The following is a 125,591-nucleotide window of genomic DNA, read 5'->3' as shown; positions in this document are numbered from 1 at the left end:
ATGCTACGTGATGACCGGCAACGTGATTTTGATGGTTTCAGATTTTTGGGAATTGTGAAAAAAGGGGTTAAGGATTTGTGTGATTTCAATTTATCTTTTGCATATATATATATATATATATATATATATATATATATATATATATATATAGAATATTTTTAACGGAGGACAAATTGAAGTTAAATAATTTAGGTGGGGATAAAATAATCAGTCAAAAGGAATTGGAATCTAAATCCTAAGCCCTTTGGGAATCAAACTTCCAAATCCTAATCTTAAATTTGTGTGAAGCCTACTTATGCAAATTTTATCCCAACTTATTATGTGAAAATTTCAACTGAGAACGACCCCCTTAGGACTTGGGTTATTGTTTGTTGGATTTAACGATGGTGAGTTTACCATTTGGGTTGATCTTAAAAGGCCTTTATATATTCTCGTCTGAGTCCACTTCCTTAGATAATGAGAATGTTCTTGTCTAGTGATACTTTACAAACACAACAAAGAATCAGAAAGCCAGCTTCGGCGGCATAGACCGTCCTATGGTCAAGTTAGTCACAAGACTTTTGTAAATGTAAATTTAGAAATAAAAATATTAGAGAGAGAAAGTTAGCATTTTTCCGTTTGAGTCCATTTTTTCTTACCTTTTAGTGAGAATAAAAGACATATTTTATGGGCGAAATTAATTTAACTTGAGTCCTAATTATTTTAATGACAAGTGTTATTGTTCTTATCACGTCTGGCAACACTTGTTTGTTTGTGCCCATGTTGATTGACACATGAATATGCAAGTTTGTCTATATATTAAAGAAAGAAGTGTTTTAACCTTAAGTTATTTTTACTAAAACTCTGGGATGATGAGAACCTTAGAACGTAGGAGATTTATCCTAAGTAGTTTGTCTTAGGATAGAAGCCTAGGATCTCGGTATCTTTTGAGCTTTGAAACCTCATCATCTAGGATGATTATTCTGGGTGTTTTGCCTTAAGATAAGATCCTAGGACTTTAAAATCTTTTAGTCTTGGACTTTGAGACCTTTTAGGCTTTGAAGTCTTGTTACTTAAGAGGATTATCCTAGGTGGTTTGTCTTAGGATTGATCTTAGGACTTTAGAATAAATTTGGCCTTGGATCTTGGAACCCTTTGGGTTTTGAAGCTTTATTACTTAGGAGGATTATTATAGGTGATTTGTTCAGCACTTTGTAGACTTAATTGAGAGTAAATTTATTAGATGGGTCTTATTGGGATTAAATTCATTTATGCCTTGATTGAGCCTATTTTATTTTTGGTCCAACAAAGCCCATCACTTTCACTTATATTTTCACCTTCATTTCATCAAGTAAACACTATCAATAATTTCAATTTGAGATTCTAATTCCTTGATCCAAAAATAAAAAATAAATGCACCGTAAAAGCAACAACATAATTTACATTTTCTACCATTATATTTACCATTATAACATTTAAGTTGAAAACAAAATTCAAATTAGCTTACAGACTATGTTGTTATTCTATTACAGTATGCTCTACAGTATTTTTGAGAAATGGAAACTTACAAAGAGAGCGAAAATAACATACATCGTAAATTACAAATGAGAACTTACGTTATTATTCTTTGTTACCATCCCCTCCCGTATACTCTCTTAATGTCAACATTCCATCCACAAAATAAAAAATTAATTTTTTTGGTTAAGATTTTGATGTGAAAAAAATTAGTGGGATATAACATAAAGGGTTAAGAGAAAGTGGTTAAAAAAAAGGGGGAAAAGTTGGGAGAAAATGTCAAATCTCCAAAACTTAAAAGACTTTTTCCTAGTCTCACGAGTGCTCAGAGAAAATAAGGAGCTAGAATGACAGACTTTTGTTACGTTTCTTTAAAGATAAAACTGAATTATGGTTATGCATGCCCCCTCTTTTACATTACATACACATAGAGCATGTCATGTGTAGTGTCCAACTTAAAGATTGCAAGTTATCATACACACACATTCATGGCCGTTTCCTCGATGACACCTAAATAAATTGCTTGTCTACACACAGTCATTCGGACATAGAAGACTAGTAAAAGACTCAAGAGGGCTGAGGGTTTGGCTTTTGGGGTGGGGCCGGAGTGAGTTGTAGGTATCTGAACCTATGCATCAATGCATGCATGCTGCCGTTGAATCGTTGAATTGATAAAAAAAAAGAGTATCAATTTGAGCGCATCCAGTGAACAACCAAATCTTAGCAGTTAGTATACATGCGGAGACTCGTATATACAGATTATCTCTAATCTATGAGAGCATATTCATTTGACTTAGAATGCAAGTAATCTAGTGTCATCATCCACCTCATATTTCTTTTCTTTTTCTTTCTGATGGGATCGTCAACCCGATTTAACAGCATCAAATATGCTTTACTTGAACTACAAAAACACTAAAAATATAGGCGAATGCTTTTTTAATTCTTATATTTTGAATTAAATGTTCATTCAGTTCTTATGTCTTTAAAATTATCTCAAAATATTCTTATCGTTAAATATGTTATACTATCGTCTTTATTTTTACAATAATATCCTTACAATAATTTTTACAATATTCTTATCGTTAAATAATTTTCTTTACAAGTACCAAATTAATATCAAATTAACTTTAAAAATAAAAATAATAGTAAGAAATTTTTACATTAATTTTTATTTGCTTTTGTGGTTAATTTGACAAATTAACATTTTCTTCCCTTTATTAATGCCCCCAAGATTATTGCAAGGATGTTTTTGTAAAAGTTGAGGAAAAATATAAGGATAAAAGCATAACAAATCTTGAGACATTTTTCAAAATATGAGTGCTTAATCTAAAATATAGAGACTAAACATGTATCTACCACATAAAATATCCTTACAAAATGCATAACTTTGATTTTTAATTTTTTTAATGATTTTTATTTTTCAAGTTCTGATGCCATTACATGGTTATCTCATAAATTCATGAAGTCACTCACTGTGCTATTATTATTATTATTATTTTTCAATTTAACCTATCTCTTACTTTATCTAGAAAAGAGATTTCGTTGCTATAAAGTTTTGTGTGAGTCGTTATCGCCTTTCTTCATGTTGCTTCATATTTGTTCGTCCCGGGAGTTTGGATACCCCCAAGTCAAGACGACTTCAAGAAGCATCGACTCGATCGAGGTTGTACAAACCCAAAAGGAATATCAAATAATCATTTACACTTGATTAAATTAATAATATTTAATGATTTTATTAATTTCATTAATTCTTAAGCCGAATATTATATAGTTAAGCAGACCCAATCCAATTATGTCGTTTTTTTTAATACTGATTAATCATCATATTACTGCATTACACAGATATTTACAACTGCTATTATAGCAGATATATTACATTGATATTTACAATCAGAAATACATGATTGTGACTTATATTATTACATTGAATTCTGTGAAGTACATGCCCAGATAAATAATCCCTTACAGAAGAGGGATGTCCATACTCCACTCGCATTCCGACCAAGGCCGAAGTGGCATCCAATCATGTCGTTAAGAATAATATACACGGCACGTTTTGAGTTCTGACTATTTTTTCCTAAAGCCTGGCACCACATCATGAAAGCCTCTTTACTTTTAATTAATTTGGCCCTTCATTTCTGTGTTTTCACATTACAATTTCGAGTGCCGTTCATCAGAATACACGACACCCACGAAATAATATCAAGTCCTAATTCAGAATTGAGATGTCAATCAAATACCTTATTGGAAACGTCAAGTGATCTTTAAGTTTCCATTGACAAATTCAATTTGCTTTTTTCTTTTTTCTTTTTCCCTAATTTCTTTTATTTTTTACCCAACAAACAAGGAAACATGCTGGCAAAATTATCCATTCAAGAATACAAGTATATGGTTGAGTCTTTCTGGACCGTTCGTATGTGTGGGAGCATATATTATGAGTTGGGACTTCAATTTTGATGAGGTGTGGTAGTTATTGAGAAAGGGAAATTATGTGAACATCTTCCAACTTATTTCCTTTTTTCGTCTCCGTTTTCAAGGATTGTTGAATGTGGATGTCGAAATTTCAAACGAACATGTGGATGTCAAATTTCCAAATAAACTGAAATCTGTGGGGATAACTTCATTTGTGGAAACACAAAGAATGCTATTTTCAATGTCTTTTTCAATCAAATAAAGCATGCTAATCTGTTTCTTCTCTCTTAAGCCAAAATTAAATAAACAAAAATAAAAGTTATACAATGCATGGTTTTAATATATTCCAATAATTAATTTTGCGTCCATTCGAGGTAGCATAACCATTTGGTAGGTAATATTATTTGTACATAATATTATACATGGTCATTAAAGATAAGAAACATTTCATTATAAAACAAACTTATTCATTTTACTAATTTTGTCTTTGTGTACAAGTATCCTTACTTTATTTTTCATATGCAAATAGCATTTTCCTTAATAGTAATATGACCTAGATAATGTTACTTTATATGCAAATGTAATACTTCTTTATTTTGTATTAAAGAGAAGAAAAAAAAATGCATGCTTAAGAAGATATTATAGTCAGCATGGTAACTTTGGAGAAAGACTTGTGCATGATTAATTATTAGTCTAATCATTCGGTCCTACATAAAAAGTTTTTCTCGTAACACTAAGGACGTATAAAAAATATTGACTTATCACATAGAATGAGAAAATTAAAATGGTGGGGGTGGCAGCGAACATATATACAAACAGAAAGGTTTCAATCAAAATTTTATAGTGCAGAAAAATTTGAGAAAAAACATAAATTATGCGGTTTAGTCGTTTTAAATTTTAAACTTCTTAAGTTTTATTGTTTTAAAATTTTGTTGAACTTTTTCTACACTTTAAAATATTTCGGACCTGAAAACTACTTTATATATATATATATATATGAGTTCGACTACGGTACAATTGTGGTATTGTGCCACAGTTGCATCCAATCGTTGGATCCACTTAGATGGATGGGGTCTATCAAGATCCAACGGTTGGGTGCAACTGTGGCACGGTAACATAGTTACACCACAATTTTTCCCTCTAAGATCCGGTTACGTTGCAACTGTAGTACTGTGCCACAGTTGCATCCAATCGTTAGATTCATTTACATAGGTGGAGTCCATCAAAATCTAACGATTGGATGCAATTGTGATACGGTACCATAATTACACCACAATTTTTCCCTCTAAGATCCGACTACGTGGAGTTCGTGAATCGAGTGTCTTGTAACATACATCTTCTTCAATAGTATCAAAATAAAAATTGATTGGAGTCGTACATATAACGTAAAGATTTTCAGTATATAAATAGAAAAAGCACCCCCAGACGGGCAATAACAATCAACTTAACTCAAAATTAACCTGAAAAAGAAGAAGAAGAAGAAGAAGAAATGAAAGAGCAAGCGGCGGGAGTAGAAGTGATAATAGTAGGGGCAGGACCGTCCGGCCTGGCGACGGCGGCCTGCCTTAGCCTTCAATCAATCCCTTACGTAATCCTCGAAAGAGAAAATTGTTACGCGTCCATCTGGAAGAAATATTCCTACGATCGCCTACGTCTGCACTTAGCAAAGCAATTTTGTCAGCTCCCTCACCTGCCATTCCCTTCTTCTTATCCGATGTTTGTCTCCAGGGCCCAATTCATTGAATACTTGGATCACTACGTTTCCCATTTCAACATCGTTCCGTCAATACGGTACCAAAGATCCGTTGAATCGGCGAGCTACGACGAGGCAACCAATATGTGGAACGTTAAGGCTAGCAACTTACTAAGTCCCGGCCGTGTGATTGAGGAATATTATTCCGGGAGGTTTCTGGTGGTTGCAAGTGGGGAAACGAGCAACCCTTTTACGCCGGATATTCGAGGACTGAGCTCTTTCTGCAGTAGTGCCACCGGGACTGGAGAAGTTATTCATTCCACTCAGTATAAAAATGGGAAACCTTATGGCGGCAAGAATGTGTTGGTCGTTGGCTCTGGAAATTCTGGCATGGAAATTGCACTGGATCTAGCCAACCATGCCGCCAAAACCTCTTTAGTTATCCGTAGCCCGGTGGGTAAATTCATTATTATTTCACTTGGCATGCACATATTTTTTTACTTAATTTCTATATATCTATCTACTCGATTAATTAATTAATCAGGTTCATGTGCTGTCGAGGGAGATGGTGTATTTGGGGTTAGTTTTATTGAGGTATGTTCCATGCGGCGGGGTCGACACATTGATGGTGATGCTTAGCAGGCTTGTTTATGGAGATTTGAGCAAGTATGGGATCCACAAGCCCAGGGAAGGTCCTTTTTTCATGAAAGCTGCTTATGGAAAGTACCCGGTCATCGATGCCGGCACCTGTGAGAAAATCAAGTCTGGGCAGATTCAGGTAATTAATTTCTACGTGATCAGATATTTATTATTTGAATGGGCTCGCCGGCCTTCCTCTCTCTCCCTATATATACACACAGGTAAAAATATACCCGCACTAACAAAAATTTTAAAATACATCTAAAATATTATATTAATTATATAATAAATATAAAATTATAAGTATATATTATGAAAAATTAATATATAAGTAGTAATTATATTAATTTTTTAATTACACATGTGGTATATGACTAAGTTAGTTGATTGTTGTATTACTTGTGATATAATTTAAAATTCCTCCTGCACAGGTATTGCCGGGAATCGAGAGCATTAGAGGCAACGAGGTGATATTTGAGAATGGCCACTCCCATCACTTTGACTCGATTGTTTTCTGTACTGGCTTCAAGAGATCAACAAATGTTTGGCTCAAGGTAATATAATGTTTATATACATGTATATTGGAAAGAAGACGATTCTCACTTTGCCTCCCCCAAAAACAAATCGCCTTTTACCATTTTATTTTTTATTGTTTCTATAATAATTTGTTACTCTTTCGCGTTAATGGTTACAAAAAGTACAAATCAATCTTAGATTTTTTTTTTTTTTCTTGTTGTTGTTGAGCAGGGGGATGATTCTATGCTGAACGATGATGGAATTCCAAAGCAAAGTTACCCAAATCATTGGAAAGGGAAGAATGGTTTATACTGCGTTGGATTGTCGAGGAAAGGACTCTATGGAGCTGCTGCTGATGCCCAAAACATTGCTGATCATATCAACTCCATTTTAAGTCCCCGTTAATTAAATTCTTGTGCGCAATTTTTGATGCTGTCGTGATTTTTAAATTTGCTAGCTGTTAAATAAGTTTGTGTTTTTTAGATTTGCCATAATGAGATAATATATACTATTAAATTCATTTTGTGTCCTTGCCAGTTCGATATTTCAATTACACTGTGTGTGTGTGTGTAATGTGTGTGTTGTCTTCATTTTTGCTCATTAATGCCATGCCTGCCCAAAAGATGGCATACACTGAAGAAAAGTATAATAAAATAACAATTTTTAATATTAGCTCTACATATATATATGTGTGTGTGTGTGTCATTGTTGCTGATTACATCTAAGTATTTGGTGTTTCAGTATCAAATGGTATGTACACTGGTTGTGTAGATCACATCGGTGTTGATTCGACTAGGGATGCCAAAATCCCTGTGAACCTCGAAAAGTCTCAAAATTTTAATCAAGGAGGACTTGGTCGTCCGGCCCAAGCCCAAGAATAACTCGGGCCAGGTTCGAGAAAATTGCTCTGGCGCCTGAACTCGATTCGAAATTGGTATTTTAATAGGAAAATGAGACTCTTCCCATGTTAAGCACCACAATAAGCACCAAACAGTGCATTTTGGGCATAGTATAAAATGAGCCAACTCACGTGATACACACATAGCCACCACAACACACGCGCAATAGATCTCACGCGACACACACCTTTTCTCCATTTGCTCTCACAGAAATCTCACCGTTTCTCTTGCAGTGTCTCTCTTCGATCTCCGTTCTCAAACTTTCTCAGGCAGTGGTGCTCGACGTTGGTCTCTGGCCGTGGGTCTCCAGCCGTGGGTCTCTCACCGTTAGTCTCTCACCGTGGGTTTGCTCTCTCTCTTCTCTGTCGTCTCTATTCTCAAACTTTCTCAGGCAGTGGTGCTCGGCGTTGGTCTCTGGCCGTGGGTCTCTCGCCGTTGGTCTCTCAGTGTGGATATGCTCTCTCTCTTCTCTATCGTCTCTGTTCTCTCGAATTGTATAGGTAATGGCAAATTTCCGTGAGTTGATTTTTAATTTTTGAAAATCCAGTTGATATTGTCAGCTTAATTGCACTTGGATTGATGTTGTAGTCGAATTGTATAGGTAATGGCAAATTTCCATGAGTTGATTTTTAATTTTTGAAAATCTAGTTGATATTGTGAGCTTAATTGCACTTGGATTGATGTTGTAGTCGAATTGTATAGGTAATGGCAAATTTCCGTGAGTTGATTTTTAATTTTTGAAAATCCAGTTGATATTGTGAGCAAATGAGACAATTATTTTCAATAGTCTTAGGAGATGGCCTTGTGCTGGAGATGGGATTTTGATAGCCTTAGTAGATGGTCTTGTGCTGGAGATGGCATTTTGATAGTTATTTACATGCAATTTCTTGGTTACAATTGGCAATCCGTTATATCCTTTGAAGTTGACTACTACAAATATTCCAACTGATGGGTGAGTTGATTATTCTTGTGTTCCTCTTAGACATTTTTGAAATGAGTAGCAAACATACCATATTTTTCTTCTTTTTGTTTTCTTTGTAGTTGAAATTGAATAATTTTATTTGAGCTGAATGGAATTAGCGTAGACTTTTTGTTGTACTTTTGAGATGAATGCAGTAAGATGTATTTCTTTTTTTTTTTTGGGAGAAAAAAAGAAAATTAGACTTAGCACATACTTATGTTAACATTTTTTTTTGTCTTTGCATGGTTGAAGTTGAATTGGTGGTCATTAGCATAAAGATGCAATTGGTAATTTTAAAGTTGGTTCAGTAAGCTGGTTTTTAATATATTGACTACCATTTTTTCTTTCTGGAAGGAATCTGGGTTGTTGTGTATATTGAACAGAATTTGTTCAATCTTATGTCTTCAAGCACAAGCGAAATTCAAACACAAGTGAAAGCTTGTGATAAATGCTGCAACAACAATAAGGTCTTGCAAACTTCACGTACAAAAGAAAATCTGAATCTAGGTTTTGGAAGTGCAAAGGAATCTGGGTTGTTGTGTATATTGAACAGAATTTGTTCAATCTTATGTCTTCAAGCACAAGCGAAATTCAAACAGAAGTGAAAGCTTGTGATAAATGTTGCAACAACAATAAGGTCTTGCGAACTTCACGTACAAAAGAAAATCCGAATCGTAGGTTTTGGAAGTGCAAAGGATGTGGGGCTTTTGAATGGGATGATGATTGGAAGAGCAGTGAATGTAATGATTTTAGAGGGATGGAAGATCGTATTATAAATAAAAATAAAATTGACATGTTGTTAGCAGAAGTCCGCAAGTTGGGCCATCAAATCGAATGCTTATCTCTTAAATTTCAGTTGCTTGAGCAAGAACTTCAACGAAGACAACAACCAAGTTTTCTGGTAACATACGTCTCGCAAATAATGATAACTGTTTTAATATGTATTATATTTAAGTTGTGTAATTAATTAATGTATTATTATCTTTCTTTCTTTATTTGCGAATTGTATCATGAATGCTTCAGTGGATGTAAACAAAAACTAATGTTTCTGTAAAAGGCAGAAAAGATTATGCTTATGATTGTCGTTGTCATTTTAATTTGCCTTATCATTTGCATCTTTCTGTCATTTAATCCCCATAACTAGTTTGTAAGGGAATTGTTCCATGCTTTCTCGTAGATATTGATAATTGCTGCACATTAAAAACACATTTATTCTTTAGGAAATAATTAAAGAATAACAGATCTACAGTTACAGAGGATCAATTCCAGTAGCATACAATTAAAAAATAACAGGATATCATTTATCCCTCCACCATTCCAGTAGCACACAATTAAAGAATAACAGATTTGCAGCTTCTCCCTCAATTCCAATAGCATACAATGAAAAAATAACATAATATCATATATCCCTCCACCATTCCAGTAGCACACAATTAAAGAATAACACATGCAGCATATCCCTCCACTATTCCACCAGCATATAATTCAAAAATAACACATGCAGCATATCCCTCTACCATTCCACCAGCATATAATTCAAAAATAACACATCCAGTATATCCCTCCACCATTCCAATCCAATAGCACACAACCAAATAATAACACAGTTGCATCATATAAATCTAATAAAGGATCATGCATAGAACAAAAACAATTTCATGTATGAAATCCACAATCTCACATATCATAGCCAAGGGCTTGTATCCGAACATTAATGAGAAAAAACAAAAACAATGATATTCTACGAAATCACTTCGAAACTCCTTATCAACTTCATATTCACTATCTTGCTGAAAGAGTAGCTGCTGAAAATGTCCATGCGGATGGAATTGTGGTTCCTATTAAAAGAAAAATTAAATATTTTGTTATAATAAAAGAAAATAAAGTAGATAAGATGAATAAATACTAAATTTATCACCACTTACCGTACAAGAATTTTGTGTAGGTGTTGGATAAACATTATCCCAAACCATATAATGTAAGCTCATAAGACCCTAAAACAAACATACATTAAATGAAGCGATAATAAAAAAAAATCATAACATATACTATGAAAAACTTACATTACAATAGTCCATAACTCCATGTGGGTACATATTCATATCAACACAACTTCCTTCAGAATTTTGAAATGCCTACAAAGGATCAATAATATATTAGAAAAATGTCTATGATTAAGTAATAAAAATCAACGACATGCATATGAATTCCATAAAACCTACCGTAACAACATTGTTCTCGTGTGTTGGGATCACAGTCAGCACTTGCTCGTTCACCTATCCATCCTGCAAAGTCAACAAAACATACATTTGAACATCATTTATCTCATAAATTTTTTAACTTTAATTAAATTGAAAATACATTTTAAAAGTACCTTTGCATTGGAATGTGAGGAATTCATTTTAGATTTTGAAAATTTATTAGATTTTTTTCTTTGACAAGGCGACCGACCTTTACGATGCCGAGCTACTAGATCTCTAACTGTTTCTACTTCCACACTACAACTTCCTTGGCCTGTAACAACAGTTACTTCATTATCTCTGCAAGGAATTGCCTTTGATAAATCCTCCCGTACATTCTCAATCCAATTGAAAACAAGATTAGAGCTTTCAATATTATGTGCAGCCATATTTGCAACCTCCGCGAAAGTAGCACACATTTTCTCATATCGTTTTTGCTCATCCGTACAACTATGAAGCTCATAAATCGTTTTCACTCTACTATGGCATCTCCACACATCTTTTCTCCATCTTCGTAAAATATATTTTTCTGGAAGTACTTCTACGTCATTGCGGATCATGATTGTAACGACATGCCTACAAAGAATACCTCTAAATTAGAACCTTGAGCAGCTGCAACGTATTTCACCATTTTCTTTTTCAAAATATACTTAAAAAAAGGTTCTCTTTTTACCCTCTCCAACTTTGACATCCTCTTTAACTATATATTCACAACCCATAGAATTGACAAATTCGCAATACATTTTCCCAATCAATTCTTGCTGAAATTCTTGAAATTTTGAAATAGTGTACACATCTCGGACTTGCCTCTCCATTGCATAAGATGTTACACATTGCATTTGTTAGGAAAGATACCTGACATCTTCTTCAACTTCCTTCTAAACTTTATTCTTCAACACACAACTGTATTGCTCTACAAACTGCTTCAAAGTAGTCTTTGAGTTAACATAACCATCAAAAAATGCATTCAAGCTTTCACTGCGTTAAGTAGATGACATTCTTGCCCAAAAAGTATTGTTTAGATAACAAGGTACCCAATGATGCCTCTCATCATATAAGCTTCGTAACCATTCGTTATCCCCCAAATCATATTCTATAATCATGCGGTGCCAAGTTTCCTTAAATTTCGCAGCACTCTGGGAATCATAAACAGCACAATGCAAAACATTATTTATGTTACGATATTCTTTATAACCCCCTAGCTTCTCTGGAATTTTCTTCATTATATGCCATAAACACCACCGATGTCGAGTATTGGGGAAGACATTCTGAATTGCAACTTTCATTGCCCTGCCTTGATCTGTAATGATTCCATTAGGAGCTGAATTAGACATGCAGGATAGCCATGTTCGAAATAACCACGTGAATGTCTCAATATCTTCGTGTAAAATCAATCCACACCCAAACAAAATAGAATGCTCATGATGATTAACTCCTACAAATGGAGCGAACGGCATATCATACTTATTTGTAAGATACGTGGTGTCAAATGTAACAACGTCTCCAAACTCTTTGTACGCTTCCATATTCCTTGGCTCGGCCCAAAAAATATTTTTTAATCGTCTCTCATCATCCACTTGCATACTAAAGTAAAACCTATTATCTTCTACTTGCACTTTCATAAAATAGTTTTGAAGAGCAGCAACATCTCCATCTCCAAGCCGTAATCTTCTTTCTTTCTGAACATGATTTCTACAATCTCTTTCTATGAATGTCACATTTTCATGACCGCCAACCTCAGTAACAAGTGATTGATAATTTTTACACAATCTGATTCCTGCTCGATCATTTACATCAAGCTTCTTTTTTGCATATGTATTGAGGCTACGATTGCATCGAAAATACTTGGATTTGGTTGGAGTTAACAGCACATGGTTGTGTTCAAGATTTAAGCTTTGAATTGTCCACTTTCCATTATCCCCTAAACCAGCTCCCAATCTAGCATTGCAGCCTGTTTTTGCATTAGGTTGGAGCTTTAAAATATTCACATATTTGCTTCTTGTTTCACCACTTCTCCCACAAGCAAAAGTCACATTTCTAAGAATCTCATCACTATCATTTCTACTAGTTCTCCTCAAAACCGGAAACCCTTTTTTTTTACCATACTCTTTGAAGTAAATAAACAAATCGACATCACTATCAAATGACATCCCAATTATTGGCTCATCGTCCTCATCAATTTTCTCCAACTCTTCAACTTCGATGTCCTTTTCCATATTATTTATTTCTACAAAATTGAAATAATTCACATTGACAAAATGAAAGTAACAAAATACAAATAATTCAGCACAACCTTACAAAACTAAACTAACTAATTATGCAAATTGTGAACACAAATTTAATATATACCAGTTGAATTTGCAGTATATATTTATTTATTTCGTGCTTACTATTAACTTTGTAATAGAAAATTAAACAAATAAGTATGGAATAATTTATGGCAGTGTCAATTACCAGCTGAATCTGCAGCATATACTAGACAATTAAACAACATTCTATTACTTAGGCAATGTGTAAATGATTTGTCAATTCCAATCTATTAAATCGAATGATGTGTTATTGTACTGATTTTTTAATTGGGACAAAAATGCATGCCAAATCGTTACTGATAAAATGCCGATCACTGTCTTGATTTTTTATTTTTCCATTTCATTAAGTAATTTTTTAAACTTAATTTAAATTAAAATAATGGGTTGCAAATTAAAACTAAAGTGAAATGGCCTGCTGCCGTGGCCTGGGGGCTGGGTTCTTTTTTTTTTTTTTTTTCATTTTCAATGAAATTAAAAAAAAGTATATCCTCGATCGCAATTAGTGCATCTAGGATTTAACTAGTCGTCTTGAACAAAGATTCTATAACTCCTAATCTGCAACATATACGCATCCAATGCATACCTGCAGAAATTGATTGCCGCAGTCGACGATGAGTGAAGTCAGTCTCCAAGATGCAACTCCATTCCTCACACAACTAAGAGCATGATATACCGTGAGAGAGCCGACGGATTTCACACTGTGAGGAACAGCCCACAAGTAAAACAAAAAATGCCTTGGGAGAAATAGTTGTTCAGATTTCTAACTTGAATGAGGACTGGGTTTGGTGTGAATGAGAGTGAGAGTGATGCATGCGTGAGGTGCGCGTGTAATGTGTTTGTTTGTTTAAACAGTGGCCTTTTATATTGCACACAAAACGCACCGTTCGGGGCTTACTGTGGTGCTTATTGTGTGCTGAATATCGGTGCTGATTTTAATAACACGGGACCAGAGGAGGAGATAGAGACTTGCCGTGGAAAGTTTGTTTGACATAAGTTGTCTGACGATTTTGCCCTTGAAATGAACATTGTGTTTCATGACTTAAAAATCACTTGGTGGTTGTGTTTCTGTTTGATTTCTGTTTCTGCGATTCTTCCTGTTCGCTTTCGGTAAGTAAAATAAATAAATAAACATTAGATGGGAGTTTTATTCAATATTTAAAATTTTGTTAATTTGTAACGTGATTGGAATTTTAATTATTATAAGAAAATAAGTTCTGGATCGGATTTTAAAATACTTTATTTGAATACTCTAAAAAATGCAGTATGTTCACCATTATTAACTTCTATTATGAATAAAATTAATAATTTTATTGTCACAACATTACATCCGATGCTTTCATGGCTAATGATAGCAACCTCTGCTACAATAATGCTCTCGCTGAAAAAATCATAAAAAATAAAAAAAAGATAAGCAGGAAGTTGTTGGCTCGATGTTCGAACTCAAAAAACCCAACCACAAAGAGAATGAAAAACCGGCCATGATAATTGTTAAAAAACCCATTTTTTGTCCCTGAAAGGACCCGAAAGCGGAAGCCTCGACATCGAGACTTGGTGGTCCACTGTTGGCTGTATCACTCTCACCGTGTCTTCCCAGTTCCCACATGGCTGATCGTGAGAGAGTCTTTGGATTGAACTGTCAACATCTCATGATTATGCCCATTTAAGTCCGTCAAAACCAATTTCCAAATCTGAAACTGGGCTGTCGCCTGAATCTTGATTTATTGCCTGGATTTCCCCCAACGGATCCACATATGGCTCCAACAGATCAGAAGATCTTTCAGACAGAATTCCATAATCTTTGAGAATGCATGATGAAGCAGCTACTGCTATTTCTCCCTCCAAAACAGCAAGATAATTATCTTCAAACTCGAAAACTAGATACTTGTCTTTGCATGCTGACCAAAAACATGGGAGAATCATGATGAGGGTACAGTGAGAGTGAACAAAATACACGACTAAAGGATGTTTCTTATCACGTCTGGCAACACTTGTTTGTTTGTGCCCATGTTGATTGACACATGAATATACAAGTTTGTCTCTATATATAAAGAAAGAAGTGTTTTAACCTTAAGTTATTTTTACTAAAACTCTGGGATGATGAGAACCTTAGAACGTAGGAGATTTATCCTAAGTAGTTTGTCTTAGGATAGAAGCCTAGGATCTCGGTATCTTTTGAGCTTTGAAACCTCGTCATCTAGGATGATTATTCTGGGTGTTTTGCCTTAAGATAAGATCCTAGGACTTTAAAATCTTTTAGTCTTGGACTTTGAGACCTTTTAGGCTTTGAAGTCTTGTTACTTAAGAGGATTATCCTAGGTGGTTTGTCTTAGGATTGATCTTAGGACTTTAGAATAAATTTGGCCTTGGATCTTGGAACCCTTTGGGTTTTGAAGCTTTATTACTTAGGAGGATTATTATAGGTGATTTGTTCAGTACTTTGTAGACTTAATTGAGAGTAAATTTATTAGATGGGTCTTATTGAGATTAAATTCATTTATGCCTTGATTGGACCTATTTTATTTTTGGTCCAACAAAGCCCATCACTTTCACTTATATTTTCACCTTCTTTTTATCAAGTAAACACTATCAATAATTTCAATTTGAGATTCTAATTCCTTGATCCAAAAATAAAAAATAAATGCACCATAAAAGCAACAACATAATTTACATTTTCTTCCATTATAATTACCATTATAACATTTAAGTTGAAAACAAAATTCAAATTAGCTTACATACTATGTTATTCTAATACAGTATGCTCTACAGTACTTTTGAGAAATGAGAACTTACAAAGAGAGCGAAAATAACATACATCGTTGATGAGCATAATTTATATACATATTTTACCCTTAATTATTTAATTGGTAGTTATTTTTATTTGTTATTTTTAATTAATTAAATTATTTTATTGAATAGGGAATTAATTGGAGATTATGGATAAAAAGAGCATAAAAGAGTTCAATTTGTAAGCATTAAAGATTAATTGATTTTTGGAAGCAATTAGACATACGTGCATGAGGAAATCAAGCCAAGGAACTGAATTCAACAAGATTAATTCATCATGTACATGCGAACAAAGGAGAAAAATTGATTTAGCTTTAAGAAGGGACCCACACTTGGCTTTTATAAATGGAAAAATGAGTCTTTTAGCAATTCTAAGTGCCCAGGACTTGTGTGAGAGCAAATCAAGTAAAAGGCCAAGGCTTTTGGCTTTAGGATTTAAGAGGTGGGGCCCATTTTAAAGATTATAAAAGGGAGTTTTGGCTTTTGGAGAAGGAGGAGCCACTGGACGGAAACAAAAGGGAGGACGCAGACGCGATTCGGCAGGGAAGAGCAGCAACAATTCAGCTTCTCCATGGCTGTTTTTATTTGCTTTATTTCTCTCAATTTAAGTATGTCTAGTTAATTTTCTTATACTGAGGTTAAAGATGAAACCCTATTCAATGAAATAATAATTATTTTTATTTAATTAATTTCCTATATATATTCTTTGATGATTATGATTTTTATTTCACATGATTAATTGAATGTTAATAAAATCTTTTCATCAATTTTGTCATGCATTATTGATTGTTAGGATTAATATTTGATTAAATCTATGCTTGGATCTATAAAGTTTATACATTATTGTCTTTGATTTTATGTCTTTCATTAAATTGTTTACATAGAGTGCTTAGGGAAACTTTGACTCTTTGTTATTCAATATGTTTACATGAGATTCTTAGATGTTATACTATTAAGCAGAAAAAGAATCTACATAAGATTAATTTTATTTAGACTTAATTGTTATATCCATGAGATGACATAGATTGATTTCGAGTTGTCACTTTAAAATTGGAGATTAATTAATAATTAGATAATTACTAGTTGAATAGTGGTGGATTCCGAAACCTTGGTAATTTTTGTCTTATTGAAATCTCATTTACTTTAATTGTTTTCTTAGTTTAATTAGTTTAATTTCTCTTAAAACTCAATTTGCTTAACTAGGTTAAAATTAATATTAATTTTAGATTTAAATTAGACTTTTCAATTTATAACAATCCCTGTGGGATCGACCTCGTTACCACTACTCTATTCTAGATTCGTGCGCTTGAGAGTATATTAAAATTTTCACAAGTTTTTGGCGCTGTTGTCTGAGATTGTGTTAGAAAGTCAGTTTAATCTAGGTTGATTTGATTCTTCCACTAGTTATAATTTAGGTTGTCTTTTATTTTTTTATTAAAAAACAACTTTTATTTGTCTTTAAATTCATTGTTTGGTTGTTTGATTTCTTATATTTTTAAATTTCGTTTATTCTCATTTTTGTTGGTTTATTTATTTTATTTTTCTTTCTTTCCTTGTCTAGTTAGTTTATAAGTGTTTGGAACGTGATTCAACAAATCGTTTGGTTAAAAAAGAGTAAAAAATTGATAGTAGTCAAGCTAGTTCTTCTCAAGTCATGAATGACCTAAATAGATTATTGCCAGTACTACCACCAGTGCAAGTAGATAAAACCCTTAGAGAACATTTTTCACCACTTGCAGCCAACCAACCATCATGTATTGTGTTGCCACAAACTACAGCAACACACTTTGAACTTAAGCCCTCAGTCATTCAACTTTTACCATCTTTCCATGGGTTAGAGAGAGATGATCCATATTTGCACATTAAGAAATTTCTTGACATATGCTCTACATTCCGTTTTTAAAATTTTAATGATGAGTCAATTAGGCTTCGTATGTTCCCTTTCTCATTAAAAGATAAAGCGAAAGCTTGGTTGAATTCACTTCCTGCTGGGTCTATAACTACGTGGGATGAATTGAGTAATAAATTCCTCACCAAGTTTTTCCCTATGTCTAAAACAAATTCCCTTAGGAGAGAGATAAGTGATTTTTATCAAAGAAAGGGTGAGCAATTTTATGAGTGCTGGGAAAGATTCAATGATTTACTCATCAAGTGTCCCCACCATGGTTTTGAGAAATGGAGACTTATACAATGCTTTTATAATGGTTTAACCATGTCAAATCGTCATATGGTAGAGTATATGAATGGTGGGAGATTTTTGAACTTACATGAAAGGGTTGCATGGGATTTCTTTAATTCACTTTCTGAAAATTCTCAACAGTGGGATTTTTCAAATCAAAGGGAAAAATCATCTCAAGTTTCTAGAAAGGGGTTATATGAAGTTAAGGATGATTTTGATGTGAAATCCACTATAGCTGCACTTTCTAGGAAAGTAGATGCCTTAGCTCTGAACCAATCAACGAATCATCATCCTAGTGTAGCTAATGAGGTTTGTGCTCTTTGTTCTAACGTGTCTCATGCGGCACATAATTGTCCATCATTACCAGCCTATCAAAAGGCTTATTCTGAGCAAGTACATGCCTTACAATCATATGAGAAAACCTCCAATAGTCCATAGTCATCCACATATAATCATAATTAGAGAAATCACCCTAATGTTTCTTAGAAACAAAATCAACCTTTGTCAAACCAAGGAGGGCAACAATTTAACATGCCCAATCAACAATTTGTCCCTCATAACCAAGTATATCCTCCTGCCCAACAACCTATGTCTCAATTTGTTGCACCCCAACAAAGAAAGCCTTATTTAGATGATACACTTCAAAGTTTCATTCAGTCAACCCAACAAGCTTTTCAACTTTAATTCAATTATCAATTCCAGCTCTCTTTTGATTCTTGTAGTGTGTGTGTGTGAAATCAATTCAATCAAATCAATTCCCAAAATCTTCAATATCAACAACCTTCGCCTCAAACAAAGAAAAGAGTAAGTCAAACTAATCTTATCATCTTAATCTCCAATTTTTTTTTCACAGGCTTTTATGTGCATTTTCTTTTGATTTTTTTTAATTTCAACACATGCACTTGATTTTTCTTTCTTTTTTTTTCCGTTTTCTTTCTCTTTTCTTCTCTTTTTTTTTTTTTAAAACCATAGTTAGGAGCTTTCACTCTACCCCTTAAGGTAGCATTCTTCTCATGGTAGATTATTCTCTACATACTTGTGGTACATAGGCCCAAATTACTCAATGATAGCATCACTCTTAAGGGTTATAAGTAGTTATTTCTAACTTTGGCGCCGTGTATACTATTTTGTATTGTAGAGATAAGAATCAAGACAAACATTCATTTACTCTATCTAAAATTCTCAACTCAGGCTGCGTCAATCTCAAATTTCAAGTCAAAATTATAAGTCAAAATTATGAAAGAATTGATATTAGTGCTTATGGTTTAAAAAATCTCAATCAAGATGAACTAACACAAAAATCAAGTATAAACTAAGACAATATTCAACCCTTTCTAAAAAACATATTCATTGTCAATCAAGTTCTTATCATTGGCTTTTCATGTAAAAAAAAAAAAAAAAACACACACACACACACACACAATTTTTATTTATTTTTTAACAAACAAAGCACACACTATTCCCACCCCCAAACTTATTTGGAACATTGTCCTCAATGTTTCACAAACAAAAGATATGCATGCAAACAAATGAGAAAAATAAATAGTAAAAATAATATAAAAACATAAATAATAAAAAAGAAAGTTGGAGAGAACACACCTAGATGGGCTGTGAAAGCTTAAAAGAAAATGTCAAATGAAAAGAAAACATTAGAAAAGAAAAATACTAGAAAAGAAAAACAAACAAAGAAAAGAAAACCTACTATTAAAATAAAACAAGAGTGCAAAAATGGACTTAATTAATCCTGATAAACAGGATCATCTAAAAGTATCTCCTAAACTTATGGTGTTCTTAACTCTAAAAATAGTTTTAATCTTTGATCATTGACCTTAAATAAATCACCATTTTTAGGATTTTCAATCTCAATTGTTCCATAAGGGAAGACAGTACGAACTATAAAATGACCAGACCATTGAGAACGTAACTTACGTGGAAAGAGATGCAATCGAGAATTATACAAAAGTACTTTCTGACCTGGTGTAAAGGATTTTCTCAAAATGTGTTTGTCATGAAATACCTTATTGGAAACGTCAAGTGATCTTTATGTTTCCATTGACAAATTCAATTTGCTTTTTTTCTTTTTCCCTAATTTCTTTTATTTTTGACCCAACAAACAAGGAAACATGCTGGCAAAATTTTCCATTCAAGAGTACAAGTATATGGTTGAGTCTAGGGATGTCAATTTTTCCCGATGAAATGGGATCTTGCGGGATCTCATCTCATTTGGGACGAGATTGAGACATATTTTTGTCTCATAAAAAAATTTAGGGATGGGAGTGGAACATTTTATCCCAATTACGTATGTAGGACGAGAGTGAGATTGACAAATTTCGTCTCATCCCGTTTCATTACCGATTAAGAATGAAAATTTTTTTAATTGGGATGGGATACCGCTAGATCCCATCTCTTTTGGGACGGGATTGAGATATATTTTTGTCCAAAAAAAAATATAAAAACGGGACTGAAACATTTTTTCATCTCATTTACATATATGGGATGGGATGGGATACTGAGATTGGTAAATCTCATCCCATCCTGTTCCATTGCCAACCCTAGTTGAGTCTTTCTGGACCGTACGTATGTGTGGGAGCATATGTTATGTCTGAGTTGGGACTTCAATTTTGATGAGGTGTGGTAGTTATTGAGAAAGGGAAATTATGTGAACATCTTCCAACTCATTTCCTTTTTCCGTCTTCGTTTTCAAGGATTGTTGAATGTGGATGTCGAAATTCCAAATAAACATGTGGATGTCAAATTTCCAAATAAACTGAAATCTGTGGGGATAACTTCATTTGTGGAAACACAAAGAATGCTATTTTCAATGTCTTTTTCAATCAAATAAAGCATGCTAATCTGTTTCTTCTCTCTTAAGCCAAAATTAAATAAACAAAAATAAAAGTTATACAATGCATGATTTTAATATATTCCAATAATTTTGCGTCCATTCGAGGTAGCATAACCATTTGGTAGGTAATATTATTTGTACATAAAATTATACATGGTCATTAAAGATAAGAAACATTTCATTATAAAACAAACTTATTCATTTTACTAATTTTGTCTTTGTGTACAAGTATCCTTACTTTATTTTTCATATGCAAATAGCATTTTCCTTAATAGTAATATGACCTAGATAATGTTACTTTATATGCAAATGTAATACTTCTTTATTTTGTATTAAAGAGAAGAAAAAAAAATGCACGCTTAAGAACTACAATGATGCTACTTGTCTTTATTTTGTATTAAAGAGAAGAAAAAAAACTCTATGTTGCTCAAGTTTCCTTGAGCGTTCTTTGGAGAAATACTTGTGCATGATTAATTATTACCTCAATAATCTGTTAAATTGGCAGTACTCTAATCATTTGGCCCTACATAAAAAGTTTTTCTCGTAACACTAAGGACGTATAAAAAAAGAGTAATGATACAGCCACAAACTCTTGTACAAATTTATTTTGTACAAACTGACGTGGCATTAATTCATTGGTTGAATGAAAATATAAATTAATAAAAATAAATCATGTGGGTCAAGTGATATTTAATTCAACCAATCTTATCATGCCACATCAGTTTGTACAAAATAAGTTTGTACAAGAGTTTGTGGCTGTATCATTACTCATAAAAAAATATTGATTTATCACATAGAATGAGAAAATTAAAATGGTGGGGTGGCAGCGAACATACATACAAACATGGTGGGGTGCAGCGAACATACATACAAACATGGTGGGGTGGCAGCGAACATACAAACAAACAGAGAGGTTTCAATCTAAAATTTCGTGGTGCGGAAAATTTGAGAAAAAGAATAAATTATAAGGTTTAATCGTTTTAAGTTTTAAACCACTTAAATTCTATTGTTTTAAAATTTTATCAAACTTTTCCCTCATTTTAAAATATCTCGCACCTGAAAACTATTATATATATATATAAAAGTCTGATTATGGTACAACTATGCTATTGTGTCACAGTTACATCCGGTCGATGGATTCATTTGGATGGGTCCATCGAGATCCACCGATCGGGTGCAATTGTGACACGGTACCCAGTTACACCATAATATTTCTCTCTAAGGTTCGGCTACAGTGCAACTGTGGTACTGTACCACAGTTACATCCAGCCGTTAGATCCATTTAGATGAGTGAGGTCCATCGAAATCCAACGATTGAGTGCAACTGTGATACCATAACACAATTGCACCACAATTTTTCCTTATAAGGTCCGACTACGTGGAGTTCGTGAATCGAGTGTCTTGTAACATACATCTTCTTCAATAGTATCAAAATAAAAATTGATTGGAGTCGTACATATAACGTAAAGATTTTCAGTATATAAATTGAATAAGCACCCCCCGACGGGCAATAACAATCAACTTAACTCAAAATTAACCTGAAAAAGAAGAAGAAGAAGAAGAAATGAAAGAGCAAGCGGCGGGAGTAGAAGTGATAATGGTAGGGGCAGGAACGTCCGGCCTGGCGACGGCGGCCTGCCTTAGCCTTCAATCAATCCCTTACGTAATCCTCGAAAGAGAAAATTGTTACGCGTCCATCTGGAAGAAATATTCCTACGATCGCCTACGTCTGCACTTAGCAAAGCAATTTTGTCAGCTCCCTCACCTGCCATTCCCTTCTTCTTATCCGATGTTTGTCTCCAGAGCCCAATTCATTGAACACTTGGATCACTACGTTTCCCATTTCAACATCGGTCCGTCAATACGGTACCAAAGATCGGTTGAATCGGCGAGCTACGACGAGGCAACCAATATGTGGAACGTTAAGGCTAGCAACTTACTAAGTCCCGGCCGTGAGATTGAGGAATATTATTCCGGGAGGTTTCTGGTGGTTGCAAGTGGGGAAACGACCAACCCTTTTACGCCGGATATTCGAGGACTGTGCTCTTTCTGCAGTAGTGCTACCGGGACTGGAGAAGTTATTCATTCCACTCAGTATAAAAATGGGAAACCTTATGGCGGCAAGAATGTGTTGGTCGTTGGCTCTGGAAATTCTGGCATGGAAATTGCACTGGATCTAGCCAACCATGCCGCCAAAACCTCTTTAGTTGTCCGTAGCCCGGTGGGTAAATTCATTATTATTTCACTTGGCATGCACCTATTTTTTTTACCTTAGTTTCTATATATCTATCTACTCGATTAATTAATTAATCAGGTTCATGTGCTGTCGAGGGAGATGGTGTATTTGGGGGTAGTTTTATTCAAGTATGTTCCATTCGGCTGGGTCGACACATTGATGGTGATGCTTAGCAGGCTTGTTTATGGAGATTTGAGCAAGTATGGGATCCCCAAGCCCAGGGAAGGTCCTTTTTTCATGAAAGCTGCTTATGGAAAGTACCCGGTTATCGATGCCGGCACCTGTGAGAAAATCAAGTCTGGGCAGATTCAGGTAATTAATTACTAGGTGATCAGATATTTATTATTTGAATGACCGGGCTGGCCTTCCTCTCTCTCCCTATATATACACACAGGTAAATATACCTGCACTAACAAAAATTTTAAAATACATCTAAAATATTATATTAGTTATATAATAAATATAAAATTATAAGTATATACTATGAAAAATTAATATGTAAGTAGTAATTATATTAATTTTTTAATTACACATGTCGTATATAACTAAGTTTTTTTTTTTTTGAAATGGAAATTTTCATTAAAATAAAAGCATTACAAATATTTTAATAAGCACAGAGGTGGAACATGACTCCACTCTCTTGGACCTGACATAGAACCTCCTGCTCGAGCAATAGAGTGAGCAGCAAAATTCGCAGATCGGCGCACAAACGAGAACTGAACTTCTCCTAAAGACTTGGCTAGGGACTGACACTCCTCAATGATAAGGCCAAACCCATTGGGGCTGGAAAAATTTTCAGTTAGAGCTTGAAACACTTGAAGGTTATCCATTTCGATAATGACATTCGGTAACTGCAGCCTTTTAACCCAGCTAAGAGCTTCTCTAATACCAAGCGCTTCAGCCTCTCGTGAATCAAAAATGCCCGGAAAACACTCACATCGAGCTGTCACAAATTCACCCCCAGAGTTAGTAATGACACAGCCCACACTAAACTTTCCTTGAGCCTTAAAAATGGCAGCATCAACATTGCATTTTAACCAGCCAAAACAAGGCTTCTCCCAACAAACAGCCCCATGATTACCATTTACGACATTAACATCAGCTAAGAATAGTTGTTTCCTTGCACTTTGCCACTGGAATAAAAACCTTCCAGCATAGTTCAGGACTTGCAAGACACTACTGCTTCTTTGGTTCCATAACCGATCATTTCGCTGTATCCATATCCTCCAACAAATCATGGCAGCCAGCTGACAATTCTCCCTACTATATGTTGAGAAAATGGATTCCAACCACTCCAAGAAAGAACTATAATGGCCAAGAGACCCAACAACAGAGGACATCCAACAAGATTTCGCAAACCCACACTCTAGAAGAGCATGTGTAACTGTCTCACTACATGCATGACACAAAGAACAAGTAGGCATAATATCCACTCTACGTTGAACAAGATTTTCCGCAGTAGATAAGACATTTGTCGCAGCCCGCCAAAGGAAATTCCTCACCTTTCCTGGAACCTCCAGTTTCCACAATGATTTCCAAATACGAGAAGAAGAGTTGGTATCCTTGTGAGTTAAGTACTTATAGCAGCTACGGACTGAATAAGCGCCACAAGGATCATGTAACCAATACCATACATCAGATTCTCTACGATTACTAAGAGGGATTTGCAATATCAGGTCTTTATCCCTTGAATTAAAAATATCGGCAATAACATCTAGATCCCAACATCTTTGATTTGGCACCATCAAGCTACTCACCATCAAGTATATAACTAAGTTAGTTGATTGTTGTATTACTTGTGATATAATTTAAAATTCCTCCTGCACAGGTATTGCCGGGAATCGAGAGCATTAGAGGCAACGAGGTGGTATTTGAGAATGGACACTCCCATCACTTTGACTCGATTGTTTTCTGTACTGGCTTCAAGAGATCAACAAATTGGCTCAAGGTAATATAATATTTATATACATATATATTGGAAAGAGGACGATTCTCACTTTGCCTCCCCCCCAAAAACAAATCGCCTTTTACCATTTTATTTTTTATTGTTTCTATAATAATTCGTTACCCTTTCGCGTTAATGGTTTCAAAAAGTACAAATCAATCTTAGATTTATTATTATTATTTTTTTAATTTTCTTGTTGTTGTTGTTGTTGAGTAGGGAGATGATTCTATGCTGAACGATGATGGAATTCCAAAGCAAAGTTACCCAAATCATTGGAAAGGGAAGAATGGTTTATACTGCGTTGGATTGTCCGGGAGAGGACTCTATGGAGCTGCTGTTGATGCCCAGAACATTGCTGATCATATCAACTCCATTTTACGTCCCTGTTAATTAAATTTGTGTGCGCAATTTTTTATGCTGTCGTGATTTTTAAATTTGCTAGCTGTTAAATAAGTTTGTTGTGTTCTTTAGATTTGCCATTATGAGATAATATATACTATTAAATTCATTTTGTGTCCTTGCCAGTTTGATATTTCAATTACGCTCTGTGTGTGTGTGTGTGTAATGTGTGTGTTGTCTTCATTTTTGCTCATTTATTGCCATGCCTGCCCAAAAGATGGCATATATGTCATTGTTGCTGATTACATCTAAGTATTTGGTATTTCAGTATCAAATGGTATGTACACTGGTTGTGTAGATCACATCGGTGTTGATTCGACTAGGGATGCCAAAATCCCTGTGAACCTCGAAAAGTCTCAAAATTTTAATCAGGGAGGACTTGGTCGTCCGGCCCAAGCCTAAAAATAACTCGGGCCAGGTTCGACAAAATTGCTCTGGCGCCTGAACTCGATCCGAAATTGGTATTTTAATAACACGGGACCAGAGGAGGAGACAGAGACTTGCCGTGGAAAGTTTGTTTGACATAAGTTGTCTGACGATTTTGCCCTTGAAATGAAGATTACGTCTCATGACTTTAATCGCTCGGTGGTTGTGTTTCTGTTTGATTTCTGTTTCTGCGTCTGTTCTTCCTCTTCGCTTTCGGTAAGTAAAAAAAATGAATAAACATTAGATGGAGTTTTATTCAATATGTAAAATTTTGTTAATTTGTAACGTGATTGGAATTTTGGTTATTATAAGAAAATAAGTTCTGGATCGGATTTTAAAATACTTTATTTGAATACTCTAAAAATACAGTTTGTTCACAAAATGTAATTGCCAATATAATTCGCCAGAAACCCAATTCCAGATTACTTAAATCACGGCGGGGGCTGCAGTATGTTCACAAGGTAAAAAATGCAGTACGTTCACCATTATTAACTTCTATTATGAATAAAATTAATAATTTTATTGTCACAACATTACATCCAATGCTTTCATGGCTAATGATAGCAACCTCTGCTACAATAATGCTCTCGCTGAAAAAATCATAAAAAATAAAAAATAAAAAAGATAAGCAGGAAGTTGTTGGCCCGATGTTCGAACTCAAAAAACCCAACCGCCAAGAGAATGAAAAACCGGCCATTATAATTGTTAAAAAAACCCATTTTTTTGGCCCTGAAAGGACCCGAAAGCGGAAGCCTCGGCATTGAGACTTGGTGGTCCACTGCCGGCAGTATCACTCTCACCGTGTCTTCCCAGTTCCCACATGGCCGATCGTGAGAGAGTCTTTTTGGATTGAACTGTCAACATCTCATGATTATGCCCACTTAAGTCCGTCAAAACCAATTTCCAAATCTGAAACTGGGCTGTCGCCTGAATCTTGATTTATTGCCTGATTTCCCCCCAAGGGATCCACATATGGCTCCAACAGATCAGAAGATCTTTCAGACGGAATTCCATAATCTTTGAGAATGCATGATGAAGCAGCTACTGCTGCTTCTCTCTCCAAAACAGCAAGATAATTATCTTCAAACTCGAAAACTAGATACTTGTCCTTGCATGCTGACCAAGAACATGGGAGAATAGTGATAAGAGTACAGTGAGAGTGAACAAAACAGACAACTAGAGGATGCTATCACTTACAATCGACTAGGTGGGCTAGGTGATGGATGTTTTTTATTCTAGTTCCATTGAACTTCAAAACCTACAAATTTAATTTAAAAAAAAAAAATGAATACATGTACAAATGAGCAACTTTTAGCCTGCTGAGTATAAATGTTAAAAGACATCTTGCCTGCTGATTGCTCATATCCTCATATCCAATGCTTACTTCATTTGCTAAGACCTATCAATAGGAAACAAAAAGGGGAAACAAAGCTTTGATGGATAAATCATCACAAACTTCTGTTAAAAATATATGTCAATCCAACAAGATATGAATCAGACAGAAATCACTGCCACAATTACAGAATAAAAGAGCCACTAGCACTAAGCAGAATGAAAGATTTGAGCTTTAAGCACAACTAATAATCTAAATGTCCAATGTACAATGTTAGAAGGAATATCATTTAGCTTACCTGTGATAGGATCACCATTTGTTCTCCTTCGAACCTTGCCAAAGAGTATCGTGCCTTGGCTAGCAGTTTCAGCTAATCAGAAAAAAAGACCATCAAAATCAATTTCTGACGAAGAATTATCCAATTTGCTTACGGAATGTTGATTCAAATGAAAACTATACTTTAAAGACCTCTATAAGAACTTACCCCTATGGAGTCATCACATTCTTCCCTGCAACGTAGAAAAGTCAAATAAAAATAAATAGTTAGCACTCAAATTTTGAAAGGAAAGAACATTCTACGGGAAGGAGCATTTATTATGCGGCTGAGTGCACAGGGAAAAAAATATGTAGCATACTCTATCAGTGGTTCCGAGAGAGGGGTAAACACCAAACCAGCAATTATGAGATAAGAAGGCTGGCCTCCATCAATATGATACGGAACCTTGAAGTAAGCAATGAGAAATTAAATGCAGTTAGTTTAAACATGAAAGCCGATGACAAATAGATTTCTCAATAGAATTTTCTACAAGGCCAAGTCAATGCTATACCAAGTGCACTCGTGGATTTAAGACTACTTTAACTTTCATGAATGTCCCTGCTCTAATAATACCGAGCTCTGCTACATCGCCTGCAAATCTGTGTAGGAGTGCAGTAGATATAATGATCACTATAAGATTAAGCCTAAGTATATATAACGATCATTGTAAGATTAAGCCTAAACATCACAGAATTATGAATGAATAAGACAATACTAGAGGTAATTAGAGCATAATTTAATGACTGAAGAAAATAGAAAAGGGAATAAAATAAATAACAAAGGGCATAACCTGTCCATGCAATAGTCTAAAAGACATGGAATAAACAAAATTGTAAGTCTATACTGGTATGTATTCACAACAAACAAAATCCAACTATACAAAAGGTATTATAGAGTGCCATAAGCTTCTAGCCACAACCAAAACATGATACCTTCTTGGCAGAACTAATTGATCAGGTTTTAATTTCTTGAAGGATCGTCCGCAGCATCCCATTAAACAGTCAAAGTTTGCAGTACATGCCTAAACAGTAGGGGTGGTAGATAAAAGGAAGTGAAACAAGTACCCCACACATCCAGTGGAATCATGTGATGCACGAGTATAGCTACAACATAGGTTTCAATCTCACTAGATCAACCACATGTAATGTTCTCATACATTATACATTGAACAGAAAGTATAAAAATAAGATGATTATATATATGTAATATGCCTTTACTTTTGACTAATGAGATAGCGGAATGCAATGCGCTCATTTGAACGGAATGGCACAGTTCCTTCAGACCCCACACAGACATCATCAAAGCTTACAATCACGTCCCCCTGGAAATTCAGAGGTAATATCAAAGTTTGAAACACATAAAACACTGTAAATAATAAAAAACAAGCCATATACCAGAAGCAGAAGTATTAGGAAGCCAGCTTGACAAGAATGAATGAAATTCAATACAACAAGCTCCTGAGGCTTTGAAGTGCCAGCATACCTCCTTTAAGATATTATTAGCATCGGATGTGGGTTCAACTCTCCTTACCAGCACACCCTGCAAACGATAGATTAGTTCACTAATAAAATGAAGCTTGCTGATGAAATCTGAGCCTCTGAGGCATGTTGAAATGCTATGCAGAGTATACATAAACAGCCAAATAATACTCTGTTTTGTATTAATACATCCGTTTCTTTTAATCAATTGACACAACCACCAAAAAAAAAAACTGATCTTTTATAATTGACTGATGCAACCTTTTTCACAATAATATTAAACAAGTTCTTTGCATGCATTTATTGTACTCTAAATGATTTTTCAAATATTTATTCACATTTCCTTGGCGGTTGGCACAAATATATGACTATGATACAACTGTAAATTCTATCATGGTCCACGGTATATGTTTAAGCCTTGGTTTAAATTTCAAAGTTTAAAAATAGTTACTTGGATTCTATCAAATTGGAAAGCACAGATTCCTTTAATCAATCTTGTTATGGTATCCACATCGACCAATTCCTTTATACCAATAAACACCAAATTTATCATATTCCACACTTGGAGGAAATTTAGAGACAACTCATTGACAGTGAAATCTTTCAGAGTGCACGCACACAAAAAACCCACAGCACCTAATGAACACCAAGAACAATACAGAAGAGAAGAAATTTGCCAAAAGAAATTACATCAAAATTTTCAGCAGGTGTGACACTAAGAAAGTGTAAAATAAATTCTTATTTAAAGGACGCCTCTGGAAAAGGACGCACCTCATTAGACGGTACTTTTAAGCATGTACGTAGCGCTGGATTCTCAAGCTTCTGCAGCAATACACCAAGGCAAGGGAAACCTGGAGTTAAGGTATCAAAGTCGTTTTTGAGTTTCTGTACATCATGATTTTGTTTAGCAAAGAAATAGTAAGTGGTAAAGTTTGCTGACAGATCCTGAAGGTGTCTATATACTGAATTGTACAAATTGCCAAAACTCAGCAACTCAATTATTAATATATTTGCTTCTCTAGAACTTACAACTAAGTGTACAAGCATGGATATGTGCCAATACAAAGGTATATACATTTATATAAGCATATTACATTGTGAAATGAATATATAAAAACTTGCAATAATGGTTTTACAAGGAAAAGTAGTTTTCTTAAAAGCATAAATAAATAAATATTAAACTAAGCAATATCAAACATAGCATGTAGTGGAACCTCTATTACAAAGAAGTTATCATGTCCAAAGACCAGACTGGAACAAGAAGCTTGAGGAACATGAAAATTGAATTTTTATCATTAGCTAACATGAACATTAGTAACATCTCTCAGGTTATACAATGAATTGACACAAAATCTCCAATGCATAGCACATAGACAAATAAAATCATTGCCTAGCCAAAGCCTAACACATATAGATTGCATATATAGATCATAAAAAATATATATATCCCAGAAGTGAAACGTGAAAAAATTAAAGGCAAGAAGAGATTCGCACCAGTGTACTTCCCATTCCTCTCATAGTCACTCAAAAAATGAGATACAACCGTGGTTGGAATCACATATCCAATATTTTCAACCTCTTCAGATCTGTAGACCTAGAGAAAGTATCTTCTAAAACAATTTAGAATAACAGTTTGCAGCAAAAACTACAAGTAACAATAAGTGATCTTCACACGAGCAGAGAAAAAGAATAATCAGTGGTTAAAAATAAGAAACAAATTTAAAACAATAATAACCAAATGGGAAAAAAAATGATTTCACAAAGTTTAAAAAATAATAATTAATAGAAAGAAAAGGATTTTACGCTACATAACAGTCATAACTGGAAAGATACTAAGAAATAAACTACGTAAAACTAAAAACCCATACACCAAAAGCGGACTGGATTAAATCAGTAATATATTGATCCAAGAAAAAGATAATATGCAGAAATAACTACACACATTTCTTTAATAAAAGACCAGAAATTCTACCTGAAAGGCCACCCCAATGCACTCGCCCTTGTCATTGAATGCAGGACCACCACTATTACCTATAATCTAGCAGGTATAAGCAGTGGCTATCACAATGATATAGAATAATGCCTTAACGAGAAAAAAGGGGGAAATACAAAAAGTTCTGATATTAAAGCACATAAATATGTGCAATTTTGAAACAGAAAAGCCTTTTATGAAAAAGAATTCAAATATTAAAATTCCTACTGACCAGGATTTATTGCCGCATCAATTTGAATGCCCAACAATTCAGATGACCCATGAGCATATGATGTGACCTAAGCAAATAACACTGGTGAAACTCGATGCTATATAATTGTTTAAAAACATGTTGACACAAAGAGCAGACAACTTGATAGTTAGCATATAGTTTCAACTTGATTGGGAAGGTAAACCATACCTCTATACGTGATACAACTCCCTTTGTTACTGAAATGGTGTCTCCTCCAAGGGGATATCCAACAACAGTTACTGCATCCTGGCCACCAATAAAGCAAAATAAAGGAGTTCAAAACACACAAATGAAGAATTTTGCGCTAGTAAAATGCAATAGATTCCATAACTAAAGATAACTTTATAATCTGCAAAATCTGTATTTTCATAATTTGTTAAGCAATATAATCTAGGTAAATACCATTGAGCCAAGTTCACTTAGATGGATGATCATTCTTTTTGTTGAATCATGTTAATGTCAGATCTGGATCTGACCGGGGTATAATTTCAAGAATCCTATGATTGATATTATTATGCTTTTTATGATGTATTTTATGATGCAACAGAATAAGTCTGTACACATGATAAAACACAGATACACCATCATTTGAAGGGGAAGAGGCAATTTAAACCTGAAGACGCGGCAAGTGCCCAAGACACAGGGGTTCAGCATCCTTCCAAAATTCCTCACTTTCAACTGAAAGCAAAGCTATATCACAGTCAACACCCCTAGCTAAAACCTGTGCATTAAATACCAAAGATGAGTGTAAGTGGCAACAAATATTTATTTTTCAATAAGCATGATAAAACCTCAATCGAAAATACGACAGAAGTGAAGCAACCGAGAAACAATTCCACTGATCTCTAAAATGTAGAAAGAAAACATAGATCAAATCAAGATCCTAAAACCAGAAGTTTATTACAATTAAGTAAACAATATCAGAGAGATTAAAAGTTTGACCATTTCTCTGTTGCATGCTATTTTGCTATGGAATGTTTGTGTTTCTACTCGGCAATTTATGCGTTTTAATTGGTTCATTTGATTTACAGGTACCGATAACTGGACTTGTTCCTAAATTCATTACAAGTTTGGTCAAAGAAAATTCTATCAAGTCACAACATCTGAATTATGAGGCATATTCTAAGAAATGGACTAAAGAACAAATATAAGAAACAAAACAACTGTTACAACCACAAACCATGAAGCGCAGTTGGCAATCATGACAGAAGCACTAACACTATAGTCTCTTCACCAATTCTAACTTAAGCTAAACGGGGAAAAGCCAGAACAGAGTTGACATTGCATATAACACACCTCTTTATAGCAAATCCGTATCTGTTTACCTTTGGTTGCACCTCTTGATGTTATAGAGAAAAGTTTGTCATCATCATCTAGAAAAGAATGTCTGGCTACATCTAAATATGTCAAGCAATTTTAATGTGACAGTGAAGCCTGTTAAAAAATGTTGCAGATCGAGACATACTGATAAACATGTTTGTTTTTATATTAGAGCAATACCTTGGCCACGTATTTGGTATCATCTCCCCTTCTCTTCACTTTAACCTGCAAAAAGCAAAATCAGCAGAGCACAACTAGGAAAGTAAATTCATAAAATCTTTGAACACTGTACTAATATATTCAGTCCAGCAGTCCAGGTAACACAGATACAATAAAGGTTATATCTATTCAATGTATTCTTTCATGTACACTAATCTCAACAATCCACACGTTTCTGCTAGTTTTGTCAAGGAAAATTTTAAAACCAAGGCACTTCTCATGCTTGTCTAGATGAAATATTCAGCAAATATCTTCACACCATTGTTTAATCAAGTATTGACAAGGGATTTAAATGAAACAAATTCTCTAAGTTGCCGCTCCTCCAGCATGACCAAGAAATGCCAGTTAATCCACTTCAAGTAATCTAATAGTCATCTTCAGTTGACTACAGAGCTCAGCAGGTAAATTAATTGGCTCATTGCAGGGTTAACAGAATTTAAACTCTATAAATACAGAAACACCCTTAGTTAGCAGAAAACTTTCTCAAAAGTAAACAACTTGATAAAATTACAAGCAGAAAGAACATAAACCTAGTAATTGCTATTACATATCAAAATTTTATTAGTGGTGAGCAAAGTAAGCAATAAAATCCAGGCTCCATTACAAACCCCTTAAAAACTTCTTTTGCCACAACATAGAACAAGCCTCCATGTTCATACACGTGCCCCCTACCCAGAAATGGCAGATCAGGCTTTATGGAATCATATAACTGATACAATCTGCAGTAATTTCACTGGAGTTTTAACTCCAGCAAATATCCAAAACTTTTTTTCTGAAAACACAATGGTAATTTCAAACAAGTGCAGAATTCTAAATAATACTCTACCTAACAAATCTTTATAGACATAAAATATCCGTCACAAGTTGGAGAGCCAAGTAGATTACCTGGGTATAGTGTTCCACACAATGTGCATTTGTCAAAAGTTTCCCGTCCCCAATCATAAAAGCACTGCCATAAGAAAAAATTAAAATTTGAACTTGGCTGTGCAATAAACCACTAGAGTTAAATAAAAAAACTGGAAAGAACAAACTGAACTCCTCATTCCTCTTTTCTCTTTTTAAATGTTCATTCAACTGTCTAACATGTGCATCTTGAACAGCAAACAGACAAAGATTTCTAAACCTGCCTTCCAGTACTTGTATACTGCCTTTGCTTTTGCCAAGGAAGGGAATAATCGGGAGCCGTATGGGTGCAATAAACCTTGAAAAATACAAAAGAAGCAGATATCCATTAATGCATAAACAAATAAATACAAAAAAGAATAAAACCATTTTCCAAAAGTTGTTGAAAATTAAATTTGGAGCCATTTAATTAAATAAGTTTATTTGCAGAATAAATAAATAGAAATAAAAAAGAGAGATCAAACTTTTACCTTGACAACAGCATTAAGAAACGCTGCATCTTGAAGATTCCCTGATTCACTCTGAAACAAGATTAAACGTAAACTCCTCAAGAAAACAAAATAGAGAATATAATTTGTATAATGTTCATTAGATTCCAACTCTCAAGAATGCTACCAGCTGCTCCTTCGAGTCAAACTGAAACTCCTTCTTGTCTTTTCTCTGCGCGCCGAAAGATTTAAATGCCGTGGATTGAGAACGTTCGGTTTCTCCTTTTCCATCTTTCGATCTTCCCGGAAACTTCCTCTGCCAAAAAAAGGATTCTTTATGAATCAGTACCGACTGAGAACGGATATTAAAATGCAAGAAAAAAGGAAAAAAAAAAAACCCAGGCTAGGGTTTATTACATCAGTGGTGCTTGATTTAGAAGTTGATGGTGAATTTTTAAAATTCTGATTCTTATGATTAGCAGAAGCAAGAGATGTGTGTGAGGTGGCAAGACGGCGTTGGGAGGAAGTGGAGCAAGAGAATTTAACAGAGGAGGTGACCGCAGAGAAGCAATAATTGGCGACTGCTATGGCCATAAGATTTAGACTTGCTTTCGCAGCGCAGCAACAGAAATTAGAGACTAGAGAGATATTCAAGTCAAGCAAGTACTGGGATTGGGGACTAGGAAGTAGCTTGCTTCCTTATCCTTACACTACCATATTACTATAACTAAACTGAGTCGCTTAAGAAACTGGATTAGGTTGTCACTTGATTTTGGCGCCTCCCCGATTTTAACCAATGGGGTTCTTCCATACTAAGCCAACACAAGATCCCGTGGCTCTCTAAGCTGGAAATGGGCCTAGGCCCATGATCTCTTTTTGGGTATCGAGATGAACTAGTTGGGCCCAAATGGGCCCTTTTTTGTTATTATTATTTGAAATTTATTTCTTAGAATGATTGTAGTTAAGGATCTGACTGAATGAAATAACAGAAAATTAACGTTGATTCTCTAAATAACACTGTTATGATTAAGTTAAATTAATCCATGACTACGCAATAAAAAACAGTGGATAAACAAACAAAAGTCAAATCTCCACAATTTCATTTTTTATTTTTATCATTATACTCTTTACAACACCTTTGATATCACCAATGTTTCATTACCACCTTTACCTCGTTTCGGATCCTTTGATTCAACTTAACCGTACAAAAATACGATATTAAGAGTTACAATTAATTTAAAAAGTCAACAAGATATATAATTTGTCGTCATTCTTCATCATCATAAAAAACTCGGCATTCAAAAGCAACTGCTCCCATTAGTCAGAAAACGTGATATATTTGCACTCGGAGTACTGATATAGCCATAAAATTTTATATAAATTAATGTGGCACGATAAAATTAATTAAATTAAATATCTTTTAACCTACATGATTTATTATTATTATTTTATATTTTAATTTATTATTATTATTTTATATTTTCATTTAATTAATAAATTAATATTATATTAAATTATATAAGATAAATTTATATAAAAATTTATAATTTATCGACGCTTAACCCCGTGGAATGCACCCACCACCATCACTATTATTTCCAAAAAGAAACGTAACGGGCAAATCTTTTTAAAGGACACGTGTTGTGGGCGCACACGACGTGTCGTTTTTTGAACTGTCAGTTTTGTTTATACGTGTTTGTTTCTAGACGGTCAGGCGGCTGTTGGCATGGTGACGGCGTTAGGTGTAGACGGAAATTTTAAGGCTCGCACGAGGGGTTCGATTAGCAGTGCAGCGTAGCTGATTAGCTCAAGGCCTGAAGCAGTGACATGGAGCCGCCTTTTTCCATAATTGCCCCCGACATGTTTCGCGTACGTTTTATCGTTTTCAGCTCTACGGCCTTTTGTTTTCTTTCTCTTCATTTCCTCGCCCCTTTGACCACGCCGACCCCATTCGTCGTTTCTGCTAGTGTTTGGCATCAGCAATGTTCATAGTTTTATTTATTTTTTTTCAATTTTCCCAATCACTGCGCGTAGTTTTAACCAAAATCCCATCAAGTCAAATAAAAGCCAACTTTGCTCATTGACAAGTAATTTTGATTTATCTAATTAATTAACATGGGTAGAGAACTTCATTCTGAGAGTCTCTTGCATCATTTGGTGCACTATCTATTGGTCTATTACTTAAGGTTACTTTGGTTGCGTTTGATATTGAGGTCGGGTAGTATAACTTAAAAGATACAACACTAAAGTGTTTGGTAAACACTAACTACTGTAACTTGAAAGTTATGTTGATATAATTTTTCAGTTATATAAAGAAAAATTTATTATATATTTAATAATTTTATCAAAATTATTACTTAAAATTTACATTTTTTATATATTATTAATATTTATTTTATAATTACAACTATTTTTTCATATCAGCTGTACCTTAAAAGATACAGTACATCAATCCAAAACGCACTATTTACATGATAACTACGTGCACAATTCATGATATTTGCATGAAAACCAACTCACAAATTTCTTTACATTAATAGAATGATAAGAGTTTATATTATATTCCGTTTGTATATTTGATTCAAAATTAATGGATTATATCTTGGAGAAATATAGAGTCATTGCTGAGTAAGGGTTCTCTTACTTTAATATAGTAAGGGATAAACTAGGGCGGGCAAATAACCCATCGATTTGAAAAATTTGAGTTCGATCGAATGCATATGAAAACTCTAACCCAATCAAATGCGATTTTGGCGAACTCGATCAAATCGTTCCGATTCAATTGACACTAGATTAAAAAAATTTGTTTTAAATATAATCTTAGGAGTGGACAAATAAACTAATCCGACTCAACCCAATCCGGTATTAGTAGTTTATTTTAATTTTTATTCATTTGATTTTATAGTATTAGTTTTCAATTTTTGTTCAAAAGAGGTTAAAAGGAGTAAAACGAGATAATTATATTAAATAATATTCTAATATTTAAAATACTTTACCAAAAAAATCTAAAATCCGAATATTACCCAAATCAATCATAATTAACTCGAATCCGACCTAATATGCATATAATCATAACCCAATTTTGAAATTGAATTTGTCCCCCTCAAAATACACTAAAAGAGAAAAAAAATTTATAAATACCAATAAATTATAGGACACAAAATACTTGTCTTGAAATGTATATTTTTCTTATCTCTTATCCCTTATTTTATTATTAAACTAATAAGATATCCCTATTGGAAAAATACTGTACATATAATATATATATATGTGTGTGTGTGTGTGTGGAACTCTGGATTATGGAAATATGATGCAGAAGATATGCGTGAAGACAAAAGACTCGGTATCCAAATGTTCGGCATGCTGGCAACCCTTGTCTGCTAAACAAATTATTAACGGACACGTGTATATAATGCTGAGCCAACTGTGTTTATACCCTTTGATCACTCGTCTTAGAAGATTATTAGAAGGACAAAAACACCATGCACCTAACTTAATGACACTCAGAGCAGTTTGGGAAATTTACACTAATAACCAAAAAAACTTTGCTTTTTTTCATCTTAACCCCCCAAAAATATTTCTATCAACATTAGCCATTAAACAACATTTGAGTCCAAAATACCCCTCCCTCATCTCTTCCCCAACACTCCCTTTCTCTCATCTCTCCCAAACCGATCCAACTCCCATCATCGGCGGCGACATCAACCCTCGTCGGCGGCGGCTCCATCTCTCACCGGCATCCGATCTACGATCCACAACCTTCAACAAAACCTAGGTTAGTCATTTTTCTTATTTTCATTAATTTAAAATGAGATTTTAGAATAATAATAGTTATAGCTTGAGATTGATAATGGTGGTGATGATGTTTGTGGTGGTTGGTGGTGTTTGGGAGTACTGTTTTTTATTTTGGAGTGATTGCGCTTAATTTTGGGGGTGGGAATGGAGGGGGGCAGGGCGCGCGCCGGCGCCCATCGCTGGGCAGCAGCGCGCGCCCATGCGCGGCCTGCGGTCGCACCAGTTTTTTGGAGCGACAGGCGCCTGTCGCACCAGAAAATTAGAGTTTTTTTTTTAACGAGTTAATTTTTCATTTCTGTAAATATAATGTAATAATTTTATAAATATTACAGATACATGGCGAAATCAGAATCACCGGATATTGAAGTAGGCAAGATGTATTTTCGTTATGCTGATCACTTTCCTGGTCGAATTTCGAACATGTGTATGTTATCTTAGGTCGTAAAAGCTATCGAGGAAAAATTAACAAAGCGGCAGTTGAGTATGTTCAAAAAGGATATATTTGGGCATTTCTTGGAGTGTCGAAGTTTTCCATTTAATGGAGTAATTTTGCATAATCTTTTACTGCGTCAAGTGGCCCATGAAGAAGATAGCCGTGAGGATCAGTTATGGTTTTAAATTGGTAAGCATTTGATTCGCTTGTCAATTGTCGAATGGTGCTTGGTTACTGGACTTTCATTTGGTGTTGATACCAATGAAAAAAATGATGAAATGGAGCAGAGGCTACGGAATACGTATTTTGGTGGTGTGCATCGTAAGATTAATGTGAAGCAATTTGATGCCGTATTTAAGGAGTTGAATTTCAAGGAAATAGACGATATGGACGCATTAAAGATTGCGCTGTTTTATTTTGCGGACAGGGTACTAAATGCAAGAAAAAATCACTGTCAAATTAATTTCGATTGGCTTGACCAAGTTGATGATATTCAGTACTTCCGAAAGCGTCCATGGGGTCTATTGTCGTGGGAAATGATTTACGAGAGTCTTGACAATGCACTGTTCGAAAAAGACGAGAAATTTAAGAAGACTCGGTTGAAAAATCCAGATCATAATATTGAAAAATACAATCTTTACGGATTTACGTCTGGGGTGCAGGTGCTTTTTTTTGTTTATTAATAAGTTTTATAGTATTAAATATTTGATAGTTGTTTTATTTGATTTTTCACTTTGGTTGTTGTAGGCTTGGATTTATAAAGCAATCAGAGGGTTACCATCAACATGGGTCGTCAAAACGAAGAGTAAGATTCCCCGCATTCTGCAATGGAAGCCTATGGCGTCTTCGAAAATCAACTTTGCGGAGGTTTATTCGTTCTTCAACGACGAATCTAGTCTTGTAAGTAATATGTATTACTTATTTTTTTAACTTTACTAAATTTAAGTTGGGTATACTTAAATTTTTCAATTAAATTTATGGCAGACGGACGTTTTACAAACTCTTGAGCCAAATTCAAAGGAGAGTAGCAGAAAATATTGGCTCTCTGTGAAGGATTACTTGCCAAGCATTCCAGACTGGGTTCATAAGGTCGGTATACTGTAAGTACAAAATTTTTTTTTATCGAAATTTTTGTCTTTTCATTTAGTAATTTTAAATGATACTTTATATAGCACCAACCCTCAATCAACGCGATGTCGTCGGTTACAAGACAATCGGACGAGCATGACGATCATGACGACATACCAAACCCAATACCAGAGCAGCGTCATGACACTTTTGAGCAGCGTCATGACACTTTTGAGCAGCGTCATGACACTTTTGAGGATGAGGTGGCTGTTGATGACCACCCGCAGCAAACAGACAACTCTGATGACGCACGGGATTCTGAGGTTATAAATAATATACGATATTTTTCACTTTGGTTGTTATTATTTTTTTATTGTTATTCTAAAGTTTTATTTTTTTCTTTTGTATTAGTCGAGGACAAAGCAGTTTAATGATTACGTACGACGACGGCTGGATAAGATTGATCGTAACGTGTATGAAATAAAGTCAGAATTAAAAGATTTTAAAGAAACCGTTGTTGGCTTCATCGACACATTTTCTAAACGTCCAAATAAGGATTCTCTCACTGCACGCTCGTATGCGGTAAGCTAATTTAAATTAAATAATTATGTTCGTTTAACTTTTAATTTAATAATTATTTAATATGTTCTTTTTGGCGATTGTACAGGCCCCGGATGACTATGGAGTGTATGCTGACGTGGGCAATGAAAATTTGTCTACGCCCACGTCATTGGTTAGTTTCTACGGGGATGTTAGTGGGGAGAGCGTGCAGGTGTTCACATAGGTGCCTCCGGGCGTTAGTAAGTTCGGCCGCGCGTACATACCGTCGTATGTTTATAACAGTCCTTACATGATTCCTCCGGTCAGGCGAGGACAGAACGTCCGGAGGTTACCTCGACCCCAAATCATGGAGCATGCGATTGACATGAGTACGAGTGTGGATGTAAATCCACTGAGAGGATTGGAGGACTCTAGTTTGTTTGCTGAGTTTGATCGATGGTTCACTGGTGATATCAGAGTCCGCCGGAACGTCCAGCACCCGCGGTCATTCTTTCAAATAATTTTGGGGACAGCTTCGATGGGATGGCTAGGCGATGAGGTATTTATATTTTCCTCGTGGTGTATACTGTTGTGGATTTGTGTATAATTTTTTTTTAAAAATCGTAATATTTCTGTTTCTCTACAGCATATTCACGAGTATCTCCGCTTGATTAGCGAGAAACAACGGCAGTATCCAAATGCCTTACTCCAACGTGTCACACATACGGACACATTTTTTTGGGTAACGTGCCGACAAAACTTATAAATACTATTTAATTTCTTTAATTATTGCCTTTAAGTTTTATTAATTTATGCATTTCTTGGTTATCTATGTACTAGGTGTTCTTGAATCAGTTATGGAATAACGGGAATTGTGCAGTCGATTCAATGGTATTCGACGACCGCTTGAATAGTTATCTTTGTGGGCGACAGCACACAATGTCAAAATCAATGACGGATGTCGATATGATATGTATTTTATTACATTTCACATGTTCTATACTGAAAATATTCGAGGAGTTGTTTTTTCTTTGTTGTATTTCAATTTCATATATAACGAACATGTTTTTTAATTTTTATATGCAGTTACTCATCCCTGTTAACTTGGACGGCGCGCATTGGGTACTAGCACGAGTTGACTTTCGAAAAAATAAAGTCTGAATTTATGACTCATTACTCACATTTCGCGACGACAAAAGGTACAAGTTGAAATTCAAGCCACTTGAAGTTATATTCCCTCGATGGTTGGAATATGTTGACTTCTACAATATACGACCTGAGTTGCGGAGTGAAGACCCGTGGAAAGTTATCGCAGTTAAGAGCGCGCCGCAACAAGAAAGAGGCACTGGCGATTGCGGTGTTTTTGTATTGATGGTTACGATTTATTTAATGTTCGGGCTTAGGTTGGAGTTTAACGCTAGTCATGTCGAGTACTTTAGAAAGAAGATTGCGGTTGATATATTTAATGACGATATTATATTGTAGACCTATGTAGTAATTTCAATGTTGAAATTTATATAATTTTAATGCCTCACATTTTGAACTTTAAAATAAAATAAAGTTTTATGAATAATAACAATTTTAACCAACGAAATACAAAAAACAATAACAGTTTTAACCAATGTAACACAAAAACAATAATAGTTTTAACTAGGGGTGGGCAAAAAAACCGTAGTGTTAAAAAAACCGAACCGAACCGACGGTTTTTTCTAATTCGGTTCGGTTTTTATTTTTTAAAAAAACCGAATATACCGTTTGTAAAAAAAACCGAAATGTCGGTTCGGTATTCGGTTCACTTAGCTGAACCGAAAAACCGAACCAAAAACCGAATTATTTTTTTATTTTATTCAAATCAAACATGTGTTAATAATTTTATTCAAATCAAACATGTGTTATTTCTCTTTATAACATTATGATTATGTTTATATAGATGGAGTATTGGAGTTTGGTTATGTATTTTGAAATTTTAATATTTCATATTTTGGGAGTATCTTATTAATAGTTAGTAAGATATTAGTGATAAAATGTGTTTTGAATACTTTGTATTTATTGTTAATATTTGTAATAAAATTAGGATAAATTAATTGTTGAAAAAAATTATTACATTCATGAGGCCCAATGGACTAAAAAATTAAAAATTAAAAATAAGCTCAATAGGCCAAGAACCGAAAAAACCGAACCGAACCGAACCGATCCGAAAAGAACCGTTTGAGTTCGGTTCTTATTGAGTTCGGTTCTTATTGAGTTCGGTTCTTATTCGGTTCTTTTTATAAAATAACCAATTTAAATCGGTTCTACTTAATTTCGAACCGAACCGAACCGAACCGAACCGTGCCCACCCCTAGTTTTAACCAACGAATAACACACAAAATACAACTAACTTCGAGTCGACGCAATAGGATTCTTACATCGCTTACTATTATGGCCAAGTTCATGACACCGGTCGCATCTTACAGTTCGCCGGTCAACGTCCTCGCCAGCCGAGGGTATTCTGCGCTCTTTACGATGTCCAGGTGGCGGTGCCTCAACTGGTGGGTATACCTGCAGCTCCTGAATTCCATCTGGAACTTCCCAATCAGCCACATCACCAACTGGCTCCATTGGTTGTGCATAAGCCATCGCCAACGATTCTGTAGTGTAAAAGTCCGAGCAAAGGTTAATAAAATCCACCCGGTGTGTTAGACACGCCGCAATTGCATGAGCACACACAAGCTGATCAAGCTGAAACACTCTGCAGGAGCAAGTTCTCTTTTGCAAGTCAACCAACCCTTCCTTAAGCCCACCGCCTATAACTTGAAAGCGATGCGGAGACACCGGCCGAACTATCATTCTTTCAGCTATAGTTCTCCTCTCAGTGACTATTTCATCCGCCCATGTTGTTAGCCGAGTAGTCATTGATTCAGCCACAATTTTTCTATCATAAAACCATTGCTGCAATGTTTTCCTGAAGTGATCAACAAGATGAGTAACAAGAAATTTTCGAGGTTCCCTCATGAAAGCATTAACACTCTCCGCGATGTTGGTGGTAAGAATGTTGTACCTCCTACCTTGAAATTGAGACCTTGCCCAATTACACGTACCAACATTATTTTCTAGGTAATCAGCCGCACCCGAGTAGATCATCCACTACCCTTCAAGTTGTCTCTTAAATTCCTCGTGGCCATATGCTTTTGCTACATTAATAAAGGCAGGTTCAAATTCATCCCAAAGAGCTTTGGACATTCTAAATTGTGACTTAATGTTACCTTTGACGTGGTAAAAACAAACGCCATGAGTTGCATTATGAAATACTTTAAGAACGGCTCTCCTTATGGCAGTGCATCGATCAGAGATAATTACCAACTCAGGTCTATCACCAATCACTCCATGTAACTTCATCATAAACCATTCCCAAGCATCATTATTTTCTGAATCCATTATCCCAATGGCTAACGGATACAATTGATTGTTACCATCAAGACATGTTGCCACGAACATGCTTCCACGATATAATCCCTTCAGATGAGTACCATCTACAGCAATGACAGGCCGAATGTACTGCATAAACCCCTTGATGGAAGATCCGAGTGCTACAAAATAGTACAAGAAATTACCATCTCCATCCTGCTCGAGGTGAGTGACTGTACCCTCATTCGCTGTAGTTAGTACGTGAGAGTATTTAGGGAGCAAGTTGTATGACTCTGCAGGGTTGCCGCGTACTATTTCAAGACCAACTTCTCTCGCCCTATATGCCTGCTGGTATGTTAACTGAACACTGTATTCCTGTTGCATATCTGCTCTTATGTCATTGGGAGTATAAATCCTCTTATCTTGAATATATTTTTCTGCGATAATATGACCGACAACCCGGCTCCTTACTTGATGACGTCCATCAACCAATACCTCATTATGACAAGTGTGTACATTATCAATTCTCTTCACCACCCAAGGAACATGTTGCTCGTTCGAACTTCTAGTTGCTCGAATACGCCATTTACATGATTCTGAACAACAGTGAGCCTCGAAACGTGTCGTAGTAGACCGTGCAATCTTGAAATCAAACTTATCTCTAAAGGCCACCTTGTGTAGTTGTAATATAAGCTCATTCTTCTCAGCAAATAGCTTACCCACGCTGATATCATCTGAGTCACAACTGCTAACAAAGCTTGGAGCAACCATGTTCGAAGGTAAAGTTGGAGCAAGACTTGTAAAGGGGTCAATTCTCCTTCTCGATCGAACCATAGAAGGAATAGGTCTATTGCCTCTGTTATTCACAGGAGTATTGTCTTCACACTCATCCTCATCTTGAAACGACGGAACATTCGAAGGACCGGCTCCTCCATCATCACCATCATTATTGAAACGAGTGCCCCGCCTTGTATTATTAGAAGGTTCTGCACAAATATTATCCCCCTCTGTCTCATTATGAAAATCATCATTGTCCCGAAAATCATTGTTGTGATACGGAGAATATTGTTGCTCCAACGACGTTGTTATTGGAAATACCGTTGCTCCAACATCCTGTAACGTAACGCCATTATCATCAATGTTGTCATAATTGTCGTGGATTGGAGAGTAATATTGCTGCAGCGATATTGTCCTTGGCAACACCTCTTCATCATTATCGGGGCCAGACATATTTGCTCTAAACGAAGTTTCTGTATCGACATGTGGCTCAATACCTTCGCTCGGAACTCGAGGTGATGTGGTCACGAATATAGGAATGCATCCAAAATTAGCTACGTCAGATGCCATATGCAACACAACCCTCACAATTTCATCATCACATATATCCATGGGCATTGCACATATACGATATAATGTGTTACTAGACCTCAAAGTTGTCTTCATTGTGATACTATAGTCATTAGGATTTATTTTTAACACCTCGTATACTCTTGCCAATAACTGATCAAACAGGTAATTTTTTCCAACCAAAAAAGCTCGATTTTTACCATTCACGTACTCCATACAGCCATTCTCTATTGTCTCCCACCAACCCTCGTAACACAATTCAAGTACAACTGAATCCATTAAGCCTGAAATTAAAAAAAAAATTTATTTCAGTCCTAATTAAAATAATACAATTTTAATAAATCTCCAAGAGTGGGTGCGACAGGCAGCCTGTCGCCAGATTCAGATTCACCCGACTGAGTTCAGTAAGTTCAAAAAATAATTCATACCAGTAAGTGATGTCGATTTGTGTTGAATCTGGATAGATTATGATCGGATATCACTTTTACAGTTGTCTTTTGAGGTCGCCGTTGGCTGATGATTCAAGAATGAAAAGCTGCTTTTGGTTTGGCGAGATGGGAGAAACAATGTTGGTTTTGTTCTGTAAAGAATGGTAATTTGGGAAGAAAGGCTTGTGTTTGGCTAATGTTGATAGAAAAAAATTGAGAGGGTTAATTACAAAAATAATAAAATATTAATAGTTATTTTTGTAAATTTCCCTAGCAGTTTCTTTTTGTTTTTTGAAAACCCAATATGCCATTTTAGTTAATATGACAAATAAAACCAAAACCTGATGGCTGAGGAGGCATGATAATAAATAGTGTACACACTTGCATCACACCTTAATTAGAAAATCCATAGATGAGAACAAAATCACCAATAAATAATAATATTATAAATCCCATCAAATTAAAATGAAATCAACGGTTGATGGATGGGCTGTGAGGAAGAGAAGTGAGAGGGTGAGTGTAACGCTAAAATGGTAACCGAAAGAAGCAAAAAATCGGCGGAGAAGTCAAATAGGGTGATGCGCATGTGCGTGAAGGCAATAAAGTGCATCGAAGATATCGGTGCAAAAGTAGCAAACATCGCCAGCCAGCAGGCAGAGACAGAGTAAAGACTAAAGATATTGTACGAAATACAGAGCTAGAGCTACTGCCTGCTGCTAGAGCCAAAGCTCGGTAGCTAAACAGAACCTCCGACCCCTCCCCTGCATCATAACATATATTTAATAAACGTTACGTTACAAAATTAATTATTGATATAACACAGCATATAATATATATATATCACCTACGCACGTAACACGCGCATTGTGGCCCTGGTAGCTGCTTAAGCTGGTGCTCGCAGTGCATGGTGGAGTGTCGTTGGTGAAAAAAGTACAGTGGTGTAGAGGTACACGGGACGCCTCATTCTCTCTCAAGGACTCTTCTTCAGTGTCTTCCCTGCTTTTTCCATTTTTTTGTTTGTCCTCCAGCTGGTTATACATACATATATATATCATATTTTTTATATTTCTTTGTTATTTGCGAAGCTTTTCATTTTCTCTTTCTTCTTCTTCCTCTTGCATTTGCGACCATCGATCACTTTTATTGTTTAATTTTGAGAAGTGAAAAAGAGAGATTATGGCCGTTGTGGGTGAAGAAGGAAAAGCGTCAGGTTCAAGAAGAATGGCTGCTCACCACAGAAAGCACATGGACGATGCTTTGCCTACCAAACACAAACCAGCTGAGGCTGGTAAAGTTTTGGTGTTTCGTAATTTATCTTCTTGACTATTTCATATTTAACCTCATCACGCACGCATATTACAATTATATTATTGGCTCACCAACTTCATTTACAAAGTAAATAATTAATTAGTCATCCCAAATAGCTTCACTTAGCCATCACTGAACTGCATCGGTTCTCCTTGTTTGACTCTATCATCATTTTGATCGGTGCCTTTATTTTTTGCTAAAAATTTATACATAAATAATTTTCTTTATAACCGTTATTTTTTTCCTTTTTCATTTTAGTCTTAATCTGTGATTTCAGGTGGCAAAAATGAGCTATATAATGAACTATGGCGTGCATGTGCGGGCCCACTTGTTTATGTTCCACGTGTTGGGGACATTGTTTACTACTTTCTTCAAGGTCACATGGAACAGGTTTTCTATTCTCCCGTATTGTTTTTTCTTTTCTTTGAATTTAAAATGCCGGAGACTGTTTTCAATTCTTCTAATTTTGTTAGTTATTTTGCATCATAATTGCTATTATCAAAAGCATTACGGTACTGTTTAATTCAAGTCATGTGGCTTTCTTTAGCGGGAAGGATACTGTTTGATTTTTCTTGTGATTGCCCGTTTTGACTGCGGTACAGGTTGAGGCATACAACAGCCAAGATGATAAAGCAGAATTGCCCATTTACAATTTACCTCCTAAGATCCTCTGTGAGGTGGTCTATGCTCAACTGAAGGTGTATATATTTTCTTTCTTCTTCAATCGTCAGTTCTGTAAAATCAGATAAACAAATCAAAGCTGGACCCAGAATGATGCATGACTTAGTATTTTATGACCTCCTGTTCTGTACGTTATGTTGCAAGATCATTTTATTGATGATGTTCTTGACGGTTTGTTTTGATTTCTTGCAGGCGGAACCCGGCACCGATGAGGTGTTTGCACAAATTACTTTGCTTCCGAGGCCAGAGGTAAGCTACTGAATTTTAAAGGTCTCAAATGTCCGGTCTTCAGGAGTCTTGATTAATCATATTGCTCTTCAGATTAAATTCTGACATCATAATTTTAAGATGATGACAATTTATTTGATAATTACTTGGCTATAATTAGTGATCTTAACACTTTCCTACTTATCTTTCAGATAGACGAGCTGAGTCTGGAAGTTGGGAATTCTCCACCTCTGCCTCCAAAACTTAATGTGTGCTCTTTTAGCAAAAAACTCACTCCATCTGACACCAGCACACATGGCGGATTCTCTGTTCCTAAGAGACATGCCGATGAGTGCCTTCCACCACTGGTTTGCATCCTTGTTGTGAATCCTTTTGAACGATTTGCTAAAATTTTATGACGAAAGACGAAAGCTGCCAAACAATGTTGTTATAATCACTAATGATGTTCAGTACTGTAACATAGCCAATTCAATAGTTACTGCAATCATTTGCGAAAATGAAAGTCGACTGACTATTCCCTTGCAATCTAGCATCATGGAAGTATAAGGTCTTTCCGTTTTATGATCACTCGTAATAAAATGCCGAGGCGAATTAATCAGATAGGCCATTTCATTTATATCTTAATTATGTTATTGATGTTGCAGGATATGTCTAAGGATCCCCCACTACAAGAACTGGTTGCAAAGGATTTGCATGGGTTGGAATGGCGCTTTCGGCATATTTATCGTGGTACTTATATCTGTTTCCAATTGATACGAAACATCGTGTTTTGCAGTAATTTAACCATAAATTTTAGCTGTTCATTGCATCACAAAGATCATGAAGATGTTCCCTTTAAATTGGTTTAGTTTTCTGCATTTAACACCGCTTGCATTTGTAACCTGGAATGTACTTCTGATCAATCTTCTTTCTTAAGCATCTGTTAAATTTCCCTATATATGAAACCTATCTTAGTCAACTTCTGCTTATCCTGCCCCAATAATTAATGTAGGTCAGCCAAAGCGACATTTGCTTACGAGTGGTTGGAGTGTATTTGTAACTTCAAAGAAGCTTGTCGCTGGGGATGTGTGTATCTTCCTCAGGTTCTTCTCTCTTCTCTCACGCACTTGTTCAATTCAAACACACAAGCACAAAGTTGTATGTGTCGATAGTGTAATGTCTTTCTGTGAGTGTTTGTATGTGTCTGTACCACCCGTTTTGTTTTATATCCCACAAATTTCATGTACTAAGTTTTTGCTTAAAGTACAAGTTTCATTCTGTAGCTTGCATATATAGTCATGCGGTTCTGTGTTTTGTATAATTGAGGTTTTTTGTTTCCATTAGCTGTTTCAATTGGACCGATATCTGTTGATGTGTCTAGTGAATAATAATATTGATATCTGTATTCAGGGGAGGAGATGGAGAGCTTCGTGTCGGGGTACGTCGTGCGATGAAACTTCAGAATAATGCATCAACGTCGGTCATATCCAGCCTCAGCATGCAGCATGGAATACTTGCAGGGGCTTTTCATGCCATTTCTACCGGGACGAGGTTTACCGTTTACTACCATCCATGGTAAGTTCATGATGGTTTAAGATTCAGTGACTCGTGAAGTCAAATTTAAGAAAGCAAGGATTATAAATTTAGCTGATTCAATGCGATACACTTACAATCTGTTATAACAGAATTAACAATATTTGGTTTATACATTTTTGCAGGACACGTCCTGCTGAATTTCTCGTACCTTTTAGTCAATACATGAAGTCAGCTGAAATTGACTATTCTATTGGTACAAGATTCCGAATGGTATTTGAAGGCGAAGAGTGCGCAGACCAGAGGTGCAGGCCAAGCCTTTTTTCTATCTTCTGTCTCTTACAGTCTTTCTTCCACAATTGCTTTTTTTTTTTCCCCCCTCTCCTTTCCTTGCCATTGGAATAATATAACCCCCATAAAACTAACCAGCAGATTAGAAAAATGAACTAAACATAGTTCAAAATTTTAGCGATGGCATGCTATGACTTGTAAGTGCATGATTGAGCAGATGAAAGAAGCTTTTTGCAGGATTCAAAATTAATTTTGAAAAACCATCAATATATAGTTTTTTTTCTTACGGAGGATTATAATTTTCTAATAATTTTCTAAACCAGAATTGCTGGCACTGTTGTTGGTACTGAAGATGTTGATCACATTAGGTGGCCTGCTTCGGAATGGAGGTGTCTTAAGGTAAGCTTCTCATTTATGCTACTCAAGATCGGGACTTTGTTGCTTTCATGTTTTTCTGGTGAATTTATTCTGTTGATTTTTTTAGGTGAAATGGGATGCCACAACAGATTCAATAACGCGGCCAGCTAGAGTTTCTCCTTGGAACATAGAGCCAATAGAAAGAACCCACAAGAGGCCTGCTTCTGTGCAACACCAACAGAAGAGGCTGCGCCCAAATGATGCATCATCACCTTGGTTTTCCTCCTTGTTCAGTAATGGTCAGCAATCCTTAGCTATTACATCTTTTTATTTTGTAACAGGATTCTTTCTGAAGTTTTCTGCGTAAATACCGAAATGTCATTCAGGGGTCTTCCAAGGTCAAGAAAACAGGGTCACTGGTGTTAAGGCATTGGGTGCAGCTAAAACACCATTATTGCCATCTTTGGTGCGTCCGCCAAATCCTGTTTGGGCCCAAATGCAATCAGGCTTGGAGAATAAGCTGAAGTTTCCAATGCATGACCCATTTTATATGTGTCTCAACCGCATGGTGTCACTTCCTGGTGGAAGCCTAATGAGTCCTGGTCTTTCTAATCACTGGCCTGCATCACCATTCGCACCTTATGAAGTTTGCGAAACTGCTGCTCAAAGCAAAAACTTATCAGTTCCCAATGCCAGCTCTGAGAATTCTGGGTCTCAGATGTGCATGGCCTTGGAACTGAAGGATGAAAATAGAACACCACTAGCTCAACCAAATGGTGGCAGCAGATACATGCTTTTTGGAGTCAATTTAGTCAACAGTCCACCGGAGCTCCCTTCACCACAAATGGCCACTTCCAATGAGCTTGAAAGTCCTTGTTCTGTCCCTCCAACATCTCAGTCAAGCATTTCCGAAACTATCCAAGTTTCAGAGCCATCTAAGAGTGTATCTGGCATCCTTTCTGAAAAGCAATGCAAGAATTGCTATGTATCCAGGAGCTGCACCAAGGTACCATACCTCTTGCCATGTGTTTGGAAGCAGCATGAAGGAAGAATTGCTGCTAGTTGAACGATTAAAACCAGTATCATCAAGTTTAATAGTTTTGGAAGGTAATATGGGGAATTCTGTCTGTTTCTGTTCCGTTCAGGTGATCAAGTTTGGAACTGCTCTTGGAAGGTCAGTGGATCTCACTCGATTTCATGGGTACGATGAACTCATTTCTGAGCTTGACCAGATGTTTGACTTCAACGGAAGTTTGATTGATGGGAATAGCGGATTTCACATTGCATACATGGATGATGAAGGGGACATGATGCTAGTTGGAGACAACCCATGGCAGTTAAGTAGCAAAACCTTCTAACGTTGTTTTATTGCATATGCCTATGACTTGGCTGTTAACTGAGCTTGTGGTTGCATGCTATAAATGCAGGGACTTTCAGTGTGCGGTACGAAGAATGTTCATCTGCCCAAAGGAAGACATCGACGGGGTGATTCCAAGCTCACCAAATCCAACACCTCCTCAGTAGCTTTTTCTGGAGGTTTACTTGCGTGTCCACCTCATCTGTTCATGATATGATTGCAGCCTTTATATCTCTAATATCATGCTAATGCAGTTTATGTACTCAAAGCATGTTGATATTGCTAAACAAAATGTTCCGTTTTCTTTTAAGCGGGAAACTATGCCCATTATATGAACCTGCATGTTTTCGTTATGCAAAATAAAGGATGTTTCTGAATTTATTAAAGTAAACAAGGGATTCGACTGTTTTGGTCTTTTGATTTCCCTGAATCACAGTTATCGTGCAGGGGTGGTGGCGGCCACAATTGATGCTGCAACTTAAAATTCTTGTTATATCATTTTTTTTCTTTGTTTTTAACTATACTTTGCTGTCGCTATTGTCTACCGTATAAGTTATAACTAAGTTATAATTTTTATAGGGTAAATTATCAATCGTATACCTTTAGTTTACTCCGTTATTAAATTTACTATAATATTTTTAGGGTATATCAATCATTTATCTTAAATTGACAAAATATATCTACCGTCCATCAAACTGTTAGTTGCCATTTAAATATGATGACGTCAGAGGGATAATCTAATCTTTTCATATGATACAAGTGATAATTTAAGGGTATATAAGTGATAATAAGAAATTTTAAGGGTATACAAGTGATAATTTTTAAGGGTAAAATCACCAATTCGTTACTGTTCCGTTAACTTTCAAACGGCAACTAACAATTTAGTAGACGGCAGATAACTTTTATCAATTTAAGGTGAATAATTGATACACTCTTAAAATATTATAATATTTTTAATAAAAACATAAATTTAGGATATACGAATAATAATTTTTCTTTTTATATTTTCCCCTGTAATAATATACTTTTTGGTTAAAAGTTATCTACACGACAGCGTTTTTTCTTTCCCTTTTATTTTTTTTTTCCGCTCACAAGCCAAACCCTAACTAACTATCCTCCTTATCATTCCCGCCAATTGACAGAGCTCCCGCCTGAAAGAACCTCTAGACAAAGTTAACATTCACAGTAAGAGAACAAATAGGCAAGAAAATCTCAAAAAACTCAAACAATGAGGTCCTTGTTTAGTCCTTGGGTAAGCCCTACAAATACAGTCATCCCAAATTTAAGCTTAATTACTGTTAATCTTCCCAATCATTTCTCCGTCTTATCGCAACCAAATTTCCTTCCAATTCGACCTCTTCGTTTTCCCACAATTACGAGATCTCAGCTTTATTCAAACCCACGAAGCAATGAAGAAGATCTGAACCCAGAGTCACCCGTTCAAGAACTTAGCGTCCCTGTCAATTGGCTCCACCCTCCCAAGGCCTTAGAGGTACTTCTTTTTCTTTGTGAGCTTGAAATAATTTAGTCTGATTGAGTAATCTTTTGATGGATAAATTGGGTAATCTGTTGATGAAGCGCTAATTGTTTCTAATTTGTGCCTCTGTGTGTGCTCGTGGGCATATGCGAGGGCATTTGTGTCAATTGCGAGATTGGGGACTGGGTGGTTGTATATTGATGCTTCCTAGTATCTGTGCAGGAATCAGAGTGGCTCAGGTTTACACTGCACAAATGGTTGGATGATGAGTACTGCCCCGAGCCAACCAATGTGGAAATCAGCAAGGTTGCTGCCCATTCCTACTATGAATCATTGCTAGAGAAACGAACTGATTTAGGTGAGATTTTATTGAAGATGGCTTCGGAATTGGAATCTATTTCCTTTCAGGAAAGCTTTCATGGGGCGTTCTCATCGGCAAATGCTGCAGTGAACTTGATTGCCCAACGGATAGAGCAGGCATAGTTGTTTGATTAGGTTAAGGTTTGAAAGTAATTACCCACTGCTATATCATCTGTATTTTTAGTTAATGACATACACAGTTGTGTTCTTCTTTTAAATGGATTAATGTCATGCATTAATAATATGATAAAATAAATGCACTGACATGGAACCTTTTCATTTTGTTCATTGTATTTTTTTAGTAAATGTAAAATGCAGAAAAGTAGCACCTGGTTAATAGTATCCTGTACCTTGGGTCAAGGTGACTCAGAATTCGTGGACCACAAGGTCCACAATATTAAAGTGTTTATGAAACCCAACGATACCTGTAACTGTATATGCCTTGTCATTTTGTTTATTGTACTTTTTTCAGTAAATGTAAAATGCAGAAAAGTAGCAACTGGTTAATAGGTTCATGTACCTTGGGTCAAGGTGACTCAGAATTCGGGGACCACAATATTAAAGTGTCTATGCATACTCGATGTGTACAATGTTAACTTGTGCAAAATATGACAAACTTTTTTCAGGATTATGGATTAAATTCTGTTAGGACCAAGGCATATTCCTGTTTCTATACTTTGTTTGCTATTTGGTGGGGGTGAGTGGAGAGTATTTCTTTTGAATCAAACCAATCTCAGAATCATTATTTCTATAATCCACTCCGCGGCAAGCAATTTCTCTTTGGGATTGTATCTTTGCTGCATGGCCATCAGAAATTTTATGCCATACCCTAAGTAAACTGAGGATCATTTATGGCTGCCGCTAAAATGTTAGTGAATCCCAATTGCATGATGAAAGTAGGTAGGCTTCAGGCAACAAACAAATTCCTTGTAGCTCTACTGGTGCTGATCGCTGTTATATCCCTGTTCTCTCGAACAGTGATGGCACATAGAGCTGAACATATATGCTCAGTTTATAATCCAGTCCCTTGTGTCATTTAAGTAGCTCTGAAAGAAGTTTATATACAAGTTTTGGATGGTCATACACCTGTAAACCCTTTCTTATTTAACCTGATTCGTAGTTTGACAAGGTAAATGTTAGTGCTGTGACTACCAATATCAACCCCGTGCTCCACATGGGCTTTGTTAATGGAGGAAGTGGGGTTTCCAATGACATGACCCCTGCAGATTCATGGTTGCATCCAATTTTTTATGATGAAGAAAGAGCTGTGACACCTGTGATGATAATTATATTACTTTATCTCTTGACACTGTTGTTGCCAAGACTGGGACAACTCTCATTTACTCTGAAGACGGAGATTGCCAATATGGATGCACCAAAGACGGTAATGGGTTTATCTCTGGTTATATTTGTGGGGGCAAAACATCACTCTTCTCTCTCTGTCTCTACAGAAAGGACAATGACAGCAACCAGGACCTACTCTCTTTTTTAAATCGTGTTGTAGGTTTAGGGACTAAGCATAACTATATGTTGATAGCTGAGGAATTCACCACTGAATTAGACTGTCATAAAGGAACATTAAAGCTGCACAAATGTGAATGCTATTTTTCATATTTGTTCGAAGGTCATTTGTTCATTCTCAGATAAAATACACCAGATTTTATCATCTGCCTCTGAACATGAACAAAAATCTCCAGAAATTGCTGTTTGTTGTAAAATGATTGCACATCCAAATCACTCAAATGATACGGTTGATAAATTAAAGCGAGGGACCTTTCTTTGAATCTGGCCCCCATAAATGTAATCTGCAGTATAACTCTTGGACGGATCCTGCGAATCTCCTTCATGATGTTGCACATGGCATGGATCCCACTAATCTCAAGATATTTGTACTGTAGTAAGACAATTGTGATGCATGATTTGTTGGGGAGGGCCACTATAATTAGTTAAATGGCAAAAGATGTTTTTCACATGGCATAACTGCAAGATGACCTATTGAAAATTTGGTCTGGCACGAAGACACAGTATGTTATGCATGTGGAAAAAGGCAGAAGTGAAATCTAAATGCTGCTTGCATAATGATAGGCGATGCGACGCCTATCATTCAACTTTGAACAATGCTTAATGACTAAACCCATATATATGCAAAGATGATGGTTGATTGAAGTTTCAATATAGCTAAAAGTAATTAGTTAATATGTCCTTCATACTAACCGTCATAAGCGACCAATGTCCTTGCTCCACGTGTGCATGAAAGGTGAAATTTCTCAAAGAGGCAGTCAGCAGGTCGAGTCCATGTCACTCATTCCCTTCCCTACAACCGTCAATTATTGAAGTGCTTCTGCTTTATAGGTCCCACTTCTCAACCACCAACTTGATTGAGTGCTCTGTGTTGTGATTTGCAGATGCCTTATGCTGCAATTTACACATGGAAATTCGGAAATATGGGTAAATGGATTCGAGGGGATTAAGTTAAGAATGCAATACTACTGTTGATTTTCCCTCTTTTTTTTTTTTTTTTGGGTTTTTTTGGGGTCTATAAATGAGGAACTTAAAATCGAGTCCCGTTTCATAATATTCTGAGAACACCGATGTTCTTGAGTTAATTACCTAAAAGTTCCAAATTCTATTGATGGGAACAGACAGCTAAAAAAGTGAGGAAGATAGACAAAATCATTTATTGGAACAAGAGGAATAAGACAAGAAATAATTAGAACATTTAGACGGTTGATGTCCTACGATCCGGGAATTATTGGAGAGTAGTTATAGTGGTTGGGCCACTGAAAGGAACGGCTATTTGATTCTCAGAGTCAGGAGTTAGGACCACGTTTGTTTTTCTTTTTCTTTTTTCTTTTTAATGATATAAATGTGCGCGCTAAATTAAACTAAATTAGACCTTGTTTTAAATATTTAAAAGATATCAAACTTCACTATATATAAAAAGAGTTTGAGTCATTGATCAAAAGGTGAGAGGAGACATTCATCATTTGAGTAAGAATACTAAAATTAGGTTAAATTTGAATTTGTTCACTCAATGTAATGATTATGGTGGGTTTAGTATCATTTTTCAAATGATGTTTTTAAATTTATTCTATATAATATATGATATATATTATTATACTAAATTTACTTAAATTTACAAAACAAAAATATCGTTCACTTGACAAATAATGTATTCCATACCTATTATTTAAAATTAAATTTTGAGAGATGCAATTTGAATATTCCACAAGAGTAATGGTGGAAAAATAATTATATGATTCAGACAGAAATCAATATGTTGTCATGTCGAGATTGGTTTGTGTGGCAGGTGCTAAAGGCAATTATGCATAGATATAATTTATAATTTTATAATTACACGTAGAAGAATAGATGTTTTTATGCCGTTTCATTTAACCAGCCATCCAAATCTGAAAATTCAAGTCATAAGAGAAGTAAGGATTTAAAAAAAATTAATTTGTGCTTTGACTGTTTCCTTATTCTTAAAAAAAAAATTAAAAAAAATTCAAAGCTAGGATTAAATACACACTGGCTGCGTGGCAGGTTATCATAGGCGAAAGCAGCCACTAGCCAGCCACGGATGCTACAATAACACATTTTCTTTTTGTTATAAATTAAGAAGCTTTATTAGTTAGTTGGCAAAAATTCCCCCACACATTAATAATTCTCAGCTCTTGCTCCAACTCAGTAACTCGTACTCTTACATTCTCCCTCTCTCTGTGTCATGGAAGTGGCGGCGAAGAACAGTCTCTTGGTGTGCACACAGCTAGAATGTGAAACCACAGAAGAAATGCAAGCTTCAATAGAGCAAGCAAAGGTTGAAGGTGCGGATCTTGTAGAGCTTTGCATTGATTCCATGGAGTTCTCTCACATTTCTGAAGTTGACAAACTCATTCAGCACCCAACTCTCCCTGCTATTGTTTCCTACAGGTATTTAGAGTCCCCAAGCTTCTTCTTCTTCTTCTTCATCTCTTTCTTGTACCCCCACTTTCCCTTGTGATCATCTTATTCACATTTGGTGAAGGGAATTATAAAATTAAGTAGGTTATAACATAAAATATTAAAATTAGTGGAATTGAGTGAGCCAAAACGAGGATTATTAATTAACAAGTTATATAAACTTGAGTAGAGTAGGTTGCAACATAAAAACTATTAGTCCGGACATGAAAATATAATTGAAATTTTAATTCAGTCCCTTACATATAAATAAAAGTTGTTACACATAGTTCCACCCTGTTCACATTGTTTATTTAATTTTTAGGCATATGAATAAGGCAAAAATATTTGCGAGTTGCATAGGACCTGTCTATGGTACAGAATCTGTAACAAACATCTCCCGTCATCCCACCATCCGATTTTCTATTGTTTAGTTTCTCACTCCACATCCAACCACATCCAACGGCTGATGCTGCAGTCTGTACCTTACAGATTCTGTAAGCTAGTCGAGTCCGAGTTGCATAATAGAATTTCTGATATAGGCAATTAGGCAAAAGCGAGTTAGACAAGTGTCGAAGCGTCATGAGACTACTTGGCTCAGCTAGCCAACACACTTCTCGTCATTGCAGCAGATAGAGCTGGCCAAACATATCACCAAGCCACATTCATATCGTGTTAAATTTAGGTTGACTTCAAATAGAGTCCATTTAATAATCATGTTCAAATATTAAAGTCTTAACGTAACACAAAAAATAAATGAGTTATTCAATAACAAGCTTAATGGCTATATAGTGAACAAGGTTTACATCAAATATTTATATCAATATTATAAAATATATTTATCTATCAAAATATTACTCGTTTGTACTATTGAAATTACACTTATATTTATGTGAATAATATTATATATTGAGATTATAAACTATACATGTCTTCTAATATTTTACGATTAACACTATTAAAGTATTAAGTCTATATAGAATTTTATTAGTGAAACATTAGGTACATATTCATCCTGATGGAGAGAAATAAATTATATCTAATATTTGAGTTTTAATGATAAAAATTTATAATAAAAAATATAATTGTATTATTAATCAGATAAATGAGTTTAGGTAGCGTTTACATTTTGAATTGGAGTGAGAATCTTGAGGAGTGGGAATCCTAGGATTGGGAGTGTGGAGTGGGAGTGGGAGTAAGTTGTTTTTTTTTTTTTTTTTAGAAAGAGTAGATTGTTTACTTATATTAGAATGGGAGAATCAATTTGAAACCAGAATCCAATTTATGTGTTTACATTATTAATTAAATAAATAATTAATATTTATTAAAATTAATGTTTAATATTATTATTTTTAATGAATTTAATTTATAAAATAATATAATATTATTATTTAAATAAATAAAATATTTATTTTATAGGTTCCTTAAGCTTTTTGTCAGAATCTGATTTTGTGCTAATAGGAGAAACAATTATGGTTGACTTTTGGAATTGGCTTTCTATTCTAGTCAACTGTTTTCCTATTGTATTTAAGTTAGTATTACAGAAATTATTCTGTTGAATAATACTACTTAAATTCGCATCAGAATCATTTGGTTTAGGAATTTTATAAGGTGAGGCTCTAATCTCAACAGGAGGTTCACCGTGGTTTATAGCTAAACTCCTAAGAGGTGGATGCTCAGATTTTACGACTCTATTACTATGAAAAAAATTGTGTCAGACCCCTTCGTTGTAGCTTGCTATGTTACGGATTATGTAACATACACACCCAATGGTTGGCAGCCATGTGCCCTGAGGAGAGAGAAAAGCATTGAAATCTAAGCAATGGGACTTGGCAGCCACTGGATCTGTAAGTTACATGATCCGTAACTTAACCAACTCCTGCTTATAAAAGCCAAAATGGACAACTTTCGAATTTGGGCCACCATTAAACTGCGTAAATTATTTTGTATGAGAAGACAAAGATGCTGATATCATGTCATATAAGGGTTGCATCAACTTGATGAGTTATATTCAATAATCGACCGTAGATTATTACTGAATGCAGTCCTTAAATTGGATGTAAATATATTGGACTAGATGGACGGTCGAAGATGGACACAACTTCAGCCAGAAGCTTCTTATCAGCTCTCGTCACTTGTCAAATTTTAAGGTCCATAAACCTGACCACTCAGACAACAACGACACTTGAAGTCGCATGTTTATTTTTAATTGGACCCACCACATCACGTTTCACCGACCTTCATTGCCTTCAAAATTGTTCACATGGGCTTACCAAATCCTAGGGCCGTTTTTGTCTTTAAATAACGGAGCACCGATATTCGCCCAAAATGGGCACCGTGCAGCGCCCGTTTCTGCGGGCCACTTACGATTTTCTTTTCTTTTCTTTTTTCACACCATCACTTGACCACAGAAACGGCAACTTGGCCTGCGGCCCTACTATGCCCATTTTGAGCAAATATTACTTTTATTTTCCTAATTTTTTAATCCTCTCCTAGACTTTTACCATTTTTTGGCGTTTTATCGGCTAGCTTAGACATACAATGTTGTCACATAATTACCTTGCAAAATTTATAATGATCAAATCAGAATCAGTGTCACGTTTGATACATTTCGAATTTGGAGCCAAAATAAAAAGGCCATGCAGTTGCAGTGGACTGGACCCTGAGCTAAGTTTGTCACTTGACAGGCTCAAATCATCGAGGAAGTCGAGCGATGAAGCGTGCAAGAATACTTGCCTGCAAGTACTGAGACGGGCTCTTGACTTGGATGTCGAATTTGTCGAAATGGACTACGAGGTTTGATTGCAAAATAGAAAATTGTCACTACCTGCTAACAATAACAATTTTTTTTTAAGTGTGTGTACAGTGGATCCGATTTATTAAATTCTATAAATAAATAAATAAAAAACTGTGCAACAGGTAGCCTCTGATCCGCTCATGAGTGAAATTATATACAGTCGATCCAATACCAAAATAATTGTATCAAGCTATTTGAATGGTGGAGGGAAACCTACGACAGAGAAACTTGGGGATGTCATTGCCTGCATGCAGGCTACTGGAGCAGATGTTATGAAGCTTGAAATTGCAGTGGATTCTATTACAGACTTGGCCCCTGTTTTTGAGATGCTTACTCACTGCCAGGTAGTAGCATTCATTAACTTTTCATCTTATATATGTTAATTATTAACTGAAACATTGGTAAGGCAACATGGGGCATTTTTAATTGCTATCTTCAGGTGCCTTTAATCGCTCTGGCAGTGGGCAGTAGGGGTCTTATAAGCCAGCTACTGGGTCCCAAATTTGGTGGATTTTTGGTGTATGGATCCCTGGGAGGAAAATCAGTACCTGGGCTGCCTACGCTAGTCAGCCTTAAACAAGTTTATCAGCTTGAACATATCAACCCAGACACAAAAATTTTCGGCCTAGTTTCAAATCCAGTAGGCCACAGTAAGGGGCCAATTCTGCATAACCCAGCCTTTAGGCATACAAGATTTAACGGTATCTATGTGCCCATGCTCGTCGATGATGTCAAGGAGTTCTTCAGAACCTATTCAGGCACTGACTTTGCTGGTTTCAGGTTATTAACAATTTTTTATTTATTTTTGGCCCAAAGAAAGCATTGTGATTATGAAGTGATTATTATTTTTCTGCTTAATCTAATTGATGATTTATTCTTTGATGGTTTGTAGTGTAGGAATCCCCCATAAGGAACCAGCAGTGGCATGCTGTGATGAAGTCCATCCACTGGCTAAGGTCTGTATAGCTTTGCGATGTTTGTTTTTCATTGTTAGAAAATCAGATCGTGTTTCATTGTTTTTCTCTATGTAGGTCCAAAAATTCCCACCAAATTCTGTTTATTCAATGCTGACATTTATACCGATGAATTGTAAATAACAATTTCCGTTTCACGGCAAGTGAATTAATTTGAACTACTGTCAATGATAGCTTAATGACACATATATAAGCTTCTGAATTGTGGATTGTTTTGAAACCAGTCCATAGGAGCTGTAAATACCATCATAAGGAGGCCTATTGACGGGAAGCTGGTTGGTTATAACACAGATTGCGAGTCTGCAATATCTGCAATAGAGGATGCACTAAGAGGTATTTTTCTTATTTCTGCGGTGACTCGTTGAGTGCAAATTTTTTATTATTGTAGTTCGTATATCCAGGAAAGGAAAATTATGAAAGATCGCTCATGCATTTTCATGGGGTGTACAGAAAGGCAAGGAATCAATGGGGTGGCATCACACACTTCTCCTATAGCTGGGAAAATTTTTGTGTTGGTCGGAGCAGGAGGAGCAGGAAGAGCTTTGGCTTTTGGAGCCAAAAGTAGAGGAGCTCGGGTCATCATCTTCAACCGCAACTATGGTAAGGCAGGTTAAAAATTTCCTTCATGTTAAAATCAAGCAGCCTTTCTTCTCTATGTCTAACTTTGACATTCTTCTAAAAAGAGAGAGCAAAGGCTCTAGCAGATGCAGTTTCAGGGGAAGCTCTGCATTTTGAATATTTGCATGAATTCTTCCCAGAGAAGGGCATGATTCTTGCAAATGCTTCTGCCATTGGAATGGAACCAAATTCCGATCAAAGTCCTGTTCCCAAGGTCGTAATTCTCCTGAAATCTCTTTCCTTGAAGATTATATATTAGTACTCATATTGATTACTAAATCCTTCACCTTCCATGATTGTTTAGGAGGCCTTGAAAGCATATGAGCTCGTATTTGATGCGGTCTATACACCTAGAAATACAAGGCTCCTGAGAGAGGCTGCTGAGGTTGGAGCCACTGTTGTGAGCGGGGTTGAGATGTTCATCAGGCAGGCTCTAGGTCAATTCAGACTTTTCACTGGTGGCTTAGGTATCAATCCCCACTTCCTTTTAGTTTAATCTGTCGTTCCAAATAACAGTGATTTGTGTCTTAGAACATCCTGCTTCCACTGATTTGCAGCTCCAGAGGATTTCATGCGCAAGCTTGTTTTAGAACAGTTCTGATTGTTGCGCTTAAATTCCTTCACTTTCTGATTGTTGCGCCTAAATTCCTGCACTTAGTCCTGTGAGGTATTGAAGTAATAATTTTGTGAAGATGGTTTCTAGCTTCTCCCCTGACAGATGGTTGATGATATACCAGTTAAGAGCTCGAGCTCCTATACTCACTTGCATGCCCGTCAAAATATTTGTATATGCTAGCAAAATATCAGGAAAATGCTAATAAGATATCAAGACAAGCACTTGTATTAATATTTCTAAAATCTCCAAGAAAGAATTAACTTGGCTTTTTAGTATGGCCCTGTATGATAAATAAACAAATAAGTAGCTAATATAAGAGGTAGATTCCTCATATGATCTGTATACAACTTCTAATTAGCAATTAGAAATCATATACAGCATATTCCATCTTTTTACACTTGAGGAAGATGACATTTATGATCATAATATTCCTTCAAACCGCGATGGGCAATGAACTTTTACAACACCTGAACAATGAACTTTTACAACACCTGAACAGGTGCAGGCAATTTCAGATTCTTAAATGATGTAAAACCTCCATCCACTACCAAATTATGCCCACTTACATACTTGGCATCGTCAGATGCCAGATAGAGTGCGGCATTAGCGATATCATTGGGTTCACAGTGTGTTCCTTCTAACACACCAGTACTGTATACCAATTCCAGAAGCCGTGAAGCATCAACACCAGCATAAATCTGACTCATTTCTTCCATCACAAAAGGAGTTGGAATTGCAAAAGGCGATATGCAATTAATCCTGATTCCATACTCACATAGCTCAGCTGCCATAGATTTGACTAGTCCTATGATGGCTGACTTGGAAACAGAATACGTGTGCTGCGCGAGCCCGCCCAATAATCCTGTGACACTGGCTGTACACAGAATGCAACCACTTCTGCGCGGAATCATGACACGAGTGGAATGCTTGGTACCAGCCACAACTCCTCGCACATTGATCCTCATGACTTGATCAAAAACTTCAAGGTTAAGGTCCACAATACTTCTGGGAGTTTTGCAGGCTACCCCTGCATTGTTGTACATGATGTCAAGTTGGTTGTGTTTAGATATGGTGAAATCAACAGCATCAGAGACATCTGATTCTTTGGTGACGTCACAGGCAATGAAGGTGGCATTAGGTCCAAGTTCTTTTGCAGTTTGTTGGCCAAGTTGGTGTTGAATATCAGCAATAACAACTTTGGCACCATTGCTGATAAATTTTGCAGCTGTTGCTTTTCCAATACCACTTGCTGCTCCAGTGATCAGTGCTACTTTCTCTTCTAGCTTTCTTTATCACAAGATAAAACAAAACACTTCAATTACCATATGCAAACTAAAAATTCCAGTCTTAATTGTGTATTGAGAAGCAAAGTACTAATTGCAGATTATGCCAGATAATTGCCTCTTGATGTTTTATCTTAAAATATTTACATAGTAACAGTTCAATTTTTTGGTTCGTTTTGCGGGTGACCAGAGGGCAGGCAGAAGCTGCCATGTGACAAATAAACAATTGCCTAACTACTTCCTAGAACTCGCTTCATGACTTTAGATTAATTAAAGTTAATCAGTACCCAATAACGAACTTCAAATAAAACAAAAAGGACGGCTGTTACAAGATATATATAATATTGTCATTTAATTGAAAAATCTATTCTAAGTGTTCGGACATGGACCTGTAGCAAAAGAAGACACGGTCCGGCAAACAGTTAATGGATAATATTATTAAAATACGGTTTGGCTTCTTACTGGCAATATTATATATATATATTTTTTGGCATTAACCAGAGTTTTCTTCTGTAGTAAGTAAGCAAATACTTCAAAGAAAAGGGGGAAGTAAGGGCAACGTTAATTTCATAGCATACCTTGACTCTGTGGATAATCCCCTGCTGCATCTCTCAGCAAGTAGAGCTATTGAAATGGGCACTTTTTTGCTGTTTCAAAAATAGAACAGTGATGAATAAGCTGTATTATAAACTCGTTCGATAAACAATGCCAACAGACAAGAGATCAAGAGAGAGTAGATGAAAATGAAGACGGTATAATTGGTGGGCAAGCCAACTCATTTCATACCCTATAATAGTGACACAAACAAGCACCAAATGAAAACAGAAAACAAAGGAGAGAAGGCATTAGAAGCTGACATATGATTAGTCTTAGCAGAAACAGAATGGAAACCCAGATGCCTTATCAATGAAAATGAAGAATGAAGATTAAAAGAAACTGCAGAAAACCTCAACTAATTCTCTTAAACATTTAAGAGAAAGAGAGAAAGCAGTTGGAGAAACAAACCTCAGTCCCTGTCTGATCATATTTCCTTGCAGCAGCTAGAGCTTTACACAGAGAGAGAGAGGGAGAGAAGGAGAGAGGGAGAAGAGTTGCTTGCTACTTCAGTGAAACGGCAATAGAGTATGTGATGGACAGAATATGCCCTTCCAACAAGTTGCAATGTCTAAGATTGGACTTTATAAGCGTCTATGTTCATGACATGACTTGTATATTTAAGGTTCGTTGGATTGGACGACTTCTCGTTTCTTTTCTCGACGACACGTCGGTTTTCACTTTTTTCGGGGTAGTTAGTTCAACCAATAAAAGGTAATGACGATTAAATTGAAGCATATATTACAAGACTACTTATATTTAAACCTAAAAATGCGGCGTAATGTCGATAAAACAATGATAAAATCTTATGGTGTGATATTGTGAAGTTAAGAGTTAGTATTATTTTTTAGGAATGTGATCTTTTGCTAATCTAAGTTTAGCTGATCTTTTAATTTTTTTTATATGTCTTTTAATAATAGTGTATTGATAAAAATTAATTTTTATTTATTTATTAACTATAGCACACTTAAATTATTTATTCAATACATGATTAGATCAAGAGAGAATTTTATTTTCTAATATAATACCACCCAATTTTATAATTTTTTTTTTAATTGCTGCCACCATTAATAGCTTTTTATCATTTTCTATGTTATAGTGCACGGAATCAATGTAGTTACGAAACCATAGTAGCCTCCTCAGCCGATGAAGAGCCGAAGCAGTAAAATAATTATCGCCAATTGAAAGCTATCAACACAACAGGCTGGAATATTGGAACTCTTGAAAGTGCAAAAGGTCGCAAGGAAAAAGATGGATGACGGGGAACCTTGATCAAAAGGACCACCTCTGATTTGTAAGGATCTGAAATTGGAGGGTCCAAATTCACATGGCCTAGAGGAAAAATATATATATATATTATTACACCTTTCTGTATCCTGAATCTGAATCCAGCTCTCTGGAAATTGAAAAGCAACGTCATCATGTTCAAAATAAGTCAACCTACAAGAAAGTGGTCCACCACCACTCGGCTTTGCCTACCAAAACATTAGAAATTTAGAATGTCGGCCCCACTTTTGGACAATGCTCCAATGTCAGAGCGGCCACAAAACATGGCATTAATATTCTAACTCAACAACTGTTTATTGAGTTGAAATTCTGAAATAATTATGTCAAAAAGAAGAGAGCTCTCCAAGCGTCGTTCAAAAGTTTTTAAGCAACCCATTATTATGTTGCAAATATATAAAGGAACGCTAATAATTAAAAACTCTTAAACTCCAAAAATGGCAATACTTCTATATACTAAACATAAAAAAGTAAGTAAGAATTGACTTAAGAACTCATATATCTACCAACTCATTTCTGGAGGAATCTGAGGGGACCGAGGTTCGATCCATACTCCTCTTAGGCCACGGCTTTTAGATTGTTGAGAGACTCTCTCATTGAAGAGAATTTTGCCATGGCGACCATCTGGAACCACTGTGCCGCAAGTACTAACCGATACGTCCTCGCCTAGACCCAACCTCTCGTTCATGCTACAGCGTTTAAAGCTGTCCCTCCAAAGGAAGAACGGCACAGTTTCAGTATTCGGATGATCTTCTCCAGAGCCAAAAATTATTTTATAATTTTTCCACTTTCCATTTTCGGGAGTGAAGGTAAGAAGTCTGTCTTTATCATCATAGAACTGGAATGTGTTATCAGCATAAGCAGCACCTGTAATAGTCTTTATGAGCCCGTTGAGATGGGTGCATGTGTGCGTCGTCCACTCTTTTGCTCCCCGAGAAAGCAGATGTAGATCAACTCCTGGTGCATTCTGGCACGCAACAGCAACAATGCAATCTTCGGACGTGGGAGGAGCCGAAAATGTAGCAACAACATTGCATTGTTCTGATTTGCGGAACTTGGGAAGGTCTATTTTAGAAGCCGAAAAGGGGCAAAAGAAGAACGGTGAGTCATCCCTGTGTAAAAGAAGCCACCCCTCCTTTGATGCAATGCACGCTGCCCCATTCATCTCTGGGATACTGATCTTGTACTTCTTGTCTGTTTCGCTGACCAAAAAGCATTGAGAATTTTTACCATAGAGTAGAAACCACAGGGCACGATTTGGGGAGCATATAATCTGAGCTGAAATCTGAGATGAAGGCGTAGATGCAGCTGAATTCCAACCTTTACACACAATGCTGAAACTGAAAAGATCAATTACGCCTAAACGTTCCGCGATTAATGATAGTAGCTCAGAGGGAAGATCAGCCCATTGCCCTGTCGCCATTCTTCAGTCCTACATGAGCAAATAATAACTGCTGACAAATTTTTGATACGAACAGAAAATGGCAAAAGAAATTCCCATCGTAGAGAAACATATATTACATCAGTAACAGCCAATAGAGGCAATGCTGGGTTTTTAAGTCCTATTATCAATTTTCTTTATAAATTTATCAAACCAAGAGCACCTTAGGCTCCCCTGCATTAAAACTACTCCGCAGCCAAGCCAATATGACAACTGAACTACTTACAATTGATTTCTGAAAAAATCTGAATTACTTGCAGCAGGCGCTGCTAGAGCAATACATGAAATTTTCAGTAATCAATATAAAGTCTAATACATAAACAAGCCTATAACTTAATTACAGAATGCACTGAAAAGAACTCAAGTAATTCTTATTAAATTATTCCAGAGATTGAAAACTAAATCCCAGCTGCAACCTTACAGGGAGCGATCTCATTGAATATAGACTTCCAACGCATCCACACACATTGACACACTCATTGTCTATAATATATAGTCATATTAATTTATCATAAAGGTCTCAATTTCGATGATCAAGTATAATCGTACAAGGGTCCTAATTTTTTTTGTTTCAATTAAAAGAAGTGCATGACAATAATTAAATTGTAACACATTCAGCAATGTAATGTACACAACAATGAAAGAAGCAACAAAGTTGATGTTTACCTCTTCTGGTTTTGGTAAAAGAGTGACTGAAGAAACTCGATCACAGAGAAGAGAAAATATTTTGAAGGGTTTATGAGACAAAGAAAGAGAGATTGTATGAAATTCTAAACCACCAGGTACGAGAGTTTAACTAGGATTGGTTATAGAACTACAAGTTACCAAAACTAACAAGGATTCTTTCCTGAAAAAATAAATAAATAAATAAATAAAACTCACTTTATATAAGTTTTTAAGTTTTTATGAGTGATGATATCTCCACTCCCCATTTTTGTATGATTCCACCCCATTTTCAAAAAAATTATTATAAAAGTTGCACATTATTTTTAAAATTTTCAAATCAAGAAGGGTTTTGGAGAATTAATTAATTAAATCTATGTTAATTAAATTTTTGTGAATTAGATTTATTTAGTATATTTGATTAAAAAGATTGCTTTGACATAAGTTTAAATTGATAATTTTACCCTTACAACGTAAAATTATCAAGAATTTACTTTAACTTCAATATTTTTCTAATTTGTACCAAACTCATTGTTTTTAATACTACTTTATTAGTATGATTATTATTTTTTAATTAAACTAACATAGCGTCTTAATAGCACAATTCTCATGTAAATTATTAGGTTGTTAAATTTATGTCATTTACGCGTAAGGGCAATGAAATAATAATTAGGTTTCATTTAAAAATATTAGATTATAAGTTGCAAAATCAAATACCTAAATTAGTATATATAATAACTCATGTTTTATGAGGCTAATTTTGTCTTTTTATATCATAATAATAAAATAGCAAAATAAAACTTATATTAAAATTTATGATAAAAGATAGTCAAAGAACCTAAGAAAAAAAATTAGTAGAAGAGTTTAATTGATTAACTATACAAAACTTTTATTAAATTATATTTTTTAAGAATATTGCGAACTTATTGTAATTATTTTATAAAAGTGGGGTGAATTTACAAAAATAGTGGGGTAGAAATATCCCCATCCAAGTTTTATTTTATTTATTTTAGGAAAATTATTTATTATATGTACATCTAACAACCACAAAATTTTGACATGTTCTTTGCATCTCCTTTATTTTTAAACTTATATCAATCAACTACTTTGACACTAATAAATGACTATTTTACCCCAAAATGAATTAAATTTTATTCTACAAAATTTTGAAAAATAAAAATATTATAATTACAAGTATACTCATGAACTTAATAAAAAAAATCTCAAAATCTAAGATGTTAAATTTTTATAATTATATTTTCATTTAAAAATTATTGTGTTAATTTTTTGTAATTACAATTTTATTTAATTTTTGTAATTAAATAAAGTATAGAAAAGTTTACTAAAATTAACATGAAGAGAAAAGCTAATTATTATTATTGCAAACTCACGTATAATAAAAATTACGAAACTTCTCAATATTTAATTTAATTAAAAAAATTAAATAAAATTTTAATTATAATAATTAACACAATAATTTTTAAATGAACTTATAATTATGAAAATTCACATATTAGATTTTGAAATTTATTTGTTTCATTAAATTCATGGATATTCTTATATAATTATAACATTTTTATTTTTTTAAATTTTATAGAATAAAATGATTTTCTAATTGAAGGGCATACTCGTCTTTTTAAAGTTATGGGACCAGCCAAAAACCCGAATTGGGAGGGGCATTCCGAGAATTGAACTCGGGACCTCTCGCACCCTAAGCGAGAATCATACCACTAGACCAAATGCCCGGTGCGGGATCTTTTTAAATTTTTTACAGTAGTTTCCAAAAACAAAAAACACTAGAATTTTCTTTCCCTCCCAATCATTTTCATTTCGCGCTTATAAACCTTTAATTAATAATTACCGCTAACCCTCCAGTTCCTTCATAATTTTTGTTATCCCATCACCACGAATCACGATTACTTCCCTCCATTTACTTTGGCGTATGATTGGAAATGATCAAATGGCAGCTTACTTACACATACTCTTATAAACTTGCACAGTTTTTTTTTTTTTTTAGTTAACATAAGAAATTCAAATTTCTTCAACTTCAATGGTTGATCATACTGACACCCAGGTGTTTGATTCTAACTCTCAGGCTCCATCACCATCCCATGGTAATTTTTATATATCTTCAATTTTTTGCTTCTTTAATTTTTTTTTCCTTTTGCGGTTTGAAGTAAAATGGAATATTATAAACGTTACAATAGTAACTGATTGAATTTGTAATCGTCATATGCAAATTGGGTAAACTTAGGATTTAACAAATTTCATTTGTAGCCACCAAATTTATGCCTTATGTAATCGGTTGCTTGTTTGAACTTACAGGTGAGAATGAAAATGGGCACAAGGGGATTCAAGACGGTGCTCCGTTTGATGATACTGTGGTGCTTGATTGTCCTTTAGTTGAGACCCAGATGATGATGAAATTAGATTTTGGAACTCAAGTGGTAGATGGTTCTGATTGTTTTGAAGAGAAGTCTCTTCAATCATTCTGTGAGTATGAGAAGGAAGTTGTGCTTGATAGTGAAGATGAAGGTGTTTCTAGAACCTACACACTGCAGGCTGACAACTTGTTATTGGATTCTAATGCATCCATTAGTGAACTATGCAGTGTAGGTCAGTATTGGTTCATTTGTTCCGAGCTCGGAATTTGAGAGTTTTACTCTTTTTGTTGTTTTATGTATGGTATTTTTTTGGTTTTTATTGATAGGTGCTTTCCTAAATTAATGAGCTTTTTAATTACTGCTATTGTGTGCTTAGTTGAAGGGGAAAAGGGGTGTAGAGTTGCTGTTGAGAGAACTAATATGCAAAAAGATCTTGTTATTCAAGAACCTGGAGACTCATCCCAAGTCGATGCACTTGAATTTGTGGACAAATTTCTGTCTCTTAACAAGATGGATTTGTCTCCAGAATGTGGCATGAAGAGGACAGTTGGGGAGAAATCTCCTCCTTTCTCAAGTGTAAAATGGTCACAAAGTTTGGCCAAAAGACTGAAATTTAGAAAAACTCCAGTTACAAAGAGTGCAAAATTTGAATGGGTTGATAACGATCAGCATGGAAAGGTTGATGTCTTTAGCAAAAGGACAAAGGCCTCTTTTGAATTTGGAGCTGTAAGGCAGGAATCTGTTCTGAAAGATCATAAGGCCATGCATGTTAATGGTGACGGGGGTAGAAGCTCTGGAAATGAGAATGAAAAGAGGAAAGAGCTTGTAAACCTCCATAAAGAAATAGCAGGTTCAACTCATTCAGATCCAAAAGATGATTGCATGATAGAGCAAGTATCTAAAGTGGATGTTAAAAATCATTCTGATAAGGAGATTAATGAGGACTTGCATGTAGAATCATCAGACCAGCAGTTGGATGGTTGTGGTACAGGAATAGATACACCAGACATGTTTGATGTAGGATTTAATACTCAAATAGCTGCTGAAGCCATGGAAGCCTTATCATATGCACCATTTTCCGGCTGCACTGCCTTCAATCCTGATCAAGGTCAATCAAACACCACTAATGATTTCCCAAAAGGTGTAATAATGAAGAAATCGAGGTCAGAACAAGCATTGATACAAGCAAGTAATTTCTGTGGTTTAGGAAGCATTGCAACGAAGTCAAAGCGAAGAAAGCGTTCTGCTAGAAAATCTGCTAAGAACTCTAACAAGGTGCCAGACCCTGAGTTGCCAAGGTTGACAAAAATGAGAAGAGGCAAGTCTTTGATAGGTGAACAGTTTGATTGCTCTGCAAACACCAATGGAAACTCTGGCAATGGATCCCCTACACTAATCATCAAAGGACAAGCAGTTGGGATTGTTGGCAAGAACAACAAGGTCAAAGAGTATGAAAATCATACGACTTCATCAATTTTAGTCGAACAGGAAGAAGTGGGACTTAGGAATATTACTGTTGCCCAAGAGAGTCGGCAGTCCTTAGCAGGAGGTACATTGAAAAGGACAAAGAAGCAATCAGATAATCCAAGAGACTGGATGGAAGATGGGACTATTAAATATCGAAGAAAGAGGAGTAGATTAGTTGGCAATCCTACTGACGTTACGAGCGCTAATGGAAGCTGGTCTACATTGCATTCAGATTCATTGGCTGAACCTAAAAGCAACATATTCGATCAAAAAGAGGAAACTGATCAAGAGATAATAGCTCTGACTAGTTGTTTAAACTTAGCAGCAGGGGGCCATCCAAAGGGAAAAAGAACTCCACGTGAAATGCAAAGTCATTCAAATGGAGCCAAGGAAGGTAATCGTAGTTACATGAAGAGTCAAGGAGGAGCAAAATACAATAGCAATACCTCATTTTATAAAGATATGAAGGGGAAACCACAGTCAGTAAATGATAGTTCTCCTTTGAATCTTCCAGAAAAAGATTTAGGAAAGTATTTTGATGAACCAGGTTCAGCAGTTCCCTTCGCTAACAATGAATCGGCTATCATAAGCAAAGAAATCCCCCCAGGCAAGTACCTTGAACCCCCTGGTTCAGGATATAGTAGCACTATTAACTTCACCAAAGGTACAAATGCATCATCCTCTAGTCGTGTGCCTTCTAAATATCATAGAAAACCACTTACCAGAAACCTACCTAAATCCTCCCTCCTGAAAGAACTTATTAGATTAGACGTCTCCGAGTTAATACCAGATTTCACATGGAAAGATTTGAGAAGACGGAGAGATATGTCACATGTTCGAGTTTTGTTTAGTCAGCATTTGGATGATGATGTAATCAAGCGGCAGAAAAAGGTGTCTTTTCTTTTCTTTGTTTGCTTATCTTTTTTTTTTTATCACTCAGCAGTATTATATGCGCCACTGTTTTTCCTCCATTCCAGCAGATCTCAGCACGACTGGGCATTTCCATTGCAACATGTCCAGGAGATGCAACACACTTTATAGCAGATAGATTTGTGCGTACAAGAAATATGATGGAAACTATTGCTCTAGGCAAACCAGTGGTGACACATTTATGGCTTGAAAGTTGCGGACAAGCAAGCTGTTTAATAGATGAGAAAAATTACATTCTGAGGGATGCCAAAAAGGAAAGAGAAATTGGCTTCAGCATGCCTGTTACCTATGCTCGTGCGCGCCACCATCCACTTCTAAAGGTGATAGCTGACTAGTGTTAGCTTATTCCCATGCCAGCTATGCTTCAAATTGAATTTCAACTTGAATGTCCTATATGCTGACGTGTGGTTCATCCTCAGCAGGGTCAGAGAGTTTTCATCACCACAAGCATAAAACCTGATAAAGAAATGATCACTGGCTTGGTCAAGGCAGTTCACGGACAGGTTTGCATTCATTTGCAGAAGCATATGCTCTTTCTTCCAACCGAATTGATTAATGAGTTTCTGTTGAATTACTATCTAGGTAATTGATGTAAGTCAGGTATCTGCAGTAAAGGAGGAAAAGTTCCAAGAGAATCCATTGATTCTGTCTTGTGAAGAAGATCATGCTATCTGTGTACCTTTCCTTGATAAAGGTAAAAAATACCATATTCATTTTCATTTTGACATAAGTTAATAATGTATTAATCATATTGGTCTATCCTTTTTTTTTTATAGGGATAGCAGCTTACAGTTCAGAACTTCTACTGAATGGAATAGTAATTCAGAAATTGGAGTTTGAGAGGTGAGGACTAGCATCCTGGGTATACCGAATTATTTCAACATTAAAAATAAGAAATTGGAATTTATAAAGCACTTTCATCTTAATAACAGACATCGGCTCTTTAAGTATCATGCCAAGAGGCATCAGCGCAGAATAAAATCTAGGAGAGGTGACGTCTGCTTGAAGAGAAGCTTGTAATTGACAGTTGCTAGAAACTAAATATAAACCATCCCGTTTCCCACATCTTGTAAATGGTAAAGAAAGAATCGTATGGCAGAAATTTCTGTAATAGTGTACCAATCGTGGTCTCGGAGCTATTTTGAACATTGAGCAAGCATAAATATATCAATACACATGTGTGTCTCTTTTTTTTTAAGAAAAAAAAAACTTATTATTGATCAGGTTCAGTAGGGCAATGAAGGCACGGCAGGAGTAATACAAAAGAGGTAAGAACCCTAAATAGAACAACAGAAGACTACATGGTGGCACAAATCCTTTATCTTCACTTCCCTAATGATTAATGCATTTCAGTTTACCGGAATTCTTGCACAATTAGAATATATGGCAAGAAGCATTTGTTATTGGCCAGCCTTTCTTGCAACCAGCCTAGCAAAGGATGGGTTGCAGTATGCCATTCCTTTTTAATTAAGCAATTCAAACCCAGAACATTATTAGCACCAACCAAAGCAAAATGAATGTAAGCTCCCATCAGTTCAGTACTGTGTTAGTTTCATGCAACTTTAATACAAATTCTGCCATTTTGTCAACATCTTAGATAGAATTCCCGGTAACCCTGGGTTCATGATATTTGATTACTGTATACAAAAATGACACGAGTATGTACTGTTCATGCCAAGCTCTCAAAACATATTACATATTCAAAAACCAGGACAACATAAATTAAATGAGAAAATAAGTCTAAAACATTTGTTTCACTATTGAGGTGATCTCCCAGTCTGCTACAATCACCTGTAAAAAGACCAATGTCATAACAGTGCAACGCAGGAGAAAAAGAAGAAAACAAAATGATAAGAATAATTATGCATTAAAAACGTTGTTATGCAGCACAGACATGAGAATTCTTGAGCATGTAATCACATAAGTTCTTATTGTATCCTGTTCTTTATATTATCTCAGGATTCTCATGCAACTCTGAAAGGTCTCTTTGTAACTTTTAGAATAAACTTCTCTAAAGAGACCCAAAATAATAACCATCGTGTTGCTAATTTGGATGGCGAACAAAGATTGGAAAATAGCAACTATATTCAACAAGAATACGTGTTGTCTCACAAGGAATTTTATCATTTATTTAAAAGCCCAAAGTTCTCATCATATTGCTTCGTGTCCCACACACATTACAAAAGTGAACTACTATAGTACATTCCTTCAGATTTCATTTCATTAAAGATGGTAATAAATATCATTAACTAAAAAAGATACAACAAAAGTATAGAAGCAGTATATACCAGCTTGATCACACTAATGATTCATCTCAGGAGCTTGGGCATTAAGGTTTCCACTCGTTGGCACTGTTGGATTGGCTTGGTAGGTTTGAGGTGTAGCCATACTAGGGGCTCCACTGGATGAAGCAGGTGGCGCCGCACTACCAGAAACTGCTGTTGGGTTCATTACAGCAGGAGGTCTTGGAAAACCATTTAATTGACCAGGTGCAGAAGGAGCACCAGGAGGTGCCATCATTGGTGGCATGCCTGGAGCAGACACATAACCTGCCAGTACCATGAGAAAAGATTCAATTCCATTCATTCTTGATGCCACAGGATTAGACCAGATGCAACATATGGTTGGCATGGTCAGTTGAAAGCACAAAAGCATCGGACCAGAACTGGAAACAATGGGTCAGCATATGTCTGACAAAGAAACTTAGGCTCATAATGCAAGTTGATAGCTTAAAGAAAGAGGCAGCTTTTAATCTTCATAAACAAGACAGCCTGAAAAAATATATATTTTGCCGCACTAGATGATTTGTCAACACATATAGAAGCATGAATATAGCATCCAGTATAAAAAATGTGGGCACTCTTACAAGAGAAGATAAAACAAAGTTGGCATACGAAATATCTATAGTTCACCACTATATAGATTTGTTACCGAACTATGACATCAACCAACTGCAGGAATAGCCATACATCAGGTCAGCAACAAGACATCTGCCAGAACAATAAGCAACAATGTGGGCACAAATAGAATCAGGCAACAAAAACTGTGTTTACAGGCAAAATGCATAAGCATATGATACATGCATCAATATGAAGAGCTGTGAAGAAACACAACTTTATTTTATTTCCATTTTACCTGGAGGACTCGGACCTGGTCTTGGAAGAACAGGAGGCCTCATCCCTGGGACTAATGGAGCACTTCCAGTCATTGGCATAACAGGTGTCGGAAGAACCGGAAGGCGGGGCCTCTGAGCCAAAAGATGCTGATTGTATGCGGCACCAACCTGCTGGAAAGCTGCAGTTTGGCCAAGATGTTCCTTGATTCTCTGATCAATTAAACTTTGGGTTTGTTGTTCCTCAAATTGCTGATAGTAGCTTCTTACATTTGCCTGAAATTAAGGGAACAGAATAAAATAAGTACACAGAGTGATTCATAGCTATTGGATACTCGCGTACAATACCTTGTGCTTGTAGCCTGCATTGTGCTGTTTTCTAACAGATGGCTGAAAAAACAAATTAAAAAGACACCGTCAGTTCCATAAGATGTAAATGGTTGACAGATACAGAAACAAGTACATTACATATGAGATAGCACCATATTTGACCAACTTCTTTTAACAGATGCAAGCCACAATAATTCTGAGGCACCGTGATTTTTGTTATAGGACAAATGGGTTTAAAAAATGAACATTAGAAGGGGGAAAAAAAGTTAAAGTTCCTCGAGAATGGGGACTTACAGAATCATGCGTCAAATAGGTGTCACAATAATCACAGTAGTACCTGCAATTAAGCGGGAAAAAAACAGAAGTAACCCGTTAGAGTTTGAGCAAGATACAGAAATAACACTCATAAGAAAATAAACAAATCAAAAGGCAGAAAGATCGTACCGAGGCATTGCTTTCTGTTGATTGATTTACGTTGAAAACAGATAAAAAGCCCCAAACAAGAACTAACGTGAATCACGAAGAAAAACCCTAAGAGAGAGAAAAAGCGGGGGTATCAATAGGTGAATGGGGGGCTGTTTGGTCTCGAGAACATTCATTTGAATGTTTTACGTGTATATACCCCGCAGCCGTAATTGAGGGTAGCAAAATCCGGATCCGAAATTTGGTAAATCTGTATCCGAGTGGGAAACCCGTGCGATTTAACTCTTTCTTTATATAAAAACCCGTGCGGATTTTTCAGATACCGGGAATCCGAAATTCCGAATAGTTAAAGCAATGAAAATATGAAGGGATTTTAAAAAAAAAATGTAAGAACCAAATTGATAAAATCAAAAAGTTCAAATAATAGTATAAGGATCTGACCACTACGTATTTTTGCTTTTTTTATCTAAAATTTGAATAGATATAAATTAATTTGAATTCTAAATAAAGTTAAATATCTGAATGTAAATAATATGTTTATTTTTTTTAATCGTTAAAAATAAATATTAAGTTGTTCATTTTTTAACTTAAAAAATTAAAAACTAGCATTTTTTATTTATACCCTTATAAATTATAAATGTTAAACAAATAATAAACATCTTAAAGAAAATAAGTAAGATAATATATTGTCATAACTTAAATCATGTTCAATTGAATACAACCCTTAAATATTCTAAATTAGTATATATTAATAAATTTTATTGTAGCTTATGATGTTTTTATATGAAAAATATTCACAAAAAATTATGAAGATAAATAATGCTAGTTTGAAGAAAAAAAAATAGTCTACCACAATTTCAAGAGATGGGTAATAATACTAATTACTAATTTTATTTAGGTAATGATGAAAATTAATTAATTAGATATGGATATTTTAGAGAATATTTTTTAGTGATATCATTTAGACTTTTAGATTAAGCAAAAAATTAAAAAAAATTAGCATAATAACTTAATCACTAAAATTTTTTTATTAAGTTGAAAAAACAAACAAACTTACTAATTGAAATTAAGTAAATTAAGTCATTGAGCCAAAAAAAAAAAAAAACAAACAAACAGCTCTTTAGTCTCTCGTGTTCAAATATCACAACAACAAATAGAACAATAAATACTCATTAGTCAATAATAATTTAATTTTTTTCATTGGAGCATATAAAATATAATCAATAAAAGATGACCACTAAAATTTAGGGGCACTCAAAGCTTATTTGTCGGGCAGCATAAGTGATGAACAAGTAATAATGACCAACAATGTGCAGGGAACAAACGACAATGGTAACGCATTACATGGTTGTGGTGACCTTGTTGATTCAAATGACAATGATTAATGATAATTTTTTTTTGAAAATTATTTATTTATTTACTTCCTAGTTTAAGGAATTTGAATCATTCACATTACTATTGATATTGTTTATTTACTAAAAAGATAAAAGGTATGAGAATGGATTTTGGATAGGGCAACAAATTTAAAAATAATAAATGAAAATCTCATAACATCACTAAAAAAATTTTAAAAACCATTCAAATGAGATTCTTCAAATGATATATCGTTTATCTCTCTTCAATATTATTATTATTATTACTATAGTTTTTATTATTATATATAATTATTATAATAAATAAAATAATTATAATGTTACCATTACTAATACTATTACTTTTATAATTACGATAATAGTAAAAATTATTATGAAAATAGCAGTAATTAATATAATAATAATAATTGTCATTATTTTATTATATTATTATACTAATATTGATAATAACAATAATAAAAATTATCATTATTATAATAATTGTAATAATAATAATAATTGTTGAGTTGTGTTTTATATTGGTTAATATTTAATAGAAGGGACTTATTTTGGTTTATACATAGGGTAAGTCACTCCAACTAATAAGTTAATATTTGGGAGTTAGTCTCTTAAAAAATCTTAGACTAAACATTCCCAACAAGTGGTATTAGAGTTAGATTATAATAGTTAGAATGCAAGGTATACCGGACGAAAAGATCGATATATGATAATAGTTTCGTCATAGAGTTCATTTTGATTTTTATTCTTGAAACTCAAATAAATAATTTATTGTGATTCTAATTTCTTATTTTGATTCCAACCAATTTTAAATTCAGACCGTTCAGATTTCTACTAATTTCAATTCTAAAAATGTAAATGCATCATAATGAAATTTTATTAATTTGTTGATTGTTTCCCGCGGGGTGTGCGTGAGATTTTCGTGTTTGGAAAATTGACAGTATTGCGTTGACTTGTCGGTTGGTCTCATTATTTTCGTGTTTATTTTTTATATTTTTAATTTGAAAAATATGTTTTCTGCAAAAAAGAATCCGGATCCACAAGTGGGTCCGCATTTTTTAAGGATGCGGACAGATGTTGATCCGGTCCGGATCCGAATAGTATTAAGGCGTCCAGCGTCGCAAATTTTGAGGCGTTAACAGAAAACTAATATAGGAAATGCACAAGCTATCACCTGCGATTCTTTGCAACTGAAATCGGGTATGACGTGTCTTATGTGCGGCTATTTTCCCTCCTCCTAACGCCCAATCTTTTCTCCGACAGTAAATTGCCCGAACTAATCAAAACATGAGCGTGAATTCTTCGGCTCCGCTTTCAGGTTCAATTTCCAATTATTTATTTATCTGGTGACCATATATTTCCGTTTTAGAATCCAACTAATTTATTTATTTATTTTTTTAAATTTTCTCTATGCATTGTTTATGCTTATTCTTCATTATTTTCGCATTAAAATTTTGATTTTGAATGTGATAATTGGAATGGATTGTTCAGGACCAGTGGCTGTTGAAGTAAAAGTTGGTGAGAAGCAGAAGAATTGGTCGACGACGCCATCCCATATTGTTCATCACTTTGGTACCAGCGGACTGGCTGTTGCAGTTGCCACTGCTGTCACTCATCCTCTAGGTTCTTCTAAACTTAAGTTTTTAAATTTTCATAAAATTTAAGTTTTACCTTTGCTATTTTAATTGGCAAGAAGTTCTGGACGTGTTTGTTACTACGGTTCGAATGGTAGAGGAGTTGCTACATACCAGGTGTATTTTGTCAGAAAATGTGAACCCAAAGAAAGGATTTTGGTTTAATAGTGACCAACGTCGGAGTAGAATATTATCACTTACATTGGAATTCATGCACTGCTATGGGATGTAAACCCATTGCTAAGTACTAGTAGCTTTGTTGTGAGGCTTTTGTAAGCAAAAAGAGTAGGAAATGTAGATGGCAGTTTCATTAGATCCAATTTGGCTATGCTTTCAGGGGCTGAGGACATGTAATTCTACAGGAGTATAGGTGTCTGAAGCAAAGTCAATCTCGCTTTCTGAGCGTCAGCCAGACAAGAGTATTTGGGACTTGGGAAAGAATTTAGGTTTCCATTCCTGCAAGCTGCAACTAGTTAATTACTTAATGAACTTTTGTGCATAAGAAAGGAAGTAAATAGATGGTTCACCATCAGATTTTTTATCAAGTGCTTATTGATTAAACATCTAGTTAATTGTTCTTCAGAGTTTGAGTGCTTGTCATATAGAACCCTTTATTTTTATTTATTTATTTGTTTGATAAGGCTTGTTATATAGAACTTAAAAAAGAACTGGAGACTTTTGATATTTAATTAATCTCAGCTCGGAATGCAGATGTACTCAAAGTCAGGCTGCAAATGCAATTTGTTGGTCAGAAAGGTCCCTTGAATGGAATGGTATCTTGCTAAGCTTATTTTATTTCATGATCTCCTGGTTTATCAGATTGTATTACCGTGAGATTTGCTAATATATGGACGGCTATAGGGACGATTATTTCTCCAAATATTGAAAAAAGAAGGTCCAAAGTCTTTGTATCTGGGATTGACTCCTGCTCTGACAAGGTCAATTTTGTATGGTGGTCTACGTTTAGGCTTGTATGAGCCCTCAAAGTATGCATGTGATTGGGCATTCGGGTCCACCAATATCTTGGTTAAAATTGCATCTGGAGCATTTGCTGGTGCCACTGCTACTGCACTTACCAATCCAACTGAAGTCCTGAAGGTAAACTATGAAGATAGGCATTTCCCTTTTTGAATTTGCTTTAAGAAATCAATTTTCTTTGTTCAGGTGCGGCTGCAGATGAATTCCAGCATGAAACAAAGTGGATCGATTGCAGAAATGCGAAGACTTATTTCTGAGGAAGGAATAAGAGCTCTATGGAAGGGGGTTGGTCCTGCTATGGCAAGAGCTGCTGCTTTAACTGCCTCACAGCTAGCAACATATGATGAATCCAAGCGGGTCAAGTTCTAAGCATGCTATTTTTCTCTTTGAATATCCACAAAGTAATTTCTAAGGTTTCTAAATTGTTCAATTCATATTAATTGTGGACTAAACAGAGTATTTGTCCATATAATTCTCTGCATTGATCCTTTTGGTAGCTTAAAGGTTTTCTTTGGATTTTGCTTGATGCAGATATTGATCAGGTGGACGCCTCTTGAAGAAGGATTTCATTTACATCTCATGTATGCACTATTCTAAGCTTTCTCCTCCCCACACTAAATAAGGGAATAATAAGGATACAACTTCATAAAAAAAGAAAAATATTCTGTTTTTCCCCCCAGTTCTAACCATATTTGTAATACATGAAGCTCAAGTGCAGTCGCTGGCACCATGAGTACCCTCATAACTGCACCTGTTGACATGGTTAAAACCCGTCTAATGTTGCAACGAGAATCTAGAAAAGTTGGAAGCTATAAAAATGGATTTCATTGTGCATACCAGGTATCAGCTCTCTACAACTTTTACTTTCACATTTCTTATATTTTCCAGCACCAATCTTGTCATAATTCATTTTCGCTATCTGGTTTCATATGCTGTTGATCAATTGTGTAGTTTAAATTGGTAAACAGTTTGTGAATGACACAATTTTGATATTGATTGTCCACTTAGAAGGTGTCAAAGACCACTAAATTTTTCAGATGATTGATTGTCTGTTAGTTCTTGCCATAACCTATGGAGAATACCTTTATTTACTCTTCAGCACGTTCTGTTTGTTAGTTTCTTCTTTTTTTCTTTTTTTTTTAGGACTCAGCTTGATTCAAAAGTGTATTGCAAATCTTGCCTCTGTAATTGGTTATACTGTACACTTTGACTATTAATTGTTGTTAAAACTAGTGATAGAATGTTTCCTATTATTAAGAGCTGTTTGTTCTTTACCACAAACAGAGGGAGAATGCCAACAAGTTCCCTCATTTTCTATTTTTCTACGTCTTGGTTGGTAGTAAGAAAGTGTTAATGCTTTTGTGTTTTAGCTATGCAGCTAAACTTTATCTTGTGAACAGATTCTTCTGTTTTCTTGCGTAATAAACTTGGGATGTGTGCTTCCAGGTTGTGTGTACAGAAGGCCCCCGCGCACTTTATAAAGGGTGAGAATTTGCTAAAGCTGACATACCCAAATGTGACTCATTGGCTTATAAGTAGTTTATATGTTCTTATTTATGATTGTCCTATTTTAATTTTCACAGTTTTATCTGTTTGCATCCATAATTTTAGCAGGGGCTTTGCAGTTTTTGCAAGATTGGGTCCACAAAGTACAATTACCTTTATCCTTTGTGAGAAGCTAAGGGAGCTTGCAGGATTAAATGCAATCTAGTTGTGGGGCTGTCGATTTGAAGTTTGCAATAGTTGACCATAATAATTTTGTTTAAAAGCCAAAGGAGTTGCCATCATCACCAGCTAGTACCAACTAAGGGAAATTATTGTAGTTAATTTTTGTATTCAATTCTCCGGTGGTTTGAAACACTAATGCATATAGGAGGACCAAAACCTAGCTGGTTTCCATTGAAATGGTCCAGAATAAGTGTAGCAACATTCTTTTCCACTGCTCCCATGTTTTTTCTGGAAAATTTTCTCTCCAAATTTTGGTTATAGTAAAAGTTTGTTGAAAATATCAACTCTAGTGTACTTCTTCCATGATTTATACAAGTAAACGGATTACTCATTCATTGAGTTTCAGGAAAACTGGATAGCCTCTGTAGCAATGATACTTCAGCTTTATATATATATATATATATGATATTTCATCAATTGAATGGTAAAATAGAGTAACAAGTAATTTTATGTTTATCGTTCGAGTAACACATAATATTGAGATTTAAATATTGAGATCTCTAGTATTATTATTTCGGTATTAGCATCATCTTATAAATTAATTTTATGGGGTTGACCTTTTGTGAATGATAATACCATCAGAAGCTTAGATTTGTTGGCATCTGTTTGACTGGTACTCCCTTGATTGAAGGAGTTTAGGTTCAACTAATTCTATTTTGACTTCTCTCAAAATATATATTTGAAGGGGAAAAAAAAACTCTATCTTGACTTTTATGAGAGCTGTTTTCCAGCTCATCCAATGAAAGTTACTTTGGATCTGGAGGTGCATTTTTCGTTTTAGTAATAAGCCAATGGGATCCAAATTCCAACCTTTCATTCATCGTCTGGCTTATGATTAAGTTTGAGCCATAGGAACTGGTCTAATTGACTTCAATGTTTTATTTTGTACCTAAATAACAATTGCAGGCAATGGAGCGAATCTATTGCATGATTCCAAGTGCAGTCTTTAGATTCCAACGTCACCGCCGGGATTAAGATTTCAGAACTGTCAGTCTCACATGGTTGCTGGGCCACACAACTCAAGACAGGTAATGTACATTCGTTGGGTCCATCTGATATCAGCCCTAAATCAAAACTCAAAGTCTTGATCATATTCAGTCTTCTCACAGCGCCTTCAGAGTTTTGATCGTGATAACACAAGTCTAACAAAGCTGCAGATTTCTGGGACCACCACCCTACACGGTTCGCTTGTTACTGGATACTATTGCTCACTGCCGGCTGTCAATTAATTTGACAGCTGCCACGTGTGGGGACACTCCTTATCTCAATTTTATTGCGGCATAATCCGAAAGTACTACTAAGTTTTAACTCCATATATTAAAGGACTATTACTAAAAAAGGCTCTTTTAATTTTTTTTCTTTAATTAATTAATATTTATTTATTTATCATATAAATAAGAGTGTAAAAAAATAAAATTTTTTAAAAAATTCTTCATATAAAAATAAATTTATATTATTTTAATTAATTTTTTTCTCCACCAAAATAATAACAATTATAATACTTTCAAAAATGATAAGATAAAAAATAATATAATATTAAGTTGAAAACTCTAAAAAAATTTCAAATGAAATTATCCTTTTCTCTTCGGTATAAACTCTTTCGAAGAGCCGTTTGGTAATGTTCTGATTAATTAAGTATAGAGAGTAATGTAGAAAACGTTTTGAGAGTTGTTATGCATATTAAAATTTATACATAGAAAAATGGTCATTTTAGGTTGGCAGTCAAACAATGATTAGATTAGTGTTAGTTATTTTATTTAAAACAATGACTGATTTTTATTTCAAAAATCATGGATAATTTTTTTAGTTAGGATCTCCCTAAATTACATACATGTAACTTATAACCTCTCACATGAATAATGAGTGGGCTCACACCATTCATTATTTATATGAGATGGTTATAAATTATATGCATGTAACTTAATATTAGCCTTTTAGCTAATGGTAACAAAGGAATTTACTAGCGTGTCTGTGAATTTGATATTTTGACTCTCTCTCTCTAGTTGTAATTTAATTTGTACCGTCGTGAATTTTTATTAGTAGAACTGTGAGTCCACAACACAACTCTAAGCCGACGATGTGTGGAGAAAGGGTGAACTGCAAGCTACAATTGCGAACAGAAGTCACAGACTCAAAGTGTTTGGAACCTTGGAGCTGGGGGAGCCTTTGGTGGGACAGTCTGGCGCTCTTATCTTTGTGCCTCGTTTTTCACGCTAATCTACCATCTTACCCATTCGTTTGTTTTTACAATCGTATCCCCTTGCATTAACAAACAGTGAATTGCCAGATCAGCTTAACAAATAACGGTATCCGAATATCCGTACTAGTTTCGAATGAAAATGACCCATCCAGTATGGTAAATTTCGGCTAATGATAGTCAACTTCAACTGATGCTCATGTTATCTCCAAAAGAAAATTAAAAAAAAAAACAAAAACATTTTAAGTGCTTTATCATAATGTCAATCCAAAAGGGCAAAAAAAAAAAAAGAAAAAAGAAAAATTGAAAATATTTTCTTACCAACACGAAAATAGATCGTTCAAAATATTAATTTTTAGCAAGAAAAAGCTATTCACTCTGAACGTGACCCTGAATTTGCATTTTGAATTTGTCAAAACGCTGCGTAGCACATGTGTTTCATTTACTTTTTTCTTTTAATTGCCAGCACGTGTATTTGATTTACTTTTTTCATTTAATTGCCTCAAGTTGTGCAGCACGTGTTTCATTTACTTTTTCCTTCTATATTGTTTTTGTTTAAACCAACAGAATTGTTTCTGTTTAATTACTTTTTCCTTCCATTTAATTGCTTTTCCTTCTATATTGTTTCCGCCTAGTAACAGAATCAAAGATCACAATCAGTCTTTAATCTTGTTTCCGCCTTCTTCTTCATTGATTGGGTTTTCCAGTTATTTGTAACAATTCTTTGTTTTTTTTTCATTAGGCATATTTGTACAGATTGGTTAGGGATTGATGATGGGATTTGGGGATTCTTTGTTCATTATTATTCCTTGAAATTTTTACTCTGTGTTCCTGTGCATGAAACAATTTTGATGGATTGATTTCATTGTATTTGTATGTATAAGTAACATACATGATTAAGGAGAAGAATAATAGACTGCAGTTGTTCAATTCAGGGGCGGTGTGAGGGTTAGAAAGACTGTTTTCAATTCAGGACGGTGTGTAAGAGATTTTAGTTCGTCAAAAGAATTCAATTCGGGACGGTGTGTAATAGAGAAAAGGAAAAGAGATTTCAGTTCGTCAAAAGAAAGAAAAGGAAAGGAGATTTGTTTGGTTCGTCAAAAAAAAAAGAAAAAAAAAAGAGAAATATGTGTATGTAACAGAGAAAAATAAGTAAAGAAAAAATGTTAAACACACAATTTTCAATTTAATCCAAACGATATGTTTTACATTCAGGGTGCAAATTCGGGGTTAACTTCAAATAAATAGCAGCGCTGTTTTTAGCATAGCCTAATATACCGTAACATATGGGTGTGTAGACTCTCGCGGACCTATGGCTCCCTGTACATTTGGATGGGACCCATTTCAAGCTGTACTAACTCGACGAATCTTGAATCAACTGAAAAGGGGGATAAGACGCTTTCTATTTCTTTCTTAATTGTTTACAAAAGACAAATAGGATTATTATTTCCAAAAGTTCATGCGGGTGTATTTAGTGCTTAATCTTGACTACAATTAGAAAGAGTAAATTAGTGAAGTTGAGTAAAAAAAGAAAAAGGGCAAAAAAGGGCCAATCAAGCCAATTATGGAGAGTGTCCGACTCTTTAAGTTTACGGCTGATTCATGAGTCACGGCCCAGCAGCAAGACATGTCATTAGCGGTTAAATTCAAAAAGGGTGGAGGGAAAAACGTGTTTCTCTTCTCCGCCGCTAAACCATATATAACTAGTAAAAGTCGGCCTACCCAATTATGGCTATATAAATTTGGCAATCAAGCCACTTGGACTACCACTATAATCCTGTAGATTTATGTGCTATTTTATATTAACGTAGTGTATAGAAAAAAAATTATGATTATAAAATTAAAATTAATAATGTGTCGTAAATAAGATTTTTAAATAAAAATTTTGAAAAAAATAATAAAAATATTATATTTTTTTATTATATAAGTGATAGATCAAATCAATTTAATTTTTAAGTTATACTAGATAATATTTACTAAATATTTTAGTGCCATAAATTTTAAACTATAGCTATCTAACCTTAATATCTAATAGTACCTTATTGATTTATGGGTAAGTATAATACAAAATTATAATTAATAAGTGGATATTAAATAAAATGTACGTATATAAATTCACTTAAAAATTATTATAAAAGCATAAGTGGGTGCGATATCTTTGAAAAAAATAAAAATAAGTTTAAATTAATGCCAAATTCAATTTCATTAATACATTCCTATGAAACGAGTTATACTTCTTATGGTTCACAATATATTTTGTCTTAAAACTCGTTTTATAAGGATATATTAAAAAATCAGCTTATGTACTTCTTTTGTCTTTTAATTTTGTTTTTACTATTTTAAAAGAAAGACAACGTCTTTAGAAGAATTATAACTACTAATTTGTTGGCAAATAGCGAGATATAATAACAGAAACAGCTATATAATTTAGAGTTTTTTAATAATAATAATAATATACTCTTTTATGGATCAAACTTATTCCAAGTGCACAATTAATTAAATTTAATGGCGATCGATAATAATGGATATAATATATAAATTAATCCAACTAAGACTAGCGGATTGATAATTAAATAGTTCAAATCTTCGAATAACTCCAAGGAGAGGCATTTGCCCCCACATGATCCACGAGGCCACTCATTAATCCATCTGTTCATTGCTCCCGCTCAACAGAAAATTGCTCCGGGGATGGAAGGGTAAAATCGTCATTAAAGCAATCCAACAGTTCTCGCTTCAACTCCCAAAGTGTACAGGTGAAGAAATAATCAAGCCCACAAATGAAGCAGCTGTAGGGCTAATCTCGTAAATAACTCCAAAAAAAAAGCCCACTTAGGATCAATTTAATTATATTAAATTTTCCGAAGATCCAACTTTGCCATCCAGAAATCTCCAAATTTCCCCAAACAAAAACAAAAGGCGACGACTCCACGAACGAAAAAGAAAAAAAATAAAAAATAAATACAAATTATAGAGAGAGAAAGCAAAACGCAAAACTAGCAAAATTTTAGAGAGAGAAACAGAGGCAAAGGACCAGAACCAGAGAGAAACGGAGACAAGTAGAGAGAGAGTCTTGTAGAGCGCGCGTGTTTGTGTTGTTTTGTGAACAGGCATTAATGGCGGAGAGTAAAAAGGAGAAAAAATCGAGCGAAGAAAGAGTGAAGCTGTTCGTGGGTCAAGTGCCGAAACACATGACGGAAGCTCAGCTCCTGGCAATGTTCAAAGAGTTCGCTCTCGTTGACGAAGTCAACATCATCAAGGACAAGACTACTCGCGCCTCCCGTGGTCATTTTTTTTCCTTTTAACTCCGCTCGTTTTATTCGGTTCTTTCAAATTTTTTGTTGAATGCATGATTCGTCGTCGTTTTGTGTGTTTTGAGCCCTAATCTTAGAGTGTTTTTTTCGTTTTTAGGATGTTGTTTTGTGATTTGTCCGTCGAGGCAAGAGGCCGATAAGGCGGTCAATGCCTGTCATAACAAGAAGACTTTGCCAGGGGTTAGTTCATTCATTCAAATTTTGTGTTTTCCTGTTGGATTGTGTGCCACATTATCAGTTAGTGATGTTGGAGTTTATGTTTTTGTTGCCAGTTTTAGCGATCTTTAGATCTAATGAACTGGATAGAATCTTCTAATATAGTTCAGTGCTTAAGCTGATGTGTAGTGTCTAACTGTTACAGTTTGTGAACCTTGTGCATTATATTCCAGTTGTGAACTTAAATTAACTGCTTGAGTTGCTGATATGTATGTCTAGATTAGTTAACAGTCTGATTTGTTGTTATTATGAGTAATAAATGCTTAAGACTATAAATTAGTTATATTGAATTGGCTAACGATACATACATAATTACTTATTATTGTTGGGGAAAAGAAAATTCAAAGTTCTAACATTTGCTGCTTGTCAAAAGATATGAAAGAAAAGATTATGCCATATATAACCTTCATTTTTAAATATTTTCCAAATATTTTAAAGCCTGTTCCTGATATAGGAAGGGTTAAAAGTTGAAGCAAGTTACTGTCTTATGTGTCTCAATCAGAGCAAACTGTCTGGGCTTGTGGCCTGATCTTTATGCTTTCCTTTTCATTTAGAGTTGGACACTGGGGCTATTAAGACCTATATGTCCCTTTTCGAAGGTGTTACTTCTTTAAAATATTTTTGTTCAGTGACTTAAAAAACTATCATGCTGAAGGTTATGCATGGCCATATTCACACATCAGAATTTTTGAAGGAGTTAAAAAGAAGTAATGGATTTAGTGAAATGAATTTAGCAGATTTCTATATGATCTGTCAATTTTTTATATTGAAAACAAGGCCGGATATCGATATCTAGCAGTGGATTGCTAAAAATGATGGTAGAGAAATGAGTCAAAAGTAAATTTTTCAAAATAAAATTGAAATCCATTAAAAAGAGCTAACTAAAAAGTTTCTTACAAAAACTGATTGATATTTTCACGCACCGATCTAAGGATAATGGTAACAAACAAAAACACTCTCCTAAGAATAAAGTTGTGCTAGAATCATTAGTGAACTGCCAATGCAAATTTGGTTGTAAGTTCAACAATGGCAAAAGAAGATTATAACTAACAAGTATGTCATGGAAGACCATCACTCTGAGTTTGTTTATAAGTATGACATTCTTGTAGCATTTTAATTTTAATATGATTTTCCACCAGGAATCATGTTTAAAGTATTGGTAGTTTGGCCAGAGTTAAAGCAGATCCTCCCTTGTGTGCTTCTGCTACAAGGTGCTAGAAATGCTGAAACCCTTTGTGGGTCTCACTGAACCTTCAAGTACTTGCCTGAGCAACACATCTGGTGGCTTCTTGTTGTGCATACTAGTTGATCTGACCTTATATTTTGGCCAATTTGCTTCAATTCAATTATGAAAAAACTTCTGAAAGTTCAATCATGAAAAAATTGACTAAGTACTTATTCATTCAGGTTATTCATCTCTGTTGCCCTAGCTCATTGCTAACTTTCAACTACTTGTGTCATTCTCTTCTTTAGGTTTGATGCTTTTGTAATTCTCTCTCTAACTGAAAATCAATTTGCTCTTTGTACATTTCAGGCATCTAGTCCATTGCAAGTGAAATATGCGGATGGTGAACTGGAAAGGCTAGGTATGATATGTTTACTGTAATAATAAATGCTTAGACAAGTTTTTTGTCCAGTTGTAGCAGAGGTTCACAGTTTTGTGATGCTGATCCTTTTAATAAAGTTTCAACTTTTGAATTGGATTTAAGTATTCTCATGAATAGCTTTTTACTGTCTTTGCAATTTAGAACACAAACTCTTCATTGGTATGCTGCCAAAGAATGTTTCTGAAGCTGAAGTCTCTGCCCTATTCTCAATCTATGGAACAATAAAGGATTTACAAATTTTAAGAGGTTCTCAACAAACAAGCAAAGGTACTTCTTCTAAGATCCTGAGTTATCTGTTCCATATATATATATATATATTCCCAATGCTTGATTGTTTCCAAACAACTGAAATTTAAAACTTATGTGATGTTATACCATGTTTTTTTTTTTACCCTTGTGGCAGGTTGTGCATTTTTGAAATATGAGACCAAAGAACAAGCCCTGGCTGCTCTAGAGGCTATCAATGGAAAGCATAAAATGGAGGTTTGTCTTTATTTATTTGATTTTTGTGTTTGAAAATTTATCTTCAAATGAGTGCCCTGGAATGTTGGTGCTTGTTTCCAAGATATATTCTTATTCTCTCTGGTGTTTAAGGAGCCTGGTGCATTTTTAGTATGATTATGCTGATAATTGTTTTTAGGTGCTTTGGACCTGACTTCTGAGGTTTGTATCTACCTTTTCTGCCTCAAAATAGCCTGCAAGATGTTGAACACTCTTCCCTTTTTTCATTTCTTCAGTAGGTTGACCACAGATAACAGCAACAACAGATGGAAAATAATTGCTTATTGCCAAATCTAAACTAAGCCAACAGCAATCAACTTCAACCTGCTAAATTTTGCGTATTATATTGTCTTATTCTGCTGTATTATCTTTGAAGTTGTCGAGTTGAGTTTGCGGCTACCATTTGCTGATGCGGAGGCTTGAGATTAATACGGCTACAGTGACTTTATCTGATTACAATCTTTTGGTTCTATTAGGGTTCAAGTGTGCCTTTGGTTGTCAAATGGGCAGATACGGAGAAGGAAAGACAAGCTCGCAGAGCCCAGAAAGCTCAGTCCCAGGCCAATAATTTACCAAATGCTGATTCACAACATCCCTCTTTGTTTGGAGCTTTGCCCATGGGGTATGCTCCCCCGTATAATGGTTACGGGTATCAGGTAAGTCTTGCTATTTTTTCCTTTGTTTGGAGTCAATTTTTTGCCTTGGACCTAAGCTGAACTTTTTAAAAACTCTTCTGTACTTTTATTTATTCTTATGTAATGAACTCCTCTGAACTTGTATCTTAATTCCCTATTTCGTCTTAGTGCACTTCCATGATTTAATAGATTCAACTCCAAAATTGATTTATTTGCTTCCTGTTTGGTTCTCTACATAGGCTTCCGGAAGCTATGGACTTATGCAGTACCGCCTGCCACCAATGCAGAATCAGCCTGGCTTCCATGGCATAATTCCCCCTGTAAATCAAGGAAATGCAATGCGTGGAGCTAGTCCTGATCTTTCTTCTAATATGGGGCCTAGAAATTATGCTATGCCTCCTTCAGGTTTTGTGGGCTCTGGTTATCCTGCTGTGCCTGGTCTTCAGTATCCCATGCCATATCCTGGAGGAATGTTGGGTCACCGACCTTTGAATAATTCACCTGGTTCAGTCTCACCTGCAGTTGCAAACAGTAACCCATCAACTTCGTCCAGTGGTGGTACAGGTTCTGGTGGTCAGATTGAAGGTTTCTTATCTATTTATTCAGTTCACTAGTTTTGTTTTCTAATGGTGTATCTCAGAGGCTTGTTCTGTTAACTATGGTGTCTTCTGTCTTAGGTCCACCTGGTGCTAATTTATTCATTTATCACATACCTCAAGAATTTGGTGACCAAGAGCTTGGCAATGCTTTTCAAGCATTTGGTAGGGTCTTGAGTGCCAAGGTTTTTGTCGATAAAGCAACTGGTGTAAGCAAATGTTTCGGTAAGTACACTGTTGATTTGGACCTGTAGCAATTGATGCATGGATATCTCTCTCAGTGAGCCTCTATTTGCAGGTTTTGTCAGTTACGAATCACCAGCTTCTGCTCAAAATGCTATTGCCATGATGAATGGATGCCAATTAGGAGGTAAGAAATTGAAAGTTCAGCTTAAAAGAGACAACAAACAGAATAAACCTTATTGATTGGAAGGTGAGTCATCGAAGGAAGCAGAATTCTCTGTCATATGTGCTCGCATGCAACCTTGATATATGGAGTGACTTCAGTCAACACCTTGGGATGGATGAGATAATCTTGCTTACATGCATTACTCCATCCTACTTGTACTTGCCTCTTGGGATTTAATCCCAGAACTTGTAATTCATCATTCACTCTGTGCCAATACAATTTGTAATTTGTGTATCATCGAAGTTCATTTAGACATCAATTATTAATTTATTGATTTTTCCCATACAACATATTTGGTGTGATCAATTTTATCCTTGATCCAATTCCTCCATAGTTGTTTTGCTTTCAAAATTTGTTGACCTTTCTTTTTTGGGCCTTTATTCCTTTTCTTCACTAGTATGTGTCTCAGGAAATAATTCATCCAGGGTTGGAGGTACTTCAAGAGTTTCAAGTATGTTGTCTCTTTTTTGTGTGAAAGCATAGTGCATTGTGCTTATAACCTCTTTGTTACCTAAATTCAGTATTTCCAACATGTGAAATACCTGTGAAGTTAAGGTCAATAAATGTCTATGCTGGCTTGCTAAAACTGGAGCTGTACAGAATGCTTGTTACCGTTGTTTCTGTTCAGATATCTACCAATGTTCTTTTATCATCCTCATATTTTACAAATTAATTCTGTGCCGCTTTCTGATTGTTTATTTTATGTGGTTTTTTGTACTATGTTTGTGTTATGGTCTGCCCAATTGCCTGGTTGTTGGAACTGGGAATGTCAATAACTCTTCCAATTTTGAGTAGTTTCCTATTAATTTATATTTGATCACAGTCAGGTTGGTTTAAGATTTCAGTTTTTTCCTTTCTAGTAAAAACAGAATGTTGATGTGATCTTTCTAGCATTCCTATCGAGATTTTGAAGATGTATTTTGTGGATGGTTTGCCTGCTTGGCAGTAGGTATTGTTGATACAGAAATTTATTATTTATATCTATCTTCTTTGTTTTAATGAGTATTAACCTACGTGAACATCACTGTTGTAGGTTAATCAGCAAATGCTTCATATAATGACAAGATAAAACAAAGAGATACCTCATAGTTTGCTGGATTACAGATTGAGAAGGTAGCTGTTGCTTTTATGTATTTTTTCATTTCCTGTAGATGAGCTTTGAGCCAATATTTAAGGGCTTCTTCTTCTTCTTTTCAGTCTTTTATTTGTCCTTTGCCTTCTGTTTATGTGCTGCTATTCTCAAATAGTTGATGGATGTGTTATATTTGGCTTTTTCAATGCATTATGTAATAATGTTGAGTTACACTCTTATCAAAACTAATAATAATAATAATATTGAGTTACACTATTTACACCAAGACAGGGAATGGTTTTGCAGGAAAAAAATATTTCAGATCACAGATATGTCAGTTTCTTGAGCTCAGGGTTACTACTTACGAGTATCATGTATAATTTTTATGGTGAAAAGTGGTTGAAGGTAGGCCGGACAGGCTGGGTCAAGAGATTTTGTTCTTTGTCTAGAATGAACTTTCTACATGTTAACCTCTCTTTTGTCTCTCTTTCTACTGTAAGCTTAAGTATTTTTCCCCTCAACATATGTATTTATATCCAAATCTAGCTGCTGTAGTTATTCAGTTTGATAAATGATAATAGTATTTTGGAGGCTATTTATATCCAAATCTAGCTGCTGTAGTTATTCAGTTTTGAAGTTCCTCCTCAAATATTATTATCTGTGTATTGATACTAACTATTCAACACTGCTCATACTCAAATGATATTGTCTTGTGACACTAGAAAACTATGTGGTTTTGTTGCCCTCCATATTTTCTTGTTCTCTCATATTTTCTTGCTCTCAATTTTTCTCTTCTCATTCAGGCCTCCTGAAGGGGTTGGAATTTCACAGATACACGCATAATAAAGTTTTGCTTGTCTTCGTTGTGGTTTCCATTTAAATCACAGAGCAGTAATATTTGAATTTGATTATGAATTATTTTTGGTGCAGTAAATAGATTAAATGTACTTAATTTTTTATTATGTCTTCTTGAGCTCAAGTGTTTGTTACAGCCTGGTTGATATTTGATGTATGGTGCATTTCTAAGGTTCTCAAATGAAAAAAAAAATGCAAAATGCAAAAACTTATTATCCTTATCTGGTCGTACGAGTTTCTCTGTATTTTACACTCACCTTTTTTTTCCTTTAGTTCTTTCAATTGCTAGTTTTTGACTTATCATTTTAGTTCATTTGTATGTTCAAATGAATATGGAAGAATCTTGATTGAATTGCTAACCTTATTGAACATAGCCTTGTTTTTTTCATGTACGGATGGATATATTTGTGCATGGGATGAGTGCTTCCTGGTCATTTTCTTATTTTCCAATTTGCATTTTGGTTCCCAGTGGCTGTAAATCGTGGGACACAAGGAAAAACCAGGGACTGCATTTTGTGGATCAATGGGGGGTATAGTACATTTGGCAACTGGTGGAATCTGAGTTCATTGTTCTCTCATTCTGTATTTATTGATACACTTTTTTTCAATCCAATTTTACGTTGATTATCTAGGTTGTGTTCTCAAAACGTCACAAGGATGCAGCAGAGCCTGTGCAGCTTCTGAAAATTGTTCAGCCTGGAAATATATACATCTGAAATCAACATATGCAGTATCAGATTACTCCAGGAAATGAGGCAGATGGTTTTGAATGTTGCCGGAAGTGACCAAGATCCTGTAATTGTATCTGGATAAGATTTATAGCAATTCGTATTACCTACCCGAAATCAGAGCTCCTATTGGAGGCATTATCAATGGGAGCGGTAAATAAGATTTGATTATGTAGTCCCAGCGGAATTACTTCGTGTTTTCCGTGGGGTTTTATAGTCACCTTCCCAGTCTGTATTATTATTATTTTTACTCGCACGTCACAAGGTTGGGTTGTCTTGTCTGGCTGCATCAAGGCTAGTTTTAGAGAAGTGAAAATGAAAAAGAATCTTCCGGTAATTCCTTAAACACGATTTATAAAACAAAAATTTTGGGTTGGTCGATTTCTGTAGGCCCAATAATAAATGGTCTTAGATTCCGTCCATTACGATGTGCCGCGTGAATCGTGATGCATGTGCTATTCAACGGCTAGAGGTAAACGACACTACAGTTGTTTTTATATCACCGTATTGCTGTTTTGCACAAATGGTTAAAGTAGAACCAGTAACATGCATTTGCTGATTTGCACGTGGAGAGTAGGTGAATTGATCAACGAATAGGCACGTGGTAGATCATAGCGGTGGTCTGCTTAAGATATTGAGGGGAATCGCACGTGAGAGCCGAAATAATCTTTTCTTTTTTTTTTTCTCAAACGGTATGATAGAGCCGTACGTGATGAATTCACGTAATTGGACAAAAATAAATCTTTTCAAACTATAGTTACGACCTTAAAGTCGAAACGAGCTTGTCCCATTTGCCCTGGCCTTGTCTTGCAATGACGAGGATGTGCTGTCACAATTATGCTATTCAAAATACGTCGTTGCCTCTAGACCTTTGCTGATGCTGGATGACGCTTTGCCTTTTTTGATATATGAACATGAAATGGAACAATTTGATTGAAACTGGACAGGTCTCTATCAAAGCAACCATCCACGTTTTAAAGAATTACACAAGTGTATAGCAAGATATTTAGTTGATTTTTGATACCGTGTGGGAAATGAGTATTTTGACTTGTATCTTGTTTCATCTAAGAAACAAATTTTGATTGGGATATTTTTGTACTCTACACGGCTACGCCCTTGTTTCTTCAAATATCTTTTCCCAATCTCGTTTTAGAAATATTTTGTCATCTTATCTATGCTCAATTAATATAGATATAATTAAAACACCCACCATCTAATTTACGACAACTTTATATAATTAAAATATAATAAATTATTCTTCACACTCATTTTACTTTTTTCACTATATACTATAATTTTTTTTAAAATTCTAATGTTAGCCATTTATATCTTGAATCTCGGAATTATTTTTCTTACTCATGTCTGTGGGAGAGGACTCCTCTCCTGATCGAAGCTCTTTTAGATTTTTAAAGATCTTATATCATGTGTCTTTTAGTAATAGAATATGAATATAATTTAATTCCTTTATTTTCTTTACTTATTAACTATCAATCACCCATATATATTTTTGCTTAGAAATAGGAGGACATCACACAAAATCCTAATCCTTTAAAGTAAGAGGGCATTTTTCTCTTTCTTTATTTTATAAAACTCATTTTAAAAAAACACTTGAAAATGTAATACTTCCACTTCAAGCCTGGTTAGAACCATGAAATTCTTATTCCAATTTGGTGATTTTGATAAAAAATAAATTTAATATATTCTTTATTGTCTTGTGGGTTATATGTGGATCATTTTTTTATTTATGCTCTCTGTTTGGGGTTATCAAACTTGACGTTCTTAAAAGTCATTAGGTATAGATTCAAGGTCGTAAGTATCGAGGGAAAACATTGTTGGATCTAGTAAGGGGGTCCAGCTATGGTACCACAGTGGTACCATACCATAGCTGAATCTAGCCATTAGATCCCACTCTGGTGACCACTGTGGACTGGATCCAGCTGTGGTGTGGTACCACTGTGGTACCATAGTTTTACCCCTAGTAAGGATAACCTCTAATAATTATATGGGATGGAATGAACTGGGGAAAAATAATTGTAATTAGAATGGTTTAGGATAAATTGGGAACTGTTCTAGTGATAAATTAAGAATATGCGTAAGGATTTGTTTCTTAAACAACTAAAGTTTGAAATTTTATTAATTTCAATTTTAAAAAAATTTACTTGTTTATTTTTTTAATAACTTATGTATGATTTCCAAATATTTTACATGTGAATTTTTTTTTAAAAAAAAACTTTTGTGACTTTTATCTAAATAGAAAAATGTCTTAACAAGAAGTAAATAAATTTTAAAGACAATGTTGAACTATTAAGTGAATTTTATTTTCAAAATTTAACAAATTGGGAATATTGAGTACAAGGTGCTTTGCTGATAATTTTATCAAGAAAGTTTGGTAGAGTTTATATTTTTTGTCAAAAATTTGAATAGGTCTGAATTTGACTGAAATTTGAATGAGTTTCAATACAAATGTATGAATTTCACTTTTTTAAAATATTTAAATATAGGTGGCATCTTATTTTTTTTAAATTAAACAAAATCTTAAATATGATATTTGACATTTATATCCTCGTAAGTCAAATAAAAAATTACATTTTGTGGTTTAAGAAATATATATATTTAGTATAGATATTTTGAAATATAATATTTACTTTTCACTCAAACTTTTTTCTATTTAAAAAAAAAGTTATAAAAGTTCATTTTTTCAATTCACGTGTAAATGTTTGGAAATTAGACATAAGTTACAAAAAATATACAAGTAAATTAAAAAAAAGAGTTTAAAATTAGTAAAATTTCATACTTTAAATGTTTAACAAACAAGCCCTTAGGGTTATTTTTGCAATTGAGATTTGAATATGGAGTTAATATTTTACAATAACATAATTGATAGTTATTGGATAAGAATATATATGTACTTAATATGCTCATAAATACACACATGGAAAAAAATCATCACAAAAAGTAAAATAAATTGCACTATCATTTTGAATGATATTTAGGAAAATTCATGTCGTAAATGAGGTAACATATAAGGTTAATATAATAGTATGATGACTTTTCTCAAGTTTTTTGTCTCAAAAATCAAAATCTAACTGAGTGATTTCTAAGTAATTTTCTTTTTAAATTAGTACTTATTCAAATTCTAAGAAACTTTAGACTATAAACTAATGGGGAGATTGCCACTTTCCCCCCTACAGAAATCAACATATACCATTTACCTCTATGCTATTTTTATAATGGCCAAAAACCCCCTGATAGCATAAGTTTACACTATTACTCTTATTTTCAACTACTCTTTTATTTATATTTATTATAAATTAAATAAATTACATGAATATAAACTAAATAAAAAATTAAGCATTAAAAACAAGAAATATATGTTTTGATATGAGCAAAAAAATTAATAATAACATTTTTTCTTATACTTATTTAATTTATGAAAACTTTCTTATAATAAATATATAAGAAAATTATTATAAAATGATAAAAAAATTATTATAAGAAAACTTGAATGACAAATAATAAAATATTTTGCCTATCTTTTTTATGTTTAATTTTAAAATATTACAAAATATTTATTATAAGAAAATGTTCACAAAATAAATAATTACAAGAAAAAAAATTTATTATTAATTTTTTTCTCATATCAAAACATATATTTCTTGTTTTTAATGCTTAATTTTTTTTATTTAGTTTCTATTCATGTAATTTATTTAATTTATAATAAATGTAAATAAAAGAGTAGTTAAAAATAAGGGTAATATTGTAAACTTATGCTGTCAGGAAAGTTTTTAGCCATTATAAAAACAACAAAGAGATAAATAGTAGATGTTGATTTCTGTAGGAGGTAAAGTGACAATCCCCCTAAACTAATGTGGGATCCTCTATCCTTACCTTAAAAAAAAAAAGTCTCACTCTCTAATGACATTTGATTATTAATTAATTGCACCCTTTAGATTTAATCATCTTTACATCGAAGATATCCATTTGGAGTGAATCTTTTTAAATATGGTTTGATTTGATGTGGGTAGGCTGTGTAGCATTATTTCTCAAATTTGATAAGCCCGGAATTCAAGCTTAAATCACATACATCAACTCAAAGTTTGGTTATATCGCTTAAATCGTTGTTACAAATACCAAACAAATAATGGAATGTGACACGCAATTCCCCAAAATGAGAAATGAGACTAGGTACGTCATCATCCGAAATCCTTAAAAAACAAGCAAGGTCCAATGTGTCGACACGTGTACTGCCTTCTAGAAGAGTTGGCATTCTCTTCTAGATGACTGGATCGACAACGATAATGATCCACATGAATCATCGTCCCGATTCATACTCTCAACTTGCAAATTTTGTTAAGTCACCTTCTAGAACAGATGGGCGCTTACTTTGCGTCACTTTCATAATTTCCGCATCTTCTTCTTTTAATATATTATGTCCCTTTATTTATTTATATTTATATTAAAAGATAACTGAAAAGTTGATAAAAGCCGACCTCAAAGGAACACCAATCCCCATTGTCCAAGTCAAAACTAGACAGCCCCATGTGGTTACCTTTTCTCTTTTTTCTTTCTTTTTTCCTTTTTTAAAAGGAAGAAAAATTATTTTTTTATTCATGTTTAATTCTTCTTTTTTTTTTTTTTTCTACTAATGTTAGCTCTCACATGACTTGTATAAATTATTGTGAAGCACGAAAATTAATAACGTAATCACAGGGTATCAAACCCACGTCGTTGTACTTTCTTTCGTGTTTAAAGAAAATGGACAAGAAGAATAATAACGTGGTTGATGTGTCTACTTTCTTCATCTTTGAGGCCACCGGCGATTCAGAAGCTGACTTTGATGATCCCAACAAGGCCGCCACCGCCGCCACCACCAACACCACCACCATTGATCGTGACAACGACGATGCCGAATCAACGTGTAGTCATGACGACGATTTACCCGCTGATAATTTCCCATTTGTTGATGACAAAGATGAAGCAAATGGCAGGTATTACGATAATGTTCAAGTGTGCATTGATGATAAAGAAGAGGAAGGCGAAGAGGCTCACAGTTACCACCCTGCGTGGCCTCAAGAGCAACGCAATAATAAGAGTAGCGGGCACAAGAATCCTGTTGATTCAGATCATGAAGAATTAATGAGTGAAATGGAGAAAAACAAGCTCTTCTGGGAAAGTTGCCTGGCATCTTAATTATACATAAGTCTGCTGGATTATTTCGTTATTTTTATTTATTTATTTTAATTTCATCAATATTCATCATCTTGCTTTCAATTCATTGGAGGCAGGCTTGGAGACTGAAAAGAGAAATGGGCAGGTGCTTAAACATATGTAGTTAATTCATTCTTTTTATAAGCCAAGAAATGTACAAATGATCATATGACATCTGTTTGCAGTTATACATTTTTATCAAAGTAATGCAGATGGAGTTTTGAGATCCTTTTATTTTATTTTATTTTTTCAAAAATAAAGTTTATATTATAATCTACTGATATTATCTATCCAGGGGTCTAGCGTAGAGTTCGGAAACTAGCATTCAACATAGATGAGATGAGATCTATATTCTCCATCATAATTATATGAGTAATGATATAGTCACAAATTCTTGTATAAATTTATTTTGTACAAACTGACGTTGTATTAATTCATTGGTTAAATAAAAATAAAAATTAATAAAAATAAATCATGTGGGTCAAGTGATATTTAATTCCACCAATCTTATCATGCCACATCAATTTATACAAAATAAATTTATACAAGAGTTTGTGGCTGTATCATTCCTCTAATTATATATGTGAATAAAAGAGTCATTACAACCGGGCCAATCGGAGTGCTTGGCGCGCCGTAAAATTGTCAGCGACTTGAGCTTGTTTCTATTTCAGGTAAAGCTGATCGAGAGAAATTTTGCTTGAAAAAAAAAAAAAAAAAAAAAAGGAACTGGATTGGCGTGAAACATGACGAAGATAGTGGGAAAGCAAGAGATGCTCTTGAATCCTGATTCATCAGCGATCACTCCACTCAGGTACCATCGTCTTTACTGACAGATTACGTTTTTAATATATTCGAAGGGGATCCTCTACGACACATTCTATGTAACTTACACAATTGATGTGAACCACATAAATCAAAGATCTCATAATTTTGTGCGGTTCAGATGCGTTGTGTAAATTACGTAACTTAGCATTTGACTGTTGAAAGAGAAAAGCAGAAAAGCTGAAAAGCATCTGATCTGCATGTCATTTTTAACGCACATGCCAATGCCAACTATCACTTTCAAGTAATTTACGGGAGTCGTGTAAAAGCGTCAGCTATGAACCCTAGCTAGCCGCCTACCTTGATCATCTACCAAAAATACAGCAAATTAAATTAGGGAGTAGGAGCTTGTGTTATGCTATTTGCTTTCGAATTTGTTTTCTTTGTAGAAAGTTTTTGTCATTTTTTTTTTCTTTTTAATTTTGAGAACCTGTTCATTGCTTTAGAAGCGTGTTCGTAGGACTGACTATATTTTTACAATCGAAAGCTTGGAAAACGTGTATCGTAAAATGTTTGAACTTTTAACAGAGAATTATATGAGGAACAAACGCTATCTGACTATATGAGACATGAAATTTCAAAATCAATCGTTCAACTTTATACCATTTTGTTTTTCATTCGTCATTTTCATAAAATGTATTTTGTCATTTTCGTAAAATGTCATTATCACAATTCATTGACTCAACTGCCAGGATACTTTAACTGAGTCTGGTTTTAAGTAGTTATATTTAGCTAACTACTGAAGATATTTGATTTAATTTCGTCCAAAAATTAAACCGAACTAAACCCAATCAATTTTAAAAAAAATTACGGGCTAAATATGAACCAATTTAAAAACTGAACCAAACCAAATTAAATTTTTTGGTTCGACTCGGTTCCTAAAATCAGTTCAGCTGATCAAATTTAATATTTTTTCTTTTATATTAGCCAAACTTTTATACTTTTCACTTGAACTTGATTATTTTTTAGAACTTGTTATCTTACTTGATGATATAAAAAATATGATTCTTTCACAGTCGTTTGATGAAAATTCAAAGGTTGTGAGAATATAAGGTAATAAAATTATATTATTTCCACAATCATTGAATTTTCATCAAACGGTTGTGGAAAAATTATATTTCTTACATTATCATGCAAGATAACAAGAGCCTTTTTTTTTTTTTTTGTTGGTTCAATTCAATTATAAAAACTAATAATTCATGTTTTATATAAAAATACTAATAAAAAAATCATTCTATATATAAATTAAAATTTTCTCTCTTTTTTTTCTTTAATTTTAACTTTGAACCGATCGTTTTTGGTTCGATATCGATCGGTTCAAGACCAAAAATCGAATGGTTCATATGTTTTGCACCATTTAATTTTAAATGTTCAAACCGAATCGAATGCCCACCTCCTATCCAAAGGAAAGTAGGAGCTAAAAATTAATTTGACTTTGCCCACTCCCCGACTTTTTTTTTTTCCAAATTAAAAAAAAAAAAAAAGTACATTCACCCAATATCTGATGCTCTAAGGATCTGTTATGAGTCTTGCATATGGTAGCCAGCACTTACACACCAGTGTAATTTTCACCGTAACTGAACCCAATTAGTTTCTACACATCAGAGATACAACAAGAACAAAAAACCAATTAAAGCATCCTCGACCTCCTAAGATTCATCCATGCAGACTTTCACATGACTAGTTTAACAGACACCGCATAGTGATTAATTCCTAATATGACAGCTTAAAAGCTTTCATGACTAAAACAAGCACATAACAACCAGATGTTCAGCCCTAAGCTGAACCATGACCCTCGCAATACACCCATAAGCAAGCAAACACACCCTCCCTGTCCGAGTTCAAGCAAAACCCCAAACGTCATGCAGTATCAATCAATTTACAGAAGCAATCATGGTTGTTGAGAGCAAATCAAAATCTACTCAAGTGTTTTTTTACCTTAATGTGAGAATAATCCCTTTTCAGACGCATTTGTTAGACACACTTGACTGTAGAGGTAATATGGAGTCCATTGTTTTGTCTACCATCTCCACATCATCAGCGTTTTCGTGTCCTTGCAATGGGCTTCTTGAGTAGATCTTTCCTTCTGCAGTAACCAAACTTGCTCCAGAGCCTTCTGCATCACTTGGACAAGAGCTAGAGTTCTTCTTTTTACTATCAGTAAATGCGATACCAGACTCAGGATTCAGCTTTGAGCAACTCCTCGGACTTCCATAGTCCCCCTGCATATCATCAACTGCTTGCTCTAAGAAACTATTTCTGACTTCTTGTTTCACATCTAACCGTCTCAAGAAGCATTCTTCTATCTCACTCAATGACTCACCTTCCCCTACACCTTCATCTTCATCTTCATCTTCACTGCTCTGGCAGTTGTGTGCATGATCATCATAATCTGATGGTGGCCCTCTCAACTCGCAGCTGGTATCCATCTCTTGCTCACTGTCAAAACCCTCTTCACTTTGCTGATCAGATGAATGTGATGATACGGGTGAAGATCCCCCAGATGCAGTCTCTTCACGTTCTCTGAGAGTTTTCATAATCAGGGTCTTAAGCAAGTTCATTACTTGGACAGCATGCATTAGAGCTGTCAGTGGATCAGACATCTAATCAAGGAGCAAAAAGTAAAATTAAGATACAGGTTAATTGAATGAGTCTCATAAAAATATTTGCTTAAACAAAAAATTCTCTCCTTTTTTATTCCCCTTTTGGTATCATTCACTTAAGGTGCATATCTTGCATTTAAAAGCAAAATTTCCTCCGCGGTATGATTATGCTTTTACCTGAGTCATATTTGGGGCAAAGACCATAGCAATATTTCTCGCATTCATTTTGTTGGATTCCTCTTCCTCCACAACATCAGCCATGAGATCAACAGCCCAATTGAGCAATGCAGCTTCAGTTGGCTTTAATTGCTTTACAAGCTCAACAGACTCCTCTTCTGTGTTGCATTGAAGAACTTGTTCAGGAGAAAGTCCATCCAGCACTCCCTGAGGAAGTTCCCGGAACCAGGCTTTTATAAGGCCTGCCAAACAATGGACATCAATATTGTCTGGCACAATGCCCCTGTTCAGCTGGTCTCTTACATGCTCCTCTTGACTATTCTCGGGGTTTATCCGGAAAATTCCTTCCGCCTACAAAACAATTAAAAAAATAACAGTAAGAAACTTGTCGCTTGTATGGATGAGCTAATATCAATATTAGACAATTATTACCTTCAGGCCTCCTTGTGAGTATAATCGCTCCTGCATTAGCAAGAGAATAGTGGGGACACTGTTCCCTTTTGAATCGAAAGAGCATTGCATAGATTCTGCTGAGACGCCAAATACACTTGCACTGAAAATTTGTAACCATGAGCTATAGTCATACATATAAACACAATGGCATTATTCACAAAAGAAAAAAGGTTCTACAGGAACTATGCCACACATATGCAAACTTTATTTTTGCAAATTGGCAGGTGAAATGCATATGTCCCTTTGAAACACATCGGAAGAATGAGAAAGCAAATAGCATATGGTTTTACATGCTTGAACGATATAAAAATTAGTAAAATAGTGAACATTGTAGTCAAATTTGAGATTGGTTTTCTTTGGTGTCCTCTTTTTAGCAGCTAGACCAACCACATATGAAACATCGGATACCCTTGGAAAGAAATCTACAGTCTTATCTATTGACCACATGATACTTACAACAAAAGCCTTGAACAGCAACAGGACCCCACCTGATGACTATTCTTTACATCAATTCCATTCTTTTCACTTCAGAGAAAATTGAAAATTTTAGGTAGAAACAACAGCAGAGTTGTTAATCTTCGACTTTTACAGTTTAAGGAGCTGATATACCAACTTGATATTAATTTAAATTTTCCCTTCAATTTCGTAGCAAAAAGAAGGAGGCCTGGGGGTTTCAATTCAAAAACGTAATTTTTGAACCCTCTGAAGTTCAGTTTGCACTACAGGAAAAAAATAAAAATTTACCATCTTTGAATGCAAAATTTCAAAGAAGTTAAATCTCAGATCAAAGTGTGTACAGACATTCGAATTTCAAATGTTTAAACAAGAATGACACAGCCAGCTAAGCTATGCCTATGCTAGAAACAAAATTTAGACGAGCACTCTAAGTAAACCACAGATGAATAGTGAAAAAAATCTATGAACACCCACATAGCGGAACCAAAAATCAAATTAAATTACAATACCTACCTAGCACTCGGAACTCGACACGGGACCTCCACCTCGAACTCAACAGGAAGACCCAGAAAGCCGTTGAACCGATCGAAGGTGACGTGAGTAATGTGCCGGACATTTGTGGGACACCCGATCTCCATGTTATGAACGGCGGAGATCACGTCTTCGCCTCTTTCAACACGACAAGAAACCATCGATTTCCTCAATGCCGCCATAACAAACGCCACCAGCGAGAGCTGGTTCTGTTCCTCTTCAGTCGTTCTCGCTCCTTTTGTCGCCTTCCCATTTCCCCCGTCCCCGCCAGCGCAGCCACTTCCCTTCGTCACCATAACAAGCCCCGTCATTCGGTTTTTCTTGTTACTACTAATCCACTGTGTCAAATTCCTCTTTAAAATTGTATATCTTTAAGGGCTCAGTTTCTGGTTATGGTTGCACTTGCATTCAAGTTTGGTGGAGGTTTTCAACTCTGATGTTGGAGTTCAAACGGCCACTCGTTTTCAAATTTCTCCTTAATGGGCTTTACCACTTTATCTACGGTTTCCTAGTGAATTCCCCCTCCAAGTTGAGGAAAATATCAATAATGCCACTTTATCGTCGACTAAATCTCCCAATTCCCAAAAGACAATTAAGTTTTACCGTGATATTTTTTGGTCCTTTGTCCATCTGTTAATGAAGGAGCAATTGATGACAATTGTACGGTCCATAATTAAAGACAATTAAGTCGGGGGGGTGTTTTACTTATAATGACAGATTAAAGTCAAGATTAAAGTGGGCAAGTGAAATAATGAATTTTGCTGTATTGATAAAAATAAAATGTTGTTTGCCAACAAAGTTTGTATCTGTTACTTTATGGTAAAGAAAGACACTCTGATTGGAAAAGGGCATTCGAATTATCTGAAGCGACCGTTGGGGGAGAAGTGGCTGCTGAGTTGACGGTCAATTGAGAACAATTTTGATATTTCCGATAACGAGGGTGGTTCCTTTTTATGCCATTCGCGTGATTAAAGGGGAGTAAAAGAGAACGAGTTTTTAATATTTGTTTTCCAAAAATATTTGTGCTTTTGTCTGGGGGGGGCTGGGTTGTACTACTGGTGCCATTTTCGAAAAATCTTGACAACAACTTCTTGATACCGGCACTTTTTTATGGTCATTAACCCCCCCACACACTCATTTGGTCACTATTGCCAAAAGGGTATAATCGTTATTTCGTTGAAAAGAAGGGTTTTTCTGTCAATGAATATGCAAGACATCCCGGGTGCATGCACGAGGAGCGGGTTCGGATTAAAGGTTTATTTATAGAGTTAATAAATAAAAGAAAATTCTAAAAGAATAAAAAATCAAAATTTGAAAAGAGGTTAGAATTGCACACAAAAAAAAAACGAACGACAGAGATCGCTGTATGGGTCCCACCACAACTACTAGCATAAGCGGGCCGTACGAAATACGATTCCCGAACGAGGAAGTCTGAATCGCCCTCCAAAAAGCTACTATTTGAATTTCAAATACCACACCGAGTACTGGACTGACCACTGAACCGTTTGAACGTTTGCATCTTTCGTACTGTCTCCCTCGAGTGTCAACGGTTTAAAGTTTAAACCAACCCGGAACCCCTCCTGTTTAAAAGTTTAAAAATTAAATTAAATTAAATTAAAAGGAACGAAAAACTTATAACGATTACCCTTGTGTGGATTAGAATCTCTCAGGTGCCCATTTTTATTTTTCATTCTCAATTTCAACATTTATTGCAATATTGAAAGGAATCGTTTCTTTGCAACTTTATTTTTAATCTCTCTCTAATTATAATTATTACTACTCGTTTAATTGTATGAGAAATGGCGTGTGATTTTAAAAATTCAATACCAATATTCCATCCTGATATCCATCAAAGCTTACATACTAATTAATATAATAATTTAATTTATCGAGTTCAACAGGTAATACCTAATGTCTTTTGATTTTATTGTTTGATAGAAGGATTTTTCAACATACTTAATGTATAGTGTACTCTTCAACTTTGCATTTAGTGAAAGTTATCTATTGCATGAAAAAATAATTTTAATTAAAAAATATTATAATTGTATTAACAAACCTCTCAAAACTTTATCTCAAATTATGTGACATATAATATACTATTTATCTAATGGTTGATATTATTTTAGAAATTTCAAGTGAGTTAAGTGTCGACATTGAAATTTGGTCACGCCGGTTAGCGATTGGATGCCAAATCTCTGTGTCAGCATTAAACTTACCGATTGCCAAGGATGCCCTGTGACCACCCGCAAGTAACTCGCAAATCACAAAAAATGGTAAGAGGCGTCAGAAGTTTTTTCGGTGATAACTCTCCGATATTCAAGTCAATTTATGGGTTTACGAGAAAAATAAAATATGTACTTTCTAGTTTTTACGAATAAAATAATCTTAAGTAAATGTAATAGAAAAATCAAAATTGAGAAACAAAGTTTCACCTCCTTTGGCGTGTGATTTTCTTAGTATTTTTATAAACACCCCACACCCACGACCTTAGATTGTGGCAATAAATAACCATTAATGAATAAAATTTGTGCCCTGATTTTTTGGAAGAGATATGTGGCGATTATTTTGACTGAATCTTGCTTCCTAGCGACTTGGTCCAATGTATCATCAAACTCATCTGCTCGAGGTCATTAGAATTACCTCTCGGTTGAGATGGCCTACTCGAGGTCACCAAAATTACCTCATGATCGTGGTGTCCTGCTCGAGGTCACTAGAATTACCTCTTGATCCAAGTGGTTTGCTGATAGTCTCAAGAATTACCACCTAGTTCATGTGGTTTGTTTGAGGTCATCAAGATTACCACCTGATCAATGTGATCCACTCGATGTCACCAAACAACATCCTGGTCGAGATCATTAAAATTACCACCTAGTCGAGGTGACATACTTGAGATCACCAGAATTTTCTTCTAATAATTTATCAACCATTTGCTCACTCTTGACCTTAAAGAGATCATGATCACCCTATTTTATTCCCCAAACATTAAGTAAGTTATTTTACTCTCCCAGAATGTATCTATATATATATATATCTCTCTCTCTATATATATATAATTCTCTTTCTATATATATATACATATATATAATTACCTTGAAATTACGGAGTAGTGCTAATTGCTAAATGTTGGGGACAAGGTCATACAGCGATTTTGACATCCGGCCCATGAGCCTAAAGACCTACAAATCCATTATCCATTATCCATGGCCGTTTGAATGATGAGTGGCAGTCGTTAAGACTCGCTGCGCTTTTTGTAGTTCAAGCTGCCGTTTCTCTAACCATTTATCATCAAAATTAATAAAAATTACCTTAAATTTTTACTTCCCCATTCTTTTTGATACCATAATTACCCTCGAGACAGAAATGAGCAGACAACAAGAATTGTTGTTGATGAGCCTCCGGTCGATCGCGCTGAGCATAGCGTCTTTTATTCTTTAATCTATTAAATTTTTTTTTACTGATTCTTTTTTCAAATCATGCAAAATTGCAATCTGAAAAGCATAAAATCAGTGGTGGCTGTGGGATGAAAGATATTTAGAGAGAATATGTAGGATTAGTGAGGGCAGACAAAAGATTAAAATAGGAAAAAATGAGTGATATCTTTAACGGCATTTCTGGGGAAAAAAATTTGAAAAAAAAAATTATGGCTAAAAGGATATGAGTTTTGGATAAGTTCCTAATAGTGATTTGATCAGATGCTGAAAAATGAATGCAAAAATCCATGTCAAAGAGGACAACTAGTGCAGTTTAAAATTCGCAGGAGATGTTGTGTTCCTTTTCTGTTAATTTCCCGGGGAATAAAATTATAATTAAAACAAAAGTGATTCAATATTGTTGATAGGGGTGCGAAGAGGTTAGATGTGGGGGCTTAGTAGCGTAACTCCAAAAAACTTGGACGAAGGTAGAGTATCGCCATGCACCTGATCCATGAATTATGCAATGAAGACACGAGGCGAAAAAATGGAGTGGGGTGACTAAACCAGGGAGCGTCGTCAAATCTTCTTCAAGATGCAAATACTGTTACAAGTCAAGCACAAGCATCACATTAGCAATTTTTTTTTTTAATAGAACCCATCAGACGTAACATTAGAATTATTTTTTTAATTTAACTTATGAGTTTTTTTTTTTATAAAATTTAATTTATGATTTTTTTATTAATGTTCTTTCTTTGTAAGTTTAGTATTTGTCTTAAAACCCTACGAATAATTATGTAATATGCAACATGGCTCTTAGGCTATGTTTGGGAGCTTGGATTATGTGTGGGATTAGACTAACTTTAAAATTAAATATTTATCTCATGTTTAGTAACCATATTTAAAGGATGAGTTCTGCTATTTGAACTCCGCGAAGACAAAAGAACGACAGAAAAAATTAGCACGTGAATCAACTGCACTAACAGTTTTTGTCTCTTTGTTCATTACTTTTTGAGTTTAAAAAATAAATTAATCAAAAGAAAGAAAGAAAAGTAACGAAAAGAAAAGAAAGAGATTACTTTTTGAATTCTGTAGTCTCTTTCCATAACTCTTTCTCACCTCTCATTATTTACGTGAGCTCTCTGCGTTCAGGAAGGAAAAACTTAAACGAGTTCCGTCTCTGCATCTCAGTTATCACAAGGAAGAAATTAGATCTAGATCTACAAACAGAGGTGAGAAATGTTTAAATGGTTAGAATATTTAATTTAAATTGCAAAAATTCGTAGATTTTTACTTTTTATATATTTAAATTGTTATGAATTGTTATGATTTTTTTAATTTAAATGGCTGGAAATAATGGAATAGATTATAATAATTTCTGAATGTGTTTTATATATGTTAGGATTTTTTAAATTTAAATGGTTGGAAATAATGAAATAAATTATAACAATTTCCGAATGTGTTTTATATATGTTAGGATTTTTCTTAATTTAAATGGCTGGAAAAATAGAATAAATTATAACAATTTCCGGATGTGTTTTATATATTTAAGTTGTTAGGATTTTATAATTTAAATTGTTGGAGATAATGGAATAAATTATAAAAATTTGTGGATGTGTTTTATATATTTAAATTGTTAGGAATTTTCGTTACTGGACAAAATGTTATATAAGTTTCTTAATACAAATGTTAATTATTTTGTAGAAATGGAGTATTTGGAAAATGAGCATGCATTTGAAGAGTTGTAAGAAACAAGAGCTAACGATGTAAATGAAATTGTGGAACCGAACAAATGTGAGCCAGCTCTTGGAATGTTATTTGATAATCATGAAGAAATGTTTGCATTTTACAAAGCTTATGGTAAATAAGAGGGGTTTCCTGTGAAGGTTCGAAGTACTAAGAAGGGGGACCGATAGAATTGTAAAATATGCGACATTTGCATGTGGGCGTAGCGGCAAGTCAAAAAGTAAATCTGCTAATACATTGAAGCCGAAACCGATTGTGAAAAATGGTTGTGATGCAAAAATTAGAGGTTGTTTAAATGAAGATATAAAATGGGTTCTTCGAACTTTAAATCTTCAACACAACCATGGATTGAGTCCAGACAAAGCTAAGTATTTCTCATGCAATCGCAGAATTAGTGCAAGCACTAAAAAGCGAATTGAAATGAATGATTGTGCAGGAATTAGAATTGCCCAAAATTTCAATTCTATTGTTGTTGGAGCTGGTGGGTATGAAAATGTGCCATTCTTAGAAAAAGATTGTAGAAATTTTATTGACAAAACAAGGCGATTACAGCTTGAGGAAGGAGATGCTATGGCGCTTTTAAAGTACTTCCAGGAAAAGCGAGCAGAATGTAATGGATTTTTTTTAGCATTGATTTGGATGAAGAGGATCGATTAAAGAATGTGTTTTGGGCAGATGCACGGAGTAGGGCAGCTTACAAATATTTTGGAGATGTCATCACATTTGACACTACATATCTTACCAACAAGTATGACATGCCATTCGCGCCCTTTGTTGGAGTTAATCACCATGGACAATCTATTTTGTTGGGATGCGGATTGATTTTACGCGAGGATACGGAGACATTTACGTGGTTTATTTGAGCGTGACTATCATGCATGTCTGATTCTCCTCCCTTTGGTATCATTACAGATCAAGACAGGGCAACGCAAAAGGCAATTGAAAACGTTTTTCCTACTACTAGGCATCGATGGTGTTTACGGCACATAATGAAGAAGGTGCCTGAGAAGTTAGGGGCTTTTAAAGAACGTGAAGGTATTATATCTTCCCTGCTTTCTGCTGTTTATGATTCACTGAGTTCTAATGCGTTTGAGGAAGCTTGACATTGCATGATTACAGAATATGATTTATGGGATAATGATTGGTTAAATGGTTTGTACGAGGAGAGACATCGTTGGGTCCCATGCTATTTAAAAGGCTATTTTTGGGCAGGAATGTCAACAACTCAGCGAAGTGAAAGTATGAATACATTTTTTGATGGATTTGTTAACTCAAAAACAAATATGAAACAGTTTGTAAAGCAATGTGAAAATGCATTGAGGAGGAAAGCTGAATTAGAATGGCAAGCAGATGCCAAGTGTTTCAGTAAAAGGACACCATGCGTATCAAGATATGAGATGGAGAGGCAAGTTGAAGAAGTGTACACCATTTCCAAGTTTAAAGAATTTCAAGAAGAATTGACTGCTCTGATGTATTGTGATATCTCGAATTCTGTAGGATCAATATATCAAATAATTGAATCATTTGAGCAAGGTCGGAGAGGCTTCTTTGAGGTTGTTTTTTAAGAAGCTGAGTGTGAAGTTACTTGTATATGTTCAAAATCCCAATTTAGGGGGATTCTTTGCAGGCATGCTCTTGTAGTGCTGATATGTAACTCAGTTGAATTACTTCCAGAAAGATACATTTTATCAAGGTGGAGGAAAGATGTGAGGATATGTTATAGTAAGCTGAAAGTTTGTTATGGTGTGCAGAATTTGACCATCCAGCAAGAAAGATATGAAAAAATGTGTAACGCTTTCAGTGAGGTTGCAGACATAGCCTTTGATGATGAAAATAACTATAAAACGGTGTTGGATTGGATTGAGAAAGCAATGAAGGATATGCCCAAGCAAATTCGTTGTGAAAGTGTGGGAAAAACTAATACTGGTGGAGCAAGTTGTAGCAGCAACAAACAAATTAACAGTGAGAGTGTGGAAAGAACTGTTATTGGCGAAGTAAGTTGTGGCAGCAACAATGTTCAACTTGCACTAAATGATACAGTAGTGACACGTCGTAAAGGCCGTCCACCTTGCATGAGGAAAGAATCTTCGATTCATAAGAAATCCGTTCAAAAGAACAAGTCCGCACAAAAAAATAAAGTATGATTAAAAACAAAGATCTATTTTCTAATTAATTTGGTCTTAGTTTAATTGTCTTTAATAATCTTGTAGGATTTACAACAAACTGCCCCATCATCTTATCATGTGCCTAATGAAATCTCCACACAAGGGAGCAACATAGCCACGGTAAATTTTGTGAATTTTTTCTTTTAAAATTTTCTTTTATTTCGAGGATATGTAATTAAGTATAAGATTGTGCATATGTAGACGCTACAAGAAGGAAGTACTATTTACGAAAATCTCAACCAATGCGGCACTATGGGCTATTATAATGTAAGAATTAAATTATTTAAATTTTAGTTTTAAGATTTTTATATGAATTTTACATATATTTTATTATTTGATTAGGTACCTATGTACCAATCCCAATTCGGTGGAAGCAACATTTATCAGCCATTTCCTTATAATTGGCACACAGTAAGTTGTTGTTTACAAGTCGTTAATGAAAAAATAAGTTTTAATATTTCTGTAATGTAATATGATGTTTATTTTTATGTATTATAGCAACCAGTCCCACCGTATAGTTCGTAGTTGCATTATTCTTCTCCTTCGATGACTTATCAAAGATCTCAAAGTGAGAATTTTCAACAGTTACTACAGCAGCAGCGGCGTAATGAAGATAACAATGATAATACTTGACTTGTATTTTGGCTTTAAATTGTAGTGATGAAATAATGTTGTGTTAAATTGAACTTTAAATTTTTAAAATTATGTTAGATTTGATTTTAAATCTTTGAAATTATAGTGATGAAATAATGTTTTGTGTTAAATTGAACTTTTAATTTTTGAAATTATGTTAGATTTGTTTAATGTTGTCAACTTGCAATTTGTTTGCTCACGCTGTCATGAAGTGATATTGTATAGGCACCGATGGTTTTGCAGCTATGTGATATTCTGTAATATCAAGTCAATGGGAATGAAACAGTAATGCTGTGATATTCTGTATAATACTATAGTTGCATATGATTGTGATGGTGAAATTTTACCTACTGATAATTGATTCATGTGCTTATGTAATTATACATGAAGACAATTATCAATAGCCATCGCATACTGTCCTCAACCGAAATTGGTATAAATTAATTTTATGTGTAATTTCTTTATGACCAATGAAACTTCAATAAATTATAATTATTGAACACAAAACGAGTAATTATAATAAACCCACTTTCATACCAGACCATGAAGGTTTCAGTAGCACTAAAGATACATGAGGTTTTGTATGTGCAAGGACAATTTTACAAAATTATTTTTCTTATGTTCCAGAATTCATATCTCATATGCATAGGGTATAGAGGAAAACAATTCATACACAACAATCATTTTATTTAAATTATTTAAATTTATACATAACACGGGGTACAATTTCATTTATGCAAAATACATATAGCAACGATTATCCCTAAAATACAACATACAATAGATAATATAGGCAGAATAATACAATCATTTCTGCCTTTATCAGTTTGCACAACTTTGTCACATGTAGGCACTTCAGTTTGCACCCCCTTTTCGAGTGTTTCCACAATAAGTTTTGTAGTTTCTAATATATTAGATGTCTCTGACAATTTTTCATGCCTTTTTATGTAATCATTGTAGGCTATTTCGGCATCTAACAAAGATTTATAAGATTTATAAGAATTTCCTTTGAATCCATTTACTTGCATTTGACATTCAGGCCAAGAATTGTATATGCCCGGCTTTCCTCCTTTGAAAACAACATAACAACTTTGAGTAGGCATTTGAATTCTACATTGAAAAAATTTAGATCAATATTCTAGACTTGTATGCTAAGAATTTCAACTGCTAACAATAAGAGAGAATTTCAAAACCAGAAGGAAAAAAAAGACTAACATTTTAACCTTCTGAAAAAAAAATGAGAGCCTCGCAGCAAAGCACAAAGGCCAGCATCAACCAAGAAACTAATTTCTGCAACTGTAAGTGAGACAGATCATAGCAACTGTTCCTGATGAACAATGGTAAATAAAGAGAAAAGAGGCCAGGAGTCTAATACCATTACTACAGACATGCCATGAATAATAAGTTGACTAGCTAATTACTACTTACAAAAAGAGGTCATAACTCTCCACACTCATTCAGCCTCAAAATGTGTCTCAGACTTACAACATTCAGGACAGGAGAGCAAATACTTTCTCATCCACCTCTCTCCCATAGATATGATATCTCTACATATCTCCCCAACTACTCCCTCTCTCTTATCTTGCCATCCTCAGAAGACATGAATATGCTAAATAATAGCTTTTGTAATTTTTCTTATCATCTTTGGGCGAAACATGGGGTTCAGTGGGCCAAAGATTAGAAGCAACACTTGTTATAAGGCTATCTTGTTAATCTTTCCACAACTAAGACAAATAAATGGTAACTATGTACAAGTAAATTATGTGAAATTAGGCTTGAGAAATACCTATCCAGATTCAGAGGGTATTCTCAAGAGCATAAACCCCTAATTGAAATTGGATTTTTCTTGTGGGTGATTTGAGTTATGCTCACAAAAGATGTGCTGAAAATTGTGATTTGTGATGAGTAAAGCAAGCAAGAGCATGTAATAATGTGAGGCAGAAAAACAAGCTTTGTTATCCAAAATTTATTCTTTTCACTTGTCTTTTAATTTTCCATTATCGCGAAATTGCCAAAACAAAATTGCAATATTTGAATTTTCTATTACCATCACAAGCAATCCCGACCTGTGCACATAACTTCATACATATAAAAGTCAATATCAATTACATTACTGCAGTGCCTCATCCTAACCAATTAAGAAAACTGTAGAAGTCTCAAGATCCACCCTTATTCCATAAACACCCCACCCAAGAAATGCTTATGGAAGAAATTTTCTTACTCTGTCAATCTCAAAATTTCATCATCCACAACATAAAATAAAAAAAAAATTAAAAAGAAATGCTTACGGAAGAAATGCTAACACTGTCAATCTCAAAATTTCATCATCCACATCATAAAAAAAGAAATGCTTACGGATGGGTCACTACAACTGCAGCAGCAAACAACAACTACAAGTCTCCAAAGCAGCGATGTCGTAGTAGATCTGGGCTGGGCGAGAACAAGAAGCGGTCATCGTTCGGTAACAAGAAGCGGACGTCGTCCGGTAACGAAGCAAGTGGGGCTGGGCGAGCACAAGAAGCGGCTGTCGTCCAGGGGGAGTCCGGTAACGAAGCAAATGGAGGGGGAGTCTGGTAACGAACGAAGCAAACTCAATGGAGGGGAGTCTGGTAACGAACGAAGCAAACTCAATGGAGGGGAGTCTGGTAACGAAGCAAATGGAGGGGGAGTAAACTAAGGAAAGGAAAATGAGTGGTTGAGGAGGGGGCAGAAATGACCATCGTTTTCTCATTTTTTTTTTATTTCTTGTGGGTCCACGAAATATTAAAGAAGTAGAAATCAACGCGTGAAACGGCAATTCAAAATTGCGTTTTTGTCGTCCCTTTGTCTTCATTGAGTTCGTTTATCATTTTCCTTAAAGGATTAGGCCCACTTTTTATGGATCAGTGGAATTTTATGCACAAAACCCCAATTCAAGTAGTCTTTTATTTGGTACCTCCCAAGGATCTTGGATTAGGGAGATTAAATTCAAATTTAGTTCTTAAATCACGAGATTAGCAATACCAATTCATAAATGGGTTTAGATGAGATTAGAATATGAGAAATAAATTGTCCATTTGTAATATGATTAGCAATACCGATTCGTAAATGGGTTTAGATGATATTAGAATATAAGAAATAAATTATCCATTTGTAATATTTCTTTAGTACATAACATTATTATTTTTATTTATTACTTAAAACTTAATTAATTAATTATTTTTTCATGATTTACTTGAATTTTATTTTTATTTTTTTTTATTGTCTAATTAAATTGGTACTTTTACTTCAAAAAAATTAACTATTAATAACTTATTACAACAACTGATTGTATGAAATTTAATAATCACTAATGTAATATTAAAAATAATCATGAAAATACTAGTACTAGTAATTAATTGAATTTATATATATTATTTGCTAATTTTTGATGAAATAAAATATATCTAAGATATTTGATATAAAAATTAATTAAATAATTAAGTAGTTTTATGAATTTATATTTGTTTATTATAATTATGACTACCCAATAACTAATTTACTATATATTTAAAATTCTTATTAATTACCTTTAAATTAATTTTAATTATTACTCTTAAATATTCATAAATAGTTTTTTTTTTCAATTAAATATAATTTAGTATTGTCCAATCTAATATTGCACCAAATATAAGATAATATTATATAATCCAATTTAATCCAGCCCGATCATAATATTTAGTATAATCTAATCTTGCGTGTCAAATACAAACTCACATTCGAGCAATAAAATAAAAGTCAATGTTACGAAAAATTAGAGGAAAATTTCCTTGAAGTGATCAACAATTTTTTCCATTATTTTTCTTTGCGTTTATTGAAAACTTTAGGGTCCTTTCAACCATTTGTAAAAAAAAAAAACAGCTTTAAAAATAAAGATTTGAATCAAGCAATTCAAACAACCTGATAACTAAGTTTATGTTTGAACATTAAGAGTGCGTTTGAGGCAGGTGCTCTGCCATATTACAACTGCTCCCCACCTTTTATTATAGGGGAATAAAGTCATGCCAAATCTGTAAACTAGTACACAAACTAACACGACTTGTTAATTGCTATGCGTCTCACATTTGCAAATGGCAAAAAATCATACACAACACACACTGAGGAAATAAGACATGTGGCAATAATTAGTTATTACAAGTAGAGTTTATCTTTAGTATTACCCAATCATTACAATTTTTTGTGTTAAAATTTTTAGCAGTACTGTTACGTCTTAAATTGACAAGTTTAAAATGCTACGTTTTTTTTTTTTACAAGTAATTATTTATTTAAGTTTACGGGCATTTTCAGCCGTCCGTTACTCTGCATGAAAAACTGAAGTGAGAGTTTACTTTATTGTCATTTTCTTTTGTTGTGAATGAAAACATGGTGTATTTGAACCTTTTCGTAACTTATTGCGTGCAAAAATTCGGTGAGTTTGCTCTAAAAACTATATAAATATCATCACATTTCTCTGTTTCCTTCCCTCCACTTTATTTTGATCTGTTTTCTCTCCCACAGCCTTGGTTTTGGATTTAGCTAATAAAGACGCGAGTTTATTACCGTAAAATTTTATTACAACTATTTTAAGTTTTATTTACTAAAAATATTCTTCCAGTTTAATTTTATTCATTTCGTAAAATTAACCATCTTCTTAAAAAAAAATTTATCATAAAAAACATTTCTTTTAAGTTTTTTAATATAAAATATATTAGGGATCCTAAAATTTTAAATTATTTTCTTTTTATTAAATAATTTTTACCTATATAGCTCTAGATTTTTATAATTTTCTTCCATAAAAAATATTTTTATATTAAAATTTAAAATATAAATATAAATTGTGAAATAGAGTGCGTAAAGATTTTTTTAAGTATTTAATTGAATTCCCATTCAAAATTTAAAATAATTAATTTTTATTTGATTATTTAATTAATTTCAATTAAAAAATGATTTTATGAAAAAAAAATTTTAAGGGTGTCAAAAGATCTACTTATTCTACTCTTCAATGAGAGTAGAAGGCTTGGCATCATGCACTCAATCAAATATCCATAAAAAGGGCAGATACTAATGAGAGTATTATATTAGCCGCACATCTCATATATGTGAAGGTCTACTAATGTACTCAAACCCAATTAATTCCTCATCTATGATTAAAATAAAAATGATAGCAAAATCGCACTTCCTCATCAATGACACAGACTAAGAGAAAAAAAAATGCAAGTAAATGTACTTTGACCCAAGTGACAGTGAATTGTTTATTTTAAAATATGAGTTTATGAATGTTGTTTCAAGTAAAAGAGTCTACGGTAAAATTGATTTTGATATTCTTTTTTAGTGTATTAAATTATATGGTATTTGAAGATTATATTGGGTCTCGATTAATTTAGATTCGAGCTGGGTATGACTATCAGAACGGCAAAATTTTCCCAATAAATATTTAATACAACTATATTCTCGAATCTGAGACTAAAAATTTTAGTTAGTTAAAATAACTCATACCGGTTGCTCTATACCCTTGTTTGGTATTTTGAACTTTACCCCTTTCTTTACGGTATCGAATTAAATAATTAAATATTGCCCCATGGGGCCTTGCGTGTTTTACTGAAAAGGGGGCAACAAGGTCAGCACAAGGAAATTGTCAAGTTGACCGCGAAAAAGTACTACTTATCCACGATCCTAATTCCTAAACGCGTTTAGACCATGACGTGCAAGACTAATAATGGATAAGGCACAAGCCGACACATTAATTATGCTCAATTAGTATTAAATCAATGGTCAAAATTGTTTTGTAAAATATTCTTTCCCGTTCAAGTTCATTAGTTTATTAATAATATAGGGTAATTTTTAAAAACCTCCCATGAGGTTTTGGCTTGTTGTAAGTAGATGGCGAGAATTTATTTATTTGTAAAAAATCTTTTACCATCAGTTAATTTTAACATTGACCGTTAGTTAACTGTGCAAAAATAATATTGCCCTTAATAACAGTTTGTAGACTGACATAACTAAAAAAAAATTAAAATTGTTGGCGCGAAAAGTACAAACCATATTTTTTAACAATTTTATCCTTGTCAATTCCAAATATTTACACTATCATAGGTAAAGATTATGATTATTTCATTTTCAAGTTTTTAATTTTATCTTTCTTGTAAAAACTTCAAGGAAATATCAATAATTTAAAGATAATTTTTCAAATTTTTAATTTTATCTTTTTTGTATGAACTTTAAGAAAATATCAATAATTTAAAAAGGATAAAATAGCCAATAATTTTAGTTTTTTTTTAGTTATTTCCGTCTACAAACTGTTGTTAAGGGTAATATTATCTTTGCACAGTCAACTAACTGTCAATGTTAAAATTAACTGATGGTAGGAGATTTTTTATAAATAAATAGATTCTCGCCATCTACTTGCAATGAGCCCAAACTTCAGGGGAGATTTTTAAAAATTACCCAATAATATGCCTACTCCTGCAGCGAACACACTTCATCAAACCTACATTCAGGAGCGGAATCGGGATTTTCTGTTTAAGACTTGAGGGACCCTGAAATGAAGCAGTCATAAATTTAATCAATAAAATTAAAGGGCAAAAGACAATTACCATAATGCCGAGAAAGTATAAACTTAGATTAGATTCAGCATAAATTTTTCAACTTAAAGAGGCCCAACGTAAAACATTATAGAATTTCAATTTCATTAATTATAACATTTTCCGATTGTTTATTTTTTTCTGGTTCCGCCACTGGACTGCCCTCCAATCCCAGCGACAAAAAATGAAGCCACGTGCATGAATGACAGGAGCATTATCATCATTTAAACTCCGTCCGATTGGATGCCATTTACTTTTAGCCCATTTAATTGTCGAGGAAGAAGAAGACGACTCTGGATAGTGGCTATACGGGTGTTTTCTATGGAACTCTCGAGCATTAAATTACCGTCCAGTCAAACCATAATGAGTAGTAATAATAAAGATGGGGTCAGTCGGTGGGTCGCCACCCCTGTAAGATGACCAGCTGGCTTCGCATTATTTACTTTTACATGTTTGTTTTGATTTTCTGGCCACTTGCGTGGTGGATAGACGACAATAATTGATAATGTGATAAGATTGGTCTTACATTTGATTCTCAAAAAAAGGAAAATGCATGTTAAATATTTGTTATTTGAACATCATCCATTAATTAAAACGTCCATTAACTTTTGTTTAACGCGACTTAACATAATTAAGAACATAAAGAATTATAAAGGAAATGGTCGCAGCCAGGCGGCTGGCCATCTCGCCATGATGGCAGTTGGCAGAAACTCTGCCTCTCTTTTTAGATCTGAGTAGTCGTGCAAGTGCCTTTATGTAGAGTTTTAATTTAATTATTTACTTGAGTGAATGTATCTATAGATTATGATAATTTAAAAAAATAAAAATAAAAAATTCAAAAGTAAACGGTCGCGGCTAGGGGGCTACCCATCTCGGAATAGTATATGACGAAACCGACCCCTCACTGCCTTTCTTTCTGTAAATTATGCATAGCTTTTCTGCAGAGTAGGTTAAAGTTGCTTTTGGATAATTAAGATCCCTTCACACGTGTTACATTAATGCTACGTCGACCCGAACAAAATTCGTAGAATTTGGATACAAAATTAGACGGGAGATAGCCTCCTAGTTTGAGGTAGCCTCTAGTTTGACAAGAGAAATATTAAAAACTAATAAAGTATTGATTTCACTTGCAATTAAATTTCTTTAAATGATTTAATTGAGTTTGCTTATCAGTTCAAATAGTATGAAAGTCGTTTTTATTGGGATAATTTATACTTCTTAATTTGAGTGGAGACTTTTAATTTAAATTATGGTATAGACTTAAAAATATCTCTCACGATTGAAGTCATTCCCAAGATACTTCGTGGTAAAAAATATATATATATATATTAAAAGTGAGAGTGGATGCATTGAATAATGAAACCCAACTGCCACTTGCCTCTTTCTCTGGCTGCAAGTGTATAAAAACATAGTGAGAGGTAGCTAGAGATAAGTAAGCTTGCAGCGTTAAACTCATTTCTCTTAGTAACTAGTGAATTAAAGATGAAGAAAGCCGCTGGGGCTGGGTCTCTTTTGTTAGTTTGCTTAGTAGTTTTTGGTATTATAGGGGTTTGCCAAGGAGGTGAGCTAAGGAAGAATTTCTACAGGGACAGCTGTAAATCTGCTGAAGATATCGTCAGGAGCATCACCTGGAAAAATGCCGCCAGTAACCCTGACTTGCCGGCCAAGCTTATCAGAATGCATTTCCATGACTGCTTTGTTAGGGTAATTCAATACTACAGCTAATTAGCTTCAACGTCAAAATTATTTGATCGATGCACGCGCGCTTCTATATTACATTGAGCCATCTAATTAACTTGTGACTAACTTATTTCTGCAGGGTTGCGATGCGTCGGTTTTGATAAACTCAACTGCAGGTAACAAAGCAGAGAGGGATGCAGTTCCGAATCTATCTTTGGGAGGTTTCGAAGTTATTAATGAGATTAAATCGGAGCTCGAGAGCAGGTGTCCAGGAATTGTTTCTTGTGCCGATATCGTAGCATTGGCTACAAGGGATTCTGTTTCATTCCAAGTAAGTTTAGTTACGTTAATCAGCTAAATCTCCTTTGAACATGTGCGTGTGTATTGTACGTGTCTATGAAATCTTATTATGCGGATCAAGCTAAAAATAGACAAATACCAACTCTAATAATCTACTGAAAGGATGAAAAAACACTGCTTCATTTCCTTGTCTTTTTAGCTTGGTCATCAGTTTATTGAAACGACGGAGATTTGTCTATATGAATATTGTGCCATAACATTTGCAGTTTCAAAAACCGGACCTGTGGGAAGTGCTCACCGGTAGAAGAGATGGCAGTGTGTCCATAGCTGCTGAGGCCGATCTGCTGCTTCCTTCACCTTTTGCCAACTTCAGTGAACTCAAGAAAAATTTTAACGACAAAGGTCTCACTGTCAAAGATCTTGTAGTCCTTTCAGGTATGCATTTATATATATATAATATATATACCGCACCAATTTTACAACTAATTTAAGTAAATAACAAAGATGTAACCATGCTTCACATCTAATTAATTTGCATTTATTAATCTAAGGTGGCCACACAATCGGAGTTTCGCACTGCACCTTCTTCAGCAACAGGCTCTACAATTTCACAGGAAATGGAGATCAAGATCCTTCATTGGACCCACGATACGCTGCATTCTTAAAAACCAAATGCAAGAGCCTTGCCGACACAACGACTACTGCCGAATTGGACCCGGGGAGTTTTCGAAAATTCGACAGCCATTACTATGATATTCTTATCGAGAACAAGGGTCTATTCCAATCTGATGCTGCTCTTTTAACCAATAAGGGAGCAAGAAACATTGTCATGGAGTTGAGAAACCAAGATAAGTTCTTCACCGAGTTTGCTCAGTCAATGAAGAGAATGGGAGCTATGAATGTTCTCACTGGCACTCAAGGGGAGATTCGAAAGAAGTGCAGTGTTATTAATAATCCAGATAGTTTGTTGCATTCATCTATCTGATGTCAATGTAATTGCCAATTTAGTCTGCTGCTGGGCTTGTGGGTTTGTTAAGATCTGTTGATAATTGTACCACGGAATAAATTAAGGATGTGGGTGTGTTTGTGCAGCTGAAGCCTTAATTTGTATCATTGATAGGCTGTACGTTTATAACTACCAGCTACCTTTCTTATCGAATTAATTTGACTGGGTTGCTTTCCAATTGCCATCTAGCCAAGGGAGTCTCTAAAGTTACGTTGAATGTGATTTAGCACTTACTTTAGGCAAAGGCGAAATATATTATTTGTTAAAAATAAAAATAAAATATAATTAATGGAGTAAAGCATGTGATGATCATCAACCTAATAGTATATTGAGACGTTACTTATCAATGAATTTTTGGTCCAATGGGAGAAATTTTATACTTATAATATTGAGTGTAAGAGTTTGAGTCTTCATAAAATTTTTATAAGAGTTAATTTTAGTACTTTTTTAATTATCAACATAATTGAGTAAAAGACAATTTTTTTCTTATAAAATATGAGTGAAGTAGAAAAATATTTCAGTGTGTCAATGTATGACGGTGATTTTAATTATAAAATATAATTATAAATATTAATTGTAATATTTGATACAATATCAGTAACATTTCTATATAATAGACTTCAAAAAAAAGATTGAGACGTTACTTTGTTAAAAAAAAATTCCGAATTTAATTTTCTTTTACCAGCCTCGAATCCATGATCACGCATCCTTGCACCTGCGTGCAGGAATAATGGATAAGCTGCAGATGATTAATGCCCACTTGGTAATTTAAATAAAAATTGTCAAAATAGTATTGCATAATACTTCTTCCGTTTTAAAGCTAGCAGCTATAATGAGCCATTGACTCATTATCATAAAGCATACTTATCGTTAAGTCAATTTTACTGCAAATTCCACGATAAAATTTACTAATTCCTTATCTTTTGATTTTTATGTCTTTGAAATTCGGATCCGGCTACGGTATCACAGTGGTACCGTGCCACTTCTTTTATTTTTTATGGCTGTATTATTGTAAATTTTCATATAACCTCTTTCACTTATTTTTATTTAAACTTTTCTTCACAAATATTAAGTTAATTTCTCTCAAACCCGTAAATCTTTCAACGGCAAATCAGCTCCTCCGGTGGCTGTGGTTGGTCGTAAAAGACATAGGGAATTGTGGGGAACAAAACTCAGGTGGTGGCGTCACCGGAAATTGGCAAAATCGTGGCGAATTGAAGCGGCTTTTCACGGCTTCGATCGACAGCTTTTCGAACACTTTCCGGTGACAAGGATGGTATGGAGATGACCGGCATCGTACGAGCTTCCGATCGGTACCAACCTTGGCCGGTGGAGTGGCCGGAAATGGAAATGGCATGCGGGTCGGGTTTGCGGGTTCGGTTTGACCCGGTTCTTTTTGCGACAAAGATGACATGGAGATGATCGGCGTTGCACGATATTTTGATCGGTACCAACCTTGGCTGGTGGAGTGGCCGGAAATGGAAACGGAATCCGGGTTGGGTTTACGAGTTCGGGTCAATCCAGTTCTTTTCCTTGTTAATTATTTAATCTCAAAATTATAAAGAGTGGGGTATTATGATATAGGTATAATATAGAATAAAAATTTATAAATAATAAATAATATAAGGTGCTAACTAAGATATTTATATGGATGTAGTAGAAATTAATTTAATATTTATAAAGTAAAATTTAAATAAAAATAAGTGAAATGAGTTATATAAAAATTTATAATAACACATCCATAAAAAATAAAAGAAATGACACCGTACCGCTGTAGTACCGTAGCGGATCCTTGAAATCCACCTAAAAAGACTTGGTTAATATGTCTTTGAAGTCCACCTAAAAGACTTGGTTAATATGTCTTTGAAGTCCACCTAAAAGACTTGGTTAATACGTATGAGACTTCTATCCTCTCTTCTATCATGTCCTAATTTGTGTATTAAATTTAAAAAATAAAAAGGCTCGCAGCTATCGAGGATTTCAAATCTTCAAACCTGTCTCAGTCCACCGTCATAAAACCACGTGCAAACAGTCTCGACAATGGGATTTGCTCATTCGCGCTGGCCCTCTTCCTCATATCACTAAACAACAAGACTGAACTCTGCTGTTGGCCACGTGGTGCAGACGGCAATTTGATAATTAATAAATAAATACATGGACAAGTTGTTTCCTTCTTTTTCAAATTTCAATACTTCAGTCTTTATAAAAGGAAAATGCACGTTAGATATTTGATCATCTCCTATTAATTCAATGCGCATTAACGTTTGTTTGTCGTACTCTTCTAATTTCTCAAGACGGGGAGAGATTCGAGTCTCAATACTCAAAAACATTAAAAAAGAAAAAGAAAATTATAAGGTCATGGCGGCGAGTAGCTAGCCAGCCCCATCGAAAAAGATGCATGTGACAAGATCGGCGCAATCACGTGTGCTACAGTACTATGGAATCGCTAAGATTTGGCATATTTTAAAGGAAAATGTTGGGTGTAGAAAAAAAATTGAGAGAATGATGAGTGAGATAAATAAAAAAGAAAAGGAAAGAGAGTAAGTTGGTGGGTAGAGAGAGAAAATAAATTTCTCTCATCTTTCTCTACGCCCACCACTACTTTATGTTAAGTGTTTTGCTACTGAAAGCGAAAACCTTCCTCACTTGTCGTGGCATATTTTAAGTGTTTCGTTACGTTGGTGCAGCTCAAGGCTTAATTAATTTGTATCATTGAAAATTAACCGGCTACCCATTGGTTGCTTTCTACTCAGCCAAACGCTGATGGCTACATGCACATACTTCATTACACTGAACGAACCCTCTTAAAATAATGATAATAATAATAATCGAGCCATTCGAGTACTGGTGATAATGAAGACGAGGCTCGCGACTAAATCATCTTATTTTTGTGCGTGTTTGTGCATATATTCATAGCAGCTTGTGTATGATCTTCAATGTGACAAATATAGTTCCATCAATTGAATATGGCTTCAAGCAGCACTTGTTAAGGTTTACTAGCAGAGTTTCAACCCTGATTGAATGATATCGGCCATTGCAAACTTTATTTCAAGTCTCTTATGTAATTACATAAATCAATCACAACGTCCTTGCCCTACATTGATTTTACTATGGTATCACTAATGTTATTTCTCTCCCTTTTTTTTTAAAACTTATATTTATATAATGAATATAATCTTCCAAGACGATTTAGAATGTGTTTGATAAGACAAAAGGGTCTCTCACAAACTCTTCGGTTAACAATCCTGTGAGTGTGTGGCCAAGCAGTTGGATTCAAATTTTAGGCAATTAAGGAGCTAGAAAATGAATTTAATTAAACTTTGTCCACTCACTTAATTTTTTTTCCAAAAAAAAAAAAAAAAAAACCACTTCAGCCAACAAGATCACCTACATATGGTTAGTAATTAGTAAATTCATGACGCATGACCAAATTACCCGCCACTTTTATGCAAAAAGAACCCTATACTAATGTTATTAATTTTCAAATTTAATATACGTTTAACTTCATAATAAAAAATAATTAAATATAGTTATTCTTGCTTAAAATACATCATTATACTTGAAAAATATGAAAAAGAAAGAAAGAAAAGTTATTAAGTAATTTTTCTTTTTCATTTTCTTTTAAAGGATTTGAGTGAGGTGAGAAAAACCTGAGGTCCTTTGTTTGTCATGCATATGCTCTTGAATAGACCCATGTTCATATATATGCCCCAATATTCATTCTCATTGCTAATGGGAGCAAAAGAGAGGCTAAGTGTCAACCTAACTAATAAGATCCTTCTTTCAAGGACAAGTTACTTGTTCACAAGGCCATTAAAAAAATTAGCATTTAACCTCTATTCACCATTGGCTTTAGTTAGTCTTTAACTCCGGTTTGGTTTTGTAAACTAATTAAGGGTGAAGCAATATGAATCCATCAAAATGTTTACTAAACTTATTTTTTAATAAATTTTTTATTAATAAAATATTCCAAAAGTAAATTATAATTATAGACAAAATCATATGATTAAATTATATATAAAAAAAAAAAAAACTCTTCCCATCTTGACCTCCTTTGTATTGGCCACTTACTTTGTCCAATGGGGCATTGATTGGATCATATTCAATGCTATTCAATTGATTGGAATCACAAAGAGTAACAACTTAAAGGATGTCCTTTGTCAATGAAAGAAGGAAAGTGCAATAGAAACGAAAGTTATTTGCTTGCTTGATATGGACTTGCTTCTAAGTTTAAAGATGATACAATTTGAATCTTTTTTCTCATATGCTATTGGAGTAAAGATTGGAGGAAGCTTGATTTAGCCAGTTAGGTAGTAAGTTCTTCCTAACCCAATTTCTTATTACTGGACATGTTTTTAGTCGACGA

At 34.6% G+C, this 125,591-nt stretch overlaps 18 protein-coding genes and 2 non-coding genes across 27 annotated transcripts; 11 read left to right on the top strand and 9 right to left on the bottom strand.

The window, feature by feature from the left end:
* Positions 1 to 5,382: 5,382 nt before the first annotated feature.
* On the top strand, positions 5,383 to 7,283 carry LOC18048166 (probable indole-3-pyruvate monooxygenase YUCCA10). Its single transcript, XM_006444161.2, has 4 exons — positions 5,383 to 6,052; positions 6,144 to 6,377; positions 6,670 to 6,792; positions 6,986 to 7,283. Exons 1-4 carry the CDS (start codon positions 5,396 to 5,398, stop codon positions 7,157 to 7,159), a joined length of 1,188 nt encoding a protein of 395 aa, XP_006444224.1. The 5' UTR covers positions 5,383 to 5,395; the 3' UTR covers positions 7,160 to 7,283.
* Positions 7,284 to 11,837: 4,554 nt separating this feature from the next.
* On the bottom strand, positions 11,838 to 13,070 carry LOC112100008 (protein FAR1-RELATED SEQUENCE 5-like). Its single transcript, XM_024187572.1, has one exon. The coding sequence runs from the start codon at positions 13,068 to 13,070 to the stop codon at positions 11,838 to 11,840; it is 1,233 nt and encodes a 410-aa protein (XP_024043340.1).
* Positions 13,071 to 18,009: 4,939 nt separating this feature from the next.
* LOC112100474 lies at positions 18,010 to 18,116 on the bottom strand. The gene has a single exon (XR_002906844.1). It is a non-coding gene; the product is annotated as a small nucleolar RNA R71 (small nucleolar RNA).
* A 4,273-nt stretch (positions 18,117 to 22,389) lies between these two features.
* LOC18048164 (probable indole-3-pyruvate monooxygenase YUCCA10) lies at positions 22,390 to 25,632 on the top strand. Its single transcript, XM_006444158.2, has 4 exons — positions 22,390 to 23,192; positions 23,286 to 23,519; positions 25,036 to 25,155; positions 25,369 to 25,632. The coding sequence occupies exons 1-4, from the start codon at positions 22,536 to 22,538 to the stop codon at positions 25,540 to 25,542; spliced, it is 1,185 nt and encodes a 394-aa protein (XP_006444221.1). The 5' UTR covers positions 22,390 to 22,535; the 3' UTR covers positions 25,543 to 25,632.
* Positions 25,633 to 26,430: 798 nt separating this feature from the next.
* Positions 26,431 to 34,963, bottom strand: LOC18048163 (protease Do-like 2, chloroplastic). Its single transcript, XM_006444153.2, has 21 exons — positions 34,617 to 34,963; positions 34,387 to 34,515; positions 34,242 to 34,292; positions 33,996 to 34,069; positions 33,754 to 33,817; positions 32,830 to 32,874; positions 31,943 to 32,050; positions 31,498 to 31,575; positions 31,309 to 31,375; positions 31,077 to 31,135; positions 30,599 to 30,698; positions 29,876 to 29,955; positions 29,109 to 29,165; positions 28,844 to 28,947; positions 28,138 to 28,225; positions 27,946 to 28,031; positions 27,795 to 27,819; positions 27,609 to 27,680; positions 27,326 to 27,376; positions 27,175 to 27,235; positions 26,431 to 27,093 (listed from the first exon to the last, which is right to left on the bottom strand). The coding sequence occupies exons 1-21, from the start codon at positions 34,791 to 34,793 to the stop codon at positions 26,849 to 26,851; spliced, it is 1,821 nt and encodes a 606-aa protein (XP_006444216.1). The 5' UTR covers positions 34,794 to 34,963; the 3' UTR covers positions 26,431 to 26,848.
* A 5,328-nt stretch (positions 34,964 to 40,291) lies between these two features.
* LOC112100006 lies at positions 40,292 to 41,196 on the top strand. The gene is made up of 4 exons (XM_024187571.1): positions 40,292 to 40,594; positions 40,682 to 40,777; positions 40,876 to 41,004; positions 41,122 to 41,196. The coding sequence occupies exons 1-4, from the start codon at positions 40,346 to 40,348 to the stop codon at positions 41,194 to 41,196; spliced, it is 549 nt and encodes a 182-aa protein (XP_024043339.1). The 5' UTR covers positions 40,292 to 40,345.
* A 1,215-nt stretch (positions 41,197 to 42,411) lies between these two features.
* Positions 42,412 to 43,158, bottom strand: LOC112100005. Its single transcript, XM_024187570.1, has one exon. It carries the CDS (start codon positions 43,156 to 43,158, stop codon positions 42,412 to 42,414), a length of 747 nt encoding a protein of 248 aa, XP_024043338.1.
* Positions 43,159 to 46,043: 2,885 nt separating this feature from the next.
* On the top strand, positions 46,044 to 51,290 carry LOC18048162 (auxin response factor 2B). The gene is made up of 15 exons (XM_024189834.1): positions 46,044 to 46,143; positions 46,359 to 46,485; positions 46,783 to 46,895; positions 47,108 to 47,203; positions 47,379 to 47,435; positions 47,606 to 47,761; positions 48,059 to 48,143; positions 48,406 to 48,496; positions 48,804 to 48,968; positions 49,112 to 49,231; positions 49,541 to 49,616; positions 49,702 to 49,873; positions 49,961 to 50,580; positions 50,720 to 50,910; positions 51,002 to 51,290. Exons 2-15 carry the CDS (start codon positions 46,374 to 46,376, stop codon positions 51,096 to 51,098), a joined length of 2,151 nt encoding a protein of 716 aa, XP_024045602.1. The 5' UTR covers positions 46,044 to 46,143; positions 46,359 to 46,373; the 3' UTR covers positions 51,099 to 51,290.
* A 705-nt stretch (positions 51,291 to 51,995) lies between these two features.
* LOC18048161 lies at positions 51,996 to 53,311 on the top strand. Its single transcript, XM_006444151.2, has 2 exons — positions 51,996 to 52,423; positions 52,631 to 53,311. Exons 1-2 carry the CDS (start codon positions 52,160 to 52,162, stop codon positions 52,889 to 52,891), a joined length of 525 nt encoding a protein of 174 aa, XP_006444214.1. The 5' UTR covers positions 51,996 to 52,159; the 3' UTR covers positions 52,892 to 53,311.
* A 3,114-nt stretch (positions 53,312 to 56,425) lies between these two features.
* On the top strand, positions 56,426 to 61,734 carry LOC18048160 (bifunctional 3-dehydroquinate dehydratase/shikimate dehydrogenase, chloroplastic). Its single transcript, XM_006444150.2, has 10 exons — positions 56,426 to 56,698; positions 59,392 to 59,500; positions 59,624 to 59,845; positions 59,941 to 60,281; positions 60,394 to 60,457; positions 60,700 to 60,808; positions 60,926 to 61,075; positions 61,159 to 61,307; positions 61,398 to 61,560; positions 61,651 to 61,734. The coding sequence occupies exons 1-10, from the start codon at positions 56,493 to 56,495 to the stop codon at positions 61,692 to 61,694; spliced, it is 1,557 nt and encodes a 518-aa protein (XP_006444213.2). The 5' UTR covers positions 56,426 to 56,492; the 3' UTR covers positions 61,695 to 61,734.
* Positions 61,735 to 62,170: 436 nt separating this feature from the next.
* On the bottom strand, positions 62,171 to 64,156 carry LOC18048159 (zerumbone synthase). The gene is made up of 3 exons (XM_024189150.1): positions 63,998 to 64,156; positions 63,571 to 63,639; positions 62,171 to 62,996 (listed from the first exon to the last, which is right to left on the bottom strand). The coding sequence occupies exons 1-3, from the start codon at positions 64,015 to 64,017 to the stop codon at positions 62,192 to 62,194; spliced, it is 894 nt and encodes a 297-aa protein (XP_024044918.1). The 5' UTR covers positions 64,018 to 64,156; the 3' UTR covers positions 62,171 to 62,191.
* A 1,216-nt stretch (positions 64,157 to 65,372) lies between these two features.
* LOC18047883 (F-box/kelch-repeat protein At1g57790) lies at positions 65,373 to 66,293 on the bottom strand. The gene has a single exon (XM_006444148.2). It carries the CDS (start codon positions 66,291 to 66,293, stop codon positions 65,373 to 65,375), a length of 921 nt encoding a protein of 306 aa, XP_006444211.1.
* Positions 66,294 to 68,647: 2,354 nt separating this feature from the next.
* On the bottom strand, positions 68,648 to 68,719 carry TRNAP-AGG. The gene has a single exon. It is a non-coding gene; the product is annotated as a tRNA-Pro (tRNA).
* Positions 68,720 to 68,858: 139 nt separating this feature from the next.
* Positions 68,859 to 72,907, top strand: LOC18047882. The gene is made up of 8 exons (XM_024187638.1): positions 68,859 to 69,088; positions 69,300 to 69,590; positions 69,735 to 71,716; positions 71,806 to 72,075; positions 72,178 to 72,258; positions 72,338 to 72,449; positions 72,532 to 72,598; positions 72,688 to 72,907. The coding sequence occupies exons 1-8, from the start codon at positions 69,025 to 69,027 to the stop codon at positions 72,773 to 72,775; spliced, it is 2,955 nt and encodes a 984-aa protein (XP_024043406.1). The 5' UTR covers positions 68,859 to 69,024; the 3' UTR covers positions 72,776 to 72,907.
* Positions 72,908 to 73,335: 428 nt separating this feature from the next.
* On the bottom strand, positions 73,336 to 75,889 carry LOC18047881 (U1 small nuclear ribonucleoprotein C). Its single transcript, XM_006444146.2, has 6 exons — positions 75,642 to 75,889; positions 75,492 to 75,534; positions 75,216 to 75,257; positions 74,891 to 75,143; positions 74,044 to 74,304; positions 73,336 to 73,546 (listed from the first exon to the last, which is right to left on the bottom strand). The coding sequence occupies exons 1-5, from the start codon at positions 75,647 to 75,649 to the stop codon at positions 74,057 to 74,059; spliced, it is 594 nt and encodes a 197-aa protein (XP_006444209.1). The 5' UTR covers positions 75,650 to 75,889; the 3' UTR covers positions 73,336 to 73,546; positions 74,044 to 74,056.
* Positions 75,890 to 78,091: 2,202 nt separating this feature from the next.
* Positions 78,092 to 81,614, top strand: LOC18047880 (mitochondrial substrate carrier family protein ucpB). Of its 5 annotated transcripts, none has more exons than XM_024189785.1 (9): positions 78,092 to 78,308; positions 78,482 to 78,613; positions 79,336 to 79,397; positions 79,486 to 79,722; positions 79,789 to 79,959; positions 80,134 to 80,183; positions 80,310 to 80,442; positions 81,003 to 81,086; positions 81,214 to 81,304. In XM_024189785.1, the coding sequence occupies exons 1-8, from the start codon at positions 78,278 to 78,280 to the stop codon at positions 81,081 to 81,083; spliced, it is 897 nt and encodes a 298-aa protein (XP_024045553.1). In that variant the 5' UTR covers positions 78,092 to 78,277; the 3' UTR covers positions 81,084 to 81,086; positions 81,214 to 81,304. The 5 variants fall into 5 exon arrangements, with proteins under 5 accessions (XP_024045553.1, XP_024045554.1, XP_024045549.1 ...); XM_024189781.1 differs by having other exon boundaries at positions 78,093 to 78,308; positions 81,049 to 81,086; positions 81,214 to 81,614; XM_024189784.1 differs by having other exon boundaries at positions 78,093 to 78,308; positions 81,217 to 81,300.
* A 4,864-nt stretch (positions 81,615 to 86,478) lies between these two features.
* LOC18047879 (RNA-binding protein BRN1) lies at positions 86,479 to 91,916 on the top strand. Of its 4 annotated transcripts, XR_002906465.1 has the most exons (10): positions 86,480 to 86,809; positions 86,936 to 87,018; positions 88,589 to 88,640; positions 88,803 to 88,928; positions 89,065 to 89,144; positions 89,639 to 89,818; positions 90,037 to 90,382; positions 90,475 to 90,618; positions 90,692 to 91,751; positions 91,836 to 91,916. XR_002906465.1 is itself a non-coding variant. In XM_006444143.2 (9 exons), exons 1-9 carry the CDS (start codon positions 86,641 to 86,643, stop codon positions 90,817 to 90,819), a joined length of 1,305 nt encoding a protein of 434 aa, XP_006444206.1. In that variant the 5' UTR covers positions 86,479 to 86,640; the 3' UTR covers positions 90,820 to 91,916. The 4 variants fall into 4 exon arrangements, 3 of the variants coding, with proteins under 3 accessions (XP_006444206.1, XP_006444207.1, XP_024044301.1); XM_006444143.2 differs by having other exon boundaries at positions 86,479 to 86,806; positions 90,692 to 91,916; XM_006444144.2 differs by having other exon boundaries at positions 90,692 to 91,916.
* A 6,045-nt stretch (positions 91,917 to 97,961) lies between these two features.
* On the top strand, positions 97,962 to 98,942 carry LOC18047877. The gene has a single exon (XM_024188659.1). It carries the CDS (start codon positions 98,213 to 98,215, stop codon positions 98,645 to 98,647), a length of 435 nt encoding a protein of 144 aa, XP_024044427.1. The 5' UTR covers positions 97,962 to 98,212; the 3' UTR covers positions 98,648 to 98,942.
* Positions 98,943 to 100,989: 2,047 nt separating this feature from the next.
* LOC18047876 (rho GTPase-activating protein 2) lies at positions 100,990 to 104,255 on the bottom strand. The gene is made up of 4 exons (XM_006444140.2): positions 103,690 to 104,255; positions 102,700 to 102,820; positions 102,268 to 102,618; positions 100,990 to 102,090 (listed from the first exon to the last, which is right to left on the bottom strand). The coding sequence occupies exons 1-4, from the start codon at positions 104,016 to 104,018 to the stop codon at positions 101,449 to 101,451; spliced, it is 1,443 nt and encodes a 480-aa protein (XP_006444203.1). The 5' UTR covers positions 104,019 to 104,255; the 3' UTR covers positions 100,990 to 101,448.
* A 15,344-nt stretch (positions 104,256 to 119,599) lies between these two features.
* LOC112100268 (peroxidase 3-like) lies at positions 119,600 to 121,405 on the top strand. The gene is made up of 4 exons (XM_024189221.1): positions 119,600 to 119,943; positions 120,059 to 120,250; positions 120,486 to 120,654; positions 120,771 to 121,405. The coding sequence occupies exons 1-4, from the start codon at positions 119,722 to 119,724 to the stop codon at positions 121,202 to 121,204; spliced, it is 1,017 nt and encodes a 338-aa protein (XP_024044989.1). The 5' UTR covers positions 119,600 to 119,721; the 3' UTR covers positions 121,205 to 121,405.
* The last annotated feature ends 4,186 nt before the right edge of the window (positions 121,406 to 125,591 follow it).

This window comes from Citrus clementina, unplaced genomic scaffold, assembly GCF_000493195.1.
Source record: "Citrus clementina cultivar Clemenules unplaced genomic scaffold, Citrus_clementina_v1.0 scaffold_3, whole genome shotgun sequence".
Classification (NCBI taxonomy): domain Eukaryota; kingdom Viridiplantae; phylum Streptophyta; class Magnoliopsida; order Sapindales; family Rutaceae; genus Citrus; species Citrus x clementina.
This window is presented reverse-complemented; position numbering and strand designations above follow the sequence as displayed.

Excerpts from the sequence above, each read along its gene's own strand:
- LOC18048166 (XM_006444161.2), top strand. The coding sequence starts at position 5,396 with ATGAAAGAGCAAGCGGCGGGAGTAGAAGTGATAATAGTAGGGGCAGGA. Across the intron at positions 6,378-6,669 it reads TCAAGTCTGGGCAGATTCAG|GTATTGCCGGGAATCGAGAG; the intron begins GTAATTAATTTC and ends CCTCCTGCACAG. Across the intron at positions 6,793-6,985 it reads CAACAAATGTTTGGCTCAAG|GGGGATGATTCTATGCTGAA; the intron begins GTAATATAATGT and ends GTTGTTGAGCAG.
- LOC112100008 (XM_024187572.1), bottom strand. The coding sequence starts at position 13,070 with ATGGAAAAGGACATCGAAGTTGAAGAGTTGGAGAAAATTGATGAGGAC.
- LOC18048164 (XM_006444158.2), top strand. The coding sequence starts at position 22,536 with ATGAAAGAGCAAGCGGCGGGAGTAGAAGTGATAATGGTAGGGGCAGGA. Across the intron at positions 23,520-25,035 it reads TCAAGTCTGGGCAGATTCAG|GTATTGCCGGGAATCGAGAG; the intron begins GTAATTAATTAC and ends CCTCCTGCACAG. Across the intron at positions 25,156-25,368 it reads GATCAACAAATTGGCTCAAG|GGAGATGATTCTATGCTGAA; the intron begins GTAATATAATAT and ends GTTGTTGAGTAG.
- LOC18048163 (XM_006444153.2), bottom strand. The coding sequence starts at position 34,793 with ATGGCCATAGCAGTCGCCAATTATTGCTTCTCTGCGGTCACCTCCTCT. Across the intron at positions 34,516-34,616 it reads CTAAATCAAGCACCACTGAT|AGGAAGTTTCCGGGAAGATC; the intron begins GTAATAAACCCT and ends TTTTTTTGGCAG. Across the intron at positions 27,681-27,794 it reads AATGTGATGACTCCATAGGG|CTGAAACTGCTAGCCAAGGC; the intron begins GTAAGTTCTTAT and ends TTTTCTGATTAG.
- LOC112100006 (XM_024187571.1), top strand. The coding sequence starts at position 40,346 with ATGATTCCTCCGGTCAGGCGAGGACAGAACGTCCGGAGGTTACCTCGA. Across the intron at positions 40,595-40,681 it reads TGGGATGGCTAGGCGATGAG|CATATTCACGAGTATCTCCG; the intron begins GTATTTATATTT and ends GTTTCTCTACAG. Across the intron at positions 41,005-41,121 it reads CAATGACGGATGTCGATATG|TTACTCATCCCTGTTAACTT; the intron begins ATATGTATTTTA and ends TTTTATATGCAG.
- LOC112100005 (XM_024187570.1), bottom strand. The coding sequence starts at position 43,158 with ATGATCTACTCGGGTGCGGCTGATTACCTAGAAAATAATGTTGGTACG.
- LOC18048162 (XM_024189834.1), top strand. The coding sequence starts at position 46,374 with ATGGCCGTTGTGGGTGAAGAAGGAAAAGCGTCAGGTTCAAGAAGAATG. Across the intron at positions 47,436-47,605 it reads CTTTGCTTCCGAGGCCAGAG|ATAGACGAGCTGAGTCTGGA; the intron begins GTAAGCTACTGA and ends CTTATCTTTCAG. Across the intron at positions 48,497-48,803 it reads GATGTGTGTATCTTCCTCAG|GGGAGGAGATGGAGAGCTTC; the intron begins GTTCTTCTCTCT and ends ATCTGTATTCAG.
- LOC18048161 (XM_006444151.2), top strand. The coding sequence starts at position 52,160 with ATGAGGTCCTTGTTTAGTCCTTGGGTAAGCCCTACAAATACAGTCATC. Across the intron at positions 52,424-52,630 it reads ACCCTCCCAAGGCCTTAGAG|GAATCAGAGTGGCTCAGGTT; the intron begins GTACTTCTTTTT and ends GTATCTGTGCAG.
- LOC18048160 (XM_006444150.2), top strand. The coding sequence starts at position 56,493 with ATGGAAGTGGCGGCGAAGAACAGTCTCTTGGTGTGCACACAGCTAGAA. Across the intron at positions 59,846-59,940 it reads AGATGCTTACTCACTGCCAG|GTGCCTTTAATCGCTCTGGC; the intron begins GTAGTAGCATTC and ends TGCTATCTTCAG. Across the intron at positions 61,561-61,650 it reads ACTTTTCACTGGTGGCTTAG|CTCCAGAGGATTTCATGCGC; the intron begins GTATCAATCCCC and ends ACTGATTTGCAG.
- LOC18048159 (XM_024189150.1), bottom strand. The coding sequence starts at position 64,017 with ATGATCAGACAGGGACTGAG. Across the intron at positions 63,640-63,997 it reads ATGATCAGACAGGGACTGAG|CAAAAAAGTGCCCATTTCAA; the intron begins GTTTGTTTCTCC and ends TTTTTGAAACAG. Across the intron at positions 62,997-63,570 it reads GGATTATCCACAGAGTCAAG|AAAGCTAGAAGAGAAAGTAG; the intron begins GTATGCTATGAA and ends CTTGTGATAAAG.
- LOC18047883 (XM_006444148.2), bottom strand. The coding sequence starts at position 66,293 with ATGGCGACAGGGCAATGGGCTGATCTTCCCTCTGAGCTACTATCATTA.
- LOC18047882 (XM_024187638.1), top strand. The coding sequence starts at position 69,025 with ATGGTTGATCATACTGACACCCAGGTGTTTGATTCTAACTCTCAGGCT. Across the intron at positions 71,717-71,805 it reads TAATCAAGCGGCAGAAAAAG|ATCTCAGCACGACTGGGCAT; the intron begins GTGTCTTTTCTT and ends CCATTCCAGCAG. Across the intron at positions 72,076-72,177 it reads GCCACCATCCACTTCTAAAG|GGTCAGAGAGTTTTCATCAC; the intron begins GTGATAGCTGAC and ends CATCCTCAGCAG.
- LOC18047881 (XM_006444146.2), bottom strand. Across the intron at positions 75,258-75,491 it reads CCTATTTGACGCATGATTCT|CCATCTGTTAGAAAACAGCA; the intron begins GTAAGTCCCCAT and ends TTGTTTTTTCAG. Across the intron at positions 75,144-75,215 it reads ATGCAGGCTACAAGCACAAG|GCAAATGTAAGAAGCTACTA; the intron begins GTATTGTACGCG and ends CCTTAATTTCAG.
- LOC18047880 (XM_024189781.1), top strand. The coding sequence starts at position 78,278 with ATGAGCGTGAATTCTTCGGCTCCGCTTTCAG. Across the intron at positions 78,309-78,481 it reads TTCTTCGGCTCCGCTTTCAG|GACCAGTGGCTGTTGAAGTA; the intron begins GTTCAATTTCCA and ends TGGATTGTTCAG. Across the intron at positions 79,398-79,485 it reads AAGGTCCCTTGAATGGAATG|GGACGATTATTTCTCCAAAT; the intron begins GTATCTTGCTAA and ends GGACGGCTATAG.
- LOC18047879 (XM_006444144.2), top strand. The coding sequence starts at position 86,641 with ATGGCGGAGAGTAAAAAGGAGAAAAAATCGAGCGAAGAAAGAGTGAAG. Across the intron at positions 87,019-88,588 it reads ACAAGAAGACTTTGCCAGGG|GCATCTAGTCCATTGCAAGT; the intron begins GTTAGTTCATTC and ends TGTACATTTCAG. Across the intron at positions 88,929-89,064 it reads TTCTCAACAAACAAGCAAAG|GTTGTGCATTTTTGAAATAT; the intron begins GTACTTCTTCTA and ends CCCTTGTGGCAG.
- LOC18047877 (XM_024188659.1), top strand. The coding sequence starts at position 98,213 with ATGGACAAGAAGAATAATAACGTGGTTGATGTGTCTACTTTCTTCATC.
- LOC18047876 (XM_006444140.2), bottom strand. The coding sequence starts at position 104,018 with ATGACGGGGCTTGTTATGGTGACGAAGGGAAGTGGCTGCGCTGGCGGG. Across the intron at positions 102,821-103,689 it reads TGTCGAGTTCCGAGTGCTAG|TGCAAGTGTATTTGGCGTCT; the intron begins GTAGGTATTGTA and ends ACAAATTTTCAG. Across the intron at positions 102,619-102,699 it reads ACTCACAAGGAGGCCTGAAG|GCGGAAGGAATTTTCCGGAT; the intron begins GTAATAATTGTC and ends ATTGTTTTGTAG.
- LOC112100268 (XM_024189221.1), top strand. The coding sequence starts at position 119,722 with ATGAAGAAAGCCGCTGGGGCTGGGTCTCTTTTGTTAGTTTGCTTAGTA. Across the intron at positions 119,944-120,058 it reads TCCATGACTGCTTTGTTAGG|GGTTGCGATGCGTCGGTTTT; the intron begins GTAATTCAATAC and ends TTATTTCTGCAG. Across the intron at positions 120,251-120,485 it reads GGGATTCTGTTTCATTCCAA|TTTCAAAAACCGGACCTGTG; the intron begins GTAAGTTTAGTT and ends TAACATTTGCAG.